The 120,101-nt window shown below is 45.5% G+C and overlaps 4 protein-coding genes across 16 annotated transcripts; 1 reads left to right on the plus strand and 3 right to left on the minus strand.

Annotated features, from left to right (window-relative positions):
• Window positions 1-4,985: 4,985 nt before the first annotated feature.
• Window positions 4,986-15,690, minus strand: MMP14 (matrix metallopeptidase 14). The gene is made up of 10 exons (XM_049613120.1): window positions 15,251-15,690; window positions 11,097-11,245; window positions 10,594-10,716; window positions 9,906-10,213; window positions 9,248-9,409; window positions 8,649-8,809; window positions 8,333-8,471; window positions 8,050-8,200; window positions 7,458-7,573; window positions 4,986-7,062 (listed from the first exon to the last, which is right to left on the minus strand). Exons 1-10 carry the CDS (start codon window positions 15,353-15,355, stop codon window positions 6,728-6,730), a joined length of 1,749 nt encoding a protein of 582 aa, XP_049469077.1. The 5' UTR covers window positions 15,356-15,690; the 3' UTR covers window positions 4,986-6,727.
• A 1,448-nt stretch (window positions 15,691-17,138) lies between these two features.
• On the minus strand, window positions 17,139-20,610 carry MRPL52 (mitochondrial ribosomal protein L52). Of its 10 annotated transcripts, none has more exons than XM_049613129.1 (5): window positions 20,198-20,575; window positions 20,033-20,090; window positions 19,887-19,954; window positions 18,059-18,123; window positions 17,139-17,694 (listed from the first exon to the last, which is right to left on the minus strand). In XM_049613129.1, the coding sequence occupies exons 1-5, from the start codon at window positions 20,223-20,225 to the stop codon at window positions 17,545-17,547; spliced, it is 369 nt and encodes a 122-aa protein (XP_049469086.1). In that variant the 5' UTR covers window positions 20,226-20,575; the 3' UTR covers window positions 17,139-17,544. The 10 variants fall into 10 exon arrangements, with proteins under 10 accessions (XP_049469086.1, XP_049469085.1, XP_049469087.1 ...); XM_049613128.1 differs by having other exon boundaries at window positions 20,033-20,093; window positions 20,198-20,574; XM_049613130.1 differs by having other exon boundaries at window positions 20,033-20,093; window positions 20,213-20,247.
• A 7,127-nt stretch (window positions 20,611-27,737) lies between these two features.
• SLC7A7 (solute carrier family 7 member 7) lies at window positions 27,738-61,440 on the plus strand. 3 transcript variants are annotated; one of them, XM_049611624.1, is made up of 10 exons: window positions 27,738-29,643; window positions 33,400-33,943; window positions 55,731-55,856; window positions 57,058-57,202; window positions 58,557-58,680; window positions 59,241-59,344; window positions 59,650-59,746; window positions 60,269-60,418; window positions 60,602-60,785; window positions 61,136-61,440. In XM_049611624.1, the coding sequence occupies exons 2-10, from the start codon at window positions 33,445-33,447 to the stop codon at window positions 61,240-61,242; spliced, it is 1,536 nt and encodes a 511-aa protein (XP_049467581.1). In that variant the 5' UTR covers window positions 27,738-29,643; window positions 33,400-33,444; the 3' UTR covers window positions 61,243-61,440. The 3 variants fall into 3 exon arrangements, with proteins under 3 accessions (XP_049467581.1, XP_049467580.1, XP_049467579.1); XM_049611623.1 differs by having other exon boundaries at window positions 27,738-29,099; XM_049611622.1 differs by lacking the exon at window positions 27,738-29,643 and adding an exon at window positions 31,882-32,326.
• A 71-nt stretch (window positions 61,441-61,511) lies between these two features.
• On the minus strand, window positions 61,512-83,497 carry OXA1L (OXA1L mitochondrial inner membrane protein). Of its 2 annotated transcripts, XM_049611629.1 has the most exons (11): window positions 83,399-83,497; window positions 82,806-82,967; window positions 81,873-82,086; window positions 63,896-64,039; window positions 63,557-63,642; window positions 63,217-63,381; window positions 62,942-63,046; window positions 62,667-62,829; window positions 62,501-62,581; window positions 62,270-62,418; window positions 61,512-61,608 (listed from the first exon to the last, which is right to left on the minus strand). In XM_049611629.1, exons 1-10 carry the CDS (start codon window positions 83,459-83,461, stop codon window positions 62,291-62,293), a joined length of 1,311 nt encoding a protein of 436 aa, XP_049467586.1. In that variant the 5' UTR covers window positions 83,462-83,497; the 3' UTR covers window positions 61,512-61,608; window positions 62,270-62,290. The 2 variants fall into 2 exon arrangements, with proteins under 2 accessions (XP_049467586.1, XP_049467587.1); XM_049611630.1 differs by lacking the exon at window positions 61,512-61,608 and having other exon boundaries at window positions 62,035-62,418.
• Between the last annotated feature and the right edge of the window lie 36,604 nt (window positions 83,498-120,101).

Raw genomic sequence — 120,101 nt, forward strand, 5'->3', positions numbered from 1 at the left:
CAGGGACAGCTGAGGGAAACTCTGACTTCTTCCTCTCTGCAGCTGCAAGACTAAGGCCTGTCATCCTGTTGCACCCATAGTCCCACCCCTTTAAGTACAGGTGGCCTGGGTGGAAACGTGGAAAGGGGGAAGGAACGGGCTGGCAGTATCCTTGGCCCTTGTCGGGGGTGTGGGGCTGGGGGATGGTAGCTAGGCCCCCGCGGGTCTCAGGCGTGGTTTGCAGTGCCAACACCCAGCACAAGGGGGCGCTATCGCCCCACAAACCCTACCTGGCAGGTCTCTGCAGTGGAGGGGGTGTGGCCAACCGGAGAATGGGATGGGTGTTTTTCTGGGCCCCTTGTCCAGCTTTCCTCCACTCAGAATTTATAAGCAGTTTTGTGCAGGCAAGTAGTAGTGGGCTCTGGAGCACAGGCCGGTAGAGACTTTGGGGCACAATTGGCATGGATAATAGAGAGCGGTAGGGAAGAGAGACTTTGTGTGGACCCTTCAGGTCAGGGTCCCGATGCAGGCCGGACTGAGGATACAGTCCCAGGAATTGGTGTTTCCAGGGGCTCCTGGTGGCTCAGTCGGAAAAGCATGCAACTCTGGATCTTAGGGTCTTGAATTCAAGCCTCATGTTGGGTGTAGGGATTACTTAAATAAATAAAATTAAAAGAAAAAAAAATAATTCTATTTCCAGAAGAGCTGGGTTAACCCAGCCCAATACTGACCACCCCCAGATTGAAGTCAGGCTGTGAGGGACTCATGAGGAATCCGTAGAGACAAAGTAATTGTTTTGGAGTTGTGAATCCATTACCTTGATGTATTTTTCTTTCTTTTTTTTTTTTTTTTTAACTTTCCAAAGAATGAGGAGAAATATATGGTAAAGTTCATAAAATGTAGTAAACTTAAACCTACAAAACAAACAAACAAACCTACAGCTCAATGACTTTGTAAGTTGTGTAACATAATACTTGTATAGATGTGTCTAGAGTGCTTACAGATTCACAGCTAGAGCCATTTACTTGTGTATAGGCACAACTTTCGTTGGCAATTTAAGCCAACAAACTTTTATTAGGGGGTGCTGGGTGCCTAGCACCCTCCTACTCCTTTGTAAGGAAGTGAGGACCGAACATGTTTGTCAGGTGGCTGTGATGGGGTCGGTATTATTATGAATCATAGTCATTCCCTGACCGAACTATCCCATCAGTGTCTTGGAGGGCGACGGCAGGCTGTGTGATCTACTTGGAGTGGCCATATTTTTGGAATCCAAAGTGGGATGAACTGTCTGCCATGTCTGAATATACTAACTCACAGAACTTTGGGAAGATATTATTGGATCCAGGATATACGGTCAGGGCGGCCACGCTCCTAGCACAGAGCCAGACACTGAGTGGCCAAGGAGAGCATTTTTGGGAATTGGTTTTGCTCTCTGGCCTGGTGCTACATGTCTCTGGAAGCTGAGCAAAGGGTGACGTCTTTGACCACAGGCTGGATCAAAATGAGCTGGAGCTTGTCGCGTGTGTGTGAATCCGCTAGGCCTTCGGAGGCATCAGTCTTTTCCCCTCCTTTGTGGTCATCCTGGCCTTGCCCCACCCAGAGCCTATCCTGCCCTAAATCGGGGAAGTGGCCCTATCGGGAAGTGAAGTGTGTGAGCAGGATGTGACCCAATAGTGAGGCAGCTCCCAGACCTGGTCTGGTCCCTGAGTCAATGAGCTACTTCAGGCACTCAAAGGAAGTCCTTCCGCCAATTCACTGCAGTGTAGACACCTCTTCTGTACCCTCTACTGCCCCTCCCCATCCAGGTGTGGGTCTTTGGGGGGCAGGAAGCTGGCCTCCTCCTCCTCTAAGCCACAAAGGGCACATTGGAGAAATAAGGCACTCTGGGGAAAGGGGGGAGCTGCTTCTGCATAGAGGCAGTGGAAGTTGCTCCCTTGGGATGTGGTGACAGCTCTACCCTCAGGTGCCTGATCCTGCTGTAGAGCCCCTGGGTCCACAACTGGTGAGGGACAGAGGAAGACAGAGGGGGCTGGGTCTGGCTGGGGAAGGCTGGCCTGGAAGGCACTCAGCCTTCGGCCGTGGGCCAGGGTGGAAAGTATGTGTGTGAGCTCATTTGGAAGGTGGCTTCTGGCCAGTCAGGCCTGCCTCCTTTCCAGGCCCCCATTGCCCAGCCCCCTTGAAGGCTGCCTCTGGGTCTCTCTGGTCTCCCAAAACTGTCTGAGGGAGTGAAGCAGAAACCCCCAGTTTAGGTGTACAGGAATTGGTCTCCTAAAGGAGGTGAATTCAGATTTGGGGGGTGGGTAAGAAAGGGGTACAGGGACTGCAGGATGATGGAGCAGCCTTGACTGGGGTTTCCCTGGGGACTCGGGGAATGGGAACTGTCCTCCCGGAGCCCTTGCCACGGCCGCTCACCACCACCATCCCTCCCCTAGCTGCTGCCATGCATCCCGCTCAGTCCCTCTGGCTTCTGAGTCCTTCCTGCTTCTTCCTTCCTTCCCTCAGAGTACCTGTTTCTGTCCCCCAAGAGGGAGGTGGTTACAGGCAAAGTGGATTCCTGAGGAAGAGCCCTATTCCCCATGCCAATGCTGCCATCCAGAAGAATAGGCACACACACACATGCTGTCAGATCTCTAGAACACACACTACCACACAGACACCCAGCCACATGGGGTCCACCCTGGAAGGGACACCCAGAGAATGGTCAGAATCTACCTGTACAGAGAAAAAAAAAAAAAAAAAAAAAGAATCAGAAAGACCTGGGTTTTAACTTTGGACTAATGAGCTGTGACCTTGAGGAAGTCTTCTCCGGGCCTCAGTTTCCAAACCCATAAAATGGGGGCAACATTAGTGCCTGTGTCATTGGGTGTTACGAGGACCTCAGCAATATTGGTGTTTTACCACCTCCCTTTAGCTGGAAAGGGAAGTAGGAGTCCAGAGGGGAAAGAGGACGGGGAAGTCTGTCAGAAGGGGGAGAAGGGGCCCCAGGGGAGGGACAGTGAAGGTCCAGCAGAGCTGACCCAGGGTTGTGTGTGGGGCATCACTCTACTCAGTCCTCTCTCCCCTAGAAGGCCCAGCTCCTCTTCGGGCTTCCCCTTCTCATGTCAGTGACCCAGTGCCTGGCTGGCAGCCTTGGAGGTGTGGGCCCAGCTGGTGGTGGGAGCCCTGGAGAAGGGAGTCTGTGGCTCCCCCCTCAAACGTGTGGGGGTGCAGTGGTGGGCAGAGCGCTGTCTCTCCTCAGCGCTTGCCCCCGGTCCAGTCTCCTCTGAGGCCGCTTCCCTGGGTTCTGCCCAAACCTCCTCACAGATTCCCCTTGGCTCTCGCCTGGCTGCTCTAGCTCACATGTGCTGCTTTCGAATAAAGGAACTTGGAACCTTAGAAACTGGGTCAGGCCCAACGGACAAAGCGGGGTAGGGCCAGTGAAAGCAGTGTTGTCAGGTCTATCAGGAGCCACAGGGCCCTCTGCTCTCCCTTCACCCTGCCTGACCCTGTGTGATCAGCAAGGCCCCTCCCGGGGTCTCTGGGTGGCCTCATGGGCTGGATCCCTCAGGCCCGGGGCACGTCAGAAGCACGGGACCTTGCCGGCCTCCACCCCACAATTCTCCCTGCTTATGAAGCCTCTTCCACCTCTTCCCCCTTTGTCTCTGGTCCTCCGTTCCCATCTCTCCCCCTTGGCTTCAGAGAGCATCTTGTGATTCCAGAATCAGGGCCAAACAATTTCCTCGTGATGGGGAAACCGCACTCCAGCCGTGGCAGCCCTAGGCTCCCCCTCCTCTTCCCTCTGGCAGTCCCCCCTCCCCAGGCTCCTCTACTGGCTCCAGCTGTGTTTTGCAGAACTCCCACTGGATAACATCTGTAATTGCCTCCAGATGCGGGCCACAAAAACACAAAGGGGCCATGAGCTCATCTTTGAGCTCCTTGCGACATGCACAGGCCCCCCACCCCCCAGAGAACCCCTGACTTTCTCGTGCCAGCTTCTCAGGGTCCCCATCCCCTCCTGTGAGGGTGGCAGGGTGGTGGTGTCCAAATCCGCTGAGACACACAGGCCGTGCCAAACAGCTGTTGGCAGGAGAGGTGTAGGAGGCCAGTCATAGGGTCAGGGTTCCTGGCTGGCAGAGAGGTGGGGTACCCCTTCTGCCAAAGCAATCACACCAACCAGCCCTGAAGAGCAGCTGGATGGAACCGCTGGTCTAGGTGGGGCCAGTGCTCTTGGAGGAAGGCTGTGGAGGGGGCCTGGGCTGGAGCCCGGGGAGGGCCGGGCTAAGGCAGGAAAGGAAGGGGAGGAAGAAAGAGGGCTGCTCCCCTTCAGCTGAGCTGACTCAGCAACTGAGCTATTCCTCCCTCCAGGCTGGTTTCGGAGGAAGGGAAGGGTGGGTGGACAGCCTGGGAACCCAGTCTGGGGCAGCAGTTTCGAAGAAACAAAGCCTTGTTATTCTTCCCTTCCAACCTGACCATCCTGCCTCTCCTGGTCAAGTGGGGTGAAACTCCTGTTTTGCCAGAGATAGGCTGCTCCTAGTAGGCCATGGGTTGCCTCTCTGTTCCTTCTGCTCCTGAGGCAGAGCCCCAGGCCTAGAAGAGGCTTAGATGCTGAGGGCTGGGGTAAAGGGCCTGCCTGAGGCTGAATGTCAAAGATCCTGGGAGTCCCTAGCAGCAAAAAGACAGGTCTGGGGAAATGGAGGGTCTGCGGCCAGATCACGTGACAGGGTAATGCAATTTAGGAAGATTTTCCGAGTGGCCTCAGCTTGACCACTTCCTCTTGCCCTTTGCAGCTCTGGGCCTCTAAAGTAACCTCTTGGCTAGGTTGGGAGAGAGCAGCTGGGCTCTGTGGACCACTTCTCTGCCCCAGTGGAGTATGTCCCACTTCCCAGCTACGGCCCTGAGTCCATGTTGTCCACCAAGAATAAACATAGTCCTTTATGAAAAATTTTAAAACCCCACCTCACAGAAAACACCAGTTACGAGTGCCTTTTCCATTCATTTCTCTTTCTGAGAGAACGCAGCCACACAAAGAATGTGAAACACCATTTATTCTTTGTGGAAAGGTTGAACAAGGTCAAAAATGTCCTTAGAGGGCACTGACCCAGCCCCGCCCTGCAGGTTCCTGGGGTCGGATGCCTCTGCCCCCCCACCCCCACCCTTCCCATGCCCCTTGTTAACAAAAAGGAACGATTTGAAGGGAATTCATATATAATAATTATAATAAAAATATACATTAAACAAAACAAAAAACCCAAACAAGACAAATTTAGCCGAACTGCCAGCACCGTTCATCCCATGCTCCCCCCACCCCCCATAACCTCCCACCCCTGACGTCCCTCTCCTCTCACTGCCCCCACAGGGTCTCACTCTCCCAAGTCCCCGGTACCATGACCACCTGTAGTGGCCAAAGGAGACTTCAAATGTGTGGACTGGGTGGGGGAGAGGAGGCAGGACACCAGCAGGATGGGCTGAGGGGCAGGGGCATCAAGAAGTGAGGGGCTAACCTGACTGAGACTCACCCAGGCACCTGCCGTCTGAGGCCAGCTGAGGCTGCTGGCTGAGCGTTGCCAGCCCCTGGTCAGTCACCTCCCTAACTAGGTGGCCGCCGTCATTAAGGTCCCAAGTCGCCAGTCCCTGGTTGTGTGTTGTCTCTGCTGCTTTCTCTGGGCTCCCCACCCTTCCCATACGTGTACTCTGGTTGGAGGAAGGGCACCAAAGTGGAGGAGGTGTGAGTAGGTGTGCCTCTCTTGGGCCCTTCCTGAGAGCTCCAATAAAACATGCCCTTCCCTGGGTACCACAGTCCACCTTGCCGTGTCCCTGCTGGCCTGGCCTGCCCGGCCCCTGGCCATCCACTCCCACTGCACCTCCCTGTTAGCCTTTTGGTCCTGTCTTGTCCCCTCTGACTGCTCTGTTCCTTGGTCCCTACCCCAGCTGCCTGCATTTGAGCAAGATTCTTTCTCTGTGGCCTTCAGGCTGACCCCCAGGGCTCCAGACAGTCTCTGTCCTTGGCCCCACACCACCCCGGTAGCTGCACCCCCTGGTCTCAGCTCCTCTAACCTTGACATCCCCGGCTGAAGCTAACATTTGTGGAGGTAGGGCCGTCAAGGGTTTCTACAGCCCCTTAATGGCTCAGGCTCCTTCTGGGGAAGTTCTTGGGGCCAGGCGCAGCAGAGGCAGATCTTTGCAGAGAGGACTGACTCTGAGCTTTCCTCCCAAGGTCTTAGGGTAGCTGTGCAGCCCCCACCCACTCCTACTCTCTCAGGGTCTCCCCCCACAGCAAAATTATATTCCTTTTAGCCAGAAAGAGTGGTAGGAAGCTGCCAACGGGCTGCGCCTGGGGGCTCGTGGGGCTGGAATGCCCAGAGCCTCATGAGGTCAGAGTTCAGAGGTTGAAGGTACATCAGGGGATGGAAAAGGAGCAGATGACCCCATTTGACCTTTGCCAGCGAGGTCCGAGGGTTCTGCCTTCAAGTGCAGAGCCAAGACATTCAGATGGGGCTGGACACACACCAAGCTACAGAGGCCCCCTGGGGGGGGGCCAGGGGCTGGAAGGGGCGGCCCCTGATCAGCCCCCAGGGGACCCATCTAGGGAAGAAGCAACGCCAGGGTTGAGGTTGAGAGAGGCAGCCGTGGGACAGAAAAGAAGGGAAGTGGGGGGCAGGGTAGGGAGGGGGCTCGGGACAGGTGGGAGCAGCCCACCCACCACCACCTGCTGCCACTGGCCTTCAGGGGCAAAGTCCTCGTGGTAGGAGTGGGCGGGCGGCAGTGGGGGTCAGACCTTGTCCAGCAGGGAACGCTGGCAATAGAGCAGTCGTTTAGGGGTCCCATGGCGTCTGAAGAAGAAGACGGCGAGGCCCACAGCCAGCACCAAGAGCAGCAGCAGCACGGGCAGCACCACGGCGGCCGCGCTCACTGCCCCGCCACCCTCTTCGTCCACCTCGATGATGATCACCTCTGTCTCCTCCTCAGTTCCTTCATCTGGCCGGCCCCCCGATGAGGGGCAGCCCATCCAGTCCCGCAGGGCTGACTTGGGGTAGCCTGGCTCTACCTTCAGCTTCTGGTTGTTGAATTTCCAGTATTTGTTCCCCTTGTAGAAGTAAGTGAAGACTGCAGGGGTCAGCAAGAAGGTGGCAAGGAGAACAAGGGATGGGGGCAGCATCCAGAAGACCCACAGAGAGAAGAACAGAAGGAAAATCTGTGAGTGGAGTGACCCGGTTGAGCTAATCCCCAACCCTTTCTGAACATCGGGTTCCTCAGCTGTAAAAGGGGGTAATTCTAGTGGCAGGCTGGCAGCATGGTGGTGATTAGGTATCCGATGTGCACAAAGCACTTTGCTCAGAGCCTGACACACAGCAAGGGTTCTGCTGTTCTCATCATCACTGCTTTCTACGTGCTACTGTCCATCTTTCCTCCTGTTCTTCCTTAACCCCCTGTCTTCATACCCCCCCCCCCCCCCCCCCCCCCCCCCCCCCCCCAGACACCCTCCCCGGCTTGCCGCTCACCTTCATCGCTGCCCATGAATGACCCTCTGGGAGACTCAGGGATTCCTTCCCAGACCTTGATGTTTTTGGGGTACTCGCTGTCCACTGCCCTGAGCTCTTCGTTGAAACGGTAGTACCTGGAGGAGAGGAGAGGAGGGGAAGCGGTCGGGCCCTGGGCATGTCCTTGGAGGGTAGCAGGGCCCAGGACTGAATTCACCAGCGAGCAAAGGGTGGCTATGGACAGGGTGCAGGACAGGGGTTTTGAGTAATGAGGGCCTGTGGCCGAAAGTGGCGGAAGGTGGGGGTGGATGGGAGGTCCCAGGCTGCAAGGAGCCACCAGTAGCCTTTAATGATAGTGCCTGGAAGCTGGGGTGGAGGCACGGTGCTGGGGGCAGGAGGCGCCAAATGACCAGGTCTGAAATGGTGACCCGGTCACTTCCCACTCACTCAGCACCTAATGGAGGCTGTCTGTTGCTAGGCAATAGCAGAGGCTCAGCCAGCAACGTCTCCAGGGAAACATCCCAGGGGTAAAGTGGGTCCTCCTGTAGGACTGAGAGAATCTGGTGGTGGTATCTGAGGAGAGAGGCCTTGGGTCAAGAGGATGGGGTCTCACTTGTTTCCCCGGAAGAAGTAGGTCTTTCCATTGGGCATCCAGAAGAGAGCAGCGTCAATTTTGTCAGTAGGCAGTCCTCGGCCCAGCTCCTTGATGTGCTTGGGGTAGCCAGGTTCCAGGGAAGCTTCGTCAAACACCCAGTGCTTGTCTCCTGGGGAGGAGAGAGAAGAGCACGATCAGGGTTCCACTTGGGCTCTTGCGGCTGTGGAGAAGTCGAGTGGAATCCACTCTTTCAGGGAGACTCTCCCCACACCCAGAGCACTAAGGTAGAATGCCTGGTTACCTTTGAAGAAGACAAACTTGCCATCCTTCCTCTCGTAGGCAGTGTTAATGGATGCAGGCAGGCCCCGCCAGAACTGGCCGATGGGCATGGGGTATCCATCCATCACCTGATTATTCCTCACCCTCCAGAACCAGCGCTCCTGGAAGGCGTCAAGGTGGGGACAGGGCGTTATGTCTTGTAGCTAGTCCTCTGGCTCAGTCCCCAAAGCTTCCCACTGCCTCAGCTCTAGTTCTTAGCCTTCCTGCTGCTGTTTCCACCCAGCCTGCTGGGCAAAGAGCCCCCTTGCCTCCCAAACCAGCCCACTTCTTCCTCTCACCTTGAAGACAAACATCTCCCCTCGGAGCACGGCCACGGTGTCAAAGTTCCCGTCACAGATGTTGGGCCCATAGGTGGGGTTTTTAGGCTTGTCAGGGACAGAGGGCCTGGAGGTAGTCCTGGGTTGAGGGGGCATCTTGGTGGGAAACCCTGACTCACTTCCTGGTGTAGAGAACATGAAAGGCACTTTAGACTTTGTGACAGGGGAGAGGAAAGAACAGATATATGGGCAGACGATACCATTGCAAAGGTGTGGGTGGACCTTTAGAGGAGGCTGAAGCAATCAGCTGGGGCAGGACAGAAAAGGTAGGATCAAAGGTGAGAGAGGAATAAAATATATAGAAGAAATAGGGGTGCCTGGGTGGCTCAGTAGGTTAAGCAGCTGACTTCGCTCAGGTCATGATCTCGTGGTTTGTGAGTTCGAGCCCCGTGTCGGGCTCTGTGCTGACAGCTTGGAGCCTGGAGCCTGCTTCAGATTCTGTGTCTCCCTCTTTCTCTGTCCCTCCCCTGCTCATGCTCTGTCTCTCTTTCTCAAAACTAGACACTGAAAACAATTTAAACAGGAGGGAGAAGGAGCACATGTAGGCATACATTACTCACCATACAGTTGCTGGATGCCCCGGCGGTCGTCATCGGGCAGCACGAAGTTCTCTGTGTCCATCCACTGGTAAAAGGGTGCCATGATGGCCGAGGGATCGTTGGAATGTTCAAGGCCCAGGGCGTGGCCCAGTTCGTGCACAGCCACCAGAAAGATGTCATTCCCTGGAGGGATGGGGATGATTATGAGGGCAGCCTGGGCCCCTTCCCTCAGACTCTCTGCTTTCCCACCAGAGGCTTCATTTTGATACCCGAGGCTGGGCCTGTTATGTTTTCCACCCAAAAAGCCACCAAGCCAGTCAGCGATCTGTTCTGGTTGGAGGTGAGAGAGTGCTCTGGGGCCAGATACCAATACCAGGAAGATGTGTATTAAGGGGAGCTGAGGTCCTATCTGGGCCCCAGTTTCTCCCAGGAGTTGGAGGTGCCATTTGCCTAGAAAAGTGGGAAGTCTTTGACTGGGAAGTCAATGATTGGGTGAGAGAAGGGACCAGATGTAAATAGCTCAAAATAAGATCCCTGCTTTCACTGGAAGTCAGACTAGGAGATGTTTGTAGCCCAGAGACTGTGGGGTTTGAGGTTTTGGGAGGAGGCGGGAGACCCCCCATGAAAACAATCACTGACTCTCCCCAGAATAAATGAGTCCCAGGGCTACCTCGCTCACCATTCAGATCCTCATTCCTGACAGTCCAGGGCTCGGCAGAGTCAAAGTGGGTGTCCCCTCCAATGTTGGGGCCTGGGAAATAAGCATGTGCCAGGAAGCCACCTTCGCCATCGAAAGGTGTGCTGTCACCATGGAAGCCCTCAGCGAAGAAGATCATGATGTCGGCCTGCTTCTCATGGCCCTCTCGGATATAGGCATAGGGTACCTCTCGAAAACGGAGTGGTGTGGCACTCTCCCACACGCGGAATGCCTTGCGAATGGCCTCGAATGTGGCATGCTCTCCCACCTTGGGGGTGTAATTCTGGATGCTGAGGTCCAGCCGCACGGGGAGAGGATGGGAGTGTGTTAGGATAACAAAGGATAAAATTCTCCCTCCTTGCACTTTCCCAGGTTTGCCTGAACCGCCCAGCCACCTCTGCTGACCTGGCTCTTCCTGCTGCCTCACGATGCTTCAGCCCCAAGAACTGAGGGCTCAAGGGACCCACAGGCTTTGGTTTTCTGGCCCTGGGATGTACCCCCGCCCCCCAGGCTGCACCTTTCTCCAGGATTAAAGCCCCTTTCCTCCCCACTCCCGAGGACGCTTCACAGGAACAGAGGTGAGTAGGACAGGAGTCCTCACAGTCTGTAAGTACAGTTGACAGGAAGGGCAACTCTGATGGGAGAAAGGCAACTTGCCTGTTGGACTCACCAAAAAGTGATCTCATTATGCTGCCATTTGAGGCCCTGGATGGCATAGCGTTTCCTTCGAACATTGGCCTTGATCTCCGCTCCAAACTTATCGGGAACACCACAGCGGGGGCGCCTCATGGCCCTGGGGTGTGAGATTGCAGTCAGGATAGTGTATGAAAGAGAAAGGTCTTCAGAGTGGGGGAGTGTCTGGCCTCAGGGTCAGTGTGGGAAAGGGCCAAGGTTATGAGGTCAGGGTGGATAAGAGAGGGTCTAAAAAAAAAAAAAAAAGTGGGAGTATAGGGTGGGCGGAGGCAGGGTCGGGTGGGGATGGGGGGGAGACTGTAGGGCATGGGGGAGGAGAAGGGATGCAAGGGCCAGAGACCAGGGGAGAGAAGGAGCACATGTAGGCATATGTTACTCAGGGTCAGCGTGCGGGGTTGAGGTAGGGGGCAGGAGTCAGGTAGCAACCTCTCTGTGCTCTGTGGGTGCTGGGCAGAATTCCTGCCGGGGCCTAGCACTTACTTCATGGTGTCTGCATCAGCCTTGCCCGTCACTCGCAGACCGTAGAACCTCTGCATGGCAGCGATAGCAGCTGAGAGGGACTGGGGTGAGCGCTGTGTGTGTGTTCGCAGATCCCCCGGGGGCAGGTAGCCATACTGCTGCAGCCAGGCCTGTAGGGAAAGAAATGTGGCTTAGAGCATCCCCACTTGGCCCAAGGGGAGACTCTACCCCCTCACGGTGTCTGGCATGCACCCTTGGCTTAGGAGGAAAGGGCAACGAGCTCCCAGCCTGGCTCTGGCAGCGGGGCTGGAGGACTTCCCAGGCTGGACCTGAACTCTGGCCCAGGCCCCAGTAGGACTTGCCTTCTTGGGGCTGTGGGCTCAAACAGGGTAGGGAGCCACAGCTCTGGACTTTGGCTGTGAACTCTCTTGAGAATGGGAACCCAGATGGCTCGTCTTCTCAGAGCTGAGATTCCTCCAGCACTTTCCTCCTCCGTGTCAGTGTTCTTGTAAATATAGCATGTCCTACCTGATGGGTTGTGCCCCTGATGGGTGGAGGTGGGGAGGCTGAGGGGGCTCTATTTTGGTCCTGGCATGAGACCCTCTTGGGACAGGGATGCCATGCTTCCAGGACCCTCACAGCTGAGATCTTTTTGGAAAGGTGAGCAGAAAAGGAGCTAGGGCTGAGGCTGGCTGCTGAGAGGGGGAAGCCGGGACGTTTGGAGGTGTTGGGGGTGTGATCCAGCCACTGAGCCAGGATCCTGCCACTGTTCCCATCCGAGCATCTGACCTAGGGCATGGGACCTAAAGGCCCTTATTTAAGGTTCTCAGTACGGGCAGTGGGAGATGGGGGAGGTGGTAGAGACTCGGTGACTGTATTTTACTTAAGGTATGTTGTGAATTGTTCATAATATAAAGGCTGGCATGCTGCCTTAAAATAAAGTTAGGTTTTTGGTGTTTGACTGAAAGGTATGCAAACTACAAAGCCCTGCTGACGGGGGTGGGGGGGGGGGGGGGGGGGGGGGGGTGGGGGGGTGGTGGAAAGTCAGCCTTTATTGTAAGAACAATGGAGTATTTTCCTAAAGCCTGAAAAGTAAAATAAGCCAAGGTGTATATGGAATATGAAAATGCTGGGATTCTCTAGGGGAGATACTACTCTGGTCCCAGTTCCAGCTTTGCCTTCTTAAGGAGTCCAGAGGGGGCCTGCACATTGCCTGGGATGGAATCTGGGAGTGCAGAGGGGTGGAGGCTGCTGTTGGGCACCACATCCCTTATCCCAGGTTGTCAGGATGGATCTTCATGTGGCCCTTCACCTCTGGGCCCAGCCCGGGAAGTGGAGCAGTGCTCCTGCATTGGGGCTGGGGGTGATTCAGGAGCAGCTGACTGGAGACATGTGCCCGCAGGGGCAAGAATTGCAACAGGGTTCTGGGAAGTGATCCCCCAAGGCTGATGGGAGTTAGGGCCCAAGATGTAAACAACCCAGCCTTTCCCCAGCCAACAGGCCTGGCCTGAATAACCTTAGCACCACCCGGCTCTGAGAGCCCCTCCTCAGGGGTAGAGGAGGGAGCAAAGTTTAACCTCTGCTCTACCACAGGGGAGCAGAGCAGGGTGCTCCAGAACCCGGCTACTCTCCCCACAAGCTGTAGGCTTGCTTGCCCTGACCTGCGCTGGCTGATGCCACAGCTAGTGCCCGTGGGAGGTTGCAATGGCCTGTGCCCAAGTATGCAGGAAACTCCCTTTGCCCTTGGCCTCACCTGTAGGGTACACACACCCCAGGCTTATGACCCCGGGTGGGGGAGCCACTACTTCAGCTTTGGAGAAGCTTGGGAGTGGCCTACTCCTGGAGCTGGCAGTCAGGAGGACTGAAGTCAGGCCCCCTCAACCCTCAGGGAGCAAAGCTGAGGGGAATTCTGCTAGGGCAGAATGACAGAATAGAGGGTGGCAGAGAGGTGGAGAGAATCCACATCTAGGAGCGGTGGGATCAATCCCTCTCCCCTGTGAGTCTTTCAAGAAAGTAGGCAGGTCTAAATATTCACACCCACAAAGTCCCCCCCCCCCCCACCATGCGCAAGAGAGAAAAATGGAGACTTAGGCAAGAAAGGGACTTCCCTGGAGTCAAAGAGAGCTGCAAAGCCTGGAAAGGAAGTGCCCCCATCCCTCTCCTCCCAGGCCTAGGCTCTGAGCAAAGCAAGAACCACAGAGAAGACTAGGAGGTGAGGTTGGAACCACAGAAGAGAGGACTCTTGTGTCTGCGGCTGGGTGGGGGAAGGGCCAGTGCCAGACAGGCCACGAGGAGGAGAGGGCTGTCCTGGAGCTGGTGCAGGACTCTGGAGGCCTGGTGGGAGGGACCCGGCTGGCTGAGGCCTCGCCACCCGAGCTCGCCCTCTAGATTGGCCTGGAGAGGGAGCAACTACGTTAGGTCAAAAAACTCAGTTGGCTGGCTTTGTCTCGAAAACTGAGTGGTCTGAGTATTCCCCTAGGGGAAAACTCAACAGAACCCCTCCCACCTCTGGCCTAGGAGTCCTGCAGAAGGTGGGTAGGTGGGTGGGTGGATGAGGGGAACTCTGGCTCTCAGGAAGGCCCTGGATCAGAGCCTCTGGGCCTGTTCCTCCCTCCGTGGCCCAGAAGCAAATGGTGGTTCTGGCACTGGGGCTGCCCATGACCCACTTAAAACAGAGCCAGGGCTGCTGCCCCTCCCCTAGGGGGGCCTAGTGGGGCAGGGGAGGGAAGGCAGGGCAGGCAAAGTTGGCAGGGGACAGCCCCTAGATGTCCAGACTCCTTTTGTTAGGGGCTCTCCTTGCAGACCTCCGATGAAGACTCCAGGCCTGGAGAGAGGATGCCTCCTCCAGCAGGACCCTGTCAGGCTGGGCCCCACAGCAGATTCGCACTCTCCTTGGCCACCCCCTCCCCAGGGCCACGCTTTTCTTTTTAGCCTCGGATCCCTTCGGGACAGAGAGAGTGTGTTCTTTCTGGATATGTTTCCTCCGGGGGTGGGTCCAGGGCCAGGACCAGGAGGGAGGAAGCCAAGTCCAGATCCCCTCCCCCTTCTGGGGCCCTTCCCGGCCCCTCCCGACCGCACCCAGGCCCTGCCGGGCTGAGTGGGTTGGGATGGCCCAAAATAAGAAGCTGATCAAATTCGTCTCCCACCTTCACCCCAAAATGAGAGAGAGAGAGAAAGAAAGAGGAAAAACCTCCCCAGACAACTCCCACGCGGCTTCCTCCCGGGCCGGTGGGCCAGAGTCTGGGAAAGAGTTGGGGGGGGGGCGTCGCCGGAGGCGGTAGAGACCCTGCGGGGTGCCCTGGGCCTGGCCCTCTCACCCTACTCCCCGGTGCGTTGCCCTCAGTCTCCCTGCAATTAACACAGAAAAGCAATTAACAAAAGCAACAAAAAGAGCCTAAAGGCCTCGCTGGAGGCGGGTGGTGTGAGTGGGGGTAGAGGCAGGAGGCGGCTGCTCCGCCGGCCGAGCCCCTGGCTCACAAGGAGAGCTTTGTGTGTACGGAAACGCGGCCAGGGCGCCAGCTCCGCGACCCTCGACGCCAGGGCTCCGGGCCGGGGACACAGAGGGGTCCGCTCAGGGAGGCGGGGTGGGTCGGGGGCCGGGGCCGCCAGGCCGTCCAGCCCTGACCCCAACTGGCGGCGCCTGCATCCACGGAGGGCCGGGACCGCCCGGGAGGCGCTCAGCGTGGGGGGCCCGGAGCCGCGGCGCCGTACACTCGAGCCTCCCTGGCAGCCCCAGCGCCGGCGGGCGCGGGCGGGAGAGCGCTGGAGGGTTGGAAAGTTGAAGAAACAACGATCTCGCGCACATGACAAGGAACCAGGGCAGCGCTGGGTCTGAGCCGAGTTCAAGTATTTACCAGGCTCCCTCCTGGTTCCGGAGCTGAACTCACAGCCCGGCAGAACCGGGAGGGTTGGGGTGGGCCCCGCTGTACAGCTCTTCCCAGGAAAGGGCTGGGGAAGAAAGTTGGCGGCGGGTCGGGGGTTGGTTGGGGGGAAGCAGAAGTTGGATCGACTTGGAAGTTTGGAGATGAGCAGGGAAAGGAAGGGAGGGGGTTCCTGCGGGTCGGAGGGCCAGAGACCTCCGGCGCCCTGCTCTCCGAGCGGGGGAGACCTGGGAGACCCCCGGCTCGCCTCCCCGGCGGGCGCGACTCCCGGCAGGACTGGAGGAGCTCACTTACTTCGGGGCTGAAGCTGCTTTGGGCCGAGCTGAGGGAGGCGAGCGCGGTGGCGAGCGTGAGCAGGGGGAGTAGCAGACCGCCGGCGGGCCGTGGGGCAGGAGACATGGTCCGCGACTGTCCCGGCCGCCAGCCGTGCGGGCTCCGCGGTGGGGCCCAAGCCCTGGGGTCGTGCCGCCACTCCCTTAGGGCGCCTTTGTCTTCGGTGGGCGCTGAGTTTGGATTCCTAGGCCGTTGTCCGCTTGGAGATGAGGGGATTGCTCTTGAAAGCGCCTGTTTGCTCGTCCCCTCTTTTCTGTTTTTTGATCTTTCTTCTGCTTAGTCTGCGAACTGGATCCGCGAGCCCTCTCTCACTCTCTCCTCTGGTCCCTCCCTTCTCCCACAGCCTCTCCGCCCCCGCCCCAATGCCCTCCTTTCCCGGTGCGGACGTGGTTGTTTCAGCCTGAATCCAATTACAGCCAAGAGCCGGGTAAAAAAAACCCCTAAGTTGCCTTTCTGTGGTGGAGGCTGCCATCTGCAGGGGTTGAGGCCACAGCTAAGGACGGGGGTCTGGGGGGGGGGGGGGGGACCCAGCGGACGGGATGTGGGAGACTTTCTCCCCCTAAGCATATTTTGGGTGGCTTGAGTCCTCTGGTATTCAGCATTTGTCTCACCTCAGAGTGGGAAGTACTGGGAAGCCCAGTGGTTGGCGCAAACGAGTTCAGAGTCTAGGATGACGGTGGTGAAGGTCTTCCATGTCCACCACACCTGGGTTGGGGGTTTGTCCGCTGAGACCTGTGGCTCAACCAAATTGAAACTTTTGCCCCTGGATCTTGACAACCACCTCCATCCCTCTCCTGCTGCAAACATGCAACGGTAATACAATCCACCCACCCACCAACAAATTGCACAACCACATTGGGTCTGGGGGTTCTTATGGAAAGACAAATGCACTCCCTTAATTATCATCATTTGCAATCTGGCTGCTCCTTAAATTAGAGCAGGCTGGGGAGGAAAGAGGTACAAGGCCATGGAATGTGGGGAAAGGCAAATCAAATTTAGGGAAACTGTTAGACCAGAGAGATTGGGAATTAGGACTTTGGGGTTTAGCTCCCCCTCTACACTGGAAAAAGGCAGTTCCCTGAAGACTAAAGTCTTCAGGGACTGACTAAACTGATAACAAAACGTGGAGGGATGCGGGAGAAGGGGAGGGCACGCGGAGGCGGATAGTGGGGGAGAGAGACAGATAAGAGGTTGAGTTAGATCTGGAAAAGCAGCACAACAGAAGCAGGAAAAGTGTGGGAGACAGAAAACTCGACCATCAGCGAAATCTAAGATCCCAGAATTGCATTGGTCAGCGAGAGAGGAAGGAGGTTGTGGGGGGAAGAAGGGAGGGAAAGAAAGCAAGGAATAAAGGAGGCTGGACAGAAATTAGGTCAGGTAGGAAGCTCCAGAAATTCTAGAGATCCAGGAACAAGTTTGTGGCAGGATAACGGAAGAAAAGCCCAGTGCTCTGTATTGTAACTGGAGCAAAGGTCCTTTTCCCCCAGAATCCGTGATCAATTAAATGAAAGCTTTCCCTGGGTCCCGGACAGCTAACAGGTTTGTGGGAGATATATGATGGGTATTAGATACCTATGCCATGGTGACTGTTTGGGGGCTGAGCACCTACCTCCAGGGCTCCCCTACACAAAGTGCGGTTGGGAGGTACAGGCCTCTCTCTAACCAACCTCTGGAACTTCGCCAGAACCAAAGAAACCTCAGAATCCAACTCTTTAGCAGAACATGCGACACCCAAGTCTGGTTCTTCCCATGTCAGTGTTCCCAGTGGGGGTATCCTCTTGGGCCATGTATCTGAAGCTTAGGAAAACTGACACCAGTTGCTTGCCAAGAAATGGACCTCAGCCGGAAAGCCTTTTTCATCAAAACATTTATTAAATGAGTAACTGCACACAGCCTGAGCTGTGTATGGGCTGTCAAAGGCTTGAGTGCCTAGCTAACACCAGGAAAACTGCTGCCCCTTTTTCATAGCAGTTCGCAGAGCAGCTACTGTTCATAGTTGGGCCAGTCCTATGGCTCGTGAAGGAGGGAAGCATCCCAGAGCAAGGTTCCACTGAACTGGAACGGAGCCAGTGATGAGGGCACTAAGCCAACTCTTCCAGGCAGTGATCTTACAGGCTGTTCTTTCTGGTGTCCAAGCTCTTGTGCCGGGAAGACAGATGGGGAACGTGAAGGCTCTCTTCTGACTGGGATGAGGCATGTAGGTGATAGAGAAGAAAGCCAGAGAGAGGCTGGGAAAGGGAGACAAGTATTGCTTTTTATTGACTTGGTAGTGGGTTCTGCAGTAGAGCCCCTTTGGGTTTAAGAGCGTTTTTCTGTTTCCTTTCTTCTTCCTGCAACTTCTGCTGCCTGAGCTGCCATGCCTGTAAGCCAGCATCCATTTCCTGTGACAGCAGTACAACTCGTCTCTGAAACAGACAGGAAAACAGGGTGGATAACATCTGGGGCTTGGGCTCTGCACATATATCCTTTCACTCACAGATCAAAGGCAAGTTTCAGCTGGAAAATGACACTGTTGAGTGGGGAGGGGGACCAGGTCCTGGGTTGGGAAGTAGGAAGGAGAATGTGTAGCAGAATGTCTACCACTGGTTCCCACCCTCGGAGTGCTCACTCCATTCCCCCCTCCTCAAAGCACTGTAAAAACCTTGAGCTGTTAAAACCTCGGTATAGGGGGTACGAGTTAGCTTATGTGTCAGTACAGCTCAAAACAAATTAAAATGTAAAGTTTTTTCCCTCCCAGTAGTTGCCCTGGCTTGGGCTCTAGCCACTCACTGCAAACTTCTCCCTTTGGGCTTTTCTTCGAAGCTGGCCTTTCATTGGAGGCGCAGGGCGGCCATCTGCAGAAAAAAAGACAAGTATTAGAGATGGCTGACAGCACCTTGTGAAGGCACTGTGACAGGGACAAGGGAAGAACCAGTCTCTAGTTCCTCTCTTCCACTTTCACACCTGTGATGGCTTAGTTCTCCAAAACCCATCCCTCAGTGTCAAGGGTAAGATATGCCAAGAATAAGCTCTGAGGCATACTCCTACTCGATTTCACTTACCCCTCATTGTCCTGGAATTCAAGGTCCTTTGAAGTGCTGAATCTCATTTTAGCTTTAGAAACCCCCCACTCAAGCAATCTGATCACCGTTCCACTCTCCATGAATCTTTGCTGAATCCCATCTCACTCCATAATGAAATACCTTCTTTTCCTTTCCTTTCAGCCCAGTTCTCATCCTTAGCGCCCCCCCCCAAGCCCTATCTGTCCCAGAAACCATTCTTTAACCTTTTCAACTCTGTCAAATCTCTTTATGAAAGAAGTGCATATTGGTTATTTATTATTCATCTATTTGCCTTGGGACATTTATTGTACTATTGCTTTTTTTGTTTGTTTGTTGTTGTTGTGTTTTGTTTTGGCCTTATGTGGCACTTCAGATCCTCTTGGAAAGGGGTAGAGCACTGAACTATTATTAATTTTTAAAGATGTCATGCCGTTTTCCCAGCCAGACTTTCATGGATTGCATCCCTAGATTTCACTGTAGTGCAGGGTAGGCACACAACCACATAATCAAAATTCTATAAATATCTGCTGACTTGGTGAAAAGATGCAATATCTGACCTGAAGTAATTAATAATGGAGCTGAAGAAAAAGGACACTTACTTTCTACAGAGTAAGAAGCAAACAGTGAAAAGTCTGCCCAAAAGTTTTGTGGAAACTGAGAGATACAATTAAGTAACATGTCCAAGACTACAAGTTAGCAAGTAAAGAACCTGAATTAAGACTCAATTCCAGAGTCTTTCCAATATTCCATACTACTTCTGGGAGGTGCTAGGCTTCCTACAGTAAATAACGAGCAGAAAAACCTTCACCATCCTCTTCAGGATCATACTCCTATAGAATCCAATAGGGTATCAGTATTCAGGTCTCTGTGCTGTTGAACGGTGCCTGGCTCCTGCTCAGTTCTAGTCCTAGCTTTGCTATTACCTAGCTGTTTGATCACGGGAACTCTGAGGCCTCAGTTTTCCCACCTGTAAACTGAAGTCCCATATAGGGAATGGGGAATGGCTTCAACTTTTCTAACATCCCTCCCTTCTAGGTTTAATATCTATTTTTTCCTTCTTTCTTTCCTTTTCCTTCCTTCCTTCCTTTTTTTTCAAGGGAAGAAATTTTTCTGAAGGGAGCCCGCCATCCTCAGTCTTCACCCTTCTACCCCTCTCTTCTGAGATGTTCATTTAGGCAGCCTTTCAAAGAGTTCTCCCTGCATCTGGTAGCAAATTCTCAACAATGTACTCACCACGTAGAATGGTGGGTCTACCTTTTTAAAAATCGTCGCCCCTGAGAAACGTAAAGATCTTGTCACTCCCTCCCCCGGGGCGCCCCAAGTTAGAATTATCTTCTCACCCCACAAGATCCTGTCTAGCTGCACTTTCTATAGGCATAATTTAAAATACAAAGTACTCAGGCTGCTTCTCCCCAACTCCAAATATAAAGTTCAATACTATGTTCACTCACACACATCCCCGCCTTAACCCCCTTGTCCCTCCCACCCTCAGTCCAGGGACGTTCCATCTCGGCGAAACTCTCTTAGGGACAGTTAACTGTCAGATCAGCGCTCACCCGCGTAAGACCAGTCTGGGAGCTCCGTAAGGGGCCCGTAGCCAGAGGGGTTAGCAGCCAGGCCCTGCCTGGGTGGAGAAAAACATTCCGGTGAGGATTCAGCCCACCTTCTGGCACCCCAGGACCCCCTTAAACCAGTAACTCACTGGAGTCGCCACTGACTGCCCGCCCGAGCCGCCACGCTACTGTGCAGCTTCCGGACACCTGCTGGGAAAACAGGGCAGAGTTGGGAGAGACGCCGTGCACTCGACTCAGGGGTCCTAGCCCTGCCCCCGCGGGCCCCTGAGCCCACCGACTCCACACCCACTTACTCAAAAGCAGGGTACCTAAAGCAGCCATGCTGAAGTCGCGGAGCCGGAAGTGGGCGTGACCCCGGTGTCACGCGCTACGCCGCATGGGAAGTCGGAAGCCGCCATCTTGAATCTGGTTCTCAATCACGGGCCCCGCCATCTTGGGCCATTGTACGGAAGAGCGGGAGAAAACTGCGGCCCTAGTATTTAGGCGACAGTGGTTGGTCTGCGTATGAATCGTCAGTACTGGTTACATCCTCAGTGGAAGTCGTGTCCTAGACTGAATCGTTCTGAGCTGCTCCAGCGATCTCTGCGCAGCGGTGTCTAGTCCTTTGAAATTTATGTCATTATCTTAGAGGAGTTCCCTTATTCTGTCTTCTGCATCACTGTAACATGTTTTTCCTCAGCCTAGGTGTCAAATCTAGAATGAATCGGAAAATTTGGGTCTCCGTCCTTATTTATTCAACACAATTGAAGAGCTTATGTGGCAAGCATTGTACTAAGTGCTGGGGATTCTGCAAAACAGACGTCATCACTATTCTGATAGCGTGCCCAGTCTAGCGAGAGAAGACAATGATGATCACCCACATTACTATAACAGTACCGTTGAGATGGTAGCAGGTGCACAGGGATGCAAGAGCACCTGGTTCTGGGGATCCCAAACAGATCAGGTTCTGGCCACTTGCCACTGACAAAAATCCAAAGGCAAACAGTGGTGAAACCAGAAAGGGATTTAGTTCAGTGAGGCCAACACCAGGAAGACAGAGGTCAAGTGTCTGAAAGCGCTGAAAATACTTCCAGGTTTATACAAGGAAAATTGAGGGGCAAAGGTGGGCGAGTACCTGCAGGGGGGCAGTGAAGGTCAAATCTATCAGTGTTTTGCTTAGAGTCAATCATGGGTGGTGTTTTGTGTCTCGGGACAGTGCTTATTGCTTGACTGGGTTGTTTCATTCTCCTCAGAGGTTGCTATGCCCTCAGGGTCTTCCACCTGAGCCAAGAGACTGGCTGGAAAGAACCCAACCAAAGGGGCGCCTGGGTGGCTCAGTCAGTTAAGCATCTGCCTTCAGTTTAGGTCATGATCTCCCAGCTCGTGGATTTGAGGTCTACGTTGGGCTCTGTGCTGACAGCTCAGAGCCTGGAGCCTGCTTTGAATTCTGTGTTTCCTTCTCTGCTCCTTTCCTGCTCCTGCTCTGTCTCTCTCCCTCTCAAAAACGAATAAACATTAAAAAATGAAAAAAAAAAAAAGTTTGAGGTCAAAATGGAGGCAGCAGAAGTCAGAAGTTCTCCAAGATGAGTGTTGGCAAGTACCCATTTGTAGCTATGATGGGAAGCTGATCTGGAGAAAGCTGAAGGCTTTCTTGGGGAATAGGTCTTGGAGCTAAGATCCGATTTCAGTTTTACAAGGGCTACCACCACATATTGTCTAATATAATCCTTGCAGCAACAAGGCAGAAGTACCCCCTTAACCATGGTTTCACTTTCTGCAGTTTCAGTTATCCACATTCAGTTGCCCTATGGAAGCAGATACTCCTGACAAATTGTGAGGTCAATAGTAGCCTAACGCTAAGTTACAGTGCCCATATTTCACCTCACTTTATCTTATCATCTACAAAAGAAAGATGAATATGGTACAATAAGACATTTTGAGAGAGATCACATTCACATAACTTTTATTACAATATACTGTTATGATTTTTATTGTTATTAATCTCTTACTGTGCCTGATTTTAAATTAAACTTTATCATACGTATGTCTATATGGGAAAAAAAACCCATAATATATACAGGGTTTGGTACTACCACCGTAATAAGTATCCACTGGGGTTCTTGGAACGTATCCCCTGTGGATCAGGTGGGACTACCGTATTGGTACATAGAAAACACAGATCTGTGGCTCCTTCCCTCTTTTGAATAATTTATTTGTCTTGGGGAATTAATTTATCTTTAATTTTTTCATAAAAAGCTTAGGGGCACCTGGGTGGCTCAGTTGGTTGAGCGTGTGACTCTTGGTTTTGGCTCAGGTCATGATCTCATGGTTCCTGAGTATGAGCCCTGAGTTGGACTCCATGCTGATGGCATAGAGCCTGCTTGGGATTCCCTCTCTCCCTCCCCCTCTCCCCTCCCAAAATTAAATAACCTTAAAAAAAAAACAACTTAAGTGTCCAACTTGACTCAAATCATGATCTCATGGTTCATGAGTTCGAGCCCCACGTCGGCTCTGGGCTGACAGCTCAGAGCCTGGAGCCTGCTTTGGATTCTGTGTCTCCCTCTCTCTCTCTCTGCCCCTCCCCTGCTCTTACTCCTTCTCTCAATCTCTCTCTCTCTCTCTCTCTCTCTCTCTCAAAAATAAACACTAAAAAAAAAAAAAACAAAACCCTTAATATATCACATCTTAAAACACTGAAGTAAGTACAGATGCTTTATAAATGGTGAAGCTCCTACAAAAGTGCCCATTACCGTGTGCTAGGCTAGACACTTAATGCGTGCTGACTGGGGGAAACTGAGGGAGTGGTGCAATGGCCTATCTGGAAGTTTATCATTTCCTTCTGCAAGACTGGGAAGTTTTTCCACAGGAGGTGGCTCTGAGCTGTGCTTTGAAAGAGGGGAAGGGTGGATCCTGGTTTAAGAAGTAAAAGCAGCTGTTTCAATAACAATAAGAGTGGTATAGCTAGGGCTGAACCAAAAAAAGGATGGGAACAAAAGACCCTTGACTATAAGCCAACAAATGGATCCCAAAATACTAGGCAAGGGCAATAAGACAGTAAGGAACTATTACCATCTTGCATTCATACACTTCATTTTCACCTATCAAAACACTTCTATATAAATGATTTCACATGATTTTCATAATACATCTGTAAAGTAGATAAGACAGTCCAGGAAGCAATCGTACAGATTGCTTGTAGTTTTCAGAGATCAGGAAATGGAATCAAAACATGGCTGTGGATTTATAGTTTGACAGTTGCAATAGTGACTGAATGCCACTTTCCCAAGCCTGGCTCTGTATATCTTTGGCTGTTTCTGAGATAGACAGCTGAGGTAGACAGCACTGGAATCCCATTACATAGTTCCCAGTTGGCAAATCAAATAGTAGAAGCCAGGGGCTGGAAAAACAACCTTCGTGTCAACAGTCAAGATTGACAGGAAAGATGACAAGCTGACTACCACCATCACTATATAAAATAGTTGAACCAGCAATATTCCTCTCTTTCAGTAGCTCACACACTTGGGGGACACCATCGGTTTGCAAAATTATTATTATTATTATTATTATTATTTTAAAGATTTTATTTATTTATTTACAAATGTTTATTTATGTTTGAGAAAGAGGTAGAACACGTATTGAGTGGGGTGTGGGCAGAGAAACAGGGGAACAGAGGATCCAAAGCAGGCTCTGCACTGACCTCAGTGAGCAGCTGATTGCGGGGCTTAAAGTCAAGAACCTAGAAATAAAACAAAAACAAAGAAACCCCCAACAAAACAACAACAACCCCCCCCCCCGAAAAAAACCCTCGAGATCATGACCTGAGCTGAAGTCAGATGCTTAGCCGACTGAGCCACCCAGGCGCCCTTAAAGATTTTATTTTAAAGTAATCTCTACCCCAACGTGGGGCTCAAATTCACAACCCTGACTTCAAGAGTCACACACTCTACTGACTGAGTCAGCCAGGTGCTCTGAATTTGCAAAATTATAAAAAAGGGCACACACATGAAGGTGAACAAATAATGTGAACAATATAAATTCTGTGTGCAAAAATGAACACGTGCAATACTTGAATATCTATGGGAGTCAAGGAGCCAGAGCTGGAGAACTTTGGGGGACAGGATGGGAAGTTTAATTGGGAAAACTGAGAAATGTGGGAGGGGAAATGTCTTTGGAAGGAAGACGAGTTCAGCTTTTGACGTGGTTAGTATGCTGTGGACAATCCGTGGGTTGTAAATAGCAGGAAATATGGTTTAGGATTTTGAGAGAGAGAGAAAGAACACTAGTGCTGACAGCTAACATCAGCAGCCTTCTCAGGGACCTCATAGAACACTGTGGCAGGGGAAGGGGTCTGGCAATTGGACAGCTCTCCTTAATGACTTCATTAGACTCATGAACCACAGGAAAATGGCTTTGTCATTCCAAACTAGATGTTCTTCAACCTCTGGACTTCATCTGGCAAAGGCTGGAATTAAGAGCAATGGGAAGCGTCAGGAATCTGAGCTTCATGTCTTTCCTCTCTTAAACGCCTTGCTTCTCAAGGAATACAGCCTGTATTTTGGTTTTAATATTTTGCCACCCACTCATGTTTTTGTCCAGTATGTTTATTCAAATATCCTTCTGTGTGTTCCGTACACAGTAGCTTTTGTACAAATGCACTGTTCTAAGAAATTAGGTGCTTTTTATTTTATTTATTAAAAAAATTTTTTTTAATGTTTATTTACTTTTGAGAGAGAGAGAGAGAGAGAGAGAGACGCACACACAATGCAAGTGGGGGAGGGACAGAGAGAGAAAGAGACGCAGAATCCGAAGCAGGCTCCAGGCTCTGAACTGTCAGCACAGAGCCCGACGTGAGGCTAGAACCCAGGAACTGCAAGATCATGACCTGAAGAAGTCGGATGCTTAACCAACTGAGCCACCCAGGCGCCTCACATGCTTTTTATTTTTTATTTTTATTAAACTAAAAATTTTTTTTTGGTTATTTATTTATTTTGAGAGAGTTCGTGACCTTGAGCAAGGGAAGGGTAGAGAGAGAAGGAGAGAAAGAATCCCAAGCAGGCTCTGAGTTGTCAGCACGGAGTCCTATGTGGGGCTCGAACCCATGAACCCCACGAGATTATGACCTGAGCCAAAGTCGGACATTTAACTGACTGAGACACCCAGACACCCCCAATTTTTTTTTTGAATTAAGTAATCTCTATGCCCAACATGGGACTCAAACTCAGGACCCCGAGATCAAGAGTCACTGACTAAGCCAGCCAGGTGCCCCTGGGAAGCTAGGTGCTTCTTAAATCATTGAGATGAATAATGATGATGTTGGAGAAAATCAGTGAAACTGACTCAGGGTGACCAATTCCATTTCATTTAGTAACTCGTTCTCCTTTTTACACGCTTATGACCAAACTGAAGTTTGAAGAGCAAACTATTTGGGAAGTATCTTATTTTACCTTCCTTCATTATCTTCCTCCTTAGGACCACTCAACAATGATCACTGTCAACCCATGCAAGAAATGTGGCAACTAAAGGCCACCCTTACACAATATATTGCTTTGCATATTATTTCCTTAACACACAATTTATTGTAACACATTCCTTTTCTTTCCCCATGGCTGCTAAATCAATTCGGGCTAAATTCTGTGTTAAATCATCCAGGTTCAAGATGGGTAAATTATGACCTTGGGCTACACTCTTTTTTCTTGCAGCTGGGAAATCTCTCAGCTGTGTGTCATTTCACCAGAGTGGTCTTTTAAAAAGAAGTCACAGAGCCTGATGCAGGGCTCGAAGTCACAAACTGTGAGGCCATGACCGGAGCCGAAGTCTGACGCTTAACTGATTGAACCACCCAGGCGCCCCACACCAGACTGGTCTTGAAGGTGGGTAGCTCTTGGTGAATTTCTGCAGAGTGGCAATGCTGGCTTTAAAAATGCCACAGTTGGACTGTCCAAAAGGTGTACAAACAATCGTATTATTTACAAGTCATCTTTTAGGCGTTTCCAGATCCCTTTCCTTGAATCAGCTCAGCAACACCCTTTGTTGTTGGGTCCACCCCACAACAAATGGGTGGGGCCATTAAGACTTCAGATGAAAGATGCTTTGGGCACTCCAGCCTCTCCGACACCCGAGAACGGGATATTTTTGGTTAAGTGCTGCCTCCTGGCGGCAGCTCTACTGCCCGACACCTTCCCCTTCTGGTGGAGACCACTTTCTTTAACTGGGGATCTCGAAGCTGATGCAACAGCTTCCCCGAGGGGGCGGGGAGTTGAGACGCCCATCCGAGAGACCCCTCCCCTGGCTCCCGGCGGGCGCCGCTCCCTTCCTCCTCCCCCACGGGATTTTGCAGTCCAGAGTCCCTCCGGAGTTTCAGCTTTGCATCTCGGGGCTGGAGGCGGGGTTGCCAGGGTTTGGGGCTCTGGCCCGACCCCCGTCGGGCAGCCAGGGCGAGCGGGATTGGGAGGGAGGGAAGAGGAAGCTGAGCGTCCTGGGGCGGAGGACGCGCCTAAGGGTATCCGCAGACACTTCCCTGTCCCGGGGTAGCGCAGCTGTGCCTGAGCGAAGAGAGGGCAGGGGAGCGGGTTGCAGGCCACCTCGGCTCTCGGACCCTGGCGCCCTTCCCTCCACCCACGACGCTCCCCTCCTCCAGCGCTTCCTGAAGCCCGGGGAGGGGCGGGGGCTGCTTGGCCAGGGGGAAGGAAGGGAAGGGGACGCCGGGTGGGGTGGGTTGCTGGTCCCTCAAGGCAGACCCCGGTTTGGCATCCGTATCCAGACCTGGACATCGGGGGCGACCAAGCGTTTAAGAGGAGCATTGAGGGTGGGCGGCGGCTGGGTCGGGGTTTGGGAAGGCGAGGTCTCGGGGCTGCGGATACGGAACACCCAGGGGCCAAGGGAAAGAGGGTACTAAAGGGAGCCGGCAGGGGAAGGCGAGGCGGGGCTGGGGGTTGGGGAGTGTGGGAGAAAGGGGCAAAGGTGAGGTCGGCCTGCTGGCTGGGCGGGGGCGGAGGAGTGTGGGGCCAGGGTCATGGGGGAGGGGAGAACTGCGGGAGGGCGTCCCCTACGGGGTTTGCGGTTCCACTCTTGAACTCGCCTGCGTTCTCCTGAACCTGAGCCTCGCCTCCCTCTGCCTAGTCGTCGCTGAGCGGCCGTCGCATCTTGCTCTCGCAGCGCGCAGACCGGTCACCTGAGCCTGGACGTGGGACCAAGCGGCCAAGAGCTTCTCGGATCCGGGGAAGCGCGTTAGATGCGGGGCCTTTTGTTTTCCCATTAATGAAACAAGTTCAGTCCGAACCATTCTAGGCCTCCCAGTAAAACAAAATGATACCCTCCCACTCCTTCAACCCATTACTGTCAAAAGGAATAAATACTTCCAGATACGACTTGCTTGGTTTAGGAGCCAGAGCAACAGACGCATATAAGTGGGTCAGAAGGGCAAGTTCAAGGACGTTCCCAGAGCCGAGGCTGCTGGGAAATCAGTCTAGGAGGAACAGCATTGTTTATTCATTCCTGTATTCTTCCAGCAATTATTCTCGACATGTGCTCTGCCCTGGGGATACAGGGTGAAGAACGCCCCGGTGGTGCTTTCTTTTAGTGAGGGAGACGCCCACAAACAGACGAACTCTGGGGGTGGTCGTGCCCTTGAAGAAAGTCCAGCATGGTGAAGGGGTGAAGACCGACAGAGGGAGGAACTTGCTCCATCACAGACTCCTCAGGGAAGGCCTGTGGTAGTATGGTGTTTAAGCATAGACCTGAATGGAGTGAGCGAAGGGATGACGGATATCACGGGGTGGGGGTGGGGGGGGAGGGCTGAATGTTGCAGGCAGAGGGAACAGCAATTTCGAAAGCTCGGAGAAGGGAGCATGTCTGTTGTGTGGCAACAGCAAGGAGGCCGCTGTGGCTTGAGTGGAGTGACAGTGCACGGGCCAGTGCCAACAGGGGCAGCGCTAGGGCTGTCTTCCTAGGACTTCCCTCATTTGCAACTTGGGCCTGACCCCAGACTGGAATTAAGGGGCAGGCCAGCTGGGCAGCGGCCTGGGTAGAAAAGGGCACTAAATTATCCTTGGGGTAATTCCGACATTTGGTGCCAATGAACTCTGATTTCTGTCTGGGTCTCTTGGTGAACCGTAAATTGGCTCCCATACACTGACAGAATCCTTGACGACTGCTTACCTGGACTGTTTGTCTCCAGAATAATTTTGCAACGTGCAGGTACAGGCAGAAGTTGCAGGGTGTGGCCCCCGAGACCTGCCAGCCAGCGTGGTCTAAAGGCAGCAGTCACAGCTGGAATTCTGCAAATGCGCCCTCCAGTGTGAAGTGCCCTTCCCTGAGAGAGCGTTATGCTATTGTCTACAGTTTAAATGGTTTAATATGCCCACCGAGAAACTGCTTCAGAGAGTTGCATGTGATGAATTCATATAATAAGCTCTAATTCTGAATGGAAAGAATGAGGTTTACCGTTTTTATCCCAACAAAATTGGTATTCCTCCACCCCTGCTAAGTAAAACATTCAACAGATATTTAAATGAGCCGGGTCTGAAGGGGTGCCAACTCACTGGCTTGCTCAGGGTGCCAGGGCTGGCTCTTACCCGGCAACACGTGCACCCCTTGAACCAACTGGGGACCTGAACTGTGAGTGGGTGCGTTTGCGGTCGGGCATTTGGCCGTACCCCCACAAGTAGTCTTGCTTGGCGTGTCTTGCCTTACATAGGAGCTGAGTTCTGGTGTCCTAATGACGGTTCCTATGCCCTCTGCAGGACTAAGGATAGATCATATATGAGCGGGAGATGACTAGGACATGGAATCAGGAACAGGGGAATGGTTAAGGGCACCAGGAGGGGACTGCCAGTCACTGGGAGAACTTAAGTGCTCAGTAAACATAGGGCAACGAGGAAGTTCAGGGGCTGAGGTGGGGAAGAGGAGGAGCTGAGATTGAGTAGAGAAGGTGCCTAGAGGCCAGCAGGCGTCGAAGTCCTCTGGGTCTGACCGGGCAGTCCCAGCTCCAGCCCGTCCCCTGGCCCCTCCCCGCTGCCGGCCAGAGTCACACATGTGTTTTCCTGTTTTCCATTTCGGTCCCCGTCACCCTCTGCCTTTTCAGCTCCTCGGAGTCAGCAGCTGCTGCAGCTCCAGCCTTAGCTGGCTTCCCTTCCTAGCACCTTCCCCTCCCCCGCCCCTACCCCCTGCTTGCGGGTAGCCCCTCCTCCTCGCACCTGCCCAAAGGTCACGGGACAGGTAAGAGGTGGGAGAGGAGGGACTATGGGCCAGAGGGGAAGTGCCGGAGGAGGATGGAGTGAGCGTCCTGCAAATTGGCCAACCGGAGACCCAAGAGTCCGTTGTCTCCCGGCCCTGGCCCTGGCCCCGGCCCTCTCTAGGCAGAGCCCTCTTTCTGCCCAGAGACTTCAGCCCTACGCTAATGGGAGCCCTGGGCGCAGGAGTAAACAATTTCTTTCTTGTTTCACTTTTTTTTTTTTTTTTTTTAAAGGGACTATGGTAGCCTCACTGGAATATAGAAAAACAAATGGAGCACTGGGGAGGGAGGAGCTGAGCTTCCAGCTTGGGGTGATGGGGGAATCTGGCTGCACCACAGTGTATGTGTTTTCTCTTTCTGTTGTTAGAGGGGAAAGCACAGACCAGTTGGAGCTAGGAAGGCAGGACATGGGGTCTCTAGGGGAGAAAGTGTCTTCTTCATTTAGCTCTTGAGCTTGACAGAGCAGCCAAGACCCTGAACTGTGTTCTCGTTCCTGGAAGAAGTATGCTTTGGCTTTGTCATTCACAGGTAGGGTTTGGGTCCAGGACTCCACTGGCTGCTGTGCTAGGCATGGCATGCTGTGGGCCCTGTGCCCACTTTCTCTGAAACCCTGAATCTGAATCTTCACCCATAGGCTATGAGTGTTGTCCTGTAACCTCCACTGGGTACTCAGGGATGAATGCACCTCAGGCAGGAAGAAGACAGGGTGCTGTGTATCAGGAAGGCAGGTATTTCCTGGGGTGCCAGACTCTAAAGTTTCTCCTGTAAAGCCTGGCGTGGGAGAGCCCTTTGGGAGAGGTCCTGCTGGTCCCAGGCTGCCTGAACGGTGGAAGCATTACCCGAGAGCCAGGCTCTCAGGGAGGAATGTGAGCTGCCAAAGACGGTGCCTTCCTGCCCACGGCTGCGATGCTAAGCAGTGGTTAAGAGGGGGCATCTTTTCTCTGAAGGGCATTCTCCCCTGTCCAGTTTGCACAGACTAAGGAGTAAGATAGGGAAGATTCCACTGGCGGCACTTCCTAGTGAGACCGCTAGGGTGTGCTGTCCTGCTGGAGTGTGGGTTTCACCCCCCTCCTCTGGGTATCTGTCTCAAGATTCCAAGATAAAGGACTTCGCTTTTCACATACCCCCAGCCCGGGACTAAACCCTGCACACTGCTTCGCTACTTTCCGCCACAGTTTCCCCTTCCTTTGTCCCACCTTCCTCATCTCTCCTTCATCCCTTTCCTTTATGTTCCATTAGGACATATGCCCACCCCTTGGTGCCAGGAAATTTGGTCTTAAAAGGGCAGGCGGCATGATGTGTTTTTATTTGCCAGGCAGTGGCCATCCTAGCAATAGCATCGCCGCCAAGAAGACTTGTAGTCGCCCCTCATCCCTGAAAAGGGGTGAGAAAGGGGAGGAGCAGGCTGGGAAGGAGGTAGCCTAGGCATCAGGCTGAAGGATGGCAGAGGCTTTCCGTTTAATCTAATCACACCCTCCCCCAGGTAATTCATTAGGGAGCCATCGGAAGCGTTTTCCTGTCTGAGGGGAAGGCCGGTTGGAACTGGTGGGAGGTAGGGGAGATAGCACAGAGCATGGGCTCTGCTGGCGAGCCCACCTGCCTCCTTCACCAGTTTGGCACCCCGACATGTGACTTAGTGCCTCTTGGGGCTGCAGGCAAGCTTGGATGAGATCAAGCATTAGGGTGCTTAGCAGTATGTCTGGCACCTGATAAGTGTTCCATAGATGATAGCTATCATTAACATGAGTGTTGAGGGGGCTGCTGGAAGAAAAGGACTCTCTCCTCTGGAGGGATTTTAGGTATTTGTGAGGATGGCTTAGGAGAAGCTTGATCTCTGGGAAGGGTGAGCTCACCAGAATGCAAAGATGTAGGGTAGAGATAAGCCACCCTCCCCCACACCCTGGGGATTTTTAGATCTTCCTTCTTAGGTTAACCAAAGAGGGTTAGAAAGGGTGTGGGAAGGGACCGGCAGATTTCAGGATGGATAGGATGTATTTCTGTTGGTAAAAAGAGAACCAGAATACCAGACCGAAGTAGATGGACTATGAAGCTAGAATATGTGATTTCCCAAAACAATGCTCAACTTCTTTGCTCTGGGCCTGTCTATGCAAGATAGCTCAATGAAATCTCAGTTCCCCATATTTTTAGGAAATTGGACTAAACTTGTATGTGGGGAAGGTGTTTATAGGAATTATTATTATTTTTTTAAGGATGAATGGGGAGGGGATGCAGCCAGAGGTTTGAGTCTCATTTTCTTTTTAATTTTTTTAAAGTTTACTTATTTGGAGAGAGAGAGACACACACACACAGAGAGAGAGAGAGAGAGAGAGAGAGAGAGAATGAGCAAGCAGGGGAGCGGCAGAAAGAGAGAATCCAAAGCAGGCTCTGCCCTGCTGTCAGCATAGAGCCAGATGCAGGGCTCGAACCCACCAACATGAGATCATGACCTGAGCTGAAATCAAGAGTCAGACGCTTAACCGAATGCACCCCAGAGCCTCATTTCTTGACCTTGTTGCCTTGGAAGTAGATTGAGGCTCAGCTTTGGGGTTGTGGCTCAAATTTGGGGGCAGCCATCCTTTGCTCTGAGGGGAAGTGTGCAGAGTTCTTCTCTTAGGAGGCCCGTCACGAGGCATGGGGACTGTACTTACACTTCCTCTAATGTCAGCACGGGCAACAAGCCTTTGTGGCACCCTGTGCAATCTCCCCGCCTTGCCTTTCTTGTTTGGGGCGAGGGGGGAGTGGGGCTAGGGTGGGGCCTGGAGGACAGAGGCTTGTGCATTCCTTCTCAGGCCACCGCCCCGTCCTCAGCTAATTTCCTCAGGGCCAACTTCCCTCGGGCTAAAGAAACTGCACCCAGTGGACTGTCATTTCTTATGGGCCCTCAGTCCTGGAGCAGCGCTGACAAAGGAGATTCCTGAGAGAGCGCCTTCTTATCACAGAAAGTGCTGAGCCAAGAACTCCAGGCTGCCCCTTTTGCAGATGTGAAAGGCCAGTGAACCTTAGACCCAGACAGTTGCTTAACACTCCTCTCCCCCTCCCTCACTCCCTCCTCCCGTCTTGACCTCTCCATTTGATTTAAATCCATAAGCATTTGCCTGGCCTTTCCTCTGACTGCTGGCTGAAAAGGAGGAGTGGTCAGGCCATAGTGCCTGGAGGCTGTGGCTCCCCAGGACTGCCACAGCGGGAATCTGCTGGAACCCAGGTTCAGGGAGTGAGTGTGCTTCCCGCCCTCCCCTCAGCAACCCCCTCCCCTCGCCCACCCCCTGTGCTGCTTTGCACTGTCCGATCACTTCCTCTCCCCAGTGCCCCAGGCCCTAGCACCTCTCCACTTGGTCCGCCAGCCTCTCCTCTCTTCCTCTCCGCCTTCTCCCACTCTGCAGTGCTCTCGGGCACCTGCTACCGCTTTAGCTACTTGCCTCAGCTTTGGGTCTTTGGGTCTCAGCTCTCCAGCTGCAATTCCTCGGCGGGGGAGCCATCATCAGCTGCCTCCCATCATCCCTAGGTTGGATCACCCTTTTCCCATTCATACCTTTTTGGGTGATGCACCTATGCTGACGTGGGGGATTGGACAGCAGGAGGCTGGAACACTAGGGGCTGCGAGAGAGAGATGTCCGGGAAGGAAAAGAGGAGAATAATCTGCCTTCTTTCAGAGAGGAGTGGGGCTGCTTGGGCTCTGCTAGGGCTGCAGACCTCACCTCAGGGTGGTTAAGAGATGCTCCCTGAGCAAGGGGATGGTTGTAGGTTTCCGGCAAGAGGTCCATGAAGCCCTTAGGTTCGCCAGAGTCCGTGTCCTTGGGGAGGAGAGAAGTTTGTGAGGGGAACCCACAGAGAGGCTGCTTGCAAGGTTGGTTCCTAATGTTGCAGCTCAGCACAGGTAACAGTGAGACTGGAATTGGAAGGGAGACAGGCTTTTTTGGGGCAAGGCTGAAAAAAACACAGGCTCAAATCAGGATGGTTATACCTGGGGACTGCCAAATTGCCTTGTATCCCAGCAGAGTCCGATAGAACCAGGATTTAATTTTCTATTTTGGAAATCTGGGGGGCAGCACTCTCCTAATGAGGAGAAATGCTGCTTTCTCTCTAGAGAATGAGTGCCTTCTCTTAAAAATTCCACCTGGGGTTGTTTCAAGGAGCCAGCTGGAGAAGAAGAGGTTAATGGGAGATGGGAGGCCAGAGTGAGCTCTCTGAGATGGTGGGCCGGATGTTGTCCCTGTTGACCACCATAGGCAAGAGTTTTAGGTAATTGCCAGCCACCTGAGTTATATCTTCATCTTTCTTCCTTAGAGGGCGATGCCAAGAAGCTGGTGACGGCTTTCTTCTCCTTCCACCATGGCTGACGGCATTAAATATGAAGTGGCCTCCCAGCAAGAGGGGGACGCCTCCCCTTTGGGCGATGAAGCCAGCTCAGGGTCTGAGCAGGTAAAGCTGAAGAAGGAGATCTCGCTGCTTAATGGCGTGTGCCTGATTGTGGGGAACATGATCGGCTCGGGCATCTTTGTTTCCCCCAAGGGCGTGCTCATGTACAGTGCCTCTTTTGGCCTCTCCCTGGTCATCTGGGCTGTTGGGGGCCTCTTCTCCGTCTTTGGAGCCCTTTGTTATGCGGAATTGGGCACCACCATTAAGAAATCTGGAGCCAGCTATGCCTACATCCTCGAGGCCTTCGGGGGATTCCTTGCCTTCATCCGACTGTGGACCTCACTCCTCATCATCGAGCCCACCAGCCAGGCCATTATTGCCATCACCTTTGCCAACTACATGGTGCAGCCCATCTTCCCGAGCTGCTTTGCCCCCTATGCGGCTGGGCGCCTGCTGGCTGCTGCCTGTATCTGTAAGTGGGGCCAGGGCAGGAGGTGTGGGCTGGAGCGCCAGGGCAGAGGCTGGGATGTGAGTCCAGTAAGCCAGTGAGAAAGGAGCTGGAAGCGAATGCCTCCGACAAACACTCTTGTTTTCATTTTATTATTAAAAAAAAAAAAAAAAAAAGATTCTATTTTTAAGTAATCTCTACACCCAACGTGGGGCTTGAATTTACAACTCCTAGATCAAGAGTTGTATGCTTTGGGGCAAGTGGGTGACTCAGTCAGTTAAGTGCTTGGGCTCAGGTCAGGATCTCGGGGCCTGGGGGCTCGAGCCCCGTCCGGTTCTGTGGTGACAGCTCAGAGCCTGGAGCCTGCTTCGGATTCTGTGTCTCCCTCTCTCTCTGCCCCTCCCTCGCCATGCTCTGTCTCTCTCCATCTCTCAAAAATGAGTAAACGTTAGAAAAAAAAAAAAGAGTCGTATGCTCTGCCGACTGAGCCAGCCAGTCACCCCCTCTTGTTGTCTTTAAGTTAGTGTGGGCTTCGTGTGAAAATTCAAATGGTAGCAACGTGTAAAAACAAGCAACAATAAAGAGAACGCTTCACCTCTTCCCCACTTTCCCACGGTAGCCCCACTAGCAGTTCGTATGCCCTTCCTGACTTTTTCTTGTTCCTTTAAGAAGTGTCGTTAAAAAAATGTAGTTTTCTTCTGTTTTTATTTTTTGTAAAGTTTATTTATTTTGGGAGAGGTAGTTGTTTTGTTTTTAAAATATGGGATCATGGTACACATATAATTCCGGTTTGTGCTTTATTCCCAGAATTTACCAGTGACATTTTCTACTTAGAGATCTATTTAAAAAAAAAATTATTTATGTTATTCCATGTTAATGTGAAGGATGTATTGTTTATTTAACAAATCAGTCCTCTTAGTGGCCATTTAAGCGGGTTCTAATTTGTTAGGCACACAGGTAATGCGCCAATGAATATTTTATTGTTTATACGAGTTTTTCTGTGGGCCAGATTCTTAAAACCGTCATTTCAATCTACCCTGACTTTTGCTCTGTCTCATAAGTAATGTATTTAAACCTATACATTCAGCAAAGCCACTTTGGAGGTCCTGAGAAGCTGATCGTCTATAGCCCCATCCCCCAGGGGCCTCTGTTCTGGAAAAATGGCCTCCTTGCCTGAAACCTTGGAGACCCTTCCCACACCCCAAATGTGGAGAAGCTTGGAAATTCTGTCATTTTAAGGGGCACCTCCCCCAGCAGCGGTGGCTGCGGAGTGTGGGCATTTTGCACCAGGTGTAGTTGCTCCCTGGATCAATCCTCTCCAGTTGGCTTTGTGTCCTCTTTTCTCGAGGTTTCTCCACTGCCCCATCTTATTCCTCAGCTTCCTCTCCAGCCTGCCCCCTTTGACTGTTGTGCGGAGTCCTGGGTGTCTCCATGGGGTCCCCTTGTGCTTTGTGCGTCCGTGCTTGTGGCTTGGACTCCTCTTCGTGTATGGGGATGTTTGTCAGGCATGGCAACAATCAGGGAGGGGAGGAGGGCACTGTCTCTTGTTACAAGAAGGAGGCTTTCCCTTGAGGTCTCAGATGTGATCTGTAATGTCTCTTGCGTCATTTACAGTTGACTTACTGGGGAAACTAATTTTAGGATCTGTCAGTCTTGAGGCGCTCTCCAGTGTGGGCATACTGTTATGTATCTTGTGTGGTGTAGGGATTATTCCAAGCAAAATTTCCAAGATGGCTGCATCGTTTGAAGTCCTAGAATCCAATAATTTTAACCATCTCTGTTGAAATCTCTTTAAAACCAGTGATATGTCTGCCTGCCTTCATAACTTGACATTTCTTTTGGTGACTCAGAGTCACCATTACACATCTCTATTCTTACATGACTATGAGGCCTCAGGCCGCTGGGGCGGGGACGAGTGTTGACTTCTTCAGGAGCTTCCAGGGTGCTGGCCTGACTTCAGTTCAGCAGTTTCATTCTTTATGAGTTCCATCTGTGTCATGTCTGACAGCTGTTGTTCCTTGACTCTGGCATTGTGCCTACCTCCATCAGCCACCCCTTTTTAAAAAATGTTTATTTATTTTTGAGACAGAGAGCGTGAGTAAGGGAAGGGCAGAGAGAGAGGGAGACACAGATTCTGAAACAGGCTGCAGGCTCTGAGCTGTCAGCACAGAACCTGACGTGGGGCCCGAACCCATGAACCTTGAGATCATGACCCGAGCTGAAGTTGGACGCTCAACTGACTGAGCCACCCAGGCGTCAGTCACCCCTTTTTAATTTGCTGTGTCTAATTGGGGACAGAGATGTCTTCAGACCCTACAGTTGGGTGCACATACACATGCAGGTACACCCTTGTAAGGATATGGGCAGAGTAGCCACAGTTATGATTTGTCCGCAGAGCTCCCCAGTTAATAAAAAGATACAGTTTTGTGCATGGCTTTATGGCATATATATAACATAATTCTGATGGAGTGACAGATACACCAGATCTGTGTTTGAGCCTGCGTGACCCTAGGCAGGGTGCAGTAACTGTTTTACTTCTGGGCTACTGTGTGGACGAAGTGAGATTTGGTGGAAACCATAAATCATGACTCAGGTGTAATGTATTGGTGATTATTATGTTTGAAATTATTCTCTTTTGGCTGCTTCCAGGACTTTGTTCTGTCTTTAATTACTTCAGAGGGACCTAGAGATCTGGAAGAAGGTTCAAAAGGGCAACCAAGATTGTAATTAAGAATTTAGGGACATATGATTCATGAGTTTCTTCCTTCAACCATTGTCTAACGAGCACCCAATACATGAACATTCTGTCCATATACTACCTATGCAGTAATATCTTGTTTATCTAGCCATAGCCGTTCAGGAGAAAGGTAGAGCAAAAGGCCTAGAAGCAGCCAAGAAAGAAATTTTAAACACAATAATCATTAATATGTTACAGTTGAGTCATGATTTATGGTTTTCACAGCCTCACTTCATCCGCAGAGTGGCCTGGAAGTAAACCATCCCTGCACTTGCCCAATGTCCTGCCACTACTGAGCCCTCCCTCAGGCACAGGTCTGGTGCCCTTGTCACTCCCCCAGAGTTGTCAAATATATGCCAACAATGTATGCTCAACGTGAGGACTGAGGCTGAATCTTTGAACTTAGCGAGAATAGGGATTTAATACAGAACTTTCATTCATTCACGGAACATTTAGAGCATTCTCTGCGCTAGATATTCCAATGAATGCTGGGAAGCAAAGAAGAATAAAGTCTGGACTTTGCCATCCAAGAACTCCTAGTCAAGGAGAGAGATAGATAGGTTAACCAATAATTGTCATGCAATGTAGGAAATGTGGTGATAGAGACACTGTAGGAGAAAGCAGGACAATTTTCTTCATTTGGGGAAGAGGGCTTATAGGAGGATGTCACAGAGACCATGATGTCTGAACTGAATTTTGGAAAGATACGGAGCTGTCTCCTAGGACACTTTCACTGAGGGAACTGCAGTGTGACAAGGTGTGGAGGTGCAGACAGGCATGGAATGTTCAGAGAATTCCAGGTGGTTGGTATGGCTGGAATGCAGGGTGGGAGAGGGTGAGAAGGCAGAGACTGGAAACGTAGCCCAAGGCCAGCTCCAAGACTGGTTTATACATTGTCTACACAGGGTAGACTTTATCTGGAAAGTGGGAAGTTGTTGATTGTAAGTGGGGAAGTGAAATTAGATTTGCCTGGAAGAAGAACACTGGTGGCCAGGTGGAGTGTTTTTGGTAAGTGTGAGAATCAGAAGGTAGGCACATCGGTTTAGGGAGTGGACACCTGAGTCCACTTGAAGGCTGGTGAGCAAGGCCTTTGGACCAGAGATGAGGGGGTGGATAGAAAAGTAGTAATAAGGCATGGTTTCTAGGACTTCTGGATGAGTGTGTGTGGTGGTGGGGGGCAGTTCTCAGAGGTGATGCTAAGAATTCAAGCTTGGACAGGGGGCCGGTGATGGGGCTTCCATCTGAAATAGGGAAGGTGAGCTGAGGGATGAGTAGAGGGGCATCTGGAGCTTCTGCTAGGCTGCTTATGTGGCCTTTCATGAGCAGCGCCCTCCTTGGGTCATCATGACCCAGAGTCGGTCACTGTCCCATCAATTGACTCATACTTAAAACAGAGACTGATGTGTAAATGATGATGGCAGCCTAGGAATGTACAATGATGGACATACATCATTAGCATAATTTCTAATGACCAGAAGGTGTGTGTTCACTGTCAAGGCTTCCTAATGCCATAGTCCCTAGGAAACCCATCGAGGAATCAGGGATTGCTCTCAGGGCATGGAATCAGAGCCAAGGGAGAAAGTTTTGACTACTGGAGACAAATTTACTGAACGTGATGGGTTTTATAAAATACGGAGCTGAAAGGTAGAGCAGGAAACTCACGGTGTGGTGGAGGAGACAGGAAGTAGTCAATTACACACTTCATATGGGTAAGTGCTGGGAGCGGGTGGGGTGGGCCCTACTCAGGAGATGTCTGTACTCAACGCTGAAGGATGAAATGGTGTCAAGGGGTGGCTGAAGCGCCCACTGGCCGTGACCTACAAGGCGTGCTCCATCTGACTTCTCTCAGACCTCTCTCCCCCTCACTCTCTCTGTGGAGCTACACCGGCTTTCTTGCTTTTCTTCCAGTTTGCCTGGCCTGTTCCTGCTTCGGGAGTTTTGTACTTTATCGTTCCTTCTGCTGAGAAGGCTCTTTCCTCAGATGTCCTCAGAGCTCATCCCCTCAGTCCACTCGGGTCTTTGTACAGACGTTACTTCACCAGAGACTTCTCCTGTCTCTAATGGTCACTCTCAGTTTCCCATCCTGTTTTGTTTTTCTTGATAGCACCTGTCACCACCTGACATTAATCGTTTACTTGTCTGTTGTCTATCTTTCCCTCTAGAGTGTAAACACCACGAAAGTAAGCACTTTGTTTTGCTCACGGCTGAATATCCAGCGCCTAGAACAGTGCCTGGCATCTGCTAGGTACTCAATAAATATGTTGAATGAAGAAGGGGCAAGGATATTTTAGGCACAGGGAAAGGCAATGTAAAGCACAAAGGTGAGAAAAAGAATGGAGTGTGGGTGCACGGGGGTGATTGTGGGATGTGAGGGGACAAAAGGAGGCAAGCGGCTAGAACACGACGCTCATGTTCTAGGGAGTTAAGATTTTATTCCACAAGTTAGGAAGCTCTTGTGGCAATCCAGGCAGGAAATGACAAAAGCCCAAATGAGGGCAGTGGCAGCGGGGCTGTGGCTTACTTAGGAGATGATGTCTCCAGGAAAGGTTAGATAGGAGAGCAATTTAGAAGGTATAATCAGTATAACCAGTAATACTTATTGGGATGTCTGGTGTAAGAGAGAGAGGTAGGTGATGAGGAAAACACCCACCAGCTTGTAAATGTTGTATCCCAGGGGCTAAGCCTGTCTTAGGATCCACTGTATCCCCAGCAAAGAAACCAAGAGAGGAGCTTGATAACTATTTCTTGAATGAAAAGCTGAGGTTTCTGGTTTGGGCAGTTGGTAGGTGGTGGCATCGTTTACAGGGATGGGGAGGATGGAATCATGTTGAATTTGAAATTTGTAGGATAGGAGGTGGATGTGCCCATTTGGAGCTCAGTAAAGAGATGGGGCTGGAGATAGGCAAGTGCTTCGTAAATACTTGTTGAATGTTTATTTTCCCAGCACTGATCATTGTCTTCCTGGAGCTCTCACTGCATGTGTGTGCACGCATACGTGTGCGTGAGCATGCTGGGGGCTGTCAGGGTGGGCACTCCAACGCAAGGTTACAATGGATTATAATGAGTGTTGTGATTTCTTAGGCACAGGGAGCCATGGGAGCAGACCTAGGCTAGCCTAGGAGAGTAGAAACTCTGTAAGGAAGTTTAAGCTGACACCTGAATGAGGAATTAACCAAAAGAGGGCGGAGTTGCATCTCAGGCAGCAAGAACAAGAGGTATGAAAACTCCGAAGACAAGAAAGAAGGACGTTTTAGAGACTCCTTCTAGTAAAGGACGTCAGGGTGGGCTGCAATACTGAGGTTAAGGTAGGAAATGTTGACAGCTGGCCTGCAGAGGTGGGTGGAAATGGTAAGATAGTTTGTTCAGGGCTTTATTAGTTGTAGTTATTATTGTTCTATAATAAATCATCTAGTGACATAGAATAATAGTCATTTTATTTATTTATTTATGTTTATTTATGCTTGTTTGTTTATTTATTTAGGTTTATTTATTTATTTTGAGAGAGAAACAGCTGGGGAAGGTCAGAGAGAGAGGGAGAGAGAATCCCAAGCAGGCTCTGTGCTGTCAGCATGGAGCCCGATGCAGGGCTCAAACCCACAAACTGTGAGATCATGACCTGAGCTGAAACCAAGAGTCTGACGCTTAACTGACTGAACCACCCAGGTGCCCCTATTTATTTATTTTAAAGTAATCTCTACACCCAATGTGGGGCTTGAACTCATGACCCCGAGATTAAGAGTTGCATGTTCTGACTGAGCCAGCCAGGTGCCCCACAGCTGTTTTATTCTTTTATGGTTTCTTAGCTCAGGGATTTTGGAAGGGGTAACTGGGGCAGTGCTGGCTCAGGGTCTCGTGTGGTGGTAGTCAGATGGTGGCAGGAGCTAGAACGAGGGGATGCTGAAGAAGATGGGGGCTAGCTGGGCATCTTTTTCTTTTCGTGTTGTGTTAGATGTGTCTTTCAAGTGGTCCCTCCATATGGACTATGTTGAGTCTCCTTACATAATGGTGGCCCCAGAGCAATCAAACTCTCTACCTGGCAGCTGAAGGCTTCCAGAACGGAGTATGTCATCAACCAGAGTGGAAGCTGTGCGTTTTATGACCTAGCCTCTGAGGTCACAGGGTGTCTTTCCTGCTGAACTCTGTAGGTAGAAACATTCACAGAAGAGTATCTCTTCTTCTTCTTTTTTTTTTTTTTAAATGTTTATTTATTTCTGAGACAAAGAGAGACAGAGCATGAGTCGGGGAGGGGCAGAGAGAGAGGGAGACACAGAATCCGAAGCAGGTTCCAGGCTCCGAGCTGTCAGCACAGAGCCAGACGTGGGGCTCGAACTCACAAACCGTGAGATCATGACCTGAGCTGAAGTCGGTCGCTCAACCGACTGAGCCACCCAGGTGCCCCAAGAATATCTCTTCATAAGAGAAGAGGCACAGACCCTATCTCTTGATGGGCAGAGTGTTACAGTCACATTGTATGAAAAGCATGTGTGTTGGGAAATGTTGTTGAGACATCTTTGGAAAATACAATCTGTTGCACAAACCACATTAAGGAGTTTGGTGGGCTTTCTCCTATGGTAATAAAAAAAAACCTCTTTGAGAGTAAAGCAGAGAGTGACTTGTATTGTGATTAAATTGTAGAGTTTGTGATTTTTAGAAAGATTACTCTGACTTCAGTTTGCAGAACTAAAAACAGGGAGACCACTTAGGAAGCTGTTGCCATGATCCCAGTGAGGGAGGATAGTGGCTTGGATTAGAGTCATGGGATGAGAGATGAGGAGACTGGTTAAGACTTAGACACTGATTAGATGGATATGGGTGGAGGTTGAGGATGATAAGATGACCACGTTTCTGTCTCGGGCAACTGGGTGGATGGTGATGCCAGTTACCTTCAGGGAGTCAGACTGAAGGAGCAGTAGGTTAAGAGAAATTGATAGGTCAGTTTTGGATAGGTTGAATTTGTGTTTGCTGACGTCCAGTAGATGGTTGTATATTCATAAGTATATGAAATTACGGTGGTTGGGCTGGTGATATACTTTTGTGAATCCTTGGTGTAGAGGTGGTCATTGAAATCACAGTAGCAGATGAGATGATCTTGACCGGATGTAGCAAGAGAGGAGGAAAGGGGCGAGGTTAGCATCTCAGGAATGCCAACATTGAAGGATAAATAGTCCACAACAAGGAGAAGAAGCGCCCAGAGAGATAAGAGGGAAATGGGAGATGGTGAGTAAAAGAGAGCAATTTGAGAAGGAGTTGGTGGCCAACGGTGTCCAATCTGCTAAGAGGCCAAGCTAGATAAGGAGGGCGGTTGCTTGGATATATCAACAGGAAGTCACCGTGACTCTGGAGAGGGAAATTTCAGGGCAGTGAGGGTAGAGTCAGATTTCAGAGAGATTGTTTATTCATCCAGTGAAACCTGAGTATCTACTATATGCCTACTTCTGGGCGAGGCCTAGGGATCCAGAAGTGACTGTTACTCAGTCTGTCCTCATTTGGCTCCGACTTGATGATAGAGACACATCAATAAACTATTCTATTGCAGTGTGGATAGTGTGGGGAAAAGCAGAGGCAGCACACTCAAGGGGGATGGGTTTACACTCAAAAGTAGCCTTTGTTGAGGAACTGTTAAGTAAGATAAGGAATGGAATGCCATTTGGAATTGACAAATAACAGGTCAGGAAAACTGTCCCTCTTCAGTGGAGTGGTAGAGTGGATATTAGTCAAGGGAAAGGAAGGGAATGTAGATATACTTTCCAGAAGACTGATTCTGTAGACAAGAAGTGTGGTTCTTAGAGGGAGGGACCGAGGTTGAGGGAGGGGTTTATGGGGAAGACTTCAGTCCTCCTTAGGCTGGTTTGGGGGTATATTTCTGGAAAATTTGGATGAAGAATCCATACCCGACAGTCACGTCTTCTCCATGGTTGGGTAGAGTGCTTGGGTGCCCCGAGTCAGCATCTCTCTCCCTTGAACTCATCCCTTTGGGAGGCAGGAATGTGTGGTGGTTAAGAGCATGGAATCAGGTCAAATTATTAGTCTCAGGTTCCTCATCTGTATAATGGAGTCTCTATCTCCTAGAGGCTTGATCTATATTTTTACCATACTTTAATCCTGTTCAAACAGTGACCATTTCAGGAGAGCAAATAATTTCTGCTCCCGTCATGGTGGCTTACTGTCCCTCTACAGATAATAGTTTTCCTTTAGAACTGCTGATGAACTACAATGCTAGATAGGCTACTATTGCGAATAGACCTTGAAATCATTTACTGATTATTGCTTAAGTAAGTTTTTTCTACGCGTGGGTGACTTCACTCATTGCTGATTTCATTGTCTGGGTAATCACGTGCTTTCCTCTCTGCCAGGAGTTTGTCCTCCCATCCCCCAACCCCAGCATGAGCCTCCCTGTGCTCAGTCCAGGTAACCGTGGTCCTGGTGCCCACCTGCACCCCCTTCGCTGCCCCAGACTGGATGGGTTGCCTCACAGTGACTTTCACAGCACCCAGTTTTTATTCTTTTTTAAACTGTCTTTTCTTTAAAAAAAAGTTTTTTTAAAATGTTCATTCAGTTTTGAGGGATAGAGAGCGAGCAGGGGAGGGGCAGAGAGAGAGGGAGACACAGAATCCGAAGCAGGCTCCAGGCTGTGAGCTGTCAGCACAGAGCCCGACGTGGGGCTTGAACTCACAGACCGTGAGATCATGACCTGAGCTGAAGTCAGTCGTTTAACCAACTGAGCCACCCAGGCTCAGGGTTTTTCTGTTTTTTGTTTAAGTTTATTTACTTTTAGGGAGAGAGAACTCACACAAAAGTGTGTGAGCAAGGGGTGGGGCAGAGAAGAGAGAGGGAGAGAGAGATTCCCAAGCTGGCTCCATGCTCAGTGTGGAGCCAATGTGGGGCTCAATCTCATGAACTGTGAGATCATGACCTGAGCCGAAATCGAGTCGGACACTTAACCTACTGAGCCACCCAGGCACCCCATCACCCAGTTCTTATAATTGTCCATGTTCACTTTTCTGTGAAGGCTGAGGACTGGGTCTGTACAAGGCCTGGAGCACAGTCAGTGCTCAGTACATACTTGCTCTCTGGCTGGCTGAATGAATGAATGAATGAATAAAGGAATAAATGAATTAGGAGTTCTGAAAAAACCTTGCTGTCCCGCCAGGGTACTATAAATGGTTACTTTTCCTAACCAGAGAAGTGTGCAGATGGCCCCTCCTAGAGCTGATTATTCTGGCTTCTCAGAGTTCTTAGGGGACTGCCCCAGTTTTCTGCAGCCAGAAGCCCCATCACCCCAGGGGGAGATCATCCCGCTCACAGTCCCACATCCTTGCATACAATAGGGACAGCATGACGTGCTGCAGTGCATACAAGTTTTGGAGCTGGACACTGCCTGAGTGGCCTCAGTTTTCTCAATTATGAGATAAAGACTGGGGTGCCTGGCTGGTTCAATCAGAAGAGCATGTGACTCTTGATCTTGGGGTCGTGGGTTCGACTCCCATCTGCGGTGTAGAGATTCCTTAAATAAATAAAACTTAAAAAAAGATAAAGATAATACACCTACTCTGTCACATTAAGTTAGATGATATCTATGAGAATGCAAGGGACCTAACACTTAATTGTTAGCCAAAAATGGTGTGTCCTACTGCAAATTCTATTCAGTCATATGCATCTTATTAATTTCTAAAAACTTTACTTTCCATTCCACCTTTGGATGACTTAAAAGCGGTTTTAGTGTTCCAGGGATCAGAAAGGAGAGCTGAGGGGCACCTGGGTGGCTCAGTCGGTTGAGCATCTGACTTTGGCTCAGGTCATGATCTCGCGGTTCGTGAGTTCGAGCCCCGCATCAGGCTCTGTGCTGACAGCTCGGAGCCTGGATCCTGCTTCTGATTCTGTGTCTCCCTCTCTCTCTGCCCTTCCCCTGCTCACGCTGTGTGTGTGTGTCTCTCTCTCTCAAAAATAAAATAAACATTGAAAAAGTTTATTTTTAAAGAAAGGAGAGCTGAGACCCTTCTTCCTCTTTGCCAGACAGGGGAACTTTTCCCTTGGCAGAGTCAGAGCGAGGTGTCCCCAAGTGCAGCCTCACCTGACCGTTCTTTCTTGAAAGCCAGCCTGCCTCGGCCACTGTTAGCCGTTTCGGACGCTTCTGCTCCTGCCTTGTCCTGTCTGTGCTTGCCTGCCCTGTGATCTAGGATCTTTGGTCTAGTTTTTTTTGTTTTTGTTTTTGTTTTGTTTTTGCCTTTCATGAACAGGAGCTCTTACTTCCTGTGTCTTCACAGGAGGTCTGCCCACACTGTGCCAGTCAGCCAGCAGCACATACTCAGGCCCCTCTGGGAACAGACCGCTGGTCTTTGGGGATCAGGTGTGTCCCCGATGCTTGACCCTAGTGACTTGCACATAGTAGGTGCTTCAATAAACGGCAGCTGGATGCACGAACAGGAGATGTGGCTCTAGATTTGGCTTGGCGGAGAAGGGCATTGTGTGCCTTTGGCTCTCAGGGTTGGATGAGGGCTGGGCCCACTGTGGGCTAGGCACGAGGGAGGGCAGAGAGCTCACCCCGGGTCTCCTGGAGCCGCTTGTGGGCTGTAGGGGACTTTGGATCTCTGCGTGTTTGTCTGAGAGCTTGGGCCGTGTGTCCTTGTGCAGCTTCTTCTGATACTCGACCACTGACTTCACGTACTTGTGGCTAATGAAGCGGAATAGGCAGATGCTGGGCCCGCAACTGATTTCTGCCCTTCATACTTTCTACTTGGCAGCTAGGTACTTTCTCAGAGGAGTTTTCTCAAGAGCCACTTTAGGTTGGAGGTGAGGAAGCTTCCACTTCACGTCCCACATTCACACACTGCATAGGCTGGAGTCAGAGCCTTGGGTTCTTTCTGGGGTGGGGCCGACATGAACTTCAGCACAACCTTCCTCCGCAGGCAGAGGGTAGAGCTCTGTATTGGTTGGATCCTCAAGGCTCTTCAGGGGTTCACCCTTGGTCTTCTTTTTCTTGTGTTCTTTCTCTCTGACTCAGGAGAGGCTGAGGGGACAGGCTAAAGTAGGCTTGGGAAGAAGCTGGGGAGAGTGGGCCCCCACCCTGGCTGTACATTGGAATCACCTAGGGCTTTAGAAAAATGCTAATGGCCCCTTCCTCTCCCACTTCGTTTCCCCAACCAAATAAATCTGAGCCACTGGTTAGAAGAATGGGAATTGGCTTGGAGAACGAGAACTGGGGAAGTAGAAAAGTTGCTGCTGAGGAGAACTGATGGAGGCCTTGGACGGAAAGGTTCTCAGTTGTCACTGTCCCTTAGAATTGCCTGGGAAGCCTCAAAAACACGCTGGTGCCTGGGCTCCACCCCAGCGTTTCTGACTTCATTGGCCTAGGTGGGGCCTGAGCGCTGACTTTGTTAAAGCTTGTAAAGCGATGCCAATGTGCAGCCAGGATAAAGGAGCACCGAGTTAAGGGAAGGGTTTGGGCTTGTTCTGATCAAGGCTGTTCTGTAGGTGATTATTTCGTCTAGTGATTACCTAAGGCAGCACACCCAAAGCAGGCAGATCATGACTCCTCTGGGAAACCCCGTCTTAGACTTCCTGCATCCAGAACTTCTGGGTTGGAGCTCTGAAACCCTAGGTAACATGCCTCAGGTGATTCTGATGCTCGCTTAACCTTGGGGTCCCGTTTCTGAGGACCCAAACTGTACCTAGCTGAACAAACCAGTAAGGATCGGACCGATAAGGACTAGCTGGCTTTGAGAAGAGAGCAGGTAGTGTGGTTTAATATGAGGGCCTCCTGGTACAGACAGCCTGCTTGCTCCCTCAGAGTGGTGCAGAGCCGCAGTGACCAAAACGCTGCCTGAGTTCCAGGGGGCATAGTAGGAAGACTCTGATCCAGTGATCCGTAGGGTTTATGCTCTGTGTGTTGTCTTGCCTGCTGTTCTTACCCATGATGTCTGAGTAAGCAAAATGGTCCTGTAGCCTGAAAGGTAAAAGAACCTGAGGACCATCTGCTGTCTGAGACCTATTACAGCACCTAGGAAGGGTGGAAGAAACAATACGTCAAGGAAGCCAGGAAGAAAATTTACTTATTTAAGCTTATTTGTTTGGACAGAGAAAGAGAGAGAGTGTGCATATTGAGAGGCAGAGAGAGAGGTGGGGAGGGAGAATCCCAAGCAGACTCAGGGCTTGAGCTCACGAACCGTGAGATCATGACTTGAGCCAAAATCAAGAGTTGGACGCTTAACACACTGAGCCACCCAGGTGCCCTGAAAACATGATATTTAAGGTATAGAGAGTATCCCTGACAACACAAACAGAAATACAGCAGGTAAAAAGAGGAGAGACTTGAACTTTCTGGGTTTAGGTAACACAACTGAGGTTTTTTCAGAAACCTTACATCTGGTCCTTGTGAGGAAAGGGCAGTGGTAGAGTATTCTGGAAACATCTGGGTATTAGCAGGCCTGAGCAAACCAGTGAAGAGTCTCGGCTGCTCCCCAGGGGGTGTGACTCTGGCTGCAGGTAGACCAGCCTAATGCAGAGACATGCGGTTTTTCTGGAGCAACCTACCACAAAGAGCTTGCTTGAATCACTTGAACCCACAGATGGCTATCCTTTTGCTATCCCGTGGGATGAATGATGTTACCAGTCAGAGGATACCTGAGGTGTGTCACTGGTGACTCCGAACGTCAAGATAGTGAACTGAGTGGCAGGTGGCATTTTCATCTCTGTTAATTGAAGGCTGTGCATGTGCAAGAGCAAAGAGAACCTAGAGCAGAGTACCTGACTGTAAATGCTAAGATACCAGGAGGATAAACTCTGGTAAGGGATAGAGCAGATTTCATAGAGATTGGGAGAGATGTGTTTAGTGTGGCTTTAACCTGAAATTGTAAAGGAAAGGAGAAAAATGCACAGATGAAGGTAAAAATCTGGGTATTTAAAAAAATGTTTATTTTGAGAGCGAGAGTGCATGTGTGCAAGTTGGTGGGGGCGGGGCAGAGAGAGAGGAAGAGAGAATCCCAAGTAGGCTCCACGCTCAGTGTGGAGCCCAACTCGGGGTTCAATCTCATGAACCATGAGGTCATGACCTGAGCCAAAATCAAGAGTCGGACACTTAACCTACTGAGCCGCCCAGGTACCCCTAAATCTGGGTATTTTAGAGGCTGCAAGGAATCATGTAGAAGGATAAAAGTGGAAAGTTGCTGAGTAGTGCATTTGGAGAAATAGGATAGAAGGTTGGGAATGATGCTTTTGGACTCATAAATGTTAAATAAGGCTAATAAACATTTGCTTTTCGCTAAAATCCGTTTTATTCCATTAGAAGCCGTACCTCTATAAATTTTTTTTTTTTAAAGGTTTATCATAAAACACGTCAAACATCCAAAACTAGAGCAAATAATATGATGAACTCCCAGGGTTCAAGCAGCAGCATGAATGATTAATCACCATTGTTTTATCTATACTCCAACCACCCTCTTCACCCCACTAGATTATTTCAAGCCAATCGAAGACATCATACCATTTAACTTGTAAAGGTGTCATTGTGAATCTCCATAAGGATGTTGTTGTTGTTGTTTTATCATTATTATTAATTTAACATAACCAGGGCAAATGTGGAGTCCTAGTGTGAAAGTGACTATACCTACTCAGAGTTTGTACCTCTCAGAAAAAGAAATGGTGCATTTCCTCAGAAAAACTCTAAAGTTTGGCAAAGAGATGATGGAAAAGTTCAGGGAAAAGAATTTATACTCTAATAGATAGGGATTGAAAAAAAAAAAAGACCAGAAGCTTCTCCAAAATGAAATTTTCACCTATTTTATCAGAATTATCTTATTTAGGGCACGCCTGGGTGGTTCAGTCAGTTGAGTATCCAACTCTTGATTTCGGCTCAGGTCATGATCCCAGCATGGTGGGATCGAGCCCTGCATTAGGCTCCATGCTGAGTTTGGAGCCTGCTTCAGATTCTCCCTCTCCCTCTCTCTCTGCCTCTCCTCCCTGCTTGAGCTCTCTCTCTTTCTAAAATAAAATTAAAAAAATTCTCTTATTTAGGAAGAGGAGAATCATGTGAACAAACCAATGTGATTAAACATATTGCTTTTTGATAAGCTGAGATTTTTAGAAACAAGATACATAAGAGATGGGGAGAGGTGGCATAACAAAGATTAAATGCAGGAGTGGCCCAGAGCTGTAAGAAAAGTGTCCGAAGGTTGGTGCCCAGCATCAACTAAGATCTGAAGAAGAGACTGCGGATGATAAAAAGCTCTAGAAGCAACATATAGAGTGAAAACAGCAAGGGCAGTTAGTTCTGCAATAACAGATGGTAGAGAGAAAGGAGAAGGCCCAGTCCTGTTTTCCTTCTAACTGTATGTAGCAGAAGGATTGGTAACCTAGAAAAGGTTCAGTAAAAAACAGATCTAGGCTAACAAAAAAGCAAGACCAAGAGAATTGAGGAGATAGTAATAAAGCATACTGTTGCTTTATTTTAATTTTATTTTTATGTTTTTAAAGTTCATTTATTTTTGATGGGGGTGGGGGAGAAGGGCAGAGAGAGAGAGGGAGAGAGAGAATCCCAAGCAGGCTCCACGCTGTCAGCACACGGCTCGTCGCAGGGCTTGAACTCATGAATTGTGAGATCGTGACCTGAGCTGAAACCAAGAGTCAGCTGCTAACTGATTGAGCCCCCCAGGTGCCCCAGTTCAACTTTAATTTAAAAATTTTTTTTTAACGTTTTATTTATTTTTGAGACAGAGAGAGACAGAGCATGAACAGGGGAGGGTCAGAGAGAGGGAGACGCAGAATCTGAAACAGGCTCCAGGCTCTGAGCTGTCAGCACAGAGCCCGACGCGGGGCTCGAACTCATGGACCGCGAGATCATGACCCGAGCTGAAGTTGGCCGCCCAACCGACTGAGCCACCCAGGTGCCCCTCAACTTTAATTTTTTTATTCAAGTGTAATATAAAAGGAACAGTGCATATGTTGTAAGCGTACAGCTTGATGACTTTTCACACATTTTCACATATGTAACCACCATCCACATCAAAAAACCAGTCCTCTGAACTCCTCTTGTGTTCTTCTTAGTCACTCCCCTTGTCCCCCATGCACACATGAAGGGAAATTACTATTATTCTTAGTAGCATAGATTCATTTTGGCCATTTAATATAAGTGGATATAAAGGATATGCACTCTTTTTTTTTTTTTTTAGTGTTTATTTTTGAAAGAGAGGGGTGGGGAGGTGGAGAAGCAGAGAGAGAGTGATACAGAGAATCTGAAGCAGGCTCCATGCCGTCAGCACGGAGCCTGATGAGGGGGCTCAAACTCACGAACTGTGAGATCACGACCAGAGCCGAAGTCAAGTTGGATGGACGCTTAACCAACTGAGCCACCCAGCCACCCCAGGATATGTGTTCTTTTTGTGTCTTTGTTCACTTAATATGTTTGTGAAGTTTATATTTTATAGTTGCAGATGGATCATATTATTGTTTAATATTCTACATATTCTAAGTATTTACTTAGTCACTCTACTGTTGATTGGCATTTGGATTGTTTATAATTATTATTTTTTACAATTATTATTATTATTGTTTTTAAGTAAACCTTATGCCCAACATGGGGCTTCAACTCACAACCTTGAGATCAAGAGTCACATGCTCAGGGGCACCTGGTTGACTAAGCTGGTAGGGCATGCGACTGTCTTCTTTATTTTTTTTAATGCTTGTTTATGTTGAGACAGAGCGAGCGAGAGAGAGAGAGAGAAACAGCGTGAGCAATGGAGGGGCAGAGAGAGAGAGAGAGAGAGAGAGAGAGAAAATCCCAAGCAGGCTCCGTAATCCATGGAGAGCCCCGTTCGGGGGTTGATTCCATGACCGTGAGATCATGACTTGAACTGAATCAAGAGTTGGATGCTTAACTGACTGAGCCACCCAGGCACCCCTGAGCATGTGAGTCTTGATCTTGGGGTTGTGAGTTTGAGCCCCACATTGGGTATAGAAATAATATTAAAAAAAAAAAAAAAGGCAAAGAGGACCTGGGTGTCTCAGTGGGTTAAGCATCCAACTCTTGATTTTGGCTCAAGTCATGATCACACAGTTTGTGAGATTGAGCCCCACATCAGGCTCTGGGCTGACAGCATGGATCCTGCTCGGGATTCTCTCTCTCCCTCTCTCTGCCCCTCCCTCACTTGCTTGAATGCACATGCGTGCTCTCTCTCAAAATAAATAAAAAACATTAAAAACAATCTTACCAAAAAAAAAAAAAAAAAAAGAAAGAAAGAAAAAAAAGAGTTGCATACTCTACTGACTGAGCCAGCCAGGAGCCCCAGGTTATTTCTAATTTTTGACTATTACGTGGTATAGCTATGAAAATTCTATAAATGCGTGCTAATTTCATTGAATCATTTGATTGTGTCATTAGATTGCAAGGGCAGAGACACGTTTATACAGCTTTCAGAGAAGTTCTTGGCAAATTCTCACAATATTCTTGTTGACAAGGTAGAAAAAGGTGGACTAGATAAAAGAATACTTTGGTGGATTCTTGGTTGATGTTGTAGAATAATGACAGCATACAGGAAGGTCTCTAATGATAGACTACAGGGCTCTGCCTGTCTAGTCAACATTTTCATCAAGACTTCAGGGAGGACCCAGAAGGTATGCTAATCAAATTTGCAGATTTCACAAATTGAAGGCATTTGAACTACTTAATAAAATTAGGAGGGAAAATCCATTTCTAGTAGATGAGAATGATACCTAAAAATTTACAGAGGAAAGTTCCTGGGAATAAATGTTAAGGTCTCCTATTTAGGATTAAAAAAAAAAAAAAAAAAAAAATCCCTTTTTTAGGCCCTGAAAGGGGGATAGGGAAAAGCTCATTAGTTTGAAGTGGAGTTGGAGTTGACAATGAATTCAAACTGAAACCCCCTAGTCTGCAAAAATGTCTGGAGTGTTCTTTGTGGTCTCATGTTTCCAGGGACATACTGACAAAGTGAAGTAAATGGAGAGGAGGGAACGCGATGGTGAGTGAGTGAGTGATCTGGAAGTGACATTTGTCACACAAGAGGTTGAAGAAACTGCGTTTTTAGCTTCAATGGGGGAAGTATCAAAAGGGACAGGGTGTTAATGTTTGATAAGAAGGGCCATTATGTAAATGAGGCCATTTATCTGGATTCTGTGTAGTTCCAGAGGAGAGGTCTAGGACTACTGGGTAGAAGTTAGGAGGAAGAAGTTTTTGACTTAGTGGAGGGAAGAGTTATTGATCTCTTTAAAAATGGAATGAGTTGTCTAATAAATAAAGTATTGAGGTTTTATAGTCTCTGGGAATTTGAAGCAGAAAATACACTGAATAGTGGCCAGAGTTTCATGTGTTACATTCTATGTGTTTAAAACTAATGGTGCTGGGAGAATTGTGGGTTTAATGTTCTTTTTTCAGGGACTGTTTAGTGTGGGCATCTAAAGTAAATCTGGGCATCTGATCTGAGTGGGCCTACAAGCTTTGTTGTTCTGTATCAATCTATGTGGGTGCTTTCCTGGCTTTTAGTTCTACAGCTGACGCTGGGCCTTAGTGCTAGAACTAGCCTTCTGCTCCAGGAGAGTCCATGCAGTTGGGTTTGATGACCGACCGACCGTTCAGGGGCATCTCTTTAGATGATTATAGGAGTGGCTTCTCCTTCCTCCAGAGCAGGTCAGAGCAGGAAAGGAGCTGCACCTGAGTCACGGGTCCAAGGTGATTTCCAGCCATCTTCTTGTGGACTTGGCCCAGTGTTGGGTGGAGACGGAATTACACCTAGAGGTTGGAGGGTAGGGCATTTCTGTCCTTGAGGTTGGCTTGCAGTTGCCGCCATATTACTATAAGCCTGTGGTCCCCTCCTTTTCCTGCCTCTGAAGCAGGAGGTTGGGCTCCACTTTAAGAACAGTGCACTAGGCTGGGCTTTGGGGTCTCCGGTCAGCTGTATCCGCTGTGGGCGAGGACAAACAGCCCAGTCAGCAGTGCTGCCTGCCATACCCATTTCCTGCTCCCATGGCCAAGAGGCCCTGGAGGAAGCTGGGCTCTGGGGAAGGTGAGGGCCAGCTCTCCTCAGGCAGTGCCCTGCTCCGTTTCCTTCCATAGGATTCCCTTCTTCATTCAAACCTCGTCCCGGTGCTCAGGACGCAGTAGATCAGGGCAAGATGGTGGGTTGGTGGCTGAGAAAGAAGGCTCAGGTGTGGGGGGAGGGAGAAAAACTGTGGGTAAAAGGAGGGATGCAAATAGATGGATATGGAATTCAAGTAGAGAAGCAGTAGGGATTAAAATGCAAACAATCCATGTATTTTCATTTCAGAATTTGTTGTGGTAAAGGATGATGAGTTGTCTTTTCCCTGCCCACATGCCTGGACAGAGCTGAGAACAGATGCTGTGGCACAAGGCTGCAGACAGACTCTGAACCTGAATTAATCCCTGAAGCTAGGCTGGTTTGGTGGTGTGACTGTAGTTACCCTGAGGGCTAACTATCAGTTTCTGTGATCCCATTCCCTTGTGAATATTGTAGCATCTGTTGTCCCTGGCCTTTCTTTTTATATTTTATTTTGTTTTATTTTTACTTTTTTTTTTAATTAAAAAAATTTTTTTTAATGTTTATTTATTTTTGAGACAGACAGAGACAGAGTGTGAGTGGGGGAGGGTCAGAGAGAGAGACACAGAATCTGAAGCAGGCTCCAGGCTCTGAGCTGTCAGCACAGTGCCCGACGTGGGGCTTGAACTCACGGACCGTGAGATCATGACCTGAGCCAAAGTCAGACACTTAACCGACTGAGCCACCCAGGCGCCCCTTATTTTTACTTTTTAAAGTAAACTCTGCACCCACCTTGGGACTCAAACTCATGACCCCAAGATCTAGAGTCATATGCTCTACCAACTGGTAGCCGGCCAGGTGCTCCCCTTCCCCCACTTCTGCCCTTTTTTGGTCTCGGGCCGGGCGTTTCTACTCAGAAATCTGGCTGCTGTGTTATTTGTGAAGCAGCAGCAGAGCCTGAGGGTAAGGTGTAGGGGTCACAGGGTGAACAGAAGGGGCGTGAGGGCTGTTGAATGGCTGGAAACTGAAGCCCAGTGGGGAGTGAAGGATGGGTAATTGGGGAGGATCAACAGAGCTGAGAGATTTGTGGAGGGTGAGATAAAGGCACTTTGGTCATTTTGTAGGGTGCTTGGGAGCCAGTATGCATGTCTTTAATTATTAACCGAGCACTGAGGAGTTACCATATTTTTGCCCAGCCCTGTGATAAGCTTTGGTTGTTTATTGTCTTGTTTATTAGGCAGAAAGGCAAGTGTTTGTATAGGACTAGAATGCCCCTTCTACTGAAGAGCAGAAAAGAACTTGGGCAGCGAGAATAGGGGTATAAAGAAGGGGGGGATGGGGGAGAGAGAGACAGAAGATGAGCTGTTCTTTGAGGTTGGTCTTTCCTGCTTCTCAGGATGAAGATGCTTCTGGGGCAGTGTGGTGAGGCCAGGACACAAGAAAACAGGGGGGATTAGGGACATTGAGGGACATGCCACCACCAGAGCTGAGACAGGGAGTATTTCTTCCGTAGCCTGAAGCAGGCAAGCCCAGCACCGGACCTCACTTTCTGCAGTTTAAGGCAGGCTGATTCTGATCTTACCCTGGGATCTCTTGGAAGGAACTGTTAAGCCCCTCCTGGTGCTCCAGTTGCTGATCTGGGAAGGCAGAAGCAGCAAGGTGATTCTCTGCCAGAGTGGGGAAGGTGTGCTGCAAGTGCCTGCCTGCTTAAGAGGCTGGTGGGGGATTGAGAACATTCAGCTGAGTTTCAGAATCATTTCTTTTGACTTTCTTCCCTGTCACATCCTGGGGCTATCGGTCAACTTCACAGCATGTGTGGGCTTCCCTTCTTGAATGTCATCTTCTGAAGTAGTAAACTGAAACTTTTTTGGGGTAACAGATTTCTCTGAAATTCGGACATAAAGCTAAGGACGCTTTTCTTAGAAAAATGCATATATTTTTGGTGTACATACATAACCATTTACAAGGAATTTCAAGCATTGTGGAAGCTGTAGGTTAAGAACTCTCTAGGGGTGATCCATGGACTTTGCCAAAGCTCATCCAGGTAAAGGGATTGCCTCTACCCCCGAGGTAGAAGGACTTGAGGAATGTTTGTGGGTTTTTTTTTTTTTTGAATGTTTATTTACATTTTGAGAGTGCATGTGAGGGAGAGGGGCAGAGGGAGAAAGAGAGAGGGAATCTTAAGTAGCAGGCTCCACGCACAGTACAGAGTCTGAAATGGGGCTTGATCCCATGACCTTGGGATCAGATAACCTATGCTGAAATCAAGAGTCAGACGCTCACCCAACAGATTCACCCAGGTGCCCCTGTTTATTTTTGAGAGATAGAAAGAGAGAGAGAGAGAGAGAGAGAGAATCCCAAGCAGGTTTCTGTGCTGTCAGAGTAGAGCCTGATGTGGGGTTTGATCCCATGAACTGTGAGATCATGACCTGTGTGGCTCACTCTTTTGCAATGTCCAGTCAGGAAAAATGCTGTCCCCACTCTATAGGAACCCCAGCTCCAAGAATCTTTCCAAGTACAAAAACAAGTGGCTGAGCTGGCAGGCAGCAGCAGGAAGTCTGGCCCCCATTCTAATCCCTGGCCACATGTTCTGACCTGCTGGGCCAGGCATTGGATAAGTCACAACAGGATCTACCAAGGTTAACAATACCAGAGCGCCGAGTCCTGGAGCCCGTATCAGGAGGTAAAGGGGTGGAAAGCTGGACAGACCATGACTTTTCGGAGCCAGTAGCGGAAAAACATCACTAATCCTGTACAGCTACCAGTTGCCTCCCACTGCTGTGAACACTTTTGTATGTAAGCAAATCCAGTTACTTTGTTTTTCCTCTCTTAGTGTAAGTGCTAAGGGTGTGTGTGGTGCTGCCTACACAGATGCTCAGCAGGTGCCTTTGAATGCTAATGGTGAGGACATTCTGGGCAGAGGTGTCAAATACACAGCAGGTCAGAACCCAAACACTTCTTTGGCCAAGGGCTCTGTTTTGATGACTGCTACTGGAAATATTGCTTGAAAGTCTAAGGCTCTCTGGGTGGTAGGGACAGTCCCCAATCAATATTGTTATTATTATTTTTTCAGGTCTCTTAACCTTCATTAACTGTGCCTATGTCAAGTGGGGAACACTGGTACAAGATATCTTCACCTATGCTAAAGTCTTGGCATTGATCGCCGTCATCATTGCAGGCATTGTTAGACTCGGCCAGGGTAAGACATAATAGTGACTAAGTTTTGTGCAGTTCTTTGAGCCACACTTCTTTAAGTGCCTTTTGTGCATTCTCATTTGCTAGGTACTACTAGTTCCATTTTATTTTTTATTTAATTTTTAATTTTTTTTTTAAACATTTATTTATTTTTGAGACAGAGAGAGACAGAGCATGAATGGGGGAAGGTCGGAGAGAGAGGGAGACACAGAATCTGAAACAGGCTCCAGGCTCTGAGCTGTCAGCACAGAGCCCGACGCGGGGCTCGAACTCACGGACCGTAAGATCGTGACCTGAGCTGAAGCCGGCGCTCAACCGACTGAGCCACCCAGGCGCCCCTATTTATTTTATTTTTAATGTTTTTATTTACTTTTGAGACAGAGAGAGACAGAGCATGAGCAGAGGCAGAGAAAGAGAGGGAGACACAGAATCTGAAGCAGGCTCCAGGCTCTGAGCTGTCAGCACAGAGCCTGACGCGGGGCTCAAACTCATGGAGTGTGAGATCATGACCTGAGCTGAAGTCGGACGCTCAACCGACTGAGCCACCCAGGCGCCCCTACTAGTTCCATTTTATAGATGGGGGAAACTGAGGCTGCAGAATTAAGTATCTTGCCCGAGTCCCTAGCTAGTAAGTTAGTGCAGATTTGTACTCAGATGACCCCAAAGCTGGTCTTGCCAGCTGTTGCAGACTGTTATGTCCAATGCTGTGGCTGTGATTGTTCTGCCCGTGGAAGTGGGTAAGGGCAGAAATGAAACCCTTGTACCCACTCCTCTCCAGTTTCCAGGTAGGAACACATAGTCTACTACTCTATTGACCTGGGCCTTCTAAGCCCTATCCTTCCTCCATTCTGTACCAGCTGTCTGTGGGGTTAGAAAAGGGGTGGGATCGGGTAGCTTACAGGATAGGACAGAACCACATTACTTAGGTTCTATAGCCCTTCAGTTCTGTCATGGTTTCTTACCCTAGAAAACCACCATGGTCCTTCCTGTCAAGATCCTCATGCTGTTTGTTCCCTGCATTCCAGCCCATCATTGTAGAGGTCTCTCTTCTGTCCCTGTTCTTTTACCACTGCCCTTGCTGCCAACCGTGTTCTAAGCCACTCACTAGCTGTTACTGTCCTATTCTTTTACTCCTTTATTCGATCACCTTAAAGTTGAGGGCGAACCACTAATCCTTTTGTCTTTCCATGTTCTCTGGATTCTAGGAGCCTCCACTCACTTTGAGAATTCTTTTGAGGGTTCATCATTTGCAGTGGGGGACATTGCCCTGGCATTGTATTCGGCTCTGTTCTCCTACTCAGGCTGGGACACCCTCAACTATGTTACTGAAGAGATCAAGAATCCCGAGAGGTAGGTATCTCACCATCAATTTTCCACAGCAGTAAGGATATGCTATCATTTATTGAGTTGTGCCCGACAGCATACCACAACCACTGAGACTGATTTTATTGGTTCCACTTTAATAGATGGGAGGTCTAAAGCCCAAATACCTAGTCTGTAACGGCAGGCCTTTTCACATCTGCTCACTCATTCCTACATTAATTAAAGCAGGTTCTACCGTGTGTTCATCCATGCTTTCATATGGCTTTTCCTGGATACTCCTCCACCTTTATCCTCACATAGATAACTTTAGGTCCCAAATGCCCCCAAACGGTCCTATTTCCTTTTTGATCCTTTGCTTTCTCAAATTTATACTGACATAGTGGTATCATGTCAGCATCGAATGCTATTGCTTCATCCTTTTTATTCTAAAATACTCTGTAGTCATGCAGTGACAAGAGCACTGGACAGGGAGTCAAAGAGCCTGGAGCCTGTCTTTCCACTCATTTGTTGATGACCTTGAGGGAGTCCCCTGCCAACTCTGCCTGCTTCCTTATGTATAAATTGAGGGGGTTGAATTATATGATCTCCAGAGCCCTTCCTGGATCAAAAATTCAATTATTCTTGGAACTGAGAGTATGAGGGAATGGAGTTTCTGTAAATTTTTAAATCAAAATAAACTTTTCTTGGCACACATCCAGTGTTGCAATTCCAGGAGCAGATAACAGAAGCAGGACTGAGCCTGGGTGGTGCTTCCACCTACTGGACAGAAGCTGAATGACTTGAGAATATCCCCCCTCCCCCTGTGAAGAATGCTTATAAAGGTCATTGCTTTATTGGTCCAGAGGACCTTGTCCTTGTGTCTTGGCCACTGGTTAGGATGGCACATAAGCTTCTCAAGTTGAGTAAGGGCATGGACATAGTTCCAAGCTTGCTTATGTAGATACATAGTGTTCTTCCCAACAAGAGTCTTATTCTCTGGAGATGTTAGATTTCACAATTTGCCTCCATAATTTCCTCTTAGATTTCTCCACTTTAATACAAATTTCCCAACGTTGACAATCTTGAGAGGGAATCCTGACGTCAAGAGGCTTTGGATGTGAAAACCAAAAAGCCCCTGTTTCCTGTGCTATTATTCTGTGACATAGTTGTTAATCCTTTTTCTGCTCAGCCTTTTCTCTAAATGTGATATTCTTTTCCCTTGATGCCCTTTAAGCTCTGAACTCTGAAGAATGAAGTCACGATTGTAGGTAACTTCAAAGGCAAAAGCAATGGGGCAATGCACAGGAGGCACCACCCCTGGATTGGTGTGGGAGTGTAAGGAATAAAGGAGATGGGGATGTGACCGTGGGACTAATGCATGCATTATTCTATTTGGTCATAGGAACCTACCTCTCTCCATTGGCATTTCCATGCCCATTGTCACCATCATCTACATCTTGACCAATGTGGCTTATTACACTGTGCTAGACATGAGGGACATCCTCGCCAGTGATGCTGTTGCTGTGGTAAAGGATTTTCACAAGCAGAAGGCTGAGGGTGTGCTTGTAGGAAAGTGGGTGGTCCTTGAAAGGAACATGCTTAGGGGCGCCTGGCTCAGTCAACGGAGTGCGTGACTCATGATCTCAGGGTTATGGGTTATGAGCCCCATAGGAGGTATAGGGATTACTTAAAATTAAATCTTAATTTTTTTTTTTTTTTTTTTTTGAGATAGAGTACGAGTGGAGGAGGGCCAGAGAGAGGGAGACACAGAGTCTGAAGCAGGCTCCAGGCTCCGAGCTGTCAGCAAAGAGTCCAATGCAGGGCTCAAACTCACAAACCGTGAGATCATGACATGTGCCGAAGTCGGATGTTTAACCGACTGAGCCACCCAGGCGCCCCTACCTACTTAAAATTAAATCTTAAAAAAAAAAAAAAAGTATGCTTACCATACTGGGCTTACAAAGTCCTGTCATCCTGGTTGTGAATGAAGAGTTAAACAAGGTAGGGGCTATCTGGGGCACGCTTGTCCATGCCTTTCATCCTGTTTAGGTCCTGCTAAAAACACTTTTCTGTTCCTTTCCCTTAGACTTTTGCAGACCAGATTTTTGGAATTTTCAATTGGACAATTCCATTGGCGGTTGCATTATCCTGCTTTGGTGGCCTCAATGCCTCCATTGTGGCTGCTTCTAGGTAAGAGTGGTGTCTTTTACAGGGTGTGTGGGGGGGTATCGTGAAGAGCTATGGCAGGGAAGAGTAGGACTTATAGGACCCGGAGTGTAGTCACTGCTCCCCCAAGTGATAATGATATTAACCCCTTTGTTCTTGTTTCCATCAGCAGCCTCCAGTTCTCACTAATCTCTATAACTGAACTCCATTCGATATTATTCAAACTCTTTTCAAGGAGGGGATGGCAGAGGAAGGGCTATGTGGTACATGAACCAGCCATACCCAGTGTCCCACAAGTTTCTCAGCCTCTTTCATCTTACCCCAAATAGGCTTTTCTTTGTGGGCTCAAGAGAAGGCCATCTCCCGGATGCCATCTGCATGATTCATGTTGAGCGGTTCACACCGGTACCTGCTCTGCTCTTCAATGTAAGTGATCTCAAATGGGGCTGAAAGCCAGACTATGGGGGAAATGTTAACAGTACACACAACTGTTCTGGCTTCCTCAAAGCTCTAGAGTCTAACAGAAAAACTACCTTCCATAAAAAATGGTAACCTCCTCTGGTCTAGGATAAGGCATAAAGTATGCTGAATATATTGAGATGAAATGACTGCCAAGATTAGTAAGTGCTGTAGTGTTTAAGGGAAGAAGTGATCTACCATGGGGGCAGAAGGTGCACGAGGAAAGACTTCTTGGACAAAGTGCATCTGAAGTGGATTTTTATGTTAGGTAGCAAAAGGTGGAGATGGGCTTTAGGTTAAGAGAAACTTTATAGGCGGGGGGCGGGGGGGGCACGTGGCTGGCACAGGTAGTGAAGCATGCAACTCTTGATCTCGGGGTTGTGAGTTCAAGTACCACACTGGGCGTAGGGATTAAAAAAAAGGGCATTAAAAAAACCCCTTGAGCGACAAATGCTGTGAGGGGGAGCTGACTTCTGCTTGTGCCTGCAGGGTATCATGGCACTGATCTACTTGTGTGTGGAGGACATCTTTCAGCTCATTAACTACTACAGCTTCAGCTACTGGTTCTTCGTGGGGCTCTCTATCGTCGGTCAGCTTTATCTGCGCTGGAAGGAGCCTAATCGGCCTCGTCCCCTCAAGGTAATTCACCTCCATCTTACCTTTGCTCCAGGGGATTCTTTCAAGACAGAACCCTCTGCCTAGGATTTGGTGGTGGTAGTGGGTGGAGATGAAGGGGATGGAAGGGCTCAGTGCTGTGATCTTCACAGGAGAAACTGCTACTGTAGCTGTCTAACGTCCATTGTTTTGTCTTGTGCCCTTCAGCTCAGTCTTTTCTTTCCCATTGTCTTCTGCCTCTGCACCATCTTCCTGGTGGCTGTACCGCTTTACAGTGATACCATCAACTCCCTCATCGGCATTGGCATTGCCCTCTCGGGCTTGCCCTTTTACTTCCTCATCATCAGAGTGCCAGAACACAAGCGACCTCACTGCCTCCGAAGGATTGTGGGTAAGCCTTTGAGTCTTTTTTTAAAGTAGGCTCTACACCCAGTGTGGAGTCCAACGTGGGGGTTTGAACTCCCAACTCTGAAATCAAGACCGGAGCCTAAATCATGAAATTGGATGCTTAACCAACTGGGCCATCCAGCCACCCCCCCAAGCCTCTGGATCTTCGAGTTGGCTTAGCTATTGTGTACAGCCTTTCCACAAATCTCGTCCCCCTAAGTCACCTTTGCCGTTGGCCCTTCCTGTTAACACTTAGGCTTAAATGAATCGTCCTCCAGGCCAGCCCTGTTCAGTGCCACTTGAATTGAGCTCAGTTGACCTCTTCTCAGTTTTGACTCGCACTTCTCTTTGTAGCATCCACTACATGGTACCTCCAGGTCCTATGTATGTCAGTTGCTGCAGAGATGGATTTGGAAGATGGAAGAGAGATACCCAAGCAACGAGATCCCAAGTCTAACTAAACACCATCTAGAATTCTAAGATGCGGAAAGCGGGGGCCTCTTGTCTCTTGCTGGCTGGAGCCAAAGAAGAGAAAAGGAAAGTACACTTCTTTGTTGAAGCTGCTCAGACCAGGCTTCTGGACAGGTGCCTCCAATTTTTGAACTTGCTTTTTGAGAGATGAAAAGTAATTTATTTGTTTTGCTACACACTGTTCCAGATTTTTTTTAAAAAGACAATATAGCAGACTGTGGTGGGGAGCATGTCAGGTGTGGGCTTGGTTGTACTAGTAGCATATTCCCGTGTGTCAAGATGTTCACTCACTTCTGGGTGTGCCTACCCACTCCTTTCCTTTAAAAGGGCCAATAATGCTCCAAACCTCCTGTCTCCTTTAGAGAGAGAGACATGAAACTGTCACAGGTGCTAGACAATAAACGTTATGTTCTAAACTTTGAGTGGCTTCATTTTAGATAGGTGTCTGCTTTTAGTGTTCCTCCTAGCCTAATGAGAACTGTCCCAGTCTTCTGCTTATCTCTCAAGTCAGCTGTTGGAGGCTGATGAAACCAGTCTCTATGCAAGAGAGCACACCTAAGTTGCTCTAGCAAAATTTTAAGTTGTTAGATATCAACTCTTGTCCTTTGTACTGGTCACTAAGAAATTGAGCACATCTACTTGAATATTTTATAGGATCCAAGATAAATAAATGGATGGAAAAATCCATGAATGAGGTAGGAATTTAAGATCATAATGCCAGTTGACAACACTGAGGCACTTCCTAAGAGCATGGGCAGGGGCAATTACCAATCAATCTATCCTTCAGTTCATTTCCCTGTTTAATAAGTGTCAGAAAGCAGCATGGAGTACAGAGGTTTACTAATTCTGTGGATGGCAAGATCACTCGGCTCTTTTACACTTAGGGGTAAGAGTCTGTAGTGGAATCCACTTTTACAATGAAGATCTGTACACCACCTCAGAGTTTCTAAGGCCTGGGGCAATGACTCAGCGTCAAATCTTGTTCTGAGGACGAGTCTTTGAAGAGAGAGTTCCTACCAGTGTAAGCAGAGATGGAATTCAGCTGAGTGTGTCACGCCAGGGCTGCTTTGACTTTGGGTTGGCGCTGCTGCTACTCGGGGTGCTGGGAGGCTGGTTCTTTCCAGGCTGTAGCAGAGGGTTGTGGGTAAAGGTCTGTCGTAAGGGACCTAGGGCAAAAGAAAACAAATCTCAATGAACAAAGGAAAGGAAGAAACAAATCACCGAATTTAGCCTGAAAGGGTTATTTACCCCTGGCTGCTAGCTCTAAGTGATTCTGCATGCGTCGTTCGCGCTCTTGTAGCTGATGAGCCAGTTCAGCGTTCTTCCACCCTGTGTAAAGAGGAAGGCAGTTGGGCCTCTACCCATTTTTTGACTACTTTCCCCCAATCCTGTTATACTGAGGGCACACCCTTACCTTTTTTGAAGCTTTTTAAGAAGCCTTCCTGTGGAAGTAATTTGTCAGAGTCATGCACCACACGCTGGGGGATTTTAAGTATAGTCCGTACGGCTGGAATCCGGAGGCAAGACACCTGGCCCAGGGAAAACACATTGGAGGAGAGCCAATACATGAACACAGCCTGGATGAAAAGAAAGAGACAATACTCAGAAACTGTCATCTGTTACTAGCTCGATGGGAGATGGCAAGGCTAGGTGGAAGGGCTTGGAGCCAGTTCCTAAGCCATTACCTACCGTGGGGAAATGGATAGTTATGGGCAAGACTGCTAGGGGCATCACTCTGATTATATTTCTCATCCACTGAAGATCAGAACTTTGTACACCAGTCTCAGCGCCTAACTGCCAAAAAAATAAAAAAGGAGCAAATGCACATCAATTTTAAAGAATCTGGCACAGATTTCAACCCATCAATTCTACTTCTCCAAGGGGCAAAGAATGACCATTCTGCATAACTACTTTACCCCTACTCCCCACTTTGCAGACCTGGCACTTGGCCAGCCTGGGCTTACCTCAAGGACACCCCACATTGTAGCAGTTACTACCAGTGGTAATATGTAGGTGGGGTCAGACAGTGTGAGATCCTGGAACCATAGGAGGCCGCCTGTCTGCAGGCTGGGCACAGGAAGGTTGGCCATTTCTCTCAAGGCAATGAAGAAGGAGATGAAGATTGGGGCCTAGTACAAAGGATAAACAGCGTCAGGACCCTTTAGCAAAGGAGACATTCTCATTACTCCATTACTGAAAACTGTATCACCACCACTGCTTTTTCGGGGTCTAAGGCATGGGAAACACAGAGGAGGCTATCTGACTGGTATGGGATAAAATCAGAAGGAAAATGTTTTTGCTTACCTGAGTCAGAGGTAGAATAAGAGGTCTAAAGAGTTTAATATCATGCTTTTTCTGGTAAAATGTCATTTCCGAGGAGGCCTTGTAAACTGTGAATAAGGGGAAATTAATGGTTGGGCTAACAGTTGCATCAGTGGAGGTCACCATCCTTACTATCTGGCCCATGAAATTTCTACCTGACCCTTGCTAGTCACTGCAAACATTAGGCCCAAGGATCAGGTACATCTTTACAACTTGCCCACCTCTAGTAACTCCCGGTTTTGGTCATTCCCTTCCCTCAGCAGAATGTCAGCAAAGTGCAAATGTGGTCCGCTCCTAACGTGCATTCTGCAGTTGACTCACACTCAGCATGGTCTCCTGCCAACTTGGCCTCTCTGATTCGAGTGGAAAACTTCTGGATCTCTGGCAAGTGGTTGTGGATCTTGGCTGCTTCTCGTTGGCCCTTCACGATGAGAGGAAACACCAGGCATCGGGCAAGGACTGTACCTGGAAAACATACACTAGGACTGAAGTGAAATTAAAGCAGTTCTGCAGCTAGAAGGCTGAAGGTCTTTAGGTCCTCACTGAAAGACTCTTTCTTATTCCAGTCTTTTCAACACTGCGACTCTTGCTGGAGGAGCCCAAAACAAAGGGCAGGGGTGACTTAGTTCCTTCAAGGCTTAGTCTTCTGCTTTGATATCACAATGTCTAGCATTAACTTCTGTAAGCAAATGGCCAGGAATACTGTTTATTTCCTTGAAAAAAAGGAAGGTGACAGAAGATACTTCTCTAGATCAGTGGTTTCCAAACTCTTCTATTATCAATGGAACCCCCCCACCCCCAACTCTTAGGTGTAGCCCCAATATAAGTAACAGATAAAATTGAGCTACTCTGGATGAGGGGGTAGTCTGGCTACAGAACCGTTCAAGCTCTGGCTTTTGCTTTCCTCAGAGGCACCATTATAGAACTCTGGGGCTCCCAGGAATAAAGTTTGAAAACCACTAGCGTAGAAATCCCTAAGGTAGGAAGTAATTTGGTGGCCTACTGCTTTAGCTCCTATTTCTTTTCTTGTATTTCCTATTTCTTGATAATTCCAACAAATACTTTATCTGTAGACAAGCAAGAGGGTCTGGGCTGAAAAAAGAGGGTAGTGGTAGTTGGGGGGATATGGGCTTAGGCTTTATCAACATTATGATGGCTGATGTGGAGTGGAAAGAGAAGGGAAGCTAAGGATGAAACCGAGAATACTAGCCCTGAAGGAGGAGACCGAGAACCGGGCAAGGGCAATGGAAATGGAAAGACGTGGTCAGAAAGACTGGAAGAAAATCAGGAAAGATGATCACAAAAGCCATGGGATAGATTTCAAGGTCTAAAGTGTCTAATACAGGACCTTGGTCCCAAGAGGTCAAAATGGAGGAGGAAAGATCGTGAGCTTACATTCTCTCAAGGATATACCAAAATCTGTAACTATATATAACTGTCTCTGAGAAAGAACTTCAGAGTAGTAGAACAGATCTTATACAACTAAGGATATAAAGAAAAAGCCATTCTGAGCTGGATAGGAGGCAGAGACATGGTCTAGTCCGGAACCATGAGTGGGAGGGACTTCATAACCATAAAGGCTCTCCCTGTGAAACGAGGGGTCCAAGCCCCATATTAGGTTCCCAGGACTGGGGGACCTGCACTGGAAAGACAAGCCCCGTACAACATCTGGTTTTGATAACCAGCAAGGCTTATGTCTGGGAGAGCTGGAGTGCAATAGGAAACAGACTCTGCTTTTATTTTTTATTTAACAAAAATTTTTTTCCTTAATGTTTATTTATTTTTGAGACAGAGACGAGTGTGAGCAGGGGAGGGGCAGAGAGAGAGGGAGACACAGAATCCAAAGCAGACTCCAGGCTCTGAGCTGTCAGCACAGAGCCTGATGCGGGGCTCGAACCCACGGACTGTGAGATCATGACCTGAGCTGAAGTTGGTCGCTTAACTGACTCAGCCACCCAGGCGCCCCCAGACTCTGCTTTTAAAGGGTACAGCACAATCTCACTTGCTGAAGGTTCAGTGCAGAGGCAGCAGTTAGAAAAATGGGCTACACATGGAAGAGATCCACAGACTAATTTTAGGGCATGTGCTGGCAGGGCAGGGATCTGTTGGAACATTCTCTGGGGATGGAAGAGCTGGTGGGCACCATTTCTGACATTCTCCATCTACTGTGCTAGCACCAGCTTGCTCAGCCCAACTCATGCACTGGCCAGGAGCCCCTCTTAAGTGGCTCCCTGCCCTCCCCCTCCCACCCAGCAGGTGGCCTCAGTCTGCACCAGAGCCACCCCCACCAAGAGGCCCCTGCCCTGCCTACTAGAGCACCTGCAACAGCTGGGCTTGGTAGCCAGCTATGTTGGGGCCAAACCCTCACACCAGCCCACCCAACAGTAGTAGTAGCTGGGCCTCTCAGACAGGATGGGGGGCAGCTCTACTTACCAGCACACCTGAAGAAGCTGTGGCTGAGCCTTGTAGACAGCTGTGTCAGGGGACAGCTCTGCAAACCATTGAGTCTACACCAACAGAGACCCAGCCACAGGAGGAGGGTACACACCGCTCACACAAGGAACCTCTAGGGCACCTGGCTCAGGTGACCGGGGAGTTTGCACTACTGGACCTCATAGGACACCTTCTGCAAAAACTCATTCCTTCACAACCAGGAGACAGAAGTGATCTAACTAATATAAACACAGAGAGTTTAGGCAAAACGAAAAGCCAGAAAAGTATGTTCTAAACAAAAGAACAAGACAAAACCTCAGAAAAAGAACTAAACAAAGAAGAGATAAGCAATCTACCAGATACAAAGGTCTAAGTCATAAACATACTCACTGAACTCCAAAGAAGAATTGATGAACAGAATTTCAACAGAAACTATAAAATAGGGGCCAATGAGAGCTGAATACAATAACTAAAATAAAAAGTACATTAGAGAGAATCAATAGCAGATTAGGTGATGCAGAAGAATGAATCGGGTATCTAGAAGATAGTGGAGATCACCCAATGGGAACAGCAAAAAGAAAAAAGAAAAATACTGAGGATGATTGAAGGAACCTCAGGGATATCAACTGTACTACCATTGGCATCATAGGGATCTCAGAAGAAAGAGAGAAAGGGACAGAAAACGTATTTGAAGAGATAATGGGTGAAAAATTCCCTAACCTGTTAAAGGAAACAGACATCCAACTCCAGAAAGCAGAGATAATCCCAAAAAAAGATGAACCCAAAAAGATGCACACTAAGACTAATTAATAAAAATTCCAACAGTTAAAGAATCTTAAAAGCAACAAGAGGAAAACAACTACATATAAAAGAGCCCCCATAAGACTATTAGTTGATTTTTCAGCAAAAACTTTACAAGCCAGAAGGAGCACAATATATTCATAGTGCCAAAAGGAAAAACTTACAACCGAGAATAGCCTACCCAGCAAATTTATCATTCAGATTGAGGGAGAGATAAGGAGTTTCCCAGAGAAGCAAAAGCTAAAGAATTCATCAACACCAACCAGCCTTATAAGAAATATTAAACAGAATTCTCAAAACAGAAAAGGCTATAATTAGAAATAAGAAAATTATGAAAAAAAATCTCACTGGCAAAGGTAAACATATAATAAAGGGAGCAGATAACTGACTACATACTTTAGTATGAAGGTTAAAAGACAAAAGTAATAAAATCACCTAGACCTACAATAATTAGTCAAGAGATACACAAAATATTAAATTCTAAGATATGTCAAAAACAATGTAGGAATTTTCAAGTCATTTTTTGTACCACCTACCCATTCAAAGTATCATATAATTATTTCATAGGCTTTCTGAATAAAAGCTTTTAAAGCTTCAAAACAAAACAAAACAAAACAGACAACAAAATAAACTCCAAAAAACCCAAACACAAAAACCAAAACCTACAAAATGTGAGAAGGGGGACTAAAAATGTAGTGCTTTTAGAATGCACTTGAACTTAAAGCAATCATCAACTTAAAATAGACTGTTATATACATACAATGTTACATATGAACCTCATGGTAACCACACAGCAAATACCTATAATATACACACAAAAATAAAGAGAAAGGTATACAAACATGACACTAAGGAAAGTCACCAAATTACAAGGGAAGAGAAAGACAGGAACAGAGAAGAACTATAAAAACAAGCAGAAATCAAAAAAATGGTAAGAAGTAAGGGCACCTGGCAGGCTCAGCTGGTAGAGCACGTGACTCCTGATTTTTAGGGGGCTGTGAATTTGAGCCCCACATTGGGTGTAGAGATTACTTAAAAAAATGATAAAAAGTGTATCTTTCAGTAATTACCTTGAGGGTAAATGAACTACATGTTCCAATCAAGACACAGGTGGCTGAATGGATTAAAAAAAAAAAAGACTCGTCTATATGCTGCCTGTAAGAGACTCACATGTGATTCCTAAGAAGACAGACTGAAAGTGATGGAAAAAGATATTCCATGGAAATGAAAAGAAAATTGGGGTAGCAATACTTGTATCAGACAAAACCAAGTGACAAAAAAGGGCATTACATAATGATAAAAGGATCAATCCAAAGAGAATATAACACTTGTAAATATTTATGCACCCAACACAGGGGCAGCTAAATATGTAACGGAAATGTTAACAGACAAAAAGGAAGAAATTGACACTTATACAATAAAGGTAGGGGACTTTAACATCCCTTTTACATCAATGGATAGACTGTCCAGACAGAAAATCCATAAGGAAACAGTTGCTTTTTTAAAAAAAAATTTTTTTTTAACATTTATTTATTTTTGAGACAGAGAGAGACAGAGCATGAATGGGGGAGGGTCAGAGAGAGGGACACACAGAATCTGAAACAGGCTCCAGGCTCTGAGCTGTCAGCACAGAGCCCGACGTGGGGCTCGAACTCACGGACCATGAGATCATGACCTGAGCTGAAGTCGGCCGCTTAACCCACTGAGCCACCCACAGGCCCCGGAAACAGTTGCTTTAAACAACACATAAGACCAGAGACTTAATAGATATATACAAAGCATTCCATTCCCAAACAGCAGAATACAGGGGTACCTGGCTGGCTCAATCAGAAAAGCATGTGAGTCCTTGGGAATGCAAGCTGGTGCAGCCACTCTGGAAAACAGTATGGAGGTTCCACAAAAAATTAAAAATAGAACTACCCTACGACCCAGCAATTGCACTACTAGGTATTTATCCAAGGGATACAGGTGTGTTGTTTCGAAGGGGCACATGCATCCCAATGTTTATAGCAGCACTATCAACAATAGCCAAGGTATGGAAAGGGTGCAAATGTCCATTGATGGAGGACTGGATAAAGAAGATGTGGTTGTGTGTGTGTGTGCGCGTGCGTGCGCGCACACACACACACATATACACACACAATGGAGTATTACTTGGCAATCAAAAAGAGTGAAATCTTGCCATTTGCAACTACGTGGATGGAACGAGAGGGTATTATGCTAAGCGAAATTAGTCAGAGAAAGACAAATATATGACTTCACTCATGAGGACTTTAAGATACAAAACAGATGAACATAAGGGAAAGGAAACAAAAATAATATAAAAATGGGGGGGGGACAAAAACATGAGACTCTTAAACATGGAGAACAGACAGGGTTACTGGAGGGGTTATGGGAGGGCGGATGGGCTAAATGGGTAAGGGGCATTATGGAATCTACGCCTGAAATCACTGTTGCACTATATGCTAACTAACTTGGGTGTAAATTAAAAAAATAAATAAAAATTAAGAAAAAAAAAAAAAGAAAGAATGGTAAAAAAAAAAGAGCATTAACTCTTGATCTTGAGTTTGAACCTCATGTTGGGTGTAGAGATTACTAAAAATAAATAATAAACCTTAAAAAAATATTAAAACAACAAAACAGCCCCCAGACAGCAGAACACACATTCTTTTCAACTGCACATGGGACATCCTCCAGGATATATGTTAGGCCACAAACCAAGTCTTAATGAACTGAAAACTAAAATCATATCAAGCATCTTTTCTAACAACAATTGTATGACACTAAAAATCAATTACAAGAGGAAAAATGGAAAAGCCAAACATGTGGAGGCTAAACTACATGCTACTAAACAACCAGTGGGTCAAGGAGGACCTTGAGATAAATGAAGATGGAAACACAATAGTCCAAAATCTATAAGATGCAGCAAAAGCAGTTGAAAAAGGGCAGCTTAGATGGTAAAGACTTACCTTAAGAAACAAGAAAAATCTAAAACAATCTAACCTTACAGCTAAATGAACTAGAAAAAGAACAAAGCTCATGGGCGCCTGCGTAGCTCAATTGGTTAAGTGTCTGACTTCAGCTCAGGCCATGGTCTTGCGGTTTGTGAGTTCAAGCCCCGTGTGGGGCTCTGTGCTGACAGCTCAGAGCCTGGAGCCTGTTTTGGATTCTGTGTTTCCCATCTCTCTCTGTCCCTCTCCTGCTCATGCTCTGTGTCTTTACCTCTCAAAAATAAATAAACATTAAAAAAAAAAAAAAAGAACAAAGCCCAGAATTAGTAGAGGGAAGGAAATAATAAAGATTACAGCAGAAACAAATGAAACAGATTAAAAAAGCAATACAGAAGATCAACAAATCTAAGGGATGGTCTTTTTTTTTTTTTTTAATATTTTATTTTTATTTTTGAGAGACAAAGCATGAGCGGGGGAGGGCAGAGAGAGAGGGGGACACAGGATCCAAAGCAGGCTCCAGGCTCTGAGCTATCAGCACAGAGCCCGATGCAGGGCTAGAACTCACAAACCGCGCATCATGACCTGAGCTGACGTCAGATGCTCAACCGATTGAGCCACCCAGGTGCCCCAAGAGGTGGTCTTTTAAAAAGAGAAACAAAATTGGGGCGCCTGGGTGGCTCAGTTGGTTAAACGCCCAACTTTGGCTCAGGTCATGATCTCGTGATTTGTGAGTTCGAGCCCCACTCCAGTCTCTGTGCTGACAGCTGAGCCTGGAGCCTGATTCAGATTTTGTGTCTCCCTCTCTGCCCCTCCCTCACTTGCACTCACTCTCACTCTCTCTTAAAAATAAATACACATTAAAAAAAGAAAAAAAAAGATAAAACAAAATTGATAAACTTTAGCCAGACTCATCAAGGAAAAAAAAAAAGAGGGCCCAAATGAAACAGAACAACCCATACCACAGAAACACAAAGGATTATAAGACGCTACTATAAAAAATATATGCCAACAAATGGGACAACCCAGAAGAAACATACAATCTTCTGAGACTAAATCAAGAAGAAATAGAAACTCTGGACAGACTGATTACTAGTCATGAAATTGAATTGTGAATCAAATTACCAACAAACAAAAGTCCCCAGATCAGACAGCTTCACAGGTGAATTCTACCAAACATTAAAGAAGAGTTTATACCGATCTTTCTCAAACTATTCCAAAAAACTGAAGCGGAAGAAAAGCTTTCAAACTCATTCTATAAGGCCAGTATTACCCTGACACCAAAGATATCACAAAAAAAAGAAAACTGCAGGTCAATATCCCCGATGAACATACATGTAAAAATCCTCAACAAAATATTAGCAAACCAAATGCAACAATACATTAAAAGGATCACACACTATGATCAAGTGAGATTTATTCCAGGAATGCAAGGATGGTTAAATATATGCAAACCCATCGATGTTGACACACATTAACAAAAAGAATAAAAATCATCTCAAAAGATACAGAATAGGCATTTGATGATAATTTCAAAATCCATTTATGATTAAAAACTCTTGGGGCACCTGGGTTGCTCAGTTGGTTAAGCATCCGACTTTGTTTGGCTCAGGTCATGATCTCATGGCTCATGAGTTTGAGCCTTACGTCAGGCTCTGTGCTAACAGCTCAGAGCCTGGTGCCTGCTTCAGATTCTATCTCCCTCTCTCTCTTTCTACCCCTCTTCCACTCATGCTGTCTCAAAAACAAACATTAAAAAAAATTTTTTTAAATGTTTTAAAAAAGTCTCAAAAAAGTAGGTATAGAGGGAATATACCTCAACATGATAAAGGTCATCTATGACAAATCCTCAGCTAACATACTGAATAGTGAAAAGCTGAAAGCTTTTCCTCTAAGATCAGAAACAAGACAAGGATGCCCATTCTCATTGCTTTTAACAATATGAGGTACACCTTGGAGATGTTGCAGTTTTGGTTCTAGACTACCAGTAAAGTGGTTATCACAATAAAGAGAGTCAAATGCATTTACTCGTTTCTCAGTGCATATAAAAGTTATGTTTATACTATGCTGTAGTTTATTAAGTGCAATAGTATTATGTCTAAAAAAATAATATACATACCTTAAAATTACTTTATTGGGGCACCTGAGTGGCTTAGTTGGTTAAGCATCCAACTTCAGTTCAGGTCATGAGCTCATGGTTTGTGAGTTTGAGCCCCATGTCGGGCTCACTGCTGTCAGTGCAGAGCCCACTTTGGATCCTCTTTCCCCCACTTCTCTCTGCCCCTCTCCCACTTGCACTCTCTTGCTCTTAAAAATACATAAACATTAAAAAAAAAAAAAAAAGGTACTTTATTGCTAAAAAATGCTATCATCTGAGCTTTCAGCAAGTTATCTTTTGGCTCCTGGAGGGTCTTGCCTTGATACTGATGGATGGCTGCTGACCAGGTGGTTGCTGAAAGCTGGAGGTGGCTGTGGCAATTTCTTAAAAAAGATGGCAGTGAGGTCTGCTGCACCAATTGACTCTTCCTTTTATGAATTTCTCTGTAGAATGCAATGCTGTTTGATAGCATTTTATCCACATTAGAACTTTCAAAATTGGAGTCAATCCCTGCTACTGCTTTATCACCTAAGTCTGTATAATATTCCAAATCCTTTATCATTTAACAGTCTTCATAGTATCTGCACCAGGAATAAATCCACCTCAAAAAACCACTTTCTTTGCTCTTCATAAGAAGCAACTCCTTATCTATTCAAGTTTTATCATGCGACTGCAGCAATTCAGTCACATCTTGAGGCTCCCTTTTAGTTTTCTCGCTATTTCTATCTTATCTGCAGTTACTCCCTCCATTGAAGTCTTGACCCCCTCAAAGTCATCCATGAGGACTGGAATTGGAACTTATATCATACTCTTATTAATGTTGGTATTTTGACCTTTTCTCATGAATCGTGAATGTTTTTTATGGCACCTAGGATGGTGAATCCTTTCTAAAAGGTTATCAATTTACTTTGCCCAGATCTATCAGAGGAACCACAATCTATGGCAGCTCTAGATTTACAAAATGTATTTCTTAAAAATTATGACTTAAAATTATTCCTTAATCCATGGGCTGCAGAATGGACGTTGCATTAGCAGGCATGATAACATCAGTCTTGTATACCTCCATCAGAGCTCTTAGGTGACCAAGTCCATTGTCAATGAGCAATATTTTGAAACGAATCTTTTTTTCCTAAGGACTAGGTCTCAATGGTAGGCTTAAAATATTCAGTCCATGTTGTAAACTGATGTGCTGTCACCCAGGCTTTGTTGTTCTATTTATAGAGCACAGGCAGGGTAGATTTAGCATAATTCTTCAGGGCCTTGCAATTTTCAAAATGGGAAATGAGCACTGGCTTCAACTTAAAAAGATTAAAACAATTTTTTAAATGTTTATTTTTGAAAAAGAGAGAGGGGCGCCTGGGTGGCTCAGTCGGTTAAGCATCCGACTTGGGCTCAGGTCATGATCTCATGGTCTGTGAGTTCCAGCCATGTGTCAGGCTCTGTGCCGACAGCTCAGAGCTTGGAGCCTGCTTCGGATTCTGTGTCTCTGTCTCTGCTCCTCCCCAGCTTGGACTCTCTCTCAAAAATAGATAAAAGATTAAAAAATATACATAATGAAAAAAAAAAAAAAAGAGAAAAGAGTGTGAGTTGGGGAGGGGCAGAGAGAGAGGGAGGACACAGAATCTGAAGCAGGCTCCAGCCTCCAAGCTGTCGGCACAGAGCTGACGCAGGGCTCAAACAATGAGATCATCACCTGAGCCCAAGTCGGAAGCCTAACCGACTGAGCCACCCAGCCACCAAAGGGCATCTTGCCTCCCGGTTGGGAAATTGAACCAGGTCTCCTACATGACAGGTGGGGATACTCACCACTATACTAACAAGGACAACTCAACTTAAAGCCATCAGTTGTATTAGCTCCTAACAAGAGTCTGCCTGTCCTTTGAAGATAGACATTGACTTCCCTCTAGCTGTGAAAGTCCTAGATGACATCTTTTTCCAATATAAAGCTTCTCATCCATGTTGAGAATCTGTTGGTTAGTGTGATGACTTTTGCCTTCCTCACTAAATTTAATCATTTCTAGCTTTTATGGTGAGACATGTGACTATTCCTTTCACTTGAACAATGAGAGGTCACGGTAGGGTTATTAACCCTAATTTCAGGCCTAATTTCAATATTGTTGTGTCCTGGGAAGGCCTGAAGAAAGGGAGAGAGATGGGGGAATGGCTGGTTGGTAGAATAGTCAGAACACACACATTTATTGATTACATTCTCTGTCATATATGGGTACAGTTTGTGACACTCCAAAACAATTACAATGGTAGGGCGCCTGCGTGGCTCAGTCGGTTAAGCGTCCGACTTCAGCTCAGGTCACGATCTCGCGATCCGTGAGTTTGAGCCCTGCGTCGGGCTCTGGGCTGATGGCTCAGAGCCTGGAGCCTGCTTCCGATTCTGTGTCTCCCTCTCTCTCTGCCCCTCCCCTGTTCATGCTCTGTCTCTGTCTGTCTCAAAAATAAATAAAAGTTAAAAAAAAAAACAATTAAAAAAAAAAACAATTACAATGGTAACATCACAAAACACTGTAACAAATATAATAAAAAAGTTTTAAGTATTGTGAGAATTACCAAAATGTGACACAGAGACAGGAAATGAGCAAATGCTGTTGTAAAAATGGCAGTGATAAGACTTGCAAGATGCAGGGTTGCCACAAACCTTCAATATGTAAAAAATGCATTATCCACAAAGTGCAATAAAGTAAGTTATACCTGTACTGGAAGTCCTACCACAGCAATAGATGAGAAAAAGAAATAAAAGCCATCCAAACTGGAAAAGAAGTAAAACCATTAGTATTTGCAGATGACACATTACTATATACAGAAAACCCTAAAGACTTTATCCAAAAATGATCGGAATAAATGAATTCAGTAAATCTGCAGGATACAAAATTAATACTGAGGAACAAATTTAACCAAGGAGGTGAAACACTTGTACTCTGAAAACTATAAGACACTGATTATAGAAACTGAAGGCAATACAAATAATGGAAAGATATACTGTGTTTATGGACTGAATTAATACTGTTAAAATGTCCATACTACCGGGCTTCCTGTCTAAGGTGGCAATGTACTGGGCTTCCTGTCTAAGGCGGTCACCTCCTACATGGACACACCGAATCTACACCTATTTACAAAGCAATTCCTCCTGAAGAACTGAGGGCTGACTGAACACCTTCTGCACAATGGAAGATAGATCACATAGAGAAAGGCAAGAGAGATGGACACACACTAATGAAGGGAACCTCCACGCCCCAGCACTGTGAACCGCAGTGGGGAGGGACTGCATTGAGGGATCACGAGCAGTTTCTTCTACCCTGGGCACACAAAAAAAGCAGCAGTATGAAAGAGCAACTGGCTGGCTCAGTCAGTAGAGCATGAGACTCTTGATCTCAGGGTGGTGAGTTTGAGCCCTACGCGGGGGGTAAATTACAATGGATTCATCAATCAGCAACTAAATTACAAAGCAACTGGCTTTAGAACCCTGCCAAACAGTGGAGAGCTGCTGGAACTCTCTCTAGCACTGAGGGGCTGGAGAATGTCAGAGTTTACATTGTCCTTCCACCTTGATAGCACTGATGGGAGGCAGGGTCTAGGTGCCATAGCTGGCCTGCTGCCGCACGAGCCCAAGGACACTAACCCATACCAACCCTGGATAAACTAGGTTACAGGAAAAATAAAAGCTGCGGTTTAAAAAGGTTCCAGTTGTAGAACTCCGCCAAATGACAGGGCAGCTGCTGGAACTCTCTTCAGGTCAGTGGGGCTTGCGAGTGCCACAATTTATGTTCCCCTTCCACCTTGATCGCATGGACAGGAGCCAGGTCCGAGTACCCTAGCCAGCCTACCTCTTCAGTGAGCCCCAGGATCTTAGCCCATAACAGTCCAAGCCATCCCACCAAAGCAGCCCTTGTGTGGCACATGCTAGTTAGTGCTTACTATACTTCCAGTTGTCTGGCCAAGGTGCCATAGGCACAAAGTAGCCTGAAACATCCCAGACCTGCAACACTTCAGCTCCAGAGGACTTCCTAGGGCATCCCTGGTGCAGAGTGCTCTGGGACCTCCCAGCACATGCTTGCTTTGCCTCCACCCATCCTGCCAGGGTGCTCCCTGTGTGGAACTCCCCAAGACACCCTCCCTCCCCCAGCCTAAATCCACTTTAGCTTCAGCTGTCCTGCTGGGACACCCTCTGTGTGAAGAACTTTAAGAATATTGAGATCATCTTTTCTGACCACAAGAGTATGAAACTAAACCCCAAAACCCCCACAAACACGTGGGGGCTAAAACATGCTACTGAACAACCAATGAAATCAAAGAGGATATGAAAAATACCTTGAGATTAGTGAAAATGAAAACATAATGGTTCAAAATCTTTGGAACAAATATCTTTAGAAGCAAAAGTAGTTCTAAGAGGGAAACTTACAGTGATACAAGAAAAAAGAAAAATTTCATATGATCTAACCTTACACCTAAGTGAACCAGAAAAAAAGAGACCAAAATTAGTAGAAGGAAGGAAATAATAAAGATCAGAGCAGAAATAAATGAAATGGAGACTGAATAAAAATGATAGAAAAGATCAGTGAGGGGCGCCTGGGTGGCTCAGTCGGTTAAGCGTCTGACTTCGGCTCAGGTCATGATCTCGTGGTTCATGAGTTCAAGCCCCACATCGGGCTCTGTGCTGACAGCTCAGAGCCTGAAGTCTGCTTCAGATTCTGTCTCCGTCTCTCTCTGCCCCTTCCCCACTCATGCTGTTTCTTTCTCAAATATAAATAAAACATTAAAAAAAAAAATTAAAAAAAAAAAGATCAGTGAAATCAAGAATTGGTTCCTTGAAAAGATAAACCAAATTAATAAACCTTTAGCCGGACTCATCACAAAGAGGATCTAAATAAATAAAATCAGAAATGAAAGAGAATAATACTATACACACACACACACAATGGAGTATTACTTGGCAATGAAAAAGAATGAAATCTTGCCATTTGCAACTACGTGGATGGAACTAGAGGGTATCATGCTAAGTGAAATTAGAGAAAGACAAATATATGACTCCATTCATATGAGGACTTTAAGAGACAAAACAGATGAATATAAGGGAAGGGAAGCAAAAATAATATATAAAAACAGGGAGGGGGACAAAACATAAAAGACTCTTTAATATGAAGAACAAACAGGGGGCTACTGAAGGGGTTGAGGTAGGGGAATGGGCTAAATGGGTAAGGGGCATTAAGGAATCTACTCCTGAAATCATTGTTGCACTATATACTAATTTGGATGTAAATTAAAAAAAATAAAAAAATAAAAAAAAAAAGAAAGAGAATAATACCACAGAAACACAAAGGATTGTAAGACATTACTATAAATAATTACATGCCAACATTATATGGGACAACCTGGAAGAAATAAATTCCTAGAAACATACAATCTTCCAATACTGAATCAGGAAGAAATAGAAAATGTGAACAGACTGATTACTAGTAATGAAATTGGCAATCAAGCTCCCAAAAAACAAAAGTCCAAGACCAGAGAGCTTCATAGGTGAATTTTACCAAACATTTAAAGAAGAGCTAATCTTATCCTTCTTAACCTATCCTTCTTAAACTATTCAAAAAACTGAAGACGAAGGGAAGCATTCCAAACTCATTCTATAAGGCCAGTATTACCCTGATACCAAAACCAAAGACACTACAAAAAAAGAAAACTACCTGGCCGATATCTGTGATGAACACAGATGCAAAAAAACGTCAACAAAATATTACCGAATCGCATTCAAGAATACATTAAAAAAAAAAGTTTATTTACTCATTTATGAAAGACAGCCAGTGAGTAGGGGAGGGGCAGGAGAGGGAGACAGAGCATCCCAAGCAGGCTCTGTGCTGTCAACGCAGGGCTCAAACTCACAAGATGTGAGATTATGACCTGAGCCGAAATCAAGAGTCAGATATTTCCCCAACTGAGCCACCCAGGCACCCCAAGAACTTTTGCTTTAAGATCAGGAACATGCCAAGTATGTCCCCTCTTGCCACTTGTATTCAACACAGCACTGGACGTTCTAGCCACAGCAATCAGATAAGAAAAAGAAATAAAAGGCATCTAAATCAGTAAGGAAGAAGTAAAACTGTCACTATTTTCAAATGACATACATAGAAAAACCTTAGAACTCCACTAAAAAAAGTGATTACAAGTAATATATGAAAATAAATAATAAATGAAAATAAAGCTGCAAGATACAAAATTAACATACAAAAATGTCTTGCATTTCTACAGACTAATTATGAAGTAGAAAGAGAAATTAAGAAACAACTCCATTTACAACTGCACCAAAAAGAATAAAATATCTAGGGATAAATTTAACTAAGCAAGTGAAAGACCTGTGTGAAAACTGTAGAAGACTGATGAAAGAAACTGAAGACAACACAAATAACTGAAAAGATACACCATGCTCATGGATTGGAAGAAAACTGCTAAAATGTCCATACACCCAAAGCAATCTACGGATTCAATGCAATCCCTATCAAATAAAATACCAATTACATTTTTCACAGAACTAGAAGAATTCTAAAATTTGTATGGAACCACATAAGACCTTAAATACCCCAAACAATCATAAGAACAAAAATGAAAGTATCACAATCCCAGATTTCAAGATCTATTACAAAGTTATAAAACAGTAGGCACTGGCACAAAAATAGACACATAAACTAATGGGAACACAATAGAATCGAGAAATAAACCTACATTTACATGGTCAATTAATCTTTGACAAAGGTGGCAAAAATATACAATGGAGAAGAGAGAGCCTCTTTAATAAACGGTGTTGTTAAAATTGGACAGCCACATGCAAAAGAATGAAACTGGAATCACTTTCCTACACCATATACAAAAATAAACGGAACTAGATTAAAGACTTCAATGTGAGACCAGAAGCCATAAAATTCCTAGAAGAAAATATAGGCAGTAAATTTTTGGATATCAGCTTTAGCAATAGTTTTCTGGGTATGTCTTCCCAGGCAAGAGAAATAAAAGCAAAATAAACTACTGAAGCTACACCAAAACAAAAAGTTTTTGCACAGTGAATGAAACCATCAACAAACCAAAAAGGTAAACTACTGAATGGGAGAAGATATTCGCAAATGATATAATCAATAAGGGGTTAATATCCAAAATAAAGAACTTCTACAACTCAATATCCAAAAAACAGCACAATTAAAAAATGGGTAGAGGCCCTGAATAGGCATTTCTACAAACACATGCAGATGGCCAACAGACAAATGAAAACGTGCTAGGGGTGTCTGAGTGGCTCAGCGGGTTAGGCATCTGACTCTTGATTTCGGCTCAGGTCATGAAATCAAGATTCATGAGTTTGAGCCCCTTGTCGGGCTCTACCCTGACAGCGCAGAGCCCGCTTGGGATTCTGTCTCCCTCTCTCTCTCTGCCCTTCCCCTGCTTGCTCTTTTTCTCTCTCCCTCTCAAAAATAAATATTAAAAAAACAACAACAAAAAAGAGACAGAGGGGTGCTTAGGTGTCTCAGTTGATTAAGTGGCTGACTTGGTTTCAGCTCAGGTCATGATCTCATGGGTTTATAAGTTTGAGCCCTGTATTGGGCTCTGTGCTGATAGTGCAGAGCCTGCTTGGGAGTCTCTCTCTGCCCCTCCCCCCTCTCAAAAATAAAATATACAAACATAAAAAAAAAGAAAACATGCTAAACATCACTAATCATCAGGGAAATGCAAATCAGAGCCAAAATGAGTTATCACCTCAACATCTGTCAGAATGGCTAGAATAAAAAAGAAGTGTTGATAAGGATGTGGAGAAAAGAGACTCATCGTGCACTGCTGGTGAGAATGTAAAATAGTACAGCCATTGTGGAAAACAGCATGGCAGTTCCTTAAAAAACTAATAATAGAAATACCATATGATCTAATCATCCCACTGCTGGGGATTTATCCAAAGAAAATGAAAACAGTACTTCAAAAATATATATACACCCCTAAGTTCATTGCAGCATTATTTACAACAGCCAAGATATGGAAGCAACTGTCCATTCATAGGTGAATGGCTAAAAAAGGTGTAGTGTATACACACACAGAATATTATGCAGCCATAAAAAAGAATGAGATCTTGCCATTTGTGACATGGATGGACCTACAGGGTATTATGCTATGTATAGTCAGAAGGAGAAAGACAAATACAGTATAATTTCACTTATATGTGGAATCTAGAAAACCAAACAGACCCATAGATATAGAGAACAATCTGGATGTCAAAAGGGAGGGGGTTGGCAGAGATGGGTAGAACAGGAGATGAAAAGGCACAAACTTGGGGCACCTGGGTGGCTCAGTCCGTTAAGTGTCCAACTCTTTTTTTTTTTTTTAAAGTTTATTTATTTTGAGAGACAGCACAAGTTGGGGACAAGCAAAAGAGAGGGGGACTGAGGATCCAAAGTGGGCTCCTCACTGATAGCAGAAAGCCTGATGCAGGGTTCAAACCCACGAACCAGCAGATCATGACCTGAAGTCAGACAATTAACCGACTGAGACACCCAGGTGCCCCTAAGCATCTTGCGTTTGCCTCAGGTCATGATCTCATGGCTTCTGAGTTTGAGCCCCACAATAGGCTCTGCACTGACAGCGAGGAGCTTGCTTGTGTTCCCCCCCACAACCCCCCACTTGCTCTCAAAATAAGTAAATTAATTAATTAAATGGTACAAATTTCCAGGGGTGCTAGGTTGGCTCAGCTGGTAGAGCATGCGACTCTTGATCTTGGGGTTGTTGAGTTTGAGCTCTGAGATCAAGAGCTGCATGCTATACCGACTGAGCCAGGTACTGCTTAAATAAATAAAAAACAAAGGTACAAACTTCCAGTTACAAATAAAGAAGACATAGGTATGCAATGTACAGCACAGGGAAAATAGTTAATAACACTGTTAACAACTTTATATGGTGACATCGTGGTTACTTCATAAGGTATAAATGTTGAATCACTATGTTGTACACCTGAAACTAACATAATATTGTGTACCAACTACACTCCAATAGAATAAACTGGGGGAGAAAGTCTAACACAGAAAGGCTGAATATGAAAAGAAATATGGGCTTAGCTGATGTCACAGATAGTTAAAATGAGGTGTTATTAATAAGTCAGATTGTTGAGTGTCAAAGAGTGGAAAGAAGTCCACTGCATGCAGGATAGTCTTTTAAAATAACAGCTATGAAAGGAGAAAGAACAAAGGATGAAGGGACTTTTTCCTCAAGAAATACATGGTATGTTTGAACATGTTTATATTTTCAGAATAGGGCAGTAAAAAGATACAAGAGACAGGATGATCTCTGGCATACGGTGTAGGAAAAAACAGAATTTATAGTCTTCGCCTACAGGAGGAACAATGTGGGCATCTTCCACTTTGGGGGGTTTTAAGTACCTGGCCTGACCTTCTATTCACCTAAACCAGGGCAGCTTCATCACTGTTAACAAGGTCTCCTTAATCTAACCCCATGCTCACATTCAAATATCTACATTTCTTGAATCTCAGATGATCTAGTGATTTTATAATACCTGTTAGGAAAGATAAGTAGAGTGTATCTAAGTATCAAGAATCTCTCTCACCTGAATCACCTCCTTTTCTGACCCCTAAACTTCTGCAACTACAGTTGACCTTTGAACAACAGGGGTTTGAACCGCATGGGCCCCCTCATACAGGGATTTTTTTTTTATAGCACTGTAAATGTATTTTCTCTACCTTACTTTATTGTAAGAATATAATATAGAATACATATAACACACAAAATATGTATTAGTTGTTTATGTTATCAGTAAGGCTTCTAACAGTTGGCTTTTAGCAGTTAAGTTTTGAGAAGTCAAAAGTTATACATGGATTTTCAACTGTTGAGTGGGGCTGGCACCCCTAACCCCCAGGTTATTCAAGAGTCAGCTGTAATCCCTCCCATCCACGTATAGAACTGCTATCTTTAAAGTTCTACTTCTAAGTTCCCATTTCCTCTACCCTTGATCAGGATGTATTCCCCTTACATGCAGCAATGGCCCCCCACCAAGGTAGGCCCAGGTTAACATGCATAAATTCCAGTAAGTTCTGAATTAGTCCCACTGGGGTGTATGACCCCAGCCCCAGTTCAGCGAAGCTCTGTTCTGCAGCAGTTTGGATTACATCTGCAGTCTCTCCAGAAGCCACCTCCGTTATGGCTGTGGGTGAGGGAGTTGCAGGAATGGCAGGAGGGGCCTGAACCTGTGCAAAAGGAAGCCATGTGTAATACTCAGTAGGGGGGACATACAGAAATCACAGGTCCCCTAAAATAATAACTAATATCAAATCAGGTTGTTCTATTGACTTTCTATTTCTCATTCTCCCAGGTTAGTCTACAGTGTACATGGAATTCAAAGCTTAAAAAGGACATTTTACTTTCTCCTCCAGGCAGGAAGATAAGTTACTTAGAGTAAGATTTCATGACTTCTCTTCCTATTATTAGGAAGTTATTTCTTCTATCAGTGTTTTCCAAACTTCAGTCATTTGAGCATCACTGGCCTGATTTTGCAGATACTGAAACTATCAAAATTTTTAATTAAAACAATTTAGTTTTTAAGACCAAAATATTTACTTGGTCTCACCATCAGAAATATTAATAGCCATGAAGTCCTTGATTTGCAAGTTATAACTTTTCTAATACACACGCACACCTGGAATCACATCTAAACCATCAGTGGCTTGCCACCATTATGGCAAACAATGCCTTGTATAGCACTTAAATCTCTCCTGCTGTACTGTCAGTCATTTCCCCACTGACTTGAAAATCTATCCCAGGCAGAGATACTACCATTTTGGGGAGCTGTGTGGAGTGTGGCCAAGAACTCTTTGCCACATTCCCTCTCCATGTAGTTAAAACAAAATAGAAACAAATCAACCAACAAACCCCACTCCTAATGTCGCAGGGACTAATCGCCTCTTACCTGGGCTTCTGAGAACAAGATCACAGAGGTACTGAGGCCCCGTGGGCCAGGGGCCGCGAGGAGGACATAGTGCGGGCGCTCGCAGCACCGGCCGGCTGGGAAAAGGTGCCCCGCGGTCAGCGGTTTCTGGGGCCAATGTGAGGGCCCTGCGACGCTGTGGAACTGAGAGGGTAAAAGGAGGATGGGGCCCTCTTATCGGAGCAGATGTCGTTCATCATGCTCATTTGCCACGAAGCAGGCAGCCCGCCACCACAGGTGAGGGCACTGCTACTCTCCGCGCGCAGATGGCTGGCCCGAAGGCATGCAACTTGTTGAGTCCTGGCTCTCAGTTACCACAGACCCACCCGGGAGCACAGAGGTCGAGGCTAAGGTTTCCGTGGCAGGGGTGACAACGGGACCCGTGAATAGTTAACTATACGCGGCCGCTGAGGCCGCACGGCCGGGGCCGTAACCCTCCCGCGTCCTCAGGCGAGCCGAGGTCAAGAGAGACAGGTCCTGGTGGGCAGGTCATGCTGTCCCTGGCACAAGCTGTCTCGGGCTCGGGCCACAGGGTCAGGGTAGCATTCGGGCGCTCTGCCCTGGGGCATCCTTACCTGACGCTGTGGCCGTAACAGGCGAAGAAGCTCCCGGCGTCCGCACATCAATCCCATCGCCATTTTGCCGGGAAGAAGCCTTGCGCTCGCGCCTGCGCACTCAGAACTTTAGCCTCGCGGGAAGAGGCCCTTTTGGAAATGGGCTTGAAGCCAGAGCTATTGCCACGATCAGGTGGTAAAGGGGACTGAAACCTGGCGGCCATATTTGAAGTGGGTACGAAGACGCTAAGGGTCCTATTAACAAGATCGTGCAGTGTTTTCAGGACTTTGAAAGATTTAAATTAAGAGCCCCGGGAGAGGCGGTCTGGTAGTGACTGCAAACCTTGGGACTTGGGCTGTTTTCCTCCGTCTCGTAAATCCGCGATTCCCCTCTGATTTGTAGAGTTAAAAAATAGCTTCGAGACAGTCTTGGCTGTGCTTGGCGTAGATTTTTCCTGCCCAGTGATGTTCGACTTTTATTGCTAGATAATATTGTAATTGCAGATTAAGTGAAATGTGAGGATAGCCTGGCGTCTGACAAAAATGGAGGGAAGGCAACTTATAGGAAGGAAATATTTTCCTCCCAGATAAAAAGGCAAAGCTTCAAGAGGGGACTCTACCTTTCACCTTTCCCTTCCTTAAGTGGGGTTGCGTGTGGATCATCTGATGACCATGAGGGGACAAATCTAAAGATGAGAAACTAACGTGTTGAAGATGATGGTATGGAAAGAGAGAAAAACCCTGAATACTTGGTGATGTCATTCAGGTATCAAGCTTGATACCACCTGTATCTAGACTGCTGTATAAGATAATTAAAGGTCTTTATTGTCCAGACTCTAAATCTCTGTTGCTTGGGTGTTTGCTTCTTAAAGCTGAAAGCATTCCTAAAGTTATATGAGGTGAAATTCTCTCCCTAAGGAAAAAAAGTTCTGCTCAGAAAGGTGGAAGTTGGTTAGAGTTGAATGCTTACAACTTCTTTCAAATTACAGAGTGCTTTTTGAATAACATAGTTTGGAAAGATACAGTAGCCAGATATTATTTCAGTCACTGTTATTTGGGGATGATTATGAATGCACCATACAGAAATGGTAAAAATAGGCAAAAAGAAAAAAATACAATCCAGATTTAGTAATAAGTAGGGGTTATGCCCTATCAATCACATATATTGGGTACTATTGTAAATAAGATTTTAAAGATTACTTTAAAAAATACAGTTAGAGGTGATGACAAATCTACAATTACAGGACACTTGGGGAAATAAAAACCCAAACTGATACTTTGGTGGCCCCAAATGAACCATCTGTCACAGTATTTGCATCCTTGTATAGTCTTGTACAACCACTATGAAAAATAGTATGGAAGTTCCTCAAAAAATTAAGAACTACCATAGAATCCAGCATTTCCATGTTTGGGAATATATCTGAAGGAAACAAAAACACTACATCAAAGACATATCTGCACCTTCGTGTTCATAGTAGCATTAGGTATAATAGCCAAGATATGGAAACAACCCAGATATCTGTGGAAGGATACATGGATAAAGAAATAGTGGTGTAGGGGCACCTGGGTGGCTCAGTCGGTTGAGTGTCCAACTTTGGCTCAGGTCATGATCTTGGGGTCCGTGGGTTTGGTCCCCATGTCAGGCTCTGTGTGGACAGCTGGGAGCCTGGAGCCTGTTTCAGATTCTGTGTCTCCCTCTCTTTCTCTGCTCCTCCCCTGCTCATGCTCTGTCTCTCTCTTAATAATAAATAAACAAAAAAATTTAAAAAAATTATGGTATAAATATACAATGGAAACTTATTCACCACGAAAAAGAAGGAAATCCTGCCATGTGTGACAACATGGGTGGATCTTGAGGGCATTATGCTAAGTGAAATAAGTCAGACAGAGAAAGACAAATACTGTATGATCTCATTTTTATGTGGAATTAAAAAAACACATCAAAACCCCCAAAAAACAAACTTATAGAAAAAGAGATCAGATTTGTGGTCACCAGAGGCAGGGGTGGGGAGGTAGGGGAATTGGATAAAGATGGTCAAAAGGTACAACTTCCAGTTACAAGATAAATAAGTACTGGGGTTGTAATATATAGCATGATGACTATAGTTAACACTGATGTATGGTGTATTTGGAAGTTGTTAAAAGAGTAGATCTTAGGAGTTCTCACAAGATAAAAACCATTTTCTTTCTTTCTTTTTTTTTGTATGAGATGATGGATGTTAACTAAACTTATTGTGGTAATTGTTTTGCAATGTAAACGTATATTAAATTACGACATTGTAAACTTACACAATATTATATATCAATTATATGTCAATAAAGCTGGGAAAAAAGAAGGTTCTAAGGAATATATAAAAAAAATTTCCTGGAACTGATAGGTAAATTAGGCAAGGTTGCTGCATACAAGGTCAATGTACAAAAATCAATTGCATTTTTATACATTAATAATGAACAACTAGAAATAAAAAATACCATTTATAAGACCATCAAAACTAAGAAACATTTATGAGTACATTTAACAAAATATGTGTGTGACTTATATAGTGACAGTGGAGAGATATACCATGTTGATGGATTGTAAGACTCAATATTGTTTAGATGTTGATTCTTCTTAAAGTGATTTACAGCAATCTCAGTCAAAATCCTAGAATTTTGTAGAAATTGACAAATAATGAATACATTTATATGAAAAATATAAAAGACCTGGAATAGACAAAATACTTTTTGAAAAAGAAGAACAAAGTTGGAGGACTTACAGTACAAGATTTCAAGCCTTACTATAAAGCAAGAGTAATCAAGACAGTGTGGTACTGACATAAAAATAGACATTTTGATTAAAAGAACAGAATAGTTTCCAGAAATAAGTTCACACATACATGATCAATTTATTTCAATAAAACTTCCAAGGGAATTCAAAAGGAAAAGGAAATTCTTTTCAACAAATGGAATAGCTGGATATTCCTATAGAAAAAATTCTCTACTCTTAGCTTCTACTGTATATAAAAATTAAAATGGGTCAGAGTCCTAAGCTTCAAAGCTAAAACTATAATTTTTCTAGAAGAAAGCACAGAAGAAAACCTTGGAGTAGCCAGAGATTTCCTAGACAGGACACAAAAACACTAGTCATAAAAGAAAAATTTGATAAATAGGACTTCATCAAAGTTTAAAATGCTTGCCCTTTGGAAGGCACTATTAGAAAAATTAAAAGGCAAACATAGACTTGAAAAATAATCACAATATATATCTGACAAAAGATTTGTATCTAGGATATGTAAACGACTCTTTTTATGACTTAATTAAAATCAAAACAACCCAATGAAAACAGGCAAATGTTTTGAACAGACATTTCACAAAAGAAGATACCAGAAAGAATAGCCAAAAATCACACAAAGAGACACTCAAAATCATTAGTCATCAAGAAAATGCAAAATAAAACCACAATGACATACCACTACATACCTACTAGAATCGCTGAAATTAATTGATGGACAATACCAGGTGTTGATTGGATATATAAACCAAGTAGAACTTCCATAAATTGCTGGTAGGAATGCAGAATAATACAATCACTTGGCAGATTCCTATAAAATTAAATGTACATTTACTATATGACCAAGCAATTCCACTCCTAGCTATTTTTTCAAGAGAAATGAGAATATATGTTCACAAAAAAGACTTGTACGTGAGTATTCACAGCAGTTTTATTCACAATAACACCAAACTGGAAGCAAGTCAAATATTCATCAGTGTGTGAACAGATAAATTCCATTATATTCATACAATGGAATGCTACTCAACAATAAAAAGGAATGGACTACTGACACACGCAACAACATGGGTGAATTTCAAAGACACCATGCTGACTGAAAGAAGCCAGACACAAAAGAATACATAATTCAGTTTCATTATCTGAAGTTCCAGAACTGTAAAATGAATCTAATGTGACAGAGAGCAGATCAGTGTTTGCCTGGAACTCTGGGTGGGTGAGGGTGGAATTGACTGCAGAGAGGCAAGAGGGAAAATTTTGCGATGATAGAAATACTGCACATCTTGATTATGTTGGTGGTTATATAGGTGAATAACATTTATTAAAAACTCAACAAATGAGGCGCCTGGATGGTTCAGTTGGTTAAGTGTCAGACTCTTGATTTCGGCTAACGTCATGGTCTCATATCATGGGTTTGAGACCCACAATGGGGTCTGTGCTAGCAATGTGGAACTTGCTTGGGATTCTCTCTCTCCCTCTCTCTCTGCCCCTCCCTGCTTGCTCTCGTGCTCTCTCTCTCAAAAAATAAATAACTACAACAACAACAACCCTCAACAAATGATTCACTTAGGGGGCATGTGGCTGGCTCAGACGGTAGAGTGTGTACTCTTGAAATCGAGGTTGTAAGTTTGAGCCACACATTGGGTGTAGAGATTTTTAAAAATAAAAATCTTGGGGCACCTGGGTGCCTCAGTCGTTAAGCATCTGACTTCAGCTCTGGTCATGATCTCGCGGTTCACGAGTTTGAGCCCTGCATTGGGCTCGGTGCTGACAGCTCAGATCCTGGAGCCTGCTTTGGATTCTGTGTCTTCCTCTCTCTCTCTCTGCCCCTCCCCTGCTCATGCTGTGTGTGTGTCTCTCTCTCTCAAAAATAAATAAACATTAAAATTTTTTTTAAATCTTAAAAAAACAAACAATTCACTTAAATGGGCACATTTTACATGTTATACGTCAATACATTTGATTAATAAGTGAAAAAAATTATAGAAAAAGTCATTGCTCTGTCAAAATAATATATTTGCCTCAGTTATCCATAAATTTCAAGTAAAAATATAAAAAACTTAAATCCCTGGATAATTATTTTACTTTTTCACCCAGCATGGATGCTCATTCTTTGGTGTCTTTGAGATATTTGGTGCTTTTGAGAGATTCACAAGTTGCTTTGGCAGTTCTGAGGAAAGAGAGATTCTTTCTTTCTTTTATTTTTTTAAAATTTTTTTAACGTTTATTTAATTTTGAGAGACAGAGAGAAACAAAGCATGAGGAAGGGAGGGGCAGAGAGAGAGGGAGACACAGGATCTGAAGCAGGCTCCAGGCTCTGAGCTGTCAGCACAGAGCCCAATGCTGGGCTTGAACCCACAAACCATGAGATCATGACCCGGGCCGAAGTCAGACACTTAACTGACTGAGCCACCCAGGCGCCCCGAGAGAGATTATTTCTAACTAAGAGGGCACCAGGAATGGCTTCATGGAGGAAACCATTTTTAATCTTGGCTTTAGTTAATAGAAACAGAGAAAGAGAAATGAAGAAAATGATATGACATTCCAGGCAGAATGGACCATAACGCCAAGACACCTTGTCTTTTGCAAAAATACACTGTTTGGAGAGACTTCAAGTCTGCATTTCACTGTTCGCTATATCAGGGCTTTATATCAAACACACCTGTATGTACATTTTCTGTCACCTTTAATTATACATGGATGATTTCTCCCTATGCAGAATGCTGTTATGCTTAATCAGAAAATCTTTTAAAAGAGAAATCTCTAGGAATTCATTAACTTAAAAATTGGCACTAGTGGGGTGCCTGGGTAACTCAGTCAGTTAAGCATCTGACTTTGGCTCGGGTCATGATCCCACTGCTTGTGAGTTCGAGCCATGGAGCCCACATCAGGCTCTCTGCTGTCAGCACAGAGCCTGCTTTAGATCTCTGTCCCCCTCTCTCTTCCTCTCCCTCACTGGTTCTTTCTCTCAAAATAAATAAATAAACTTAAAAAACAACAGCCCATAATTCTTATAAGGACACTGGTCATATGAAATTAGGGCCCACCTTAAATACCTTATTTTAATTACTTTTTAATAAATTTCTTTTTTTTTTCTTGTAGAGAGAGAGCACAAGTGGGATAGAGAAGCAGAGAGAGAGAGAGAGAGAGAGAGAGAGAGAGAGAGAGTTGGAATCTTAAGCAGGCTGCACGCTTAGTGCAGAGCCTGACACAGGCTCCATCCCATGACCTTGGGATCATGACCTGAGCCAAAATCAAGAGTCAGTTGCTCAACTGACTGAGCAACTCAGGCACCCCCTAAATACCTTATTTTAACTTAATCACCTCTTTAAAGACCTTATCTTCAAATATAGTTACAGTCTGAGGCACTGGGGGGTTAGAATTTCACCATACAAATTTTTTTTGGGGGGGGGAGACACAATTCAGCTTCTAGTATTATTTAAAAAATAGTTATTATATTATTGGTGGGATCAGAAACAAAAAATGGGGCAAGTATGAGTAGAAAGATATATGGTAGATAACTGTGGAAGAGTAGGTTAAGTAAAACAATGACAGCCAGATAATTGTTATGTACTAGGCATAGTGCTACATTATATTTCCTATCTCACCAAGTCATTGATTTAAACGGCACCAGTTTAATATGGTACCAGTTTTGGGAGAATGTTGAATCATGACAAGCTGTTGGCTTTGGGTTTTATTGTGTAGACATGAAAAATAATTTGAAGGTGGGAAAATGACACAGAGAAGAGCAGTTTAGGAAGATTAGTAACAGAATGGAGCAGACTCTATTCCATTCCAAGGGTCAACAAACAATCTATAAAAGGCTGGAGAGTAAATATTTTAGTGTTTGTGGGCCATATGGTCTCTGTCACAAGTACTGAAGTCTGTCCTTGTTGTGTGAAAGCAGTAAACAAATGAGATTTATTCCAATAAAACTATGTACAAAAATAGACACAGTCTGGGGCTCCTGGGTGGCTCCCTCGGTTAAATGTCTAACTCTAGATTTTGTCCAGGTCATGATCTCACTGTTTTCAAGTTCCAGCCCTGCCTCAGGCTCCATGCTGCCAGTGTGGAGCCTGCTTGGGATTCTCTCCCTCTCCTTCTCTCTCTGCCCCTCCCCAACTCGCACTGTCTCTCTCTCTTTCTCAAAAATAAATAAACTTAAAAAAAAAAAAGAACAACAACAACAACAACAACAACAACAAAATATGGCCCATTGATCAATGTTTGTTGACCCCTGGAATAGACATAGACAATACTGGAAAGAAACAGGAGGTTCAAGACCGCTTAGGAGAAGATTATTGCAATAATCCATATCTGCAGTGAGGAAGGCTTGAATTAAATTAGGCCAACGTGGGGGCGCCTGGGTGGCTCAGTCGGTTAAGCGTCCGACTTCAGCTCAGGTCACGATCTCGCGTCTGTGAGTTCGAGCCCCGCGTTGGGCTCTGGGCTGATGGCTCAGAGCCTGGAGCCTGCTTCCGATTCTGTGTCTCCCTCTCTCTCTGCCCCTCCCCCATTCATGCTCTGTCTCAAAAATAAATAAACGTTAAAAAAAAAAATTAAAAAAAAATTAGGCCAATGTGATGGAAAGGGATAGATATTGGAGACATTTCAAGGGGAAAAATACAGTGTATCAAGTTGGGTCAAACACCAACTGGATGTGGGACTTAAATACTGGGAATTCTGAGAAGAAAAGTCAGGAAAACGGTGGTGCCACTGACATAATTGAATAAATTAGAGTGCTGGTCATTTGCCTGGTTGCTTTCAGATCCTTCTCTGTTCTTTTTTTTTTTTTTAATGTTTATTTATTTTTGAGAGAGAGAGAGAGACAGAGAGAGACAGAGACACAGAGAGCAAGCAGAGGAGGGCAGAGAGCGCAGGAAACACAGAATCTGAAGCTGGCTTCGAGCTGTCAGCACAGAGCCTGACGCAGGGCTCCAACTCATGAACCGTGAGATTATGACCTGAAGTCGAATGCTTAATCGACTGAGCCACGCAGGCGCCCCTGATCCTTCTCTGTTCTTAACCTCTTTGTCTTGTGGTACACAGAACTGCATGTCTTTGCCCTCTGGCTTCTGGATAGGTCTGCAATGGAAGTCATGGCTGAAAAGAGTGTAGAAAGAAAGGAGAGAGAATGTAGGGTATTTCCCCATCCTTTCTCTGCTTCCTGCATTATTTCTCAAAGCTGCATCTCCTTCTTGGCCAGACAGCCTTTCTCTCCATAATCCTGGCTCCCTCCATGAAGACCTTGCCATGATTCTAGTGCCCTCTGGATGCCCTTAGATTCTGGGCTGCAGCAACACTACCAACTCTCATTGTCCCTCCAGCCTAGGGCAGGATAGCAGCTGCCTGCTGTTGTCAATTTCGGGATTGCTTTGTTGTTGTTCCCTGTTTGATTTCATAGCCCTTCTATTACCCATGTACCAATCAATTCCTTGCGGTAAAATTCCTCTGACACACTTCCAGTGGTTTCTCTTTCCCGGCTGGACCCTAACTAATAGAGCTCAGAAGCTGTGTCACTTATTAAGTAATTGTCTCTTAGCTCCAAACCTGGCTGCTTTGCGATTCTGGGACGGGCAATCTACAAACTGCATTTCTGCTTCACCAGCTGGCTCCCTGTTCAATGCTGCCAATAAAGGGCACCAGGGGGAGACTGGAAGGCTGGAAGAGGGAAAAATGACTTGCTCCTTCTAGTTTGTTCCATGTGGGCTTCCTCTCTAATTGCATTTCCTGTGATCAGGGTCCCAGTAGTGCTTCTTCGGCTCAGAAATTCTGGCAGAAGCAGAATCCAGCTTTCAATTTTTCCCAACACTTGCAGAACCAATCTTATCTGCCCCCCTCTCCCTCCATCCTGCTCCCCTGACCCACCTTCCCCCACCAGTACCAGTTGTCTGATGCTCCCTCCTCAGACATCTACATTTCAGTTCTGAGGGGGCCTTCACCCTTCCAAGTTCTTGTTCCCTTTGTTCCCTCAGTGTGGAGCGGCATCTGCTTCTGCAGTTGCCACTTGTGTGATTCTTTAGCGTTCTCTTTGTACCCTTTGGGTTACATAGTTAACAACTTTATTATTTTTTTAAAAAAATATTTATTTTTGAGAGACAGGGACAGAGCAAGCGTGAGTTGGGGAGGAATGGGGCGGGGGGGGGGGGGGGGACATAGAATCGGAAGCAGGCTCCAGGCTCTGAGCTGTCAGCACAGAACCCAACATGGGGCTCGAACCCATGAACTACGAGGTCATGCTCTGATGTGAAATCGGCTGCTTAACCGACTGAGCCACCCAGGTGCCCCTTGTAGTTAACAATTTTAGACCTACTTAACCATTCTTTTTGTTCCTCTCCAGATAACTGATGTGGTTTCTGACTCTTGACCGGATCCTGACTTTTTACGAAGGTGGAGTTGGACTTTTGGCGAGGTGTCAGGTTTTTGTTTTTTTTTTTTTTTGAATATTTATTTATTTTTGAGAGAGAGAGACAGAGCATGAGCGGGGGAGGAGCAGAGAGGGAGACACAGGATCTGAAGCAGGCTCCAGGCTCTGAGCTGTCAGCACAGAGCCCGACACGGGGCTTGAACTCACGAGCAGTGAGATCATGACCTGAGCTGAAGTCGGACGCTTAACCGACTGAGCCACCCAGGTGCCCCGAGGTGTCAGGTTTGGTTTGGGATATACTGATTTTGCAGGGACAGCGGGCTGCCAAGTTGAGGTAATGGAAATATGGCACTGGAGTTCCTAGGAGAGATGGGAGCTGAAAATATGTTATCATCGTCAGCAGTGATGTGATAATGGAAATTGTAAGACCTCTTGAATTCTCTGGTTGAGTGGTGTGGGGAGCCAAGAGTAGATGGTGGATAGTATATACTCACGCACAAAGAAAAAGCAACACAATTAAAAAAAAAAATCACAGCTTGAAGATCTAATGATTATTTCATGCCTTAGCATGCTTTAGCATGAAATAAATAAATGAAGCCATACCAAGATATTTTTTGGGGGAAGGGTACTGTTTACTTCTTACCCAGCCTGTGTTTCCAAGTCTATCCTAATACTGGGGCTATACTTATAAATACAGGCCTTGGTACCCTGGAGCTCTTCCTTTTCCTCTAGGACCTTTGAGGAAAGCCCCCAGGTCACATTAAAGGCAGTGACTTATCCTGCCCTCTCTCTTTTGGTTCTGTAGAAGGTTACAAAAATTATGGAAATTTTTATTATCTAATGAACTGTGGCACTTCCTGTGATTTGACAGTTACTTTTTTTCATGTCTTACCCATCTGTTAAAACATCCAATGAGTGCCTACTTCATGTCAGATGTCTGTTCTGTGTTAGTTTAGGGTCCACGGTTATTCCAAGCCTTTTTTCTCCTCTGGCTCATCTGGGTGCCCCTCTGCACCTGTGCCTTCTTCTCCTTTGAAAGGGGCTCTTACCTCCTACTTTCCTGACAAAATAAAGACCATGTGAAAGCAGCCTTTTAATCCATTCCCAAAGAACTCTGTGTCTGTTTCTTTCTTTTACCTGTCTCAAATGAACTAAACTTCCTTTTTTCAAGTTAAAATTATTCTTGTGCTCTCAATTCTCTGTTTCCCCTCGTTCTCCCTTGTGGGTGCTAGAACATCTAGACTCAAAGATTCTCTTCCTTAATTATCTCCATTTTATCTAGCTTAACACCTTTAATTTCTTTTTCTCTCCTCCACCTGTAGACATAATCTTTCTTCCCTATGCTGAGAAAACAAAAAGAAAAAATAAGACCCAAACCGTAAAAACCTTCACTTGACCTTGATGCACCTCTTAGCCCATTTTTCTCATCCGTCTATTGTCTCATGTTCAAGGGTGGAACTCCAATTTCCCAATGCTCAGTCACTCCCAGTTCTGCTCTCTTGACCCTGCTGTTCCTGTGGCCCCTGTCCCTGTCATTCTAACTGTTTGCTGAAAGGCAATCCTGTCTTCCTAATCACCAGGCACTGTGGATTCTTCTCAGCCCACATTCTCTTAGACTTCTATATGGTGTTTGACACTGTTGATTACCCTTCTTTCTAAAACTCTCCTCTTCTGACTTTCATGGTACAACATATGATTTTCTTCTCATCTTTTTGCTCTAACCTTTTCAAAAACAGTTGGGATGACTAAACACACTGAGTTTAATTTCCAACATGTCTATTACAGTTTGAAGAGGGCACGAAGAAACAGTGGGGGTCGCCAAAAGCTGATTGCTGCTCAGACAGGCTCTGTAGAATATTGTCCAATGATGTTAAAAGCTTGCTTAGCTTGGAAGTCTAGCTGTTTGGTTGTGTCCGAGGCTATTTAAAGAAAGCAATCTTATAAGAGACTAATGCTTTCTATGTAATCTCTTCCCTGCACAGTGTTAGCTAGCTAGCTAAACTCTGGCTGATCCCGCCTTTACAATTTTCTTTATTTCCCTAAGTTTCAACCTTTCAGTTTCTAATCCCTTAGATATAGGAATTGCATTGTTTAGGCTGTGGTCAAGCTCTCAATTCTGACTTTTACTTCTTCTTTCCTAATGGTATATGTTGATTTTATTTGTCAAATTTTTAGAGTTCTGCAGGTGTTTACTGTCAACCCTAACTGTAACTCACAATGCTTTAAAGAAGAAAAACCCCACTTTGTTTCATAGGCTTTTCTTTCTTGTTAAAGGTAAGAGTTATTTAACATGATCTAGATTTTGAAAAGTAGAATGCTTCTTTTATGTTTGTTATTCAAGATGCAGAAAATAGTGTTCATTGTTGTGTGAGAAGAATTGTCTCTTCAGGGGCACCTGGGTGGCTCAGTGGGTTAAGCATCTGACTCTTGATTTCAACTCAGATCACGATCTCACAGTTCGTGAGGTCATGTCCCATGTTGGGCTCTACACTGACAGAGCAGAGCCTGCTTGGGATTCTCTCTCTGCCCCGCTCCAGCTCACATTCTCTCTCTCTCTTTCTGACTCTAAATAAATAAATAAATAAATAAAAACTTGTCTCTCTATAAATAAGAAACGTGTAGTTGAAAACCATCATCCTACTGAGACTGGATAAGGATAACAAAAAATAACTTGGTCTTATAAACAATTTCTTTTCGTATTGTGCTAAGTTATAAAGTGAACTTCTATTTGCTATTGCTGTTAGTTGATATTTATCACAGAGCCTTAGGCCAAACGGAAAGGAAGCTGAGCTTTGAGTTGATGGAAAAAGAAGCCTCCACAGCAAAGGAAAAAGAAGCCTGAAGTTATTTCTCTGTGAATTTTAACTCTTTTGTATTCCTGATTTCAAATATGGCAGATTTTAGTAGAGTCTTAAAATTCATTCCTGTTGTTGTCATTTACTTTGAGTTAACCATTTATAGACGAAACTTAAAGATACAAACTAGGGGAATTGCTCTACTTATGGTTCATTGACTTTCTGTATTTCCCTCTTTCTCTTCTTATGCTGTACTGCCTCACCCCTATACATTTGTTGTACTTTGGTACCTTGTGCAGTTCAAATGCACAGTCTATTTTTACTTCAGTATAAGGGAATTTTGGGGTATGATATCACTTGTCTTGTAATAAGTAAGTCAGGACAAGATTTCATCTTGGATCTCCTGCTAGCCAAATCGGGGACAATTGGAGCCTCCAAATTAATGGTGATAGTAACGTAATAATCCACTAGCTGAAATAAGAATCCATGAATCAATACTGATGTACACAAATGAATGAATAAATATGTAAAATGTAGAGAAGGGAAAATCTTCCAGCAGAATGCCAACTAATAAATATGACAAATGAGAAAGGGACTGATATAGAATTAGAAAATCACCATTTGGCAGCTACCACATTAATAATTGCTTCCAGCAAGAATCATCTATGGAGGCTAAAATTAGTGGGGGAAATTTGCTGAGGAACGTGATACTCACATAGGATCAAATTATCTCCCCTAAGTTTAGCTAGTGACTGCAAAGGGAAAAATAGTAACTTTACAATGGTACAATGTTATAGTCACTGACTTAATCAAATAATCAAAGTTAATATTACCAATAATGGCACCAAGTAGATACCTCTGATATGATGCATTGACAAAGGCATAAAATTTTTGCAGCGTTTCTGCCGAAAATGTGTAAGCTCAACCTAATCACAGGGACACATCAGACAAATCCAAACTGAAGGATTGTTTAAATAACTAGCCTGTAGCCTTCAAAAAAGTCAAGGTCATGAAAAATGGAAGAACTGCTCTAGATTAAAGGAGACTAAAAACGCATGACAGCTAAATGTAACATGTAATTTTAGAATTGGAGACTATACTTAAAAAATATTGATGAAATTGTACTGTGGACTGTAGAGGAGACAATGGTAGTTTGATGTTAAATTTCCTGATTTGGATAACTTTACTGTGATTATGTACGAGAATGTCCTTGTTCGTAGGAAATACACATGGAAGTATTTAGGGGCAAATGGGTTTGATATTTGCAACTTAATTTCAAACAGTCTGGAAAAAAAATGTGCACACGTACACATACAGAATGGTAGAGCAAGTGAGATAAATGTCAGTGCCTGGTGAATCTGGGGAAAGAGTATACAGGAGTGCTTTGTATGATTCCTTCAACTTTTCTATAAATTTGAAATTTGAGACAATAAAAAGTTACCAAATAAAGCCAATTCTGAATTTTCTGGGGTGAATTTTAAGTAAAATCTTTTATTGAAGTATAGTATGCATATAGAAGAGTGCACACACCAAAGATGTAAAGCTTGGTATATTTTTATGAGATGAACCCTTCATGTAATTGGATATAGGTCAGGATCCAAAACATTACCAATATTCTGGAAGCGACATTCCCAGTCATCACTCCATCCTTTCCTCATAAACATAACCTTTATCTGACTTCTATTATCACTTTTAGTTTTGCCTGTTTTTGAATGCTACATAAATAGGATCATACCATACGCTTCTTTTTCTGTGTGCGTATTTTTTTTTTCAACACTGTTTGTGAGAGTCATTTCTCGTTGATCCGAATAGCTGTAGTTAATTTACTTTCTTGTTCTTCAGGGGGCCTGGGTGGCTCAGTCAGTTGAGCGTCTGACTTTGGCTCAGGTCATGATCTCACAGCTCTTTGAGTTGGAGCCCCACATCGGGCTCTGTACTGACAGCTCAGAGACTGGAGCCTGCTTCGGATTCTGTGTCTCCCTCTCTCTCTGCCCCTAACCCACTTGCATTCTGTCTCTATCTCTCTCAAAAATCAATAAACATTAAAAAAGTTTTTTTAGGGGCGCCTGGGTGGCTCAGTCGGTTGGGCGTCCGACTTCGGCTCAGGTCATGATCTCACGGTCCGTGAGTTCAAGCCCCGCGTCGGGCTCTGTGCTGACAGCTCAGAGCCTGGAGCCCGTTTCGGATTCTGTGTCTCCCTCTCTCTGCCCCTCCCCTGTTCATGCTCTGTCTCTCTCTGTCTCAAAAATAAATAAACGTTAAAAAAAATTAAAAAAAAAGTTTTTTAAATTTATTTTCTTGTTCTTTAATATTGCCGTGTAAGAGTTTGTTTGTTTATTTATTTATTTATTTATTCATTCATTCATTCATTCATTTAGGGAAGAAGCAGAAGGGGGGCAGAGAGAGGGAGAGAGAGAGAATCCTAAAAAGGCTCTGAAACATCAGCGCAGAGCCCAACTTGGGGCTCGAACTCACAAACTGTGAAATCATGGCTTGAGCCGAAATCAAGAGTCGGATTGAGCCACCCGGGCACCCCAGTATTGCCGTGTATACTTAAATAGACCATAATTTATTTGCCTATTCTACCATTGTGGGACGTTTAGGTTGTGAGGTAGGCAGTCTTTAAGATGGTCCCCAATGATCCTTGCTCTTTGTTATCCATGACATGGTGTCATCCTCTCTACTTGAGTGTTAGCTGGACCTAGTGAGTAACTTCTAATGGATAGAATTTGACAAATGAGACGGAATTTCACTTCTGAGATTGGGTTACAAAACGACTGTGGTCTCAACTGTGGGTCCTGTCTTTTTGATTGCTCACCTGGGGGAAATCAGTGCCATATCACGAGGCAGTCCTCTGGAGAGGTCCAAGTGGTGAGAGACAGAGGCCTTCCAACCAACAAGAGTGAACTTGGGAGGAGATTTTCCAGCTGTAGTCAAACGCCGAGATGACTGAGCTTTGGTCAACAGTGGACTACAACATCATGACAGACCTTGAGCAAGAATTATGAAGATAAGCCATACTGGATTCCTGACTCACAGGATCAGTGAGATATAGGTGTTGGTGCTATCAGCTGGTAACTTCAGGGGTAATTTTCTTTTCTTTTTTTCCGGTAATTGATAATACAGATTTTTTCCTCTACTTTTTTATCATTACAAATAGTGCTGCCCAAATCTTCTTGTATGTGTAAGGTGCACATGTGGACATTTGTTTTGGGGTGTATACCCAGGAATAGGATTACTGGGTCATAGAGTATATTTATGTTAGCTTTCATAGATACTGCCTTACAGTTTTCCAAAGAGGTTGTATCAGTTTATACCTCCACCAACAATGTATGAGAGTTTATGCTATTTTATATCCTTAAAAATATTTTTTAATGTTTATTTACTTGAGAGAGAAAGAGAGAGAGACACTGAGTACAAGTGGGGAAGGGGCAGAGAGAGAGGGAGACACAGAATCCGAAGCAGGCTCCAGGCTCCGAGCTGTCAGCACAGAGCCCTTTGCGGGGTTCAAACTCATGAACCATGAGATCATGACCTGAGGTGAAGTTGGACGCTTAACTGACTGAACCACCCAGGCTCCCCACTATTCTATGTCCTTGATGACACTAGGCATTAATCTTTTACCTTTGAGTCACTGTAGTATCTCATTTTAAACATGTATAAAAAAATAAAAACATTTTATTTTGAAATAATTTCAAACTTAGAGAAAACTTACAGTACACAAAACTTGCATATTCTCTTAGATTCCCTGATTGTTAACATTTTACCCTATTTCTCTCTTCCTCTAATGTATATCTAGTTCTTTTTCTGAGAATAAGTTGGAGAACACGTTGCAAGCATGATGACCCATGCCTTAAATACCACAGTGTATTTCCCCTAAACAAGAGCACTTTCTTGTATAATAACAATATAACTGGGGGTGCCTAGTTGGCTCAGTTGGTTGTCTGCCTTCAGCTCAGGTCATGATCTTGCAGGCTCATGAGGTTGAGACTTACTTTGGGTTCTTTGCTGTCAGTGTGGAGCCCACTTTGGATCCTCTGTCTCTCTCTGCCCCTTCCCTGTGCGCACACTCTCTCTCAAAAATAAATAAACATTAAAAAATAAAAAAAATAATATAACCACCCAAAATCATATAATCAACATTCATACAACACTCCTTATTATTCAATCCACAGACCCTGTTAAAATTTTGCCTACTGTCCCATTCTCTCTCTCCTTTTTCTGGCCTAGAATCTAATCTACTACCATGTTATATTGAGCTATCACATCTCTTGAATCTTCTGCAATCTACACTAGTTCCTTAACATTTCCCTGCCTTTCATGACCTTGACAGTGTAAAAAAGTGTACACCTTTCATTCTATATTCTTTTTTTAATTAAAAAAAATTTTTAAGTTTATTCATTTTTGAGAGAGACACACACACACACACACACACACACAGCGGGAGCAGGGGAAGGGCAGAGAAAGAGAGAGACACAGAATCCAAAGCAGGCTCCAGGCTCTAAGCTGTCAGCATGGAGCCTGACACAGGCCTCGAACCCACGAACCTTGAGATCATGACCTGAGCCGAAGTCAGACGCTCAACCAACTGAGCCACCCAGGTGCCCCGTTTCTGTAAATATTCTTGATTGGAGTTTGTCTGATGCTCCCTGGTGTCCAGACTCAGGCCATGTTTTCTTGGCAGGTGTGGCCCCCAAAATGCATCTTCTCAATGCATTATATCAGGAGACATCTGATATCAATCAGTCCCACTGCTGTTGAGGTTAATTAACCATGATCATCTGGATAAGCTGATATCTGCCAAGTTTCTTCACTGTGGAGTCATTATTTTTATATATGTAATGTATTTGGTCCAAGACTATTCCAATATCCTGTTCCTCATCAAACCGTACTTACCAATCTTAAGTCTGTTGATGACTCCTACCTGAACCAGCCACCACTATGATGGTTGCCACATGATGGTTTTATTTTTATTTACTTATTTGTTTGTTTTAATGTTTATTTTTGAGAGAGAATGTGCATGTGCATGAATGGGGGAGGGGCAGAGAGGGAAGGGGACAGGGATTTGAGGCGGGCTCTGTGCTGACAGCAGAGAACCCGATGTGGGGCTGGAACTCACAAACCAAACCATGAGATCATGACCTGAACCAAAGTTGGATGCTTAACTGACTTAGCCACCCAGGCACCCTGCCACATGGTGATTTTAAGTCTATCATTCCTTTTACATTATTAGATGACATTCTGCTGTAAGAAAAGCTTTCCCTTCTTCCTTATTCAGTCATTCTTTCATTCACTTATTCATACCAGTGGACTTATGGATTCCTGTGTTAGTCAATAGATTAGCATCTGTTACCATCATTATTATGATGATCACGTTGTCCCTATATTGGCCAGTGTGAACCCTCTTGAGCTGAGTCTCATGTCCTTTGCACATATCCCCACACTCCTTGAGTACTTCCTTATTTGCTGCTACAATAGGATGTTCCAAGCTTGTCTTATGCACTAGTCCTGGACTCAGTAGTTTTTCTTTTTTTTTTTTTTTTAAATTTTTTTTTTAACGTTATTTATTTTTGAGACAGAGAGAGGCAGAGCGTGAACAGGGGGGAGGGGCAGAGAGAGAGGGAGACACAGAATCCGAAACAGGCTCCAGGCTCTGAGCTGTCAGCACAGAGCCTGACGCGGGGCTCGAACTCACAGACCGCGAGATCATGACCTGAGCCGAAGTCGGACGCCCAACTGACTGAGCCACCCAGGCGCCCCACTCAGTAGTTTTTCTAAGGAGCCCCCATTCCTTTTAGTGGAACATGCTATTTAGAAAACTGGGTGTTTAGTATGCTTTTTGTAACTACGTGTCAATGCATTCTTTGCTATCTATCGTCTATCTATTTTCCTCTATCAAGTATAAGTTCACATAAATATCTCCAATTCCAATCTAATACTTCAAGTTTTTTTTTTTCTAGTCTTCCTCTATTCCATATGTGTGAATCCCTGCTCAGGCCCTGGTAAACTTGGCTTTCAGCCTGAATATACTTACTTACTTTTCAATCTTCCTATAAATAACCAATCCCCTAATAACAGAGACTGCTCCTTGGCTGGGTTTCTTGGTGCTGAGGACTTCTTGATCCAGGCCTGATGCCATGATGTCCTTGGCTGGCATTGCCCTTGGTTTGCTGCCTCTTTGTGGTTGCTTCTTTGGTGGCCATACTGCCACCTTCAAAGAATGGGCAAAGAAGGGCAAGGAAGAGGGAAGAAGAGCTGTCCTGATATCTTGACTCTTAATCTAGTGTCTCATTCATCTGGTTCCTTTGTGAGAATCTAACACTCGTTAGGAATTTACATGCACTGAGAGTTGGACCTTTCAAGATATACCAGTGTGCTGGGTTATTTCATATACTTAAAATGACTAATATTTGCAGGATTAGCATTGTTTAATGAGAATGGGAGAAAGAGGAGCAGGAGGAACACACCTGGAAAAAAATGTGGGGAAGGATAAACAGTCAACATTCCAGTTGGGCTCAACTCCAGTCCGTTTTATGGTGAAAATGATTCCTGTCAGTGCTCCTGCCCACAGCATGAACTTGCCACAGAAAGCCTTCACTGGGTGGGAGTGGGGACAGAAGTTCCATCCTGGAGTGAATGTATATTTTAGAATGGTTTTGGAATCAACTTGGCCTTCCCAGATGGCCTGTAAGTTAGGTTAGACCTCTCAGGCATCTTCAAACTAACCAGGTCCCTGACCCCAGACTGGAGTCAAAACGGCCTCTGGAGGGCAGAGGAGCACTGTATCATCCTTCATCAGCTCTAATCTAATCTGACCACTTTCATTGACCTGTTGATTTGCTAATAAACTTCTAGAACTTCTTGGCAGACCATCTGTCCTCTACATTTTGCCTAAAAAATTAGAAAGAGTAAGAGTTTGGTGGTCTGGAATCAAACTGAGAAAAGTTAAGTGGGGCGCCTGGGTGGCTCAGTCAGTTGAGCGTCTGACTTTGGCTCAGGTCATGATTTTACAGCTCGTGAGTTCGAGCCCTGCGTCAGGCTCTGTGCTGACAGCTCGGAGCCTGGAACCTGCTTCGGATTCTGTGCCTCCCTCTCTCTCTGCCCCAACCCACTTGCATTCTGTCTCTGTCTCTCTCAAAAATAAATAAACATTAAAAAAAATTTAAAAAGAAAGAAAAGTTAAGTGATATTTACCTAAAGCTATGAAATCATATACGTGTGTGTCATATACACAAATTGCCATATACATATATACATATATGTATATGTACGTATGTATGACACTTTGGTTCATATCTATTTGGCAGTTAGCAAATTCATGAATTGGAGTAATGTTAAGTACAATGATTTGTTTCATATAGTCATTACAGACAGTCTGTAAGACCTGCATGTTTGAATTTCTAACTGTTTAATGATTGCCCAGTGGCCAAGAGGGAGGATCGTCTCAGACAGCCTAGGTTTGTATCCTGATGACACTACTTACTGGATGTGTGTCTTTAGGCATGTCAGTTACCTTTTCTGTGCTTTAGTTCCCTCATCTGTAAAAGTCCTGTATGGGGCTATTGTGAGGTTTAAGAAAGATAACATAAAACTTTTAGAGTGGTACTTAGCACATGAGAAGCACCCAATAAATATCAGTTTGTAGTTGTGATTGTTATTACCACTTTATTTTTTTTTAAGTATGTTTATTTATTTTGAGGGAAAGAGAGCATGAATGGGGGAGGGGCAGAGAAAGAGGGAGAGAGAATCTTAAGCAGGCTCCATGCTATCAGCGTTGAGCCCGATGAGAACTGTGAGATCATGACCTGAGCTGAAATCAAGAGTTGGATGCTTAGCTGACTGAGCCACCCAGGCACAGAGAGCCCAGTGCAGGGCTGGAACCCAAAACCAAGAGATCATGACCTGAGCCAGAGATAATGACCTGAGCCGAAATTGGACGCTCAACTAACTGAGCCAGCCAGGCACCCCTATTACACCACTTTAAACTGTAGATTCATTCTTAGTAAAAAATTCCATAATGAATCTAATCAGCCTCCTTGTCTCGGTTTTCTGATAAACATTATGAGTTGATGATTATTTACTAATAAAAATGGACAGAGAGCACCTTCTTTTGCATCCTGTTCCTTTGAAATAGATGAGATTGGCTGGCTGGTCCTTTCTGGAAAACTAGGTGGTTGGGTCCAGCTGCGGTTCTCTTCAGGCCCACTGATGTTTTTCACTGCTACCTCACCAGGAATTTGAAACAGCTCTCCACAGATACCAGTGTTCCACTCATCTGACCCAGTGTCTGCTGAGAACATATTTACTGTGGTCTCTTCAATTCTTTTTATTGCAGTGGGGTTTCCCTGCTAAGCAAAACCGAACTGAGCAGTTTCAAACTCATACTTAACTCCCACAAAAAAATTCCTCCTATCAATGAAGAAAGTCTGAGTGATGATGGGTGGAGCTCTGAATTGTGAGTCAGAAGGCCAGAATTCCGGTTTCAACACTGCATTTATTTGCAAGTATCTATTGGGTATCTTCTAAACATAGAGCAATATGCCTCCTGAGCATTGAGAGGATTCCGCGAAAGAATTCAAACAAGTGGATTTTCCTCTCAGAGAACTTGCAACCTGGTCAGAGAAACAAAGCAGCTCTAATAATGAAGTTGAATGTATAATGCAGAATCCAATATCCCATAGTATGCTGAAGGAAAGACTGAAATTATAATAAAAGGCAGAGGAAAGGGTGCTCTGGGCAATCAGCGTTCCTTTCCGCCCACTCTCCTTTGTATCACAAAGTCTGGAAACCTGGGAATGGCCTTTCTCACACTCCTTGGCTTTCAGGATTCTTGCTGTAGTGTTCTGCCAATAAGGGGCATTTGGCTGGACTTGGAAAGCAGAAAAGAAGCAGAAGGCATTGTTTCCCTTCCTCTTCTGGCAGTGTAGGTAAGCAGATGTGTGAGCATTCTGGTCGTGAGCCTTTTCAGAGGCCGGGTTGCAGAGGTCTACATGAATAGCAGCTTCCAGCAGGTTCTTGACCATTTGGGAGCTGTGTTCCTACTCAGTGTTTACTCTCTAATAAAACCAGGTCTTCTGTAATGCTATGTCCATTTTCACCTCTGAGCTTTTACTTACCTGTTTGTTCCTATCAGTCACCTTATTTGTCCTCCCTTCTACCTTTTTTTGTAGTCCTGTCTATGTCCCAGCAACGAGTCAGCAACTACTGCACATCAATCAATCAATATTGTTTTTCGTGAAAAGATGGAGGAATGAATGAAGGAAAAGAGTGGATTGGTTACAGGCTTAGGCAGATCTATAAATGGGATGGGGTGGCCATGATATTGGAGAGGGACAAAATGTGAAAACGACAAAACAGAGTAACGATTGAGAGGGATACATGGAAACATGGCCCTTCAGTGGAGTAATAGCATTGGTTTCTTTTTTTTTTTAATGTTTATTTTTGAGAGAGAGAGAGAGAGAGAGACAGAGACAGAGAGAGACAGAGAGAGAATGTGCATGACCAGGGGAGGGAGAAGGGGCGGGGGGTGACGCAGAGGATCTGAAGCAGGCTCCCTGAAGACAGCAAAGAACCCTATGCGGGGCTTGAACTCACCAACGTTGACATCATGACCTGAGCTGAAGTCAGACACCTAACCAACTGAGCCACCCAGGCGCCCCTATCACTGGGTTTCCGAAAGTCTATTATGTATGGAAAAGACAAGCACCATGGTTTGTTGACTGTATCAGCATTTTTTAAAGAAAGAGATCAAAGATGGGATGGGTGGGGAAAATGGGTCTGGTACAGAGAGTGGGTGTGAAGAATGAACTATTTGGTGGTCAAGCAGTGTGAAGATGACCTATAGAAGAACACACCAAAGGAGACGACAGGCAGGTGCTATGTGTGAATGATGGGGAAGGACACCCCAGGCTTAGGTAGAGGAGATCATAGTATTTACATGGTGCTTGATAATATTAAAAGTGTTTTTCAAGTGCATTATCCTGTTTTATACTCACAGCAACCCTGTGAGCAAAGTATCTTTTATGAATAATAAAAATAAATTTATTTGCTTGGAAAAGCAATGGTTGGGCACCTGGGTGGTTCAGTCGGTCAAGTGTCTGATTCCTGATTTCGGCTCAGGTGATGATCCCAGGGTTGTAGGATCGAGCCCTGCTTTGGCTCTGTGCCGACAGCATAGAGCCTGCTTGGGATTCTCTCTCTCCCTCTCTCTCTGTCCTTCCCCACCTCTCTCTCTCTCAATAATAAATAAATAAACAAACATTTTAAGGGGAAAAAAAAGCAATGTGTTTATTGTGGAAAATCAGAACGTATGGATACACAAAGGAAAAGAATAAAAATCACTCTTAAGGCCATCATCGTTAACATTTTTATACTAGATTCTCAGAGCTTTTCTATGCATATTGTTTAAATTTCTCAATAAAAAATGGGATCATATTGCATATTTTAGCTTGATTTTTTTGCTTAGGGCATTGTAAACATATTTTCATGTCATTAAATATTCTTCCATGCATGAGTCTTAATGGCTGCATAATATCCTGTTGTCTTCGTATTTTATACCAAAATTTATTTAACCCATCATTTATTGCTAGCATTCAGTTGACTCTAGCTTTTTCACTTTTATAAACAAGGTTGAGATGAATGTCTTTGTAGTTAAGTCTGTGCACATATTTTCAATTACATTCTTAGGATAACTGCCTAAAAGTGGAATTACTGGATCTGTAGGTCTGCATATTTTAAGGTTTTTTTCCCCACATTCCCAGACTATGCTCCCGAGGGGTCACACTAGCTATTGGAAAGCATGCATTTCTCTGAATATTCTACAACATAGGGTATTCTAATTTTTGTGTGTGCCATTTTTAGATGTTGAAATAGACGTTAGTCTTGTTTTTAAAAACAGGATCAGAGGCTGGAGGAGGCTATGGATGATGCAGAGTGGATGATGGAGGCTAAACACACCCAGGACATCGCATCAATCTCATGTATTCCTAGTTTCTTCTCTCCCAGGGATGCAATCACTAGAGGGCCATATTTCCTCCCTCAAATAAAATAGGTGTCAGGTCCCCGTACTATATTGTTAAAAACTCCTACACGATTGTGGATTCCATTAATAGATGGAACTGGTAGGAGTGAGAGAGTAATTCTTTTTACTTAGCTCTGGCCAGAGATTTCTTCATGCATTGGGTTCAGTTTGAGGCTATGTAACTAAAACAGGAAATTTGAAATAGTCCATAGATAGCTCGTAAAAATGATCAAAGAATTAGACAAGAGGACCTAGGAATACAAGATACTGGGTATTGAATTATTTAAACAGGAGAAGAAAGGGCTAGAAGGACCTCTGATCTTCAAAGAGTTGATGACCTGAGCTTGAGAACCAGAGGGTCTCAGCGAGCCTGGAGTGTTCAGACACAGAGAGAAATACAGTTTGCAAGTGAGACACTGGGATAAGGTATGTTATGTTTTTTGGAAGTCTCAAACCAAAGATCCCCGCACTGTTTCCTATCCCAATACTTCCCCAATATGACAATTGCTTTAAAGGTGGGGGAGAAAAAAATGGCTTGTTTGTGTGTCTATGAGAGAATCATGGTATAGCTTGATGCGGTCTTAGTGAAGCCATTTTCATGCTATTAGTGTCATCTGGATCTTTCATTAGCAGTCTCTTTCCTTTTGTGTTTTTAGTTAGTTCTGGGGAATGCAAAAGGTGTGTGAGTGAGGGGGTAGGTGGGTAGGAGGGGGACCATGTGAAAGGTAGGGAATAGAGGAAGAGGAAGAGCCTGGAGAGAGCTGGAACATGAGAGTTTCTGAACTCACTGAACGACCCCTTGTTTTACATCTTTGTCCAACTGGCAGGCTCTTCTTTGTTGGGCTGAAATGAAATTCTGAAATGCGTGATGGATTAGAAAGAGCACTGGCCTGAGAGTCTTGGTTCCAACTCAGCCACTCACTATCTTCGTGGCCTTGGGCCCACCAATTTTCAAAGTCTCAGGCTTCCTTTTGTATTTTGTTTTCTCCCCTAACAACTGTGACTATAACAATGTACTGAATATTAATTATTGAACCAGGCACTGTGAAATGAAGGGACTAGAATACATCAAGGACCTTAGGTTGGGCCTCATGGATAAGCCTCGAGGCATCTGTAAACGTGTAAAGCATTTTGCTAGGGAAGAGTAAAAATGTTCCCCATGTATCATGGGAGAAAACCAGAAAAAGTTCAAAACCAGTGGGCTAAACGAGCTCTAAGTTCCTCTCAGACTTAAAGCTGGAGTCTTCTCTTCTAGAACAAGTGAGGTTGCACCCAGCAAAGAGCTCCCTTCACCTGCCTGCTCTTGGGGGAGGTTGGGTGGGTGTTGATTGTGGGCCCAGAATTGTGAGGGGGCCTGGGAAAAGAAGTGTGGACAAATGTGGCAGAACCTCGTGTTCAGAACCACACTATGTGGTCATTCACCCCACCTTGTCACTCACTGAGTAACTTTAGGCAAGTTAAATCATTCTGAGCCTCAGTTGTCTCATGTGTAAAATGGGGATAATACTATACCTCACACTCAATGTTGTTAATTAATGTAAAGTATTTAGAGCAATACCTAGCAAATGGCAAGTATTATTTAACTGCTGTTATTATTGAAGATGAATGTATGTGTGAGTGCAAGTGAAAATGTTTGGGAGACTCTGTGTGTGTGTGTGTGTGTGTGTGTGTGTGTGTGTGTATGAGGGGCAGAACACATAAAAGACTGTACTTGGGTAGCAGGATATGAATTCTCAAACCATTTTTAAGTGACAGTTTGAACATATTCTCTCTCTTTTTTGCTTTGCATCACAAATCATTTGAAAGATTTTTTTAAAACCTTGGCAGGGTAGAACAGGGTAGAACTCCATATGCTACCACTACTTTGCTCCCAGGATTGGCATCAGTAGGACTGACAACTTGGGGTCTGATCTTGGTGTCTGGCAGTGATTTTCCCACTCTGGAGATCCTGAGACAAGCCCATTGAAGACAGTCCTCCAGTGAATTTCATGATTTCGGGGCCCCATGGCTGGACTGGACCAGAGACCTCCTAAGCTGATTCTTGGAACCTGGCCTGAGTGGGAGCCTGGCATCACCTGTGGCCAGAGCCCTGGAGCCAGCTCACGGAGGCACCATGAGCAGAAAGAACATCTGCTCCTGTCTCAAACACATGCTATGGGAACACCATTTGAGTTTGGTAGGCTAAGGGCACCCCTAGGACCTTGGTGGGGTGAGAGACATCATGCCTGTGCTTGTACTTTGGGGTTTGCCTGAGTAGCTGGAACACTAGCAGCGGGGCCAGTGAGGATGGCCTCTCTCCTGCACTTGCAGACCACGGCCGACTCTGTGGGTCCATCATCTAAACCACACTGACAGTCCTTCCTTTGTTCCATTTATTTATTTATTTATTTATTTATTTATTTTTTGTTTTTCAATGTTTATTTATTTTTGAGAGACAGAGAGAGAGAGAGAGAGCATGAGCAGGGGATGGGCAGAGAGACAGGAAGACACAGAATCCGAAGCAAGCTCCAGGCTCTGAGCCGTCTGCACAGAGCCCGACGCGGGCCTTGAACTCATGAATGGTGAGATCATGACCTGAGCTGAAGTCAGACACTCAAACGGTGGAGCCACCCAGGTGCCCCACTTTGTTCCTTTTAGATGTGGAGAGCAAACATCTTTGTCTTTGATCTCATCCTCTGGTTCTCTATATGTTGTGGGTTGGGCAGGGGTGTTTCTTTTTGCAGGACAAGTTTTCCCAGTGATTTTCTGGAATCGTTGGAAGACCCTGTTGAAGTCTGAGGTGCTGAAACAACATACCACTGTTGGGTGTCTTATTAACAACAAGTATTTATGTCTTATAGTCTTGGATGCTGGAAGTCCAAGATCAGAGTGCCAGCACGGTCTGGTAACGGCCTTCTATAGGGTTGCAGAATTCTCATGTGTCTTTTGATGGTGGAAGGGGCTAGAAAGCTCTGTGGAGTACTGATCCCATTCATGAAGGTTCTACCCTCAAGACCTAATCACTTTCCAAAGGCCCCACCTACTAATGCCATCACATTTGGGGAACAAGATTTCAACATACAAATTTTGGAGGAGACACAAATATTCAGGCCAGAGTACATGGTCTTCTTCTTTTTCTTGGTGAGAAATTCTTTTCAGCACTTTTGAGTTATTGTGACGTCATTCCAGTGAGGGAGGGGCCTGGAATTAGAATCTTTGCCCCTTCAGGGCTTCCAAAGTGAAGAAGAGAACAGAGCTAAAAAGAGACTGTGAAAGAAGAATTAGATTTCATATTGAGGTATACTTTATTATTATTTTTTTATTAAAAAAATTTTTTTGATGTTTATTTATTTTTGAGAGAGACAGAGACAGAATTCAAATGGGTTGGCGCAGAGAGAGAGGGAGGCACAGAATCTGAAGCAGGCTCCAGGCTCCAAGCTGTCAGCACAGAGCCTGACACGGGGCTCGAACCCACGAGCTGCGAGATCATGACCTGAGCCAAAGTCAGACGCTCAACTGACTGAGCCACCCAGGTGCCCCGAGGTATACTTTAGATATACTAAAATGCACTCTCTAAAATTTTTTTTCATGTTTATTTTTGAGAGAAAGAGAGACAGAATATGAGTGGTGGAGGGGCAGAGAGGGAGACAGAATCTGAAGCAGGCTACAGGCTCTGAGCTGTCCGCACAGAGTCTGATGTGAAGCTGGAACCCATGAAATGTGAGATCATGACCTGAGCTGAAGTCAGATGCTTAATCAACTGAGACACCCAGGTGCCCCTAAAATGCACTCTTAAAATATATAGTTGGATACATTTTGGCCAATGTATACAGTTGTGTTACCACAACCACAATTGAGATAGGGTTCCATAAGCGCCCAATTTTTCCTCCTCTCTGAAATTTGTTCCTTTTCTCTCTGCCTAGCCCCTGGTAACCATTCATCTGACCTCTGTCCCTTTTGCCTTTTCCACTGTCACATCAATGGAATCATGCCTTTAGTAAGTAAACAGCCTCCAGTGTCTCACTTATTTCAAAATTCATCCATCTTGCTGTGTGTATCATCAGTTTATTGCTGAGTAGCTTTCCATAGTATGGATACTCCACATTGTTTATCTACTCACCAGCTGATGGACATTTGGATTGTTTCCAGGTTGGGGCTATTTTCAGTAAAGCAGCTATGAACATTTGCACACAAGTCTCTGAGTAGACGCATGTTTTCATTTCCTTTGGGTAGATACCTGAAAGTGAGATTGCTGGGTTGCATAGTAAATGTATGCCTTACCTTCGTAAGGCACTGGCAAACTTCCAAAGTGGTCGTGTCATTTTGGATTTCTGCTAGCAATGCACCAATGTTCCCGTTGTCCGTAGACTCTTAAAAGGTCTATCACACACATACACCTCACTTTCCCCACCGCAATAGGTCATTAACAAAGAGAAGATCCTTTTTACTGTGAAAGCTCCAGGTTTCATAATTTGGTTCAGTTACTCATTTTAGTGGTTAGCATAGCAGACTCCACTGTTAGGAAACGCTTCTGTTCAGAAATAGAGAATATTGAATCCCAGTCCTCTTTGTCTCTGGGTAATACACTTCATTCCTCTCATTTCACTTCACCTTCTTTATTAGGAGCAAACCGTAAGAGACTCTTAACAATAGAGAACAGAGTTGATGGAGGGAGGGAGGTGGAGGAGATGGACTAGATGGGTGATGGGCATTAAGGAGGGCACTTGTTGTGATGAGCTCTGGGTGTTGTACGTAAGTGATAAATCACTAAATTCTACTCCTGAAACCAACATTACACTATACGTTAACTAACTAGAATTTAAATAAAAAATTAAAGAAAAAAAAGATGACCCTAATTAACAACATTGGCCAACTAACTAATCACTAGTGTCAAAGATTTTATCTTCATCTGATTTTGTTTTTAAATTTTTAATGTTTATTTATTTTTGAGACAGAGAGAGAGTGGGGAGCATGAGTGGGGAGAGGCAGAGAGAGAGGGAGACACAGAATCTGAAGCAGGCTCCAGGCTCTGAGCTGTCAGCACAGAGCCGACATGGGGCCCGAACTCATGGACCACAAGACCATGACCTGAGCTGAAGTTGGACGCTTAACCGCTGGAGCCACCCAGGCACCCCTCTTCATCTGATTTTTTTAAAAAATGTTTATTTATTTATTTTGAGGGAGAGAGAGAGAGAGAGAGAGAGAGAGAGAGAGAGAGAATGAATGCACAAGGGAGGGGCAGAGAGAGAGGGAGAGACAGAATCCCAAGCAGGCCTTGTGCCCTCAGCTCCCTCAGCACATAACCTGATGCAGGGCGTGATCCCACAGATGGTGAGATCATGACCTGAGCCTAAATCAAGAGTCAGGCGCTTAACCAGCTGAGCTTCCTAGACACCCTGATTTTTATTTTTAAAGAGAAGAATACATTTCTGGGACATTCCTACTCATTCTTGTTTTTCTTTATCTGTTCTTTCTGAAGTTTGGTTTGCAGACAAAAGCATTTCCTGGTGATTTATCTTTCCTTTCAGTCTGACTTTTGTTGGAAGCTCTCCCTATCCTTCCCTTCCTTAGCTGTGTATCTCTCAGGCATTCCCATACATTCTCTGCCTTTCCATTGGTGGTAGCATCTGCCTGCATTGGCTCCTTATGCAGGGACAGTAAGGCCTTGGGTTCTTCTTAGGCCTCCCTGCATGCAAGGCTTTTACTTCCTTTTTCCACATTGTAGAGGGAAAGAGAGAAAGTTACATGATGCTCTGACTGTGTGTGTCCAGGAAAGGCTCTGTGATCGTTAAAGCCCTGGGTTTTTATTATCCAACCAGGGGGAGGTATTCATTTCCACTTGAATAGAGGCACGAAGCTCTTTTTTAGACTAGAGCTGGCTCTTTTGCATAAAACAAAGAGGTTATACATCAGCATGGGGTAACTGGCTTTTCTCAGGAGCGATCTAACAATGACTAGAGACAAAGGCTTAATTATAAGCCACCACAGTTAAAAGACTCATAACCCACACACAATATCTTATCAAAATTTCACCATTCCTTTCGAAAAGAGATTTAAACTGGTTTGTGGATCTAATGAAGAGCCTACTTTGTCCTTCCCATTTCCTAGCTGTTCCCAAAGCATTTCAAGCTTATTTCAGCCTCAGGCCTCTGCCAAAGCTGTTCCCACAGGCTGGGGTGACTTCCCCTCCTTTCTTTAGCTTATCTGTTACTTATTCCTCTTTCATTTCAGGCACTTCCTCCTTTAAGAAGGGTTTTTGTTTTTTTGTTTTTTGTTTTTTGTTTTTTGTTTTTTACCGCTTCAGCCCATTCTGAGCTCTACTGTCTAGGAAGATTCATTTCTAGTACACATTCATTTTACTCATTATTCTTCGGTTGTATCTATTGTTGATCTTGTCTTCTTTGCAGAAATTAGCTATTTGAGAGTAAAGACCACATCTTACTCATATTTTTCTCCAGCCCTTAACGCAAGTGCTGGGAACACATAATTTTGTTGAACCAATGAGTGAATGACTCTTAGGTATATGGCAGGTGATGTGGAGAACAAAAGCAAAAGAAAAAACAAATTTCCTTATAACTTACAGCCCACTGACAAGTCCTTGGGACAGCAGAGTCACCTTCCTCTAGGAACTCAACTGCCTCCATGTTAATACTTTAGCTTAACATTAGCCCAACCTCTGGGATCCTGTAAGTCTCCTTTAACATACAAAAATTCCTTCAGAAACTTCTTTTATCTCTACTCCTTCAAGATATATGTTAGCAACCATCCTCCAAGCATATGGCATATACATCTGAAGGGTCTCATGACTAAGGTTTTACTAGACAATAGTAAATGGCCTTTTTCTAACACTAGCTAGCCCCTCAAGGTCCTGGAAACCTTGCTTCCAAATTCCTTAGAGATTTAGGCTGTCCCTAACCCCTTCCCAACCTGAAAGTATATGATCAGTCACCTATGACAACCCTGGTGTAGCTCTTTCTGCCAATGGTCCTGTCCCTGTGCTTTAATAAACCACCCTTTTTCCACTGAAGACACCTCAAGAATTTCCCAACATTTTCACATCAGCAGGTACTGTGTAAATAACTGTTGATTGATTATAGGGCTATTATTGGAAATGCTGTATAACCTCATCTACAGTATCACTATTTTAGTGCTTTTCAGCACTGTTTGCAGAGGCCAGTTAGAAACCCCACTCCCGCATCTTCCTCCAGCATGGATTCCTTTCTTTTTTCCTTTCCCCTTTAGTGATTTTCAGTGATGTGGACAGCAAAGAGGTAAACGACCTAAAAGGAGGGAGGATGAGGAGGATTAGAAGGGAAATATTTTAAACTAGTTCATAATCTTTTACGAATTGTATTCTGCTCCACAGTTCAGGAGTTATATTCCATAATGGTTGCATGACACATGGACAAATGCTGACTGATGGGCAAGGTTTTGTTAACGTGCAGTTGGTTAAAACCACTGAACACAGTGCCTATTTCTAAGGAAGGCAGGACTTTTATTTTTAAGTTTGTTTATTTTTTCTAGTTATTTCTACACCCAACGTGGGGCTCAAACTCATGACCCTGAGATCAAGCATTGCATGCTCTCCTGACTGAGCCAGCCAGGTAGGTGCCTTTGGCAGGGTATTTTGAACTCAAGTTCTCACATGGCCTTTTGGAGGCAGGGACACTTCATCCAAAGGGAGGATTCCACCTGGATGTCACTCACAAGTCAAGAGTCAGGAATGTATTTTGGGAAAGAACCTGAATCAGCAGCTTAGTGTGCTTTCTCAATGGCCAATTCTCTTTCCCCTCCTCTCTGGGCTTTCTCCAAGTCAGACAACAGTGAGCATCAGAGGGAGGAAAGAGCCACTCTGTGCTCCTTGGGCTCCTGCCTCCAGCTTCCTGAAGATTGTCCCCTGGCAGGGAAAGAGACTTCCAGACTGAGGGTCTGGCAGAGCCTTCATGCAAGACTATTCAAGTGACTAAGGCAGAATTACAATTATAAGTCAAGTCTGTTCTCTGGGGAACAAGCAAAGAATGATTCCACTCAGTTGTTAAAACTTTACAATATGATTGGACAGAATAGAACCCTAGGGATAAATGTGGGGTCCTTGTTGTCCTGTCTGTAGGCTGCAAGAGGGATGATAAAATGACAGCAACTGAATGAACAAATGGATGTGTAGCATGATGCTCCAGCATGCATTAAACATTTACTGAGCACCAACTATATGCAAGACTCAAAACAAGTCCTTGTGTTCAGGAAGCTTGCAGTGAAATGGAAGAGGAAGGGTTTGTTCTTGTTTTTTTTTTTTTTTTAAATTTAAATTTTATTTATTTTGAAAGAGAGAGAGAGAGCGAGAGAGAGAGCACAAGTGCGTGAGGGGGAAAGGGACAGAGAGAGAGAGGGAGAGAGAGAATCCCAAGCAATCTCTAAGATGTCAGCGTGGAGCCCAACTCAAGAACCATGATATCACAACCTGAGCCAAAATCAAAGTCTGATGCTTAACCAGTTGAGCCATTCAGGACCCCCAAATATGGATTCGTCTTAAATTTGAAGTGCTGTCAGTGAAACAAATAGGCATTGAGGTAGAAAATTATGGGGCAAGAAGATTTATGGGGCAGAAGTCTTACCTGGGAGTAGCATTTAAACTGAGACTTGAAGAATGAGCTTATTATAAGCAGGGCTGGGGGAAAAGTAACTCTCCAGAGGAAAGAGCATGTGCAGAGGCCCCAAGTAGGGGAAAAGCTGGCATGTCCCAGAACCAGAAAGGAGGCTAGTGTGGTTGGAGGGTGGTGAGTGGGGGGGAGAGAGTGGGGGCTGTTGCTCAAGAGCCAGACCTGGGCCAGACAGGCACCTGGAATCAATTATAAGAAAATCTTATAATCTAGGGGCACCTGGCTGGCTCAGTTGGTGGAATGTGGTACTCTTGATCTCGGGGTTGTGAGTTCGAGCCCCACGTTGGGTGTAGAGATTACTTAAAAATAAAATCTTTCGGTTGCCTAGGTGGCTCGGTTGGGTGTTCGACTTTGGCTCAGGTCATGATCTCACAGTTTGTGAGTTCGAGCCCTATGTTGGGCTCTGTGCTGACAGCTTGTGGAGCCTGGAGCCTGCTTAAGATTCTGTGTCTCCCTCTCTCTCTGCTCCTTCCCCACTTGTGCTCTGTCTCTCTGTCTAAAAAATAAACATTAAAAAATTTAAAAAAATAAACTTTTTTTTTAATTTGTTTCAAGTTTTTGTTTAAGTAATCTCTATACCCAATGTGGGGCTTGAACTCATGACCCCAAGGTCAAGAGTCACAGGCTCTCCAAACTCAGCCACCCAGGCACCCCAAAAATAAACTCTTTAAAGGAAAAAAAGAAAAGGGAAGTCACATGATCTTGGAATCACCAAAGGACAGACATTGAAGGTTAAGGTAAGGCATTTGGGTTTTGTTTGTTTGTTTGTTTGTTTGTTTGTTTTGAGATCAAAAGGGAACTACTGATGAGTTTTAGACAGGGAAGTGACCTGCCCCAGTCTATATAAAAATTAGCCATGTACAGGTTGGGCACTGGGTGAAGCAAGATATCAATATCATCTTGTTCCTGCAACAGGAAAAGTGGAGTCAGGATGAGTTCAGACCAGGTTCAGAGGCAGCCCAACAAGTGATGCTCAGCCAGTGGCCAGCAAACTTTATCAGCAAGCTTTACTTGCAGGTAAATCTGAAGTCAAAGTCAGTTGGTAGCTGAAGTAAGTCCTAAGAATTGGGACTGGCACCTATGAATTTGGACAAATGTTTATGGACAGAGTTGGTTTCCTTAGGCCTCCTTTGGAGGCCTAAGGGACCCACCCTCTGTCCACTGACCCTAAAAATTTTTTTTTTTTTTTGTGTGTTTTTTTTTTTGAGAGAGAGAGAGAGAGAGAGAGAGAGAGAGAGAGAGAGAGAGAGAGAGAGAACAAGCAGGAGAGAGGCAGAGAGAGAGGGAGACACAGTATTGGAAGCAGGCTCCAGGCTCCGAGCTGTCAGCACAGAGCCCGGATGTGGGGCTGGAACTCATGAGCTGTGAGATCAAGACCTGAGCTGAAGTCGGACGCCCAACTGACTGAGCCACCCAGGCACCCGTACTGACCCTAAAAATTAAATGACCTGTGCAACCATGAGAGTCAGCTTCCAAAGAATGAGAGTGCTTTGCCCTGGCTGTTTTTATTTTATTTTTAAAAAATTAATTAATTAAATTAACTTTAATTAATTTATTATATATATAGAGAGAGTACACATGCATGAGCAGGGGAGGGGGTAGAAGGAGAGACAGAGAGACAGAGAGAGGGAGAGAGAGAATCCCAAGCAGGTTCCACACTCAGTTTGGAGTCTGACACAGAGCTGGACACTGGCTTGATCTCACAAACCTGGGATCAAGGCATGATGCTCAACCGACTGAGCCACCCAGCTGCCCCTACCTTGGCTGTTCTTAAAGCAAAGGCTGGAAAACATCTTTTAATACTTTCGTTGGTATATTCTGTGATTGGGGCAATTTTTTAGGGGTGTTAAAAGCCCATTCTTGGTTATTTGGGTTTCAAAAAAAACGCCAAAACTCCAAAACTTGTGAACTCCAGGAGTTCTTCAATTCATGACAAGGGAGGGAGATAATTTTGTGTTGGAGGCATAGAGATTTATCTCCACCACATGCAGTATGTCTAAATATAGTATATACTGACTGTATTTTCTTTTGGGAGTTTTATGGTTTCAGTTCTTACTTTTAGGTCTTTAATCCATTTTAAGTTTATTTGTATGTATGGTAAAAGAAAGTGGTCCAATTTCATTCTTTTGCATGTAGCTTCCAGTTTTCCCAGCACCAATTTTTGAAGATACTATCTTTTCCCCATTGTATATTCTTGCCTCCTTTGTCCTAGATTGACTATGTAAGCATGGGTTTATTTCTAGGCTATTATGTTCTTTGATTTATGTGTCTATTTTTGTGCCAGTACCATATTGTTTTGATCACTATAGTTAAAATCTGCAATTGTGATACCTCTAGCTTTGTTGTTCTTTCTTAAGATATCTTTGGCTATTCAGGGTCTTAGGAGGTTCCATACAAATTTTAGGATTATTTGTTCTAGTTCTGTGAAAAATGCCATCAATATTTCTATAGGGATTGCAATGAATCTATAGATTACTTTGGGTAAAATAGACATTTTAACAATATAAAATCTTCCAATCCATGAACATAATATATCTTTCTCTTTATTTGTGTCACCTTCAATTTCTTTTATCAATGTCTTATAGTTTTCAGAGTATAAGTCTTTCTCTTCCTTGGTTACATTCACCCCTAGGTACTTCATTTTTTTTTTTTAATGTTTATTTATTTATTTTGAGAGAAAGAGAGGAGGGGAGGGGCAGAGAGAGAGGGAGAGAGAGAATCCCAAGCAGGCTCCATACTGTCAGCGAGGAACCTGACATGGGGCTCAATCCACAAACTGAGATCATGGCCTGTGCCAAAATCAAGAGTTGGATGCTTAACCAACTAAGCCACCCAGGCACTCTGGTACCTTACTTTTTTTTTATGCAACTGTAAGTGGGATTGTTTTCTTAATTTCTCTTTCTGAGATTTCATTATTAGTGTATAAAAATAAAACAGATTTCTATATGTTGATTTTGTGTCATTCAACTTTACTGAATTCATTTATTAGTTCTAATAGTTTTTTTGTTGGAGTCTTTAGGGCTTTCTGTATTTAATATCATGTTATCTGCAAATAGTGACAGTTTTATTTCTTCTTTACCAATTCGGATGTCTTTTGTTTCTTTTTCTTGTCTGATTGCTGTGAGTAGAGCTTTCAACTATGTTGAATAAAAGTGGTGAGAGTGGGCATTATTGTCCTGATTCTGATATTAGAGGAAAAAGTTTCAGATTTTCACTATTGGCTATGATGTTAGCTGTGACCTTGTCATAAATGACCTTCATTATGTGGAGGTACATTTTCTCTATATGCAGCTGAACAGACCAATTACCAGGAAGGAGATTAAATCAGCAATCAAAAACCTCCCAGCCAAAAAAATCTAGTACCAGATGAATTCTGGTGAATTCTACCAAACTTTTAAAGAAGAATTAATAGCAGTCCTTTTCAGACTCTTCCAAAAAAGTGAAAAAGGAAACACTACCAAACTTATTTTACAAAGCCAGTATGATCCTGATATCAAAGCCACTACAAGGACACTACAAGAAAAAAAAAAAATTACAGGCCACTATGTCTGATGAACATATTTGCAAAAATCCTCAAAAAAAGTTAGCAAACCGGGGTGCCTGGGTGGCTCATCTGGTTAAGTGTCCAACTTCAGCTCAGGTCATGATCTCACGGTTCGTGGGTTTGAGCCCTGCATCAGACTCTGTGCTGACGGTGTGGAGCTTGCTTGGGATTCTCTGTCTCCCTCTCTCTCTCTGCCCCTGTCTCACTCTCTCTCTCTCTCAAAAAATAGATAAGTAAGCTTAAAAAGTTAGCAAACCAAATTTAACAGTACATTAAAAGGATCAGACACTGTGCTCAAATGGGATTTATTCCAGGGGTCCAAAATGGTTCAACATCTGCAAATCCATAAACGTGATATACCACATTAACCAACTATAGTATAAAAATTGTTTGATCATCTCAACAGATGGAGGAAAAAAAAGCATTTGACAAAATTCAGCATCCTTAAATGATAAAAAATATGCATGCCTTTTATTTCTTCTTCTTAACTAATTGCATTGGCTAGGATACTCCAGTATAGTGTTGAATAAAAGTTGTAAAAGCCTTGTTCTTAATCTTAGGAAGAAAGTATTTAGTCTTTCACCATTTAGTATGATGTTTACTGTAGGTTTTTCATAAATACCCTTTATCAGATTGAGGAAATTCTCTTCTAGTTTGCTAGGAGTCTTACAAAAAATCATGCCTGAGTGTTGAATTTTGTCAAATGTTTTTTCTGTATATAATGAGATGATTATGTGGTTTTTCCCCTTTTATTGTGTTAATATTGTAAATTATACGACTGATTTTTGGATGTTGAGCCAATCTTATATTTGCAGGATAACCTTCATTTGGATAAAGATGTATTGTGTATTGTCTTTTTGATATATTATTGGAAATAATCTGCCAAAGTTTTGTTAAAGGTTTTTTCATTTATATTCCTGAGGGATATTTGTAATTTTCTTTTCTTAAACATCTTTGTCTGATTTTGGTATCAAACCAAATTGTTTTTTGTTGTTGTTGTTTTGTTATTTTAGACAGAGAAAGAGAGCATTAGTGGAGGAGAGGGGCAGAGTAAGAGAGAGAGAAAATCCTAAGCAGGCTCCATGCTCAGCACAGAGCCAGACACAGGGCTGGAACCCATGACCCTGGGATCATGATCTGAGCCAAAATCAAGAGTCAGATGCTCAACTGTCTGAGCCACCCAGGCGCCCCCCAAAATCAGTTTGATGCCAAATGAAGGTAAAGCTGACTTCATAAGTTAATTTGGGTAGTGTTTATTCCTCTTCTGTTTTCTGCAAAAGTTTGTGAAGCATTGGTATTATAATTAGTAGACTTAACCAGTGAAGCCCTCTGGGCCTGAACTTTCCTTTGTTTTTTTTTGGGGGGGAGGAGGTTTAAATTTCAAATGCAATTTCTTTAAAAGATATAGGACTATTAAGTTATCTATTTTATATTGATAAATCTATAAATAATATGATATAATATAATAAATATAATATAAATATATATAAATATATATAATATATACATTTAATATATAAAATAAATATATATTATATATAATAATATATAAATATATATAATAATATATAAAATAAATATATATAATAAAATAA

Source organism: Panthera uncia, assembly GCF_023721935.1.
Source record: "Panthera uncia isolate 11264 chromosome B3 unlocalized genomic scaffold, Puncia_PCG_1.0 HiC_scaffold_1, whole genome shotgun sequence".
Lineage (NCBI taxonomy): Eukaryota > Metazoa > Chordata > Mammalia > Carnivora > Felidae > Panthera > Panthera uncia.

What these genes read in the sequence shown, in the direction of transcription:
- MMP14 (XM_049613120.1), bottom strand. Translation starts at nt 15,355, where the DNA reads ATGTCTCCTGCCCCACGGCCCGCCGGCGGTCTGCTACTCCCCCTGCTC. An exon ending in AAAGCAGCTTCAGCCCCGAA is followed by an intron (nt 11,246 to 15,250) that starts GTAAGTGAGCTC and finishes CTTTCCCTACAG; the next exon opens with GCCTGGCTGCAGCAGTATGG. An exon ending in CATAATGAGATCACTTTTTG is followed by an intron (nt 10,214 to 10,593) that starts GTGAGTCCAACA and finishes GCTGGACCTCAG; the next exon opens with CATCCAGAATTACACCCCCA.
- MRPL52 (XM_049613128.1), bottom strand. Translation starts at nt 20,225, where the DNA reads ATGGCTGCTTTAGGTACCCTGCTTTTGA. An exon ending in GGCAGTCAGTGGCGACTCCA is followed by an intron (nt 19,955 to 20,032) that starts GTGAGTTACTGG and finishes TTCTCCACCCAG; the next exon opens with GCAGGGCCTGGCTGCTAACC. An exon ending in CCCAGACTGGTCTTACGCGG is followed by an intron (nt 18,124 to 19,886) that starts GTGAGCGCTGAT and finishes TTTTTTCTGCAG; the next exon opens with ATGGCCGCCCTGCGCCTCCA.
- SLC7A7 (XM_049611624.1), top strand. Translation starts at nt 33,445, where the DNA reads ATGGCTGACGGCATTAAATATGAAGTGGCCTCCCAGCAAGAGGGGGAC. An exon ending in GCTGGCTGCTGCCTGTATCT is followed by an intron (nt 33,944 to 55,730) that starts GTAAGTGGGGCC and finishes TTATTTTTTCAG; the next exon opens with GTCTCTTAACCTTCATTAAC. An exon ending in CCAGTGATGCTGTTGCTGTG is followed by an intron (nt 58,681 to 59,240) that starts GTAAAGGATTTT and finishes CCTTTCCCTTAG; the next exon opens with ACTTTTGCAGACCAGATTTT.
- OXA1L (XM_049611629.1), bottom strand. Translation starts at nt 83,461, where the DNA reads ATGGCGATGGGATTGATGTGCGGACGCCGGGAGCTTCTTCGCCTGTTA. An exon ending in TCTTGTTCTCAGAAGCCCAG is followed by an intron (nt 82,087 to 82,805) that starts GTAAGAGGCGAT and finishes CCTTTTGCACAG; the next exon opens with GTTCAGGCCCCTCCTGCCAT. An exon ending in CTTAAAAAGCTTCAAAAAAG is followed by an intron (nt 62,582 to 62,666) that starts GTAAGGGTGTGC and finishes CTCTTTACACAG; the next exon opens with GGTGGAAGAACGCTGAACTG.